Raw genomic sequence first — 144,179 nt, forward strand, 5'->3', positions numbered from 1 at the left:
CTCCCGTGTAAGAAGCTAAGCCCCAAGTATGTCGGCCCTTTTAAAATTATTAAAAGAATAAACCCTGTCACTTATCAATTACTTTTGCCACCCCGCTACAAAATTTGTCCTGTGTTTCATGTTTCCCTTTTGAAGCCAGTGTTCTATAGCCCCATGTTCCCGCCCACGGCAGCCCAAACACCCCCTCCACCACTCGATGTCGGAGGTCAACCCGCCTATACGATTTGCCCTTTTGTACTTTTGCCTGCTCTTTCAATAAAAGCAGTTTTTATCTACATTGTGACTGTCTCTTCTTGTGCGGGTTACAGGTGGATCCGTGACAATATTAGCATGTGTCATATTATATAAATATTGAAGGACAAATATGATAAATAAGAATAAGAATAATAAATAAAAAAAAGGTCAGAAAAACTATTTTATGCTCAGGTGAAAATAATTAACCCTATAGCTTCAATAGCAAGTATATCTCCTGTTGGCAGACAGTTCTTCTTATTAGACTTTTCTTGTAATCAGTCTCCTAAACTTACTCTTTATATTTATTTGACTACTTCTTAGTTTGCTCCAGTGTTGAGTCACTGTCTGGCTGAAGGGTCCACAATTCAGCCTCAGCTTTTTAACTGATGTCCTCACATTCTCCTCAAATACTCACTGATACAATGTAAAATTCATGGCTGAGTCTATGATGGCTGGCCCGACCCTGGGGCAGAAAAGCAACCCCAAACAACCCAAATAATGCTTCCACCACCATACAAAATCTGTGTTTGGTTTTCAGCATTGTTTCAACATGATTTCTTTATGGTCAAAAGAGCTAATTTTGGTCAATCTTTGTAGAGTATATTGTAGAGTATAACAGTCCAGATCTTCTAAGCCAAAGTAATCGTATTGGTATTCAAGTGTGGTACTACCATACATACATATTCATACATTTGCATAGACAACAAAACGTACAATCAAGTGTAGCCTCAGTTCAGGCAGGTCACGTTAGTCAAGCTGTAATCAGCTAATGCTCAGCTGATCATTATGTCTACCAATACAATTCAGACGCTTATCGGAGCAGTTCTCTTTATTTCCTCCATTTATTCATTGCTTTAGCTGCCTTTCCATTGCATGGATACAAACTGCTCTTTACACCCTCCTCCATCCTCAGCTCCATATCTTGTATGGCAGCTTTGCTTTTTAGTTTTCTCTATATCTGTCATGTGTTCTGCACTCTTAGACTACAATTGTTTGTCAGTTTGAAATTCCTATCTTCAATGTATTAGTGTGCCTTGTTCTTTTTTTACTAACTTGATATTCACCTTATTCAGCCCCGCCCCTTTTCAGCGCTCCGCGCTTCTGTGTTTTGTCTCATAACTTCCAGATTGTATTCAAGCTACTGAGAAGAGTTGATCAAAATGGATTATGTGTGTGAGCACAGAACGTATTTTTAAAAATAGTTGATGTTGTGACTCTACACCTCCCTTTACTATGTGAAAATGCTAGAGAGGTGTTTTTCTGTCACTGTACATTTACATATTTTTACACCCATGATGGTAAATTGGACCTAGCAGATCACATTCAGACAGCAATGACACAATGCACCTTTTCGTAATACAAGTGTTTAATTGTTAAGTTTCAACATATTAATAATTTGTGTTGCTAAAATGTGTACTTGTCATAACATTTCAAATAGTGACAGCTCGTATTATTTCACATGCAAGTTAATAAATAGAATAAATAAAAAGTCATGCTACATTATTGCCAATGAGCATTGAACTCTTTCACCTGCAGCAGTATCATAAAGGTCCAGGGAATTTCTGTTCTGACCAGTCTTCAGAGAATTCATAAAGATGTGTACGTCTCTAAAGCTGTACATATGGAAAAGAAATTATGTTTTAGATTCTGTGAATTAGCTGATATTGTACGTTTCAGTGTCTATCAAATGTAAACTTTATGTATGAGTATGCAGACTGATCTCACAGTGAAATCGGAAGTTTGGTTTACTTCCTAGTTTTAACGGGGATCCAAACTCAGGTCTCCTAAACTGATAGTGAGTCAGAATAATGTGGCCGATCCAAGGGTACTGGAACTCTTGGAAATAACATGCCAACTTCCCGTGAGATCTTGTTGCGGGAGTTTGAATATTATTCTAATTGTGAGAATTTGAGTAGATTTTATACCTTTTGTAGACTAAAAAAATTATGTTCATGGAAAATGTCTCTATGCAAACGATCGTTCAGATGTAGATAAGTTTGCACCAGCTCTAATAACTCTGCACACTGGTGTGTTCACGTTGACTGATCTAAAATGTCTGAATGGGAATTCAATGTCGGATTAAAAGTAGGTGGAGCTCCAGCTCTACCGATGACATGGGCCAATGGCAGCAAGAAGGTGATTAGCTGCCGGTAAGAAGTTTTGCTAAAAGTTCACCCAGACGAGCTGTTACGAACCACTGAAACTAACACAAAAACAACGTATTTTTGGGTAGATTTTGTTCTCAATAACGTCACATCCATTCGTTCTTCCATTTTTTAGGAAGTATATTGGGGGCTTATCACGTACCAGACCAGTAATTCTGGTACGTCTAGTCATTAGATGCATTGATAACAGTAGGGATGCAACACATTAGCACAACTCAAATATCCCTTCGTACTAAAAGGTAAACACAGACAAATGTTAGCTTAACTATGTGTGAAAAAAGTCTTGCAAATAGGAACTTTTATGTTGTTCATTGTTTAAGTGGGACCACAATTTCAGGTGATACCGATAACATTAATAATGGGGCAATATTTTTTTCACCATCTGCATTCAATTCAGGTTGTAAGGAATAATGGGAAAATATCCACACAGTAGCTCTAATATTTAACAAGGGGTACTAAAGTTAAAGGCCTGTGGTACTTTGCTCAGGAAACAAACTCTAAAGTGTATTACCTTTTTTACCAGTCTTATGGCCGTGTAACGCACTGAATGACAGGTGAGTTGTGGAAATGACAGACTTTGGAGAGCATAAACCCAAGTGGCAGTTAAACCGTTTCCAAACCCCCTCAAATTTTTCTCTGGCCTTTTAGATGGGTAGTCAACATGAAATATGTTGTGTGGTGCAACATTGTATATTTTATCTTTATCTTAAATCATTTGAAATACAGTAGGACCATTTTAAAACTAATGAAGGCAAAAAGGTAATTAACATTGTTTTTTAAAAAAAGGACCTAAAACTTTCTCTGAAGGAATGCAATGTATAGGTTGAACAAAATAATATGTATCTTTAAAAATGCTATCAAAGTTAAAATCAGGCACAACATGGGCTGCCATCTTGATTGTTTTGTGTTGAATGGATCACTTGACTGCATCACATGACAACAAATATGTCATAAGATATATCTGTTTTGCCTGTCCATAATACAAAGCAAAGATGGTGTTTTTTAAATTTAGCGTTGCACTTAAGAGAGCGTTTTTGAAAAGCTCAGTTTTCACTGTCAAAAACAGCATCTCAGTGTCATCGGAAGGTGTAGAAAAAAATATGCATTTACAAATGTAAATGTGTGGACGTGGCCTGACATGGCCTGAGAAGTTAATGTCTGTTGTGTATTTATAAACAATTAAACATTTTATGTAACCTGACAGTTTTTACAAAAAAAGAAGAGTAAATGTAATACATGGAGTAATGTGGAGATTCGTGCATTTAAAAACTTTTAAAGCTTTTTTTCTTTCCCCCTTTTCATTTAATGGTGCCACAGGGGATGTTTTCAGCATGATTATAAAATGAGGCACTAATGGGGACTTCAATTATTTAAAAGCCAAAAGTATCAACGATGGAAGGTAATTACATTTTGTTTTGGGCGAACCAATGTCTGTGAGCAATGAATGAATTTGCCTTCCCTTTACGTATTTATTAAACATATTTTATTTATTTCAATTATAATTTAATATTAAAGAAAAGGTATTTGCAATGTTATACTTAATCTCACTCAGATGTTACATAAAACACCTAACTACATTTACATTTTACATTTAAACTTATTCATTTTGCAGATGCTTTTATCCAAAGTGACTTACATAAGAGGAATAATACATCATAAGTGATTCATATAGGGAGACAACAGTAAGAAAAGTGTTGCTTTCCAAAGTTTCACTAGCATCAGAAGAGTAGTATCCAAGACAGAATAGAGTGCAACAAGAATATTATTTATTTATTTATTATTATTATTATTTAGGAGTGCATAGTTACTGTAAGTACTCATGAAAAATATGTTTTTAGCCTTTTTTTTTAAAGACATTGAATGAGACTGCTTCACGGATGGAGTGAAGGTCCTTCCACCAAATAGGTACAGTGAAACTGAAAGTCTGGGACAGTGTTTTGGCGTCTCTTTGTGTTGCTACAACAAGGCACCACTCATTAGCTGACCGCAGGCTTCTGTTGAGAATGTAGCTCTGCAGAAATGATTTTATGTATGCTGGAGCAGACCCAGTGACTGGGTAACTAAATCTAATCTACCCAACTGTTGATAGCACTGGACTGGCACCTAAATATAGCACTTCTAGGTTACTTGTGTGACCACTAGGGGTCACCATATATATTTATTGTTTCCCTGCCTGTCTTGTGTGTTGATTATGGGTTTTGTAGTTCTTGACACTGTCTTTTGTTTCATTGGTTTTTGTGATTATTAGGCAGGTGTTTCCCCTTGTCAGTTGTTTACCATTCATGGATATAATGTTTTTTTCTGTTTTCATGTTTTAGATTCCTATGTTAATATTCCTGAGTTTTTATTAAATAAGCCTACATTTAGATCGTCTTTCTTTCACCTCCTCCTGCAAACGTTAACAAAAAAGTAAACTTCGTGAAGGGAATTATTATTAGTAGTAAGGGTGAGCTTTTAAAGCCAAGGGTGGTCAACTCCTCCAGCCACCTTTGGCACTCTAATACATTGGGCAACGTTTTATTTGAATGGCAACTCTCGTTCTGCGCAAACTCTCGCAGGACTGCATTTGTTGCTAGGTTAGATTCATAGTCTTGCGAGAACAAGAACTACTAGTCTGCATAATGTGTCTATTTTCTTTAATGCTATTTATTCAATTAAAGAAAGGGATAGGTTTTGTTGTTATTATTATTTAGTGGAGTAAAAAGATATGCTATTGAATGTGAATTAAAAGTTTCCTTAATTAAAATACTATAATGTACACAATTACAGCTACTTGAAAATTTTAAGTACAGTAAATATAGTAAAAAATACTTTTTTACTGTCTACCACTGATAACAGGGCATGTTAGTAATGGTATGTCCCAGAAAACTCTGTGTTTATGCATTTGCCATGTGTTCATGTGACCGTGACATATGACTGGATTGGTTGTAATGAAGGAGGTAGTAGGCACATGTATTAGCCCATATAAAATAAACAAGTTTTAAATATTGATAGCTCTCTTTGTGGTTGTGTTGCCTACACAAATCAGAGTAATGCTTGTAACACTTTCAGCTTTTTAACACTTTTACAAACATCCTCAGATTCTGCCTATTCTTTCCACTGTAGAGTTTTTGGATGTTCCTCAACATGTGATGGAAAATTTGCACTGGAAGTGTTTAGGAACTGGAAATCAGCTATAGAGACTGTAAAAAGCTTTTCCATGTACAATGCAAGTCATCAACACACTGAAATGTTCAACTGCATTTAATAAGACAGGTTGATGAACAACTTTCTACTCAAAAAGCAAATCAGATTAAACTTCAAACAAATGAGAGGAAGAACAGATATGATGCTCTGCTAAGATTATGTAGCGAATCAGCTCTATGAAATATTAATAATCAATCATAACTTGTTATAATCGATTATGAATATTTTTGATCAGTTAATCGGGTTAACTTGATGTAGCTACATTAACATTACAACCAATTACTCGGTTCATCCCGTGAACACTCAACATTGGTTATTAATTAATTAATTAATAGAAAGGTACATTTCCGGGGCTTGGGAAATGTCTTTCTTACTAAGTATTAAGAGCAAGTAGTCAAAATCTATGATTAGTGACTTTAGATATGAGCTTGAGACACAGACAACTTTACATGTGACATGAACAAGACTTTATTAACTAGACTAAACATTTAAACTACTCTAACATACAGATACATACATGCATACAGTTTACCAAGGGAAAGAGGGCTGAAGCAGAATACAGGAAGGCAAGAAGTTATAGCATTGTTTGAAGTTCAGCAGATCAACAGCCTGAGCAAACCATCATATTAGTTCTGACACGCCCTTTTAGAAAGGGGTAAGGATACTTAATGTATCAAATAATGAGACTAAGTTTGATACTTGCATGTCCCATTTGAATTAAACTGTCCTGATGCAATTTGTTGAGGCTCCAGTTGATCTTTGATGATGTTGTCTTGATGAGAGAGAACCAGTGAGAGTCAGAGGATCTTGGTGAATGGAAAGACAAGGCCGTAGCCTGGCGCATGCTTGGGAGTCCTTGGGGCCTTCTAGTTCAGCATCATTCAGCAAGAGAGTGAGAGAGCACAAGGCTCAGAGGGCAAGAGAGGCAGGAAGCAAGAGGAGCATAACAGAGCGAAGAGACGTAAGCTAAGAGCATTTATAACCTTAGAAAACATGTCCCACCTCTCATTGGCTCGACCAATGAGAAGGGTTTGGGTTCCAGGCGGGAATTTGGTTTATTGCTCTTTGTTCTCACATTTCTCATTGCATGAGCAAGAAAGAAACTAGGAAATATACTTGTAATACTAATATGTTGTTGTTATCGACATATCATGTACACAGTCATTTCGATCTTCAAAATACCAAGTTATAGAGACCAAATATGCCACACATATGATTTCGGTTAACCAGAGTATGCAAAGTCTGAAACATTAACCCATTAGAGTTTGAAAGAAAACACAGATCAAACAACATTTAGGAAAATTATGAGATGGAACATTAGATACATGTCAATGAATTTATCACATGGATATATAGAATATATATACAGGATTAACAGGGTTCATTTCTCTTTCTCAGTAAGAGAATGAAGTGAGGGTCAGCACTTCTCTGAACATTCCTTTGGAGGTCGTAAAAGTCTCCCTTACTCTGGGCATGAGAGAGTTCCTTTGTCAAGGCTCATTTGCATGTTTATGACAGTAAGAGATTTTGGGCTGAATGACTCAAAAGATAGTAAAACATCGTGTAATATCATTCTACAGAGATCTTATATTCGAATTCAGCTCGGACAAATCGTAAGGTTTAATTTGATACCAAGAAACGTGTGTTTAGTACACTTAAAAGGGAATATACACTCTGAGGCTATTAAATATGAGGCCTCAGAGTTTAAAACACACAACTGAAACAGTTCTAACGAGTTTGATATACCTCAGAAATACACAACATACAGGGATTACACGTATTTCATTAGCAATATGCAGTTCTGTGTTTAACTGAAAACACACACACACACACACATTGTTACGCTCAAAGTTTCCCCTTCCTGTCCACACGATAAGCACGTGGTGAGCATGCGGATGTCACATGCGGTTCTCTGTCAATAGTTCATTGTCTCTTTGTCAATACATTTATTGTGCTTGTGGAGACTGGTTGGCGCTATTTCAGTAATTAGGGGAGTTTTTAACAGTAAGTTCTTGTTTGTTCGTGAATCCGTTAAAGCCACTGATCCTCCGCCATACCTTACAATTAACATACATAACCTCCACATAAGCTCAACTTAGACTACCGGGGACATGATGAGCCATAGGATTCAAACGAATAAAGAAATAAAGTCAGGAGTAAAATCATAGATGAAGTAAAAGCAGCTGCATTCTATGCTGCCTGCCTTTACACAACTCCAGACCCCTCTAAACAGGACCAGTTGTCAATCATTCTTTGTTTTGTTGATAAGAAAGACAGGATTCATGAGTGTTGATTTATGTAGTTCATGCAAAGGACACATCTGGTGCTGGCCTTGCAAACTAACTGCTGGAAACATTCGGGAAATTTGGTCTTGATTTGAAAAAAGATGACAAGGCTACCATGGTTGTGCTTCCATGTCAGGTGTCGGTAAAACATTATAATAATGGTCCTTCATTAATTGGTAACTATGCAGGAATGAATGCAGAAGAAATTAGTTGTACTACATTAACACTTTAGTCACTAATATTAACTTATATGGAAATAATTATCTAATCAGTAAATAAAAGGGAACTGATAACTGATGTAGTTCACTATTAGTTAATCAAGAATTACTGAATTTGATTTACCTCACTGAGAACTATTAAATTCCTATGTCTAATTTTAAATGACTACAAACTAATTACTAATCACAACATAAACATGTGTTTAAAATGTCAACATGATCATAAAATGCATCTTCAGAGAAGCATGACAGCATGCCTTTGTGTTCTTTAACTAACTAAACTCATAAATGTAACACCCCTCTGTATCACTGCATACTGGGACCATTATTAGAATCATTGAGTGTCTGGTAAAGTATATATACAGTATATATGGTTCAGTGACAAATAAGGGTGCCAGAAATGTATATATATTGGATTAGAAGCTTGTTGGATGTGACATATATATGTCACATCCAACAAGCTTCTAATCCAATCAGAGTTCGCCATTTTCAATGTGCGTGCTGAGGAGGTGTGCTGATGCTAACTGATTCTACTTCAGCCTGAGCACGCTGTGAACTTATATACATTTAAGATATGTTTAGTTCTGTTCAGATCAAACATAGGCAAAGAAAGACACATGAAAATTCATTTTATAAATATGAGTCTCTGAAACACTCCACTGAGTGGACTGTCAAGGGCAGATGCACGCGCACAAGTGGAATCGACCTTGAAGCTGCACGTTGGTTCCCTCCCATTTTCCGGTGACGTTTTATGGAGATCAAAACTGGTTTCTATACATATTATTTATCTTTTACACATGTATTTATTGTTTTACTTTACGTTATGAAGTACAGCTTTTAAAACATGTGTAGCCATTAAATATATTAAGCCTATATCTTACTCTAGGTTTCCAAAATGATATTGTGTTTAGTTTAGTATGCTGTCTATGTACAGTTATTCCAATATTTTTGAATTTAATCTCAGATTTTAATGTCTGTGAATGTTTGTTAACCATTTGTTTGATTAAATTAATAAAATGTCAAACCAAACACTTTTTTTATTTTGAGTATTCATTAACTGACATGTAACACCTCAGTTACGATTACATTTTTTAAATGTGTTTTCACTTTATTTTAATGGCCCAGATAACCTTATGTCCCAAGTAAGTAAACAGTAAGATCTTATTAATTAATAATGCGTTTCGATGACCCTCACTTTATAATAACGATCCATCTCATTGTTAATTTCATCATTTACATGTGCTAACACCTGACTCGTTAATTATGAGTTACCAATATTTTCACTTTATTATTCTTAGTACTTATTGAGGAAGACCTTCATTATGTAACATCAGCAAGTTAATAATCTGTAATGAATAGAAGAGATACACCAAAGGAATACAGGGAGGTTGGGCACATACAGTATATCCCTACAGTTCTGTTAGGTAAGCTCACTGGATATGATACTTTACTAACAGGCACTGTGGCCAGTGATATAGAGGGGTGTTACATTAATGAGTTTAGTAAGTTAAAGAACACAAAATCATGCTGTCATGCTTCTCTGAAGATACATTTCATGATCATGTTGACAATAAAAACATTATTGTTCATATTTGAATTAATAGTTAATGTTATGATTAGTAATTAGTTAGTAGTTATTTTAAATTAGCCATAGTTAGTTAATAGTTTTAGGTGAGGTAATTCAGTAATTTTTGATTAACTAATAGTGAACTACATCAGCTATCAGTTTGCCATTACTTAATGATTAGTTAATTATGTTTCCATATTAGTTTGTATTAGTGACTAATGTTTTAATGTAGTACAACTCATTCCTTCTGCATTAATTCCTGCTTAGGTACCTATTAATGATGGACCATTATTATAAAGTGTTACGCAGGTGTCTACAATTGTATTCAGGCAATCATTAAACAGAGTGATAAGGCATACTTCATACATTGCTATGCCCATCGTCTGAACCTTGTTGTTATTGATGTTGCAAAAAACACAGCCATATGTAATTATTATTTTTATTTTTTAGTTGAGCAGCTCTGCTCATTCATGGAAGGATCTGCCAAAAGACATTGCATCTTCATTGATGTACAACAGAAGTTTATGATCAAGACAAAACAGAAAACCTCAGACACTAAAAGCTTTAAGCAGCACAAAATGGTCAGCAAGAACTGACTACTGGAATGCTCTTCTGGCAACCCTGCCCTCTGTGATGGAGACTCTAGAACAGATCCGGACAGGTGATAGATTTGACAAGGAGTCATCAGGCACTGCAATGGCACTAAGCAAAGCTATTGATTTTGATTTCTGCTTGCATCTGGTGGCCATGAGTAGCATTCTGTCTATAACTGGTGTCCTCTCAAGATGTATCTTCAAAAAGAGGACATGGACATTAGCATAGCTGCTCTGCTGGTTGAACAAAGCTGGCTTCAATGGGGTCAGATGTTTTTGAGGAGGTGTGGACTGAAACAGCAAAACTAGAAAGGAGAAAGACATTAGATAGGATGATATGCTTATATCTGTGTGTCCCTTCAAAAAAAAAAATGCCCCTGATGACATGAATATATTAGTTCAGTGGTTCCTTGGCATCTGACACATAAATTAATAGAATGAACACATTGAATGAAAAGAAAAAACAAGGCATCTTTACTTGCTTGATTAATGAGGAAACTATAATGCATGTTAACTTTTCCTGGTCATAATACATACTTATTTACTCTCTCTCCATACTTGTACACATTACACAACTCATCACATACCGTGCACATACCATACGTGGATGCTTGGACTTGGCAACACTGACATAAACTCACATTAATACACATTCATAATGTTTTCCTCTAAATGGAAATCATTTTGTAAGCTGCAATGGGAAAGGAGAACGCGTGTAGAGTCAGTTCTAGCCGTGGGACATGCCACTGTAATCTACTGCCAGGGATACTGTTTATCCTGTCCGAACACATTTCTGTTGCCTTGAATATGTTTTCTTTCCATTCTACCCTTTCACTAACATGTTTGGAGGGGGTTGTTTTTATGTTCTCACATATTTGAACCTGTTTGGTGTGGTAAGATATAGCCTGGGGATTAATTACATATTGAACTATTCTGATGATGCAATCATTCTGTAGTGCACTAATTGTCATTGGCTGAACAAAGACAAAGTACAAAGTGAATCCATATATCATTAGTTCATTCAATATTCAATTAAGAATTCAAAAATAGAAATGTTATGCTCAAGTTAAAAATAGAGAATTGGAAAAATGGCCACGGGACACACATTTGATAATTAGATTTTCCATCTAAAAAGAAACTAAACGAGGTGAAAAATGAATTTGCACATGTGGGTGGCCCTGAAACGGCCCTTTCTTTTATGTGTCTGTGTCAAGAAGTCACATATCAGTGCTGGCTTGTTTCGAGTTTGACTCCGATGCTTATTGATTTAAAAGTAAATTGATGTAGCCTAGTCTAATTTATAGTTTGTATAGTATAGTTTGTTTGATACAACATTTGAATAAATGCGTTTTAATAAAAGAATGACGCTACATAATTAAAAAATGTTTTTTAAATGTTACATTATTTAAGAAATGAAGACATTCTCCAAGCACATGTAGTGATCAGCCATATAAGATTTATTATAAATTCGGCCAATGCCACTGATCTACAGTAGATTCAGCTTTTCCATTAAGGTTTGGACTTGTGGTTGGGAAATGGATCGTAGACCAGCAGTTACGAGCAGCAGCATCCCATGCTGAAATTAGAATTGTATTATTGTATTAATATACATGTATTTGTGTATGGCTAATGCAGTGGAAATTTGTTGCCATCAGTGTTAAAGGGTCAACCACTGCCGGTGATCAGTGTTGGACCATTGTTTGGGGGCGGGTGAAGGTGTGCATGCAAATTTCGTAGTTTATTGTGGATCAAATTTTAAAAAGTGTGTCACTGAACACGGAATAGAAATTAAACTCTTTGTCAACACCAATAAAAACCAAGGACAAATCATGGATAAAGCAAAACATTACGAAGGTGTTCTAAAAATGCCATCACCTGGTTATCCATGAGTGCAATATCACTACTCCTGACCAGAGGTGTAAAGTAACAAATTAACACTACACTCAATACAGTACTTGAGTATATTTTTCATATTTTTCTACTTTTAAATAAAATATTGTACTTTTACTTGATTAAAAATTAAGTATTCAACTTCGCTAGTTATTTTTCATCACAATTACAAAACACAAAAAAAACCCACAATATTTCAGAATGTTTGGGAAGAAGAAAGTTCTAAGCACTAAATCTGTTTATAATCTAAAATGTGCTGTGCGCGGCACGACGAAAGCCTGCAGGGCACAACATCGTGAGCAGAGCTTACAGAGGTCCTCTCTTCTCTATCGTCTTCAAGACTTTCTGCCCTGTCACTATACAAGAACTGTAATACTGTGATTTTCTGGAAAGGAGCCGTTCATTCAGGTATGAGGGAACCGTCTGAACATGTTTAACCACTTATCAAACATTACTTGTTTTTAAGGTAGGCAATGTTTAACACAATGTAATTTGACATATATGTGGGGATGTCTTGTTAATGTTTTACTATATGTCTAAATCATACTTTTAAATACCTCAGAAAGACACAATGCCAATAGTGTTGGAAATTAATGGGGACTCTGGGCAAAAATGCCACAGAAATTAACAAAAATATTCCCGAAATTGAAAATATGGAGGCAAAAAATGCCCACACATTTTATTTATAATATCTGATATTGTTACAATTACATATATTGCGATCTTCTTTTGACTTTTTACTAAAAATTAGTTTTTTCCCACCGTCCAGTTCCTCACACTCTATGCATTTATCATTCCACATCAGTTCAGTATTGTACTCCTGCGTTAAATTCCATAACGGTTTGTCCCGTTCAAAATAAACTGTCCTAGTGAGTAACCCTTTCACTCACGTTGCTGTACTGTAATTCCCTGCCCTGTGCTGCTGATTATCTGTCTGAAAACCCTCACCTGCTAGAGGCCAAAAGTGTGCAAAGGATGGATATTATATAAAGAACATATGAGAAATCACAAAACTTTATGTAACTAAATGCTACAATTTACTCAATATTAATATTTCATAATGTTATAATAATAAAATATGCAACATAATATATGTTAAATAACCATAATTTTAAGACTAACTATAAAAACTGTAATATAATAATACATATACAGAACAACCACTTTTAGTGTTTAAATCAATCATATCTCTCACTAAACACTGTGTGAAATGTTTATTGTTGCCTTTTTTTAGTTGGCATGTAGGAGTTGATAACAGTTTGCTTAACCATCTCATTCCATATCTGGATAATTGCTGCAATATCATAGAGGATACATTTCCTCCTCTATGATATCGCATTATATTAGTTTTGTGCAGTATGTTAACTTAATAGCCAAAATACTTGGACACACATGAAAGAGATTAAACCAGAAATTGGAATGTGTTTATCACATTGCACATGATGTAGTTTAGAGATGATTTAGAGACATTTATATTGTTACAAATGGCTGTTTCTTTTTAAATAAATGTTGTGTCTTAAAATGTTCTGTTTGTCTAAGAATCATCTTGCAGCAATGCAGGTCTTTGGCATGTAGAAGCTCTAGTTTAGGACCTGTGAGGAGTCTGTTTCTCAAACTAGAGACTGTGATTTACTTGTCATTTTGTTGTGCATCTGGGCTGTCCACTTCCCTTTCTATCCTGGTTAGAGACATTTTTCAAAACAGTAATGCATGGAATTGCCTTCATCTCTCTAAAACAATTGAAATTAGGAGAAAATATAATTTCAGGAGAAATTTGTTTCTTTTTGCCTTTTTTTAAAAACAAAATTTGACTTGCAAGTGTAAAGCAAATTCTAACAACTCAATACCTCAACAAATGGGGAAAAAACCCACTGTACTGTGATTTCTGCATGGTAGCGCAACCATTTTCAATAGTTGTAATAGTAAGAAAGATTTCTTGAGTACTGCAAAGCAGTCAATGGAAAGGAGGAGGTGAGAACCGGCTTGACGATATAAATCATATTTTAATGATTAACTTAAACAAAAACAAACACACACACACACACACACACACACACACACACACACACACACATGTTGTGTTTCCATGTTTTATGGGGACTTTCCATAGACATAATGGTTTTTATACTGTACAAACTTTATATTCTATCCCCTAAACCTAACACAACCCCTAAACCTAACCCTCACAGAAAACTTTCTGCATTTTTACTTTTTCAAAAAACATAATTTAGTATGATTTATAAGCTGTTTTCCTCATGGGGACCAACAAAATGTCCCCACAAGGTCAAAAATTTCGGGTTTTACTATCCTTATGGGGACATTTGGTCCCCACAAAGTGATAAATACATGCTAACACATACACACACACACACACACACTCACACACTCACACACACACACACACACACACATATGATGGAAATGTCCGTAAATGATCTCTCTCTCCCGCACAATCCTCCGCAGTCGGCCTTTATCCCTCTTGGAGGCTTAATTAGCCTGATATGGGACCGGGTGTGTATAATCACGATCCTGCCCCACCCTCCTTCCTGCCACAAGTACCAAAATAGCACTTCAGAATGATTTTGAATGAAGTTAAAAAATGTACAGGGAAGCTACATTGAAACTAAAAGCTACACATAATTTAAAGTAATAAAACTACTGTACTGCAAAGTTAAGGTAAGTTAGTTACATCAATACTTTTAGACCCTTTTTACACTTGATGAGTGTCTAAAAACAAAATGTCTATCACAAGTAGTCAGCAGTAGTTTACATGTGTAAATGGGGTCCAAAACGTTTTGTGATTGTTTCACTCAAATCAATTTTTTTTTTTTTTACTTGTTTGCATTTCATCATCATGCAGTAAAACAGTGACATAGTAATTGATGTATTCATGAAATCACAGACCTTTCAAAATCTGATCACAAGTCGTAACAGGAGATGCATTTGGGATGTTAACACCAAGTGTAAACAGGACCAGTTAGTTACTTCTCAACAGTGCTCCTGACTGAGGTAACAGCCAGAAGTAATGTGTAGGCCAGCACAGCAGGAGTTGGAAGAACAGAAACAGGCCTCGGATTTTCACATAGCAGCACACAAAAACAAGAAAAGAAAAACATCCGCAGCATTTGTTCTTTGTTCTTCCAGAGGTCTCTGGATGTGGCAGGGTTGCTGGTGATGTGCAGTTGATACCTGATCTGTTTCCACAGCATGACCACTCCGCTTCACCACCTGCACTCGCTGATGTGCCGATATTGATTCTCTTCAGCAGCCTTGTCAAAACAGTCACACAAAAGGCAAAGCAAAGATCAAGACTCACTCAACATCAAGGAAGTGATATTAAGCCTCGCTTGTTTATATACTGGAGAAGAATACTGAGCTTGAAGAATATTCAGCAGACATTTTGAAAGACAGTTATATAGAAATATGAAATTATCCATTCCACTTCTTTTCTAATAAGTCCATGGGGCTTTGATCTAGACTCTCTGACTGTAATACAACTATAATGCTGATTGTTCAGATAAAGAAAGATGGCTGGAGCTTACCCTCAGAGTGAGGCTAAGATAAATTTATCCTGCTTTAGACCCCGTTTGCTCTCTCAGTTAGAGTGGCGGCAAAGTGCAGGAATGTCTCCTTTCCATTAAGAGCACAGCAAGCACTACTTCACAGAGGTTAACTGGACTTTAGCTCAGCTTAACCCAGACTTAAAGATGTGTGCAAAATCTTTATAACACCAAGACTTTGTTTGGGTAGTCTGTCTATTTGGGTCTGAAACTAGGCTGTGAGGTTTAAAACGTTTAATAAGCTCCCACCATGTTTGCTCCAGGGTCATGGCTTGTAAAAGGACAAGAAATTTGTGTGCGAATAACAAGGAAGGATCTTGCGCCGCCTCTATCCCTCACGTACGACTTAATCAGACACGGATTACATGAGCTGGGAACATCAACTCTCTTTTAATTAAAGCCAGTCTGACCTGCTTTGTAATTGCAGATCTCTGTCAAAGCTGGAAGTCAGTAGTCAAATATCACACATTGGCTTTGAAGTCTTCTCTCATATAGTCTTAGTCTGCATACTTAGAAAGACAGAAAATTACATTCTTTAAGCTTATGGAACAAATACATCTTTTTATATATATATATATATATATATATATATATATATATATATATATATATATATATTTCATGTTTAATTAGATATGTAGTAATCAGAAATTAATTCAGTCATTTAGGCAGTTTAGGGTGCTTCACAGTACAGTTTTTGGTGAGTACCAGAGTCCGTTTGACATTCGAGTTGTGTTTATTTGGTTGATGTGAAAGCAGTTTGAAGAGGTCTGGGGTTTGGTTCATGTGAATTTCAGTATAATTTGCAGTTGGTATAAAATCAAGCTGTCCTAAATCGAGGACAACTTGATCAAACAGTAAATCGACATATAAATGGCTATTAAATGTAAATATTAAGTAAGCTAACTCATACATTTTATTTCTTAACTTTAAATGTAACTATTAAACTGAACTTAAAATTACCAAGCAAGTATAACTTAAATAGCTCTATCTAGAACTAGCTTGTACAATGAATGCTAGCATGCAGAATGCATGCTAACTGGAAATGCTATGCTTAGATTAGCACAGCAATTGCTCGACAAGTAAAGCATTATTCTATACAACAGAGATGTTGTAGTTAGAGATTCTGAATTGAGTAGCATTTTTAAGGACTTCAGACTCGACTCAGACTCAACCTCAAAAGACTTCAGACTTGACTCAACTCGAAGAAAATGACTCGTGAACATGACGAGTCTTTCATATTCAGACAATATTGTGATCATAAAAGAAGAAAATGTTTTAACTTGGAACACGACGATTAAAATGGTTTATGCATTTATTCAATCAGATGATGATGATGGTTTCATTCTGTTCTCGGAGATGATTATAAATGAACAGGGCCATGCAGCTCTTAACCCCCCTCTCTCTCTCTTACACACACACACACACACACACACACACACACACACACACCCCCAGTGGAGCACACATATAGAAGTGATGGTTAAAGACATTCTTTACAGATAATTGATATCCTTGTTGCTGATATGCTGCAGTCCATTATGCACTGTCTAATTGTCATTGAGTTGTTGCAGGAATAACATCATGGTTTCAAAAAAAGTTAAAAGTTTAGCATGTTCAGTAGTCTAACACCGCTCGTCAATGTCATTGACAATCAAATCGATTAAGGCGGGACTAAAGTTTAAGAGGCTAAGCTGGAACCTCATGGATTATTCTAGTGCAACGCATCATCAAGCAGTTCAGGTTAAGAGTGTTAGTGCTATGTAAAATGTATCTTACTAAACATGCAATGTTTGCCCACTGTTTTTTTTTATTTAAATTTAATGGCCTACAGTAATTTCTAAGGGTGCAAACTATTCACCATTTCACCTGGACACAATTTTTCTTGGTTGTTAGCAGATAGGATGTTCCAAGCTTCTTGGAGAATTCACCACAGTTCTTCTATAACTTTAGGCTGTCTCAATTGCTTCTGTGTCTTCATGTAATCCCAGATTGACTCGATGTTCAGTGGGGGACTCTGTGGGGCAATGCCATCTGTTGCAGGGCTATATGTTCTTCTTGTCAGGGATCAATCAGGCTCGTTTCAACCCACCACTCAAAGATCACTCTCCCCAGAATACTAAACACACACACCTGATCATCATTAATTACTCCATCAACCAGCTCATAAAAACACTCACCGCGATTCCAGTCGTTGTCAAGCCTCCAACAGGAACAGACCGTTTCCTCCCGTATCCTGTGAACCCTGTGAAACCTGAACACCTGAGTATTCCGCTTCCTTACCTGACTCTATACTAACCCTTTGCATTGTTGTTCTGCCATCTCCAGATCTCCCGTCCGATTCCTGAAAGCCCATGTTTGATATCTGTCCAAGTTGCTCCGACCAGTCCTAGAAGAAAGAATGGATTAACGAACTGAGACTGAGTATTATGCCACAATTGAAGTTATCTGGATTACCTGTTGTTCTCCGTACGTCCAGCGATCTTCACCAAACCTGCACCTGAAAACTCACCTTATACTCACCTTGCACGAGTGACACTTTAATAAAACAGTATTTGAATCACTTACCTCCGATCTCCTGGTCTCTATCCTGACACTTCTATTCTATTCTATTTGCAGAAGGAATATTTGGGAGTCTAAAATGTACATTACCCATTGACACACTACATTTAAAAACATAAATAATCATCATAAGACAAATGTTTTTGTTAATCATCTAATGTGCCTAAGACTTTTTCACAGTTTTGTGCACCCATAAAGTGTGGTGTAAGATGTTTTTGATGAGTTTTTGCACATCTGTATTGCGTTCGGTAGCTGCATTTCTTGTGTAATTTTGGTGCTGATCAGGTGCAAGACAAGAACAGCCAAGAATCATCAGAGGCGCCCCTATTGCCATGACAATGAGTCTTGAGGCCGCACACTATTTGCGGAGGTTCACTGAATGCCCCTCTGATCCCATTCAGTTTTGGTCTGTGCTCTGGTATGCTCATGAAATCCACCGTGCTACATCTTTACTTTATTTACACATTTGCGTTATTCCAAATACAAGAAAATGAAAAAAAAGATATCAAAGCTTTTATAAGCCATGGTCTTCAATCAAATTAAATTAAAACTCTGCCTTGCAATGCGCATGGAAGTGATGCAATCAGGGACAGAAATATATATATAGAAGATTTTCCAGGCAAAATGATTCGAATCCAAGATGTAAACTTATATTTTCCTTCCAAGTTATTAACTAAGACACAGAGGCCTGAAAAGAGCCCATTAAAAGCTGCTCTGTTGAGTGTCAACTGTCTTGAGAACAAAGGGAGTTCTGTAGACCAGGTTGTAAATCAGTAATGCCCTGAACATTAATGGTCATCACCTGGCTTAAAGACTACTCTTCTGAAGAAACCCCATGCCAGAATTCTAAAACAATTCCCTTTGTTTAATTCATTTAGTAACTGGCTGCATCACCGCAATAGCACCGCCCACAACTGCAAAGCCCTGCAATGGTGCGAACTGCCAGACACATCATCGGAGGTGAGCTTCCCTCCCTCCAGGACATATATACAAGGCGGTGTGTGAAAAAAGCTCGGAGGATCATCAGAGACTCCAGCCACCTGAGTCATGGTCTGTTCTCACGGCTACCATCAGGCAGGCGGTATCGCAGCATCAAGACCCGCACCAGCCGACTACATGATAGCTTCTTCCCACAAGCAATCAGACTGTTGAACACTTGATCTATCAGGATCAATAATTACTACATGATAGCTTCTTCCCCCAAGCAATCAGACTGTTGAACACTTGATCTATCAGGATCAATAATTAGCACTGCACTTTATTCATCTATAATCTCACACTGGACTGTCAACATATTCTCCTAAATACAACTACTTATATATTTCATATACTCTTACTTATTGTATATTGTGTATTCTATATTGTGTGTATTGTCTACTGTACATTGTATATAATTATTGTGTTGTGTAAGTATGTGTACATTTGATATGTAAATTCTGTATTTCACAATCTGCTCAGTTACTGGGATTTTCACGCACAACCATTTCTAGGGTTTACAAAGAAGGGTTTTTTGGTTAAACATTAACAAATTGCCATTATTGATTGAGTACATAAACAATCAGTGTACCAATGTCCTTACAAAGTTGTTTACCTGCTATAATCCTTGGAAAGGTTTCCTGATAGGTTTGTTGAAGCTTATATTGCTTGTCATGCTTGTATGAATCAAAAATGTCTCATGTATTAACAGATCACGATGTATCTACTGTACTTTCGGGGGAAGTTACAGTGACATGTTTACCAATATGTATGAATTCTCAAATGTACTTCTTAAAATTGTTATATTGCATATTTAAGCATATTATTTTCATGTTTAATTTAGCTTGCAGTGTTATTGTGTTTAATGCATAGACATAATATTGTAGTATTGCAGTTAGTTTGCAATATCAAGTGAGGCTGTACAATATAATATAAAATAAGTCTTCTATTGAACTCGCAGCAGTAATATCACAAGTTCCACCTCTTCAATTGATAAGTGTAGTACAATAAAACATTAATAGTAGATAAAACACTTTTGAATAATCATATTAAAATATACGGTGACTGGTGGTTGAGGAGAGTCCCCTGTTCTCTATGTAAAAGCACTTTGAGTGTAGTGTCAGAAAAGTGCAAAATGTATTAATTAAAAAATATGTAAATACAAGTGTTTTTTTTTTTTTTTTTTTATCTTCATCAAAGCAAGTCATATTTCAGTAATATCAACGTGAAAATAGCACGTTATGACTTCAGCTCTGAATATATCCCAGACATGATCACACACAGGCGATATCCAGGTAAGCTCAAATCATGAGATTCATCCGTCAGAAGAGAAGTGCCAAAACAAGACTGACGTAAAGTGTTCTTTTGCCAATTGTTTGCACGTTTTTAACCATAGATGTCACTAGAGAGCACAAAGTTCCGTAGTGCAGCTTTAAACAAGAATGGGGAAAAAAAACTTAATTGCAGATGGCGTTTTTGCTGTAGCTTATCTAATGAATCTAAATAGTAATATTGCCAGATGTCTCACTCAACACAATCTTGAGAAATAACCTCATAAATAAGCATGAGCAATTATTTATGTTATTCGCAGTGAGTCCATGGGTGCAAAAGTGTTTGGCATCCCATCAGATAAAACTTATTTAGCAGAATGAGGTCTGCTGTTGCTTGGGGCCAAGTTATTTAATCTATAAATTCCTGTGACTTGGAAGGTGTACAACAGTAGCATTCACAACACACTATTTGTTTTACTCATAATGTGCATAACATGTTCTCTTATGAAGTAAAATGGGGTTTCTTGTGACCCAAGGCTCAAACCAACTACGTTTTGAGCCTGAAACATATTCATTGGCACAATAATGAACAATTGTTATGATCTACTTTGCCATGTTGTCTTTTTCTTATAATATTTCCAGCATGTCTATGTCATTTATAGTTCTTTAATGTCTTATTAGTGCTAGATTTAAAAAAATAAATATAAATAAACATTCCAACAACACCAATTTTGTTAATGTTATGTCAGCTGAATTTATTCTTGTCTTTCTAAATGCTCATTTCACAAACCATGCACTCAACTGATCTCTATCTTTCTGAAAGCCGCTTTGTGAGACACAAGTTTGGATGATGAATCGAGTGAAGTCACTGATGCATGCCAATTTGCAAAGCTGTCTCATTCTTAAAGCGGAGCACCTTGGAAACCAAATTTAGTGTTGATTCCAAGACTACATCAAGAAGTATTTTTGCTCCAATCCTGTTAAAAAAAGTTGGCTAATGGAGTCCTAGAGAATCTTGAAGCCTTGGGAGCATTTACACATTTGGCGTCTGCAATGTTGAATAGTAACGGAGTAGAAGAAATCAGAATTGCATAATACATTTATTGTAAATTGCACATGTGTTCACAGATGTTTCATAAAAGGAGTGTCAATTGGTATTTTATACACTTAAAATAAAAATGTAATTAAAGCAAGCAATATACAGTTAATTACCTAAAAAACACTTACAATTTTAGTTGTGTAATTTGTAATCAGTACCAGATCACATTTCAGAAGTAATCTATCCAAAACTAAGCATCTGCTACAACAAAGCATCCCATAGTCATTCATTATGAATGAGTTAGCAATTTCAGGGGACATGACTGATTCTGACCATTGGCGATGCAAAGGAAAATTTCGAAAAACACAAATGAGCAGAGATGCGATACTGAGACTACCAATGGTTGTGACGACGTTAGAGCTCATGTCATCTGTTTCTAGTATGATACTGTAATTGAGTGTATTCACTGTGATTGATTATATAAAAATAACGGGTTAAAACAATTCATGCAATTTATCATGTCCCTGTAACATAATTAGGAATATTACTACAATTGAAGCAATACAAGCTTGAAGTACAACTTTTTTTCAGCAGGGGGCTGTAAACGAAACAATCTAACTGTATAGGCAACGTGCAGCTGTACAGGCAACAAACCACATTCAGGATTGCTTGACACTAGCAGCAGCACACGATAGGAATGTGTTCTTGCGATCAAACACAGCTGGATGGAAAAACCTGTTTATCATGTGTGGCAGAACGAGCCGCCCCTCCCTCATGTGTTGTCGCCCCCCTCTTCTAAAGGCCGTTATTCAGCCAGGCTAAAATCTTTGCCCACTTTAACCTTTTATTTTTGTTTTTCTGTTTCAAAAGTGGCTTTTTCTTTGCAATTCTTCCCATAAGGCCTGCACCCCTGAGCCTTCTATTAACTGTTGTACATGAAACTGGTGTTGAGCTGGAAGAATTCAATGAAGCTGTCAGCTGAGGACATGTGAGGCGTCTATTTCTCAAACTAAAGACACTGATGTACTTATCCTCTTGTTTAGTTTTACATCTGGCCTTCCACATCTCTTTCTGTCCTTGTTAGAGCCAGTTGTCCTTTGTCTTTGAAGACTGCAGTGTACACCTTTGTATGAAATCTTCAGTTATTTTGGCAATTTCAAGCATTGAAATTTTCTAGATAAAGTTGTTTCTTTTTTGCCATTTTTGACCTAATATTACCTTAAGACATGCCAGTCTATTGCATACTGTGGCAACTCATAAACAAATGTTAAGCTTCATTTAACGAACCAAATATATTTCAACTGTGTTTGATAAAATGGCAAGTTATTTTCTAGTACCAAATTAGCAATTTAGCATGATTACTCAAGGATCAGGTGTTGGTGTGATGGCTGCTGGACATGGGACCTGTCTAGATTTGATAAAAAATGACTTTTTTTTTTTTTTCATATAGTGATTTGCTGTTTTTAACATCAGTAATGTCCTGACTATACTTTGTGATCAGTTGAATGCCACTTTGGTAATTTAAAGTAGCAATTTTCTTCCAAAACTGCAAAATCTGTACATTATTCCAAACTATCGCTACAAGTGTATATACTGTTTATTAGGGATGGGCATTCATCAATAAATTGGAATTTGAATATTTAAGCTCATAAAAAACTAATATTAGAATATTCTATGTGTGTGTGTGTGTGTGTGTGTGTGTGTGTGTATTTCTGAATAAATAATTAGAATTATTTAATCATACATTGAATTATTGTTATTTAAAATGCTTTCTCAGCAAAAGTTTTTATAATATATAAATGAATCAGCATATCATATAATTAATTTGATAAAAAAATTATTAATCATTTGACAGGCTTGGTAAGAAAATATACAAATACTCATCAAGTTGCACCTGGTTAGAGCAATGCGGCACATTTCTATGTTATACTGTAAAATGCTGATTTCTTACTCACCCACTGCATAATGTTTAATTCAGAAAATGTTTTCAGCCCTCTCTCCCTCTCTCTCTCTCCTCTCACTGGTACATTATCCATATTTTAAGTTCACCCTTTGCAGCCTGAGCCACTCCAAGTACAACAATATCACCATTTATAACCATTATGTTTGTTAGAGGTAGTGGAGAGGGACTGTTGATAAAGTAAGAGTGAGAAAGAAAAAAAAAAAAGATAAAAAGAGTATGAGGAGTTTAGAACAGAGCTCTTTTCCCACTGGTCCACATAAACAATCCACCTATCATTCAAACATGACCTTTGGGTTCAGGGGTGCAAGGTCAGCATGCTTTGTTGTCTTAGTTGTTTTTGCTGTTTTTGCTTCAACAGATGTTTATATCTGGAGGAAAGGGGGGAAGAGAGGGCTGAGGGGGTTCAGGGTTTGACTGACTCACATGCAGAGATAACTAGAACTATATTGAATCATAGGTTGATTCCAATGAAAATTGTAAACACTTGGTATATGATCTATACAAATATTGCTCTGTTCATTTTAGCTTACCAAATAGCCCAAATTAATACAGTCTGTTCATCATACAAAGTGATCATATGTCTTTGGAAGACTATGTAGGTGCTTTTTAAAGGGTAAAGTGATGTTCTGCCACTGTATTGAATTATGCCAATGGGATATTTATTAAGTTATTGCCTTTTTTGTTCTGCAGAGAAAAATACATACAGGTTTGGAATGACATAAGGGTGAATAAATAATGACAGAATTTTAATTTCTGGGTGAATTATCCCTTTTTAGGTTACAACTGCACATAACATTTTATAGTGTATAATTACTGTATCCTCCTGAGACCTGAGTGTGACTGCTGTGTGCATTTTCTACTTCCGTTTTTGATTCATAACTAGTAGCACCTAATAAACAATCTAGAAAAAAGAAAATCTAGAGCAAATACTTTTCCTAAAAATGTATGTCCACATATGTGGACAGCTGGAATAAGTTGTGAAAAATTAAATATTACCAAGCTATATAGAAAGTCAGATTTTGTTTATCAAATTGTTTATGTTTCCAGGTGTGTTGGTTATTCATATTTTTGAGACATTACATTACAGATATTAAAGCTGATTTTAAATAAAAAAAAACTACAGTATACAAATAAAAAAGGAAAGGGAGTGCTGGTGGTGTTGTGGGCTAAAGCACATAACTGTTAATCAGAAGGTTGCTGGTTCGATCCCCATGGCCACCACCATTGTGTCCTTGAGCAAGGCACTTAACTCCAGGTTGCTCCGGGGGGATTGTCCCTGTAATAAGTGTACTGTAAGTTGCTTTGGATAAAAGCATCTGCCAAATGCATAAATGGAAATGGAAATGGAAAGGAAAGCTATAGGATGTTCTATTGCCCCTATTTAGTAAATGACTTAACTTCCAGTGTGCTGTCTGTTTGCACTGGTCTCAGAACAGTTTGAAATGCACAGAATTTTCTGAACTGAGACTGTCGGTTTATATTAATTTATACGCTGCATATGTTGAAGACAAAATACATCCACGTATGTGCACGTGGGACTGCACAAGGTTAAAGTATAAACAAGTGTCATCAAGTCCCTAAACTGTTGCGTTTTTCCTATAGTGTTTATTTTTAGATACCTCAAACTTTTTAATTCAGATTTTAATGGTATTAAGGGTTAAAGATTAAATTTAACTACATTAAAATTCAGAACATTGTCACCATTCCTATGCTGTTAGTGTCACTGTGAGTTCTTGAAGAGGCACTTGATAGCATCTGACTGTCACTGACTGTCATGTGTGTGAATGATGGCTTTTGAAAAACAGCTGGAGTGTGTCCTGTGCACCTTCTCATTACCTATGGCTAAAGTGAGGCATAGGATGGTAGATAATGCAAATGTACATCTTTAGGATGATATCTGCCAAACAATTTCTTTTAGATTCCTTTCTCACAGGCAGATAACAGTTATTTCCTGTAATGCCCCTCAGCCTGCCAAAACTCACTCAGGTACGATGGTGGTATCGATGTCAAGATGGCCTCAATTCACAATTTGTCAGTGAGATATCGAGCAGGTTTGTTCCCTGACAATAAATATTCTCATGGACAGTTATTATTGGCATTTCCATGAAGAGGGCGCACTTTGGTGTCCTATTATTATTATTTTATTTATTTATTTTTGTATTGACCTTCTTGAATGTATCCAACCATTTAAATCATACAACTTCATAATTTTTGATGATGAAAAATGTAATACTTAGCTGTTTTCAATATGTTGTGGTTTTATTGTACAAAGTGTTACACCCAGGTAGAAACATTATAGGACCCTTTCTACAGCAGAGTGAGGAGATATAAAAAATTAAAAGAAATCTCAATTTATACACACATTTTTGTGTTGACTGCAATCGTCAGACACAACCATTTCATTCTGTTACCCAAATTATGCTAAGAAAGAAATATAAAATAAAAAAGTGCCAGTTGCAGAGACTTTAAACTCTTTCTACATGCTTTACATTTGATAAGTAAGGATGTGATAAGGATCTGGAGAGAAAAAATTAGAGAATTTTGGCCAAAATGTGATAAATATGGCTGTTGAGTAAAAGACACTGGCCCAGGCCTGCTCTTTTACCTGTAAGTGTTTAAGGCCAGTATCAGGGGTTGTGTAATTGTGCTGTTCACTGCTGTTCCCTCTCTCTGTCAGATCCTGTAGCCTGATCCCTTTGTTGTGAGACAAACACAAGAACGCAGTATATTCAGAAACACAGTTTGTCGAAGGGACCGAAGGAGGAGAGTAAGGTAGACACAAGGCAAGGTAGCTCTTTGAGAGAGTGATAAAATTGAGTTAGATTGGTACCATGACAGTGGGAGTTAAAAGAATCTGGGGCTTGTTTGGTGGCTGGTCTATTTCCTGTGGGGTTTCTCAACCGTGTCACTGCTGCATACAAATGCCATAAGTGCCTGTCAGCTGCCACCAGTGCTTCTATTCAGGAAAGGCGGAGGCGAGAAGTGGCTTGACGATATAAATAATATTCTAATGATAAACTTAACAAAAAACACACAAAGGTGTCGGACAGCTGACTGTAAATCTCTCTCTCTGTCGCACTGCAGCTTCCAGTCGGCCTTTATCCCTCTCTGAGGCTCGATTAGCCTGATTAGGGGCTGGGTGTGCGGAATCACGACCCGGCCCCACCCTCCACCCTACCACAGATTTCAAGGACAGAGTCTCTGATTTCATGAGGACTCACATCAATTATTACTATTAGTCTATCTTATACTGAATGATAATTAAGCGCAAAAAAGTAAAAGACGAGAAAGAAAATTGCTAAAAACCGGTGCACAGTTTCTCTCTCTGTTTAGAGCAGAGTTATTTTAGTGCAGTACCTGTAACTGAGCTTCTAATGTGTGTGATTCTCTTATCTGTGTCCTTATTGTACATGTTCCTGCATTATTTTTTTTTAAATTTTCTGATCGTAGCCTACGCTTATTTCCTTTTAAATCCACAAGGAACGGGTGAAAAACTGGCCATTACAGCTGCCTTTAGCCTCACCCCAATTCAAACAGATTGCTAAAAATGTCTGTAAAAATGCATTCCTACACCTGCCGCAGGCATGATGTCTGAAATGGTCTGCTAGAGCTGCAGGGATCCTGGGCATTTCCAGGATCGATGCCCCGCGATGGAGGTGGAGACATTGGTTCGGATCCCCGATGCCCCACCAAGCCTTGGTGGATTCGGGTTGTATTCACCAAAGCTTGGTTCAATCTGAGGCTTTTGATATGAGCCGGCAGGTGAAGGTAAGGTGTGTGCATAGGTATATTCAAAATTATCCTGTAGTGATGGTCATTATTCAATTTCAAGGACAAAAGCATATTGTTGAGGCTGCATCTCTCCGTGCCTCTCTCTCTCCTCCGGCAGTCTGGATTGCCTCTCATACAACACAGAACATCTGTTAGAGATAATTTCCCACAGGTGTCAATCCTTACCGTTCTTCCTCTCTCAGCCACATCACCACACATGCATTTAATAATAAAGCGCAAATGCCTTAATATCCTAAATATGTGCACGTTAACACTTTGTAATAGGCTATTTGGTTAACCGCAAGAGTTCACCTACGGTTATTTTGTTATTTGTCGGGAGTCGGATTTGGGAATAAAGAAAGTTTATTGCCATAAAAACACAATCTCAGATTAGCAGGGAATAAAGTGCACAGTGAGCTATGAACGTAAATACCACAATACATTGATTGTCAAATGATAAAATCACATTTAAGTCGAACAAATATCTGTCACTACCTGCAACAATGGCCTATTCTTAATCAATGGAAAATGCATAATTCTGCCAAGGCAGGTTCACTTTATATGAGGCAGAAAACGCTGCGGATTATAGGACTTCTTCGGGATTCTTTGTTTTTTAAATGATTCAGCATTTAACTTGTGTAATTATTGTCTGCACTTCAGAGCAAATGGGGGGGGGGGGGATTTTTTTTTATCAAGCGCTGAAAATTTGCCAGTTGAAAAACAATCTGGAATCATGTGTAACAGTCATATTAAGTCCTCATTGCAATCTGGAATTCATCAAAATGTCAATTTGTGACACCAGCGCTGAAAAAGCTTGATGCAGCTCAACAAATGATGAATCAGAACACAGGTGTCTCAAGATGCATTCATAAATATTGAAGTTCTTTTCAGCTTAACAGTGTTTAAAAAAAATTTACGGTCCTCCTCAACAAAATGTAAAACAGAATGCAGGTGTCTTGAGATGCATTTATAAATATTAAAGTTCTTTTAAATTTAACAGTGTCTAAAAATAATGCAACAGTCCTGCTTGGTAGGCTGAAAAAAGTGAGTTCAATGATCAAAGAGTGTTTACATAGCCTAAAAAAACAACTGAAAAAAAAAAAACAGTAACTACTTGAAAAACTGACCCGAACGTGTCCCAAAACCTGGAGGTCTGCTGGGTACCACCAAACTTAGATCATGCTGAAGACCTCTAAACATGTGCAGAATAACCAAATTGTGATGTTGGTATTTGAATACAGGCCCCGTGCACATCCCTATTAATAACACATGTTTTTGGATCAGTTCATAATTAAAAAGTACATATAATTGTCTGTGTAAGACATTGCTCCATAATTTTTCACGTCAATTTGAAAAATTCAACCAAATATATCAAGCATCCTGTAGCGCATAAAAGGTGAATGTAGTCACGTCATGGGAGGCCTCCACAGTGTACCTACCCCATGGGCCTCTCAGTTTTTTTTTAATCCAACCTTGCTGCTACCCAATACATTGCTCTCCTCTTTCAACAAACATGAAAGAACGGCTCCCCTCCATTTTTAGGTGTATTTGTGCGAATTTGAAAAGGGAAAAAAATACAAAAACAGCTGACAATAATAAAGACAACAGATAGGGATATGTGGATGATGTTTTATTTATTTAATAATTATTTTTGTCTCCTGTTACCCAAATCTTGCTCTCCTCTTTCAACAAACATGAATAAATGGCTTGCACCCATTTTGCTATTTGCAAAAAGAAACAATTAAGAAATTTGTTTAAAAAAATAAAGACAGTGGGTAGGTAGATGTGGGTGAAGTTTTATTTAATGTTGAAATTATTTTTTTCTTCTGCTTACTAATACCTTGCCCTCCTCTTACGCTCACTTTATATTTCATTAGCTGTGGCCCATTGTCGGTCTCTCACTCATCGTTTCAATCAACAATTTGTAAACTGTTGTAGTGTCTGGGACTAGTCTCATGTCGCATGATTGCGCACACAACAAGACTGTTCATCGTGAGTTCTAAGACTTCTTGTTGCAGACCAGTCGCAGACACAAAATATTAAAAAGAGACGAGCTTGAGTCATGTAGTGTATACTAGACTTTAGTGCAATGTGTAATAGAACACATTCAGAAACTTTCTTCAGAGCCGATGGTCATGTATGCAGCGAGCTGCGAGTCACACACCTGGTCCGGCATCTGACTCGGCTGGATGATTGGTTCCTGCGGTCTCGGTTACACAATTCAGTTTGCCAGTCCCCCCATCCGCTTTACCGCAGTACACAACGAACATGCCAAATCCCTGCACGCGGAAATCGTGACCCTCTTACTCAAAGATGCGATAGAGCCTATCCCTCCAACCGAGATGAAGAAGGGCTTTCTACAGCCCTTACTTCATCGTACCCAAGAAAGGCGGCAGCTTACGAACAATCTTGGACTTGTGAGTTTTCAACCGTGCTTTGCACAAACTCCCGTTCAAAATGCTCATGCAAAAACACATCTAACTTGCGTCCGGCATCTAGATTGGTTTGCAGCGGTAGACCTGCTTTTCCCAGGTGATCCCAATCACTCGGCTCCCTGGATGACTCCACCCTAGCCCTCTGGGTCCACAATTCAGCAGAGGAATTTGCCGACCCAATCCACTGCGGGTACTCAGATCTACCCTGTACTGGAATAGGTGCTCCACAGGTCAGGGCTCCTATGTGGACTTTCCCACTGTGTGTATTTTCCTAGCCCCTGGTCGGTGTGTCTGTAGCAACTCCTCCCTCCGAAGTGGCGGGATCTACCACCGCCACTTCCCACATGTGACCTAAAAGCCAATGTGGTGTATGTTACCACTCTAGGCAGGTGTGGTCTCCATAGGGTCTTTTCCACCTGAAAGAATAGGAAACTGGGTAAGACCTCCTTTCCTGATGCGTGTAAGGGCCCCAGCCATTGACTGCGAGAAACATAGCGAGAAAAGAGGCCCGGCTAGGCTCGGCACGTTCCCATGTTGCCAAGCATCGTCAAGTACCTGCCCGCTCCTGTGTGAGCAGTACACGTACACGGCTCAGCGCATGGCGTGATTTAAATTGGACCCCAATGTCGCTTCTTCGACACAATGTCTCGTTCCCTCCATCAGAGAATGGAGGTTACATCTGTAACCTAGACGATTTCCATGTGCATTCTCACTATCATTTTGAGTCAAATTTGCTCATGAATATGAAAGTGATATAAATGTTGTGGATGTTATTCTTACGCCAGCTTAAATGTAGCATTGTTAAGCATTTTATCGGTTGTAAAAATAATTTCAATCACGCAGTTATATGATAAAAACTGCAGAGACTGTGAACCAGAATCAAGGCAAAGGCTTATTTGAAAAGAGAAAAGACCAATTTGATAGCGATTACAACTGATTAGTTTAAGCGAATATTACTGTTCTTAACGAATCTACACGTACTCAATATGGCACTGAACTGTTACATTAATTTACCTTAGAGCAAATGTGAGTGGTCTTACTGATGTTGTACTGTACATGTTAATTTAATGTTAAACAAGATTTATTTCAAGATTTAGAAAAGGGATTTATTTAATGATTATAAAAGGGAACAAAATACAGCATGTAGCGACTGTATCCTCTCTGGGTACGTCACTCTAATAAATGCACTATCAACAACGTTTTATGATATTTTGGGGTATTTTTATTTTTTTTTGTGTTTAAAACACAATTTTTAAAACTAGCCAAACACAAAAACTTTCAGAGATTTAATTTATAAAAGAGCAAAAGATTGCTATTAAATATGGCGGATGGCAACAGTTGCTAAGGTAGAATTGGTCAGTAATATTTTTAAGTCTGGGCTTAGCAAAGTGTCAATTAAGAGTCTATCAACACCAAAAGATCATTTTGGGACAAAATTGACAGTTATTCACAACAAGCATTTATATTCTGTATACGCAAGATGCTTTTATTTATTTATTTTTAACTGTTATTTAAAATATCGGAGTGACTATTTGCACTAGGTGAAAATAGCACCTGCCACACAGCGCAGCTATTTGCACTCAAATATTCTGGAAACACAGACATTAAAGAGAAACTGCACCACAATGTGTTGTTGCAATGGTGTAGTGCAGGGTCACTCAACTTCAGAAAGGTCAAGGGATGCAAAGCTGGATCCCTGTACCCTCGAGGACTGCATTCTTAATTTTTGTGATATATATGTTTTTTATTTAAATAATACAAAAATTCTAGGAGATTATCCAACATATAGCCATTCTAATCACAAGCAAAAACTAAAAAGATAACCTTTTGTGATATATAGATAGAAAAATGTTAAACAAATAGGAGGAAGTGGTGTTTTGGAAGTCAGCTGAAGTAATTTCATGTTCATGATCTGTTTCCATTTCCTTGAGTTTTAATGCCAAATAGAGAAGGACAGAATAAGGAAATGTATTATGAAGGAAATCTACAATCCTGTCGTTGGTATAACAAGGTCAAAGAAAACTTAGAAACAAATGCTTGCAAAACGGTGTCCTCTTTTTGTTTCTTCAATGATCATTTTATGTTTAGCATTTAAAAACCTTTAATCTTTCCACTCTCTTTTTCCAGACTGCGGAGGATGGAATCACTTCAGCACATTTATGTTATTTTACTTGAGGCAAACACTTTCAAGTCTGTGGAGGATGTACCTATTCAATCTGTGGTCCTGAACCCCTAAGGTGGCTGTAAAGGCATGTGAGGGTCTGTCAGTTTGTGATGTGTGGCACTTGCTTAGAATATGGGATGTTTCATCACATAAACACCATTATGGGTCTGCTGATGTCATACATCAAGCAATGTCAGAGGGTTTTGTAGAGGGGTTGCCCAACAGGTCAAAAATTCTGAGATCACATGGAAATCTGTGATTATAATTTTTTTTCCAATTTATACTTGGAAATGAAAACATTTTGGGATTTTTAAAACATTTAAATTAAGAAAATGTTATGACATAAAATGCAGTATACAGATTTTGCGCTGTTTCTAGGTCACTAATCAAATGTAACAAATTTGTGATGAAGCCCTTTCCACAGTTGTAAAGAAAATTTACTCATATTAACTACAGAAAAACAACAAAAGTTATTAACAACTAAACTATCTAGGGCTATGTTAACTCCGCTACATATTAATATTATCCAAAACAATCAATTGCTTTCCTTTTGCCAGACACTTAATTATTTAAAGGCACACTCAATAATTTTTTTCCCTTTAAAAAAGCCTTACTCCGTGGGATCCGTGTGAATGAGGATTTTTCATGAAACTTTTCAAAAACACAAAAGGAAAAACGTTTCTGGTTTTAGTACATTGTTGTTGTGTAAACTTATTCTGGCATAACACAGATCATCAGGTTTTGCACAAACTTGTGGGGTCCATGCCAGCTCGAGTGCATGTTGTTATTAAAGTAAAAGGGGGAAGTGAAATTAATTCATTTTTCAAATCAGCTTTTTACTCAAATTTTCAGTTTAGGAAACTTACGGTAAGAATAATACACATTTGTAAGTGCTCCACTGAGAGTTTCTATTGTATTACTTATGAATGAATATTCTTTCTCTGCAGAAAAATGTCAAACAAAGTATTGCAATGTTAGTGGTGTTCAGAACAGTACAGTTTTATGCGGGTTCAAAATGTTGGCTTAAACCTCCAGAGTTTTTCTCATTTACATTACTGCTAGAAAAGAGCGGAGAGGTGTGGAAACAGCCTATATGTGAACAGGCTGAAGAACAGGACCCATGGGAGACTGCCAGCTATATTCACTTCCTTCCTTGAGCAACTGTGTGATCATTTTCAGGTTGTTCTCAGTTTTTTGCCAGTTTTATTTTTTATTGGTACAAAATATAAATTTGTGATGAATGATAAACGTCAATTAGTAGGTGTAAACTATTACGTCCTTTTAAACTCAAGAAAATTCTATTCCCAAAAATGTTACTGTAATACGACATTTCTGATTATTTAACGAGATGTAAGGGGCCATTCTGCTAGAAAGGCCTAAGCGTGTTCATCTTTCCTGACACAACATTTGTTTTATGCCTTAAACTATTTTATATAGTTAAGACAGAATCTGATTCCATTAATAATTTCATCTGACTCCAGTTTAATAGACCTAATATTTAGATTAAGGTTCCGATCCATTTCTGATCATCGTTTTACTGTATATAATCATAATTTGGTATTTTTGATTACTCTGTTGATCTCTCTTATACTTTCAATAGGTGTTGATGTGGCTTAGAGTCTTACACTGGCCAAAAATACATAGATCTCACAGTCCCGAGGTTGATAGTACAATTCTTAAGTCAGAGGATGCAGGGTTTACTAATATCATTAAATCAGGCTTGCTCATAATAAAATGATAGTTGCTTAATTCACAAACAGAGAGCTTGCTTAGGTGAGTGATAAGTCAGTGACTGGCGGTATCAGAGGATTTGCCCGTATTCAGGGCTTGCAGTAATAATCTTATCCAGTCATATAAGGGGGGAAAAAGGGGGAAGTAGAATCAATGATCTTCTAAAATGAAACCCCGGTCAATGTGCAATCCCTCATTAAATACCCAGACAAGATTACATCAAAACCAAATGGTAAATAAATGGAATTTGGGAATTAATTGATTCAGTGACACAAGAGGTGACGACCTGAAAGTAATTTACATTGTGGACCCCTGGGAGACTACAGAGCAGAGACATAATTTCTCTAAAATAACAAATCTTTGTTATGACAATGTTTACTGCTGTGAAGTTGGGTCTATATCCAGTCACACAGAGACCTTTTAAATGATATCAAACATGAATATTTAGATTTACTGTGCAAATACATTAAAAGGATTTTTTGTACAAGCATTAGATGAGCTTGAGGTGATTTTAGCTGACAAAAGGGCAGGAAGAGGTAAGAAAGGGGAGAGGGAGAAGGGTGCAAATGTGGAGGAACAAACAAGAGTGAGTAGATCTGCAATTTTAACTCAGTGGGGTATGATGGCTCAGATAGTGATGCTAATCTGTGAGAAGGTCAATTTATTGCTTTTATCATCCTTTGTTCTCTCAGCAAGCGATGCTCACTGGGCCCAGATGATTTGGCAAAGCCTTACAGAGAAAACATTTCGTACCAGAGTGGAACCTGATCTGAATGCCAGTGTGCTAAAACAATGGCTAAACTGGGCGTACACTGTGCGATTTTTGCCTTCCGTACGAGCTCCCAACTGATTTTTTTTCCAGTCAGGAGACATTGTGTGGAAATTGTTGGTGCTCATGTGTTCGCAGCTCGCATCGAGTGAGAGGAATTGAGAGGAAGAATGAGTGCTTGCTCAGCTCTTGATGCATGACAGTGTGGTATTTGGAGGGTGAGTTGTTGGCATTTCTAAGCATTCCCAAATTTAAACTTTCAGACATGATGTAATTCACATGAACATGCGAATGAAAATGTGTAAGAATTACACCTGTATGAATACAATTTGTGCATTTTCTAGAGACATTACGGTATTTATTCGGACTCGCTGCACAGTGAGCACGTAGAGGATAAAGAGGCTGCTAACGGGTATAAAAATGAATTAAAGAACGAAAAAGCATGAGAATACAAACTGAGTGCACGTGATGTAATTGAGTCGTGACAATCAGATGCTTTGTTGAGCTATAGAAACTGTTTGAGCGATCATGAGCGCTTTTAGCTTTACTCTCTTCAACAGGAGCGCTCAGCGGGTGCTCTCAATATGTCATCAGTCACTCATCTTAGCGCTATTCTGTGAGTATCCCCATTTAAATCAGATTAATGTTGGTCACATTCCCACTAATAACAGATATAACTGTTTAACCTTCAATAACAGCACCGTGTCTTCATGCATTTGCTTAATTGATAGTAATTTGTGTTACAGCAAAATGCTAAAGACAGTAAATAAAACATAGATATTAATGATCTGCTCCAGTGAGACACTGTAGCAGATTTAGAGCTTTTTTTTTTTTTTTTTTGAAAGTATCTCTGCTGTGTGTGATGCTCTCACAGTTTTTACTTGTTGCCAGTATGTCACAATGACCTTTTGATATTGACAACAGAACTATTCATAACTGTTATCAATACAAATAATTGTTAGCAATTCACAACTAATGTCATTTTGGTAACACTTAATAAAAAGGTTTCATTTCTTTAACATTAGTTACTGCATTAGCTATCATGAACAAATAATTAACAATATATTTTTACTGCATTAACCATAACGTTAGTTAAGAAATTGTTCATTGTAAGTGCATGTTAGTTCATAGTGCATAATATGTTAATTAGTTCTTGTTAACTACAGGAATGTTGTTAAATAATGTTAACAAATGGAACCATTTATAAAGTGTTACCGTAATTTTACTGTTTGGGGCATGAGCATATAACTTGCAAAAGTGTGGCAAAGGGCACTTTTAAAAAAAAAATCAGTATCGGACTATCTTAGTGTTACAAAATTAGAGTTCGGTATCAGCCTCAAATTTCCTTATCAGTGCATCACTAATTTGTGAGATGTGTGCAGTTGAACAAACTGATTCACAACAATGATGAGAAGCAAGCACATCTGAAGCACAATAACACAGGTACTACTCCACTAAAGTGAAAATGAAAAGTATTTTTTGTGCACTTTATTATCATAACCTACTTGTAACTGGCAAATCACTGCTGTACTGACAGATGTATCATGAAATCAGAGAGCATCCCCCTGAATCTGCCGAATGTCAGACAGCATTTGGAATAATTACCCTTTCTTTTATCAGTAAATGGAAGGTTTTCAGTTAACGCAGCCTCTGGCAATGCCAGTCTTCTTTTTTATTTCCAAATTGCAAGATATTATTTCAATAAGGAATTAAAGCAATCTTCTCCTCTGGCTATATGTATTATAATGATAAATAGCGCAAACGTTTATTTGTTTGCTTCGGAATTTGGTAGTTTGTAAAGTCTTGTTCCACTGCATTTGTAGATTATCAGATAAATTGACTCTAAACATGTGCAGGGGCTCACAAGTCACAACCTCCCAAGTGTCAGAATTTGCACCATGTAGGCCTGGCCTAAATATCTATTTGGACATTGGTTAACATTATCCGATAGCCCGTGTTACCCAAGTGAATTCAGAGGAAAAGTAAAATAGTTTCAGACAAAGAGCAAGTAATTTTTTTTTAAGAATGATTTTTAATTAAAGGTTACGAAGACAAAAGAAAATTATGTATTTAAAATAACGTACACCAAAGAACATTTCACAATAAAGGCCCAGATATACTTCTTACGAAATCGAAAAACTAATGGGTATGACATCATTTAGAGCAAAATCTGGCAAAAATAATCTGTTTTTGCATTCGTTTTGGTGGTTTGTAACAGTTTTAGAAAAACTTACAATTGGCTGTTAAACACCATGTTGCTACCACTGGTCCACGTATTCTGTAGGTGTGATCTGAAGCTCTACTTACTACTTTGTTTACATATTTCAGTCAGCAATAAACATGAATTCACTGGAGGACTAGATGTCATGCACATTTTTTTTTAAATAGTCTACAAAAGGAATAAAATCTGCTCACTCTCAAGTGCCCATTCATTCATCTGCAGTGAAAGCATTCACAAATCTGCCCAATGCTTTTCTTATCATTCTTTTGTCTGTATTTTGCCCATTATTACTCTTGTATACAACTTATCTTTGCAGAAGTATCGGTGTATTCATAAATTACAATAACAATGTAATCTGCGCATATTATGGCTGTATGTTAGCGCATTAGCGTCATGAATTCAGAATCTAAACAAGACAAATAAAACATTTTCTACTGCATATATATTACTTTTAATCATTGTCGAGTTGTTAAAACAACTTTTACGGACCTCATGTGAATTCTACTCATAGAATGAAGTCACATTATTAAAAGGTTTTACATGTAGCGTCCTCATATTTAAATGTACCTTTAAACACCTCCCACAGTGGTGTGGCAGGTGTCTGAATGTTTGCAAACAGTATACCGTTGCTCAGCTTTTTAGAACTACTTTTTACCACTGAACGAAGAATGAAGATGAACTTCTCCAAAAGTATATTGGGGCCTTAACAAGGTGTCTACTACACTAGAGGTCTGCAACCCGACCGGGACCCAAGAAGCCAATAGGTTTCGGGCCAGGTTTGTGTCAGTTTCCCCAAGTAGGACTTCAGGTTTGTAATTAATGAAAAAATAAACAGGCCTACAAAAATTGTTTCACTCACATGTAACTTGACAATTTAGAGGCTGTTCACACCAAACATATTTTTGCGTATGTCTGTTTCGTTTTCCAATTGTTTTCCTATGTAAACACATGATGGATGTCTTTGTCATTTGCACTGTGTCTCGCTGATTCTTCAGCTTCTTGCACTGGACCGGAACGGTTTAAACAATGTGAAATAAAACAACTTCCCATCTTCAAAAACGGATGTCGAGACATTGCGCTCCGTTTCATTCTTTGCACTGTGTCTAGATTGATTTAGCACAGGTTTCACAAAGATTCAATGTTCTGAACAAGTTCAGGCTGTAAAAAGGGGACTGTTGCATTGTTTCATATTATTCCAGATTGTTCTGCACCAAGCAAAGTTTCAGCGCATAAACGGTTAATCAATGGTTTTTTTTTCTAATTCAGCTCTAGTGAACTGAGGGTCTGCCATCCCTTGTTTAAACTGTATATTTACGATTTCATTACTGTTACGAATGTTGCCTATATGCTTACATAAAATATAGCCAATCGCAACAGTACTTACCAGGTGAAGTATTTATAAAGATAGTGAGCGATTTTGAGTTCGACCTTATAATCTGACGGTATCGTTTGGGCCACACAGTCTCGGGTATGGGTCGTGTTCCGGTAAAATTTTAAGGCCTTTGCAGACCTCCAGTCGACACTAGACATGTTTGTTGGCACAAGATGACTGCATGAAATGGTCAATACTGTATGCGTTGAAGTGAACATTATAAATGATATGCAGCCACTGATATACACTACCGTTCAGAAGTTTTGAAACACTTGACCGAAATGTTTCTCATGATCTCAAAAATCTTTTGATCAGAAGGCGTATGCAAAATGTTTGAAATTAGTTTTGTAGACAAAAATATAATTGTGCCACCAAATTAATTTATTTCATTATAAAACTAAGGGGACACTAGGGGGATGATCGCTTTTGACGTACCTGGCGAGGCTTCGCAGCGGGGCAGAGCAGGTAGTGTCGCGTCGGGAGGCAAAAGCGCGTACTTTGGTGCTTAGAGAAGGCTCGAAGCACTTACCTTGCTCTGCACACCAGGCAGTGGGCAGGTTAGTGACTGAGGAGGAGGTCCCGTGTAGGCATCCTCTAGACTCGTCAGAACCGGCCAGCCAGGGGGCAGCAGTCATGGGTCCGTAGGCGAGGGGTCCGCGTCTGGGGTGCCGGGACTGCCGGAGTGTGGCACCTGGTTGCCGTGAGAACGGAATTTGCGGTAAAGATGACCACAAAATTAAGAAATTGCTCTTTTGTTGAGAATGTGGGTACAGCAGCCCGAAGGTCGTGCGGCAAAGGAAATAACTTCAAACAAGGATTCTCCTCCCGGCCCTCCACCGGGAGACAGAATGGTCTGCTCACCAGATATGGAGCAAACGTCTCGTTCCCTGGGTCGTCCGTCTCAGGAACGCTTCCAGGTCCTCGAGGACGTTCGAGAGACGGGGGGCGTGGACTTCCTGTGGGGCACTCGATGCTGGGGCTGAGAGCTGGACCCAGGTTGAGGCAGAGCTGCCAGGCATTTTGGAGCCACAGGGGGACACCCTCAGCGAGCAGACGGAGCACGGCCCACACTGGAATGATGTGGGAAATGGCCTCAGTCTGTTTCTTCACCGCCGAGAACTGCAGGGCGATGCCGTCGACTGTGTCGCCGAATAGGCAGAGCTGGGAGACGAGGGCGTTGAGAAAGCGGGCTTTGTCTACCTCCCGCATCTAGACCAGGTTCAGCCATAAGTGAGGTTCCTGGACCACGAGGGTGGCTATCGCCTGCCGAGTGTCCACACTGTGACCTTCGTGGCCCAGAGGGCGAGTTCAGTCACAGAGCACAGTTCCTACAAAACGTTGGGGTCAGGACTACCCAAGTGCAGAACTTTGAGTGCCTTGGCCTGGTGAACCTGCAGGAGGAACCTGCAAGATGATGGAGGGTTCCAGTCCAACCCCACGCTGACGGCGACCCGGGCAAGCATGTCGGCCATCTGGGCGTCAGCCTCCGAATGGGCATGCCGACCCGAAGGTGGCAGTCCAGGCAAGTCAGACGCGTCAGACGCCAGAACGCTCTCGGATGCAGCGTCGAATTTGTCAACCAGCTCAGGTCTCGAGGGAGTAAACAGGCGTGCCGTGGGGCGGGTGGTTTGTGGGGATCTACCCGGCGTAACCCAGCCCACCTTCCCCAAATCGCCTCCATCAACAGCTGGGTCGTCCTCAATCCCGTGGAAAGGAGTGACGCGGGGGGTGGCTGGAGTGGCGTTCCTCTTTAAGAAGGAAAGCCTCAACGTTGCCATGGTTAAGTTCTCGCAGTGAGAATATAAACCATCCACAAACGCCACCTCAGTGTGATGGTGGCACAGACACACGAGGCAGCATCTATGATGGTCAGGAGTGGAGAGAAATCGACCGCATCCAGGAACTACACAAGGGCAGAAGGGCATCTTTACGAAGACGCGTCCTGAAAAGAACATTCAACACCAGCTGTGTATTTGCTCTTTTAGAGAAATAAACTCTAAGAAAAATATGCGTCGTTGATCCAGCAGACGCTTTACAGAGGTGAGTGGAACAGTAGTGATCTCAGCTCGCTGATCGCACAACCACTCTGCTCTGAAGAAGAAATCTGAACAAGATGCACGAAACCCTCCTTTTATACCCGTATATCCGGGGGAGGGACATGCAAATTCTGTCTGCCAAATTCTCATTGGCCTCATTGGCCTTTTCTTCATTCGACACAACGTCGAAGTGAGCGACAGATGGGGAACTGAGTACTGGTCCAAAGGTGTAAACATTTACTTATATAATTATTTTAAATGTTATTGCTGGTAAAAATTAAAAAAAAACTAAGTATATACATGAATAGTAGAATTAGTAGACCAGTGACCAGGAACATCACATGCTGGCTTTAATGTAACAGAAGTTATAAAGAAAAAAAATCCATAAAAAGATTCACCCAAATGAAATTTGATAAGGAAATACATTTTATTTCAGAAGGACTGAACAATAAAGTCAACTGAAGGTGCATAGCTATGTGGTGTGCCACAATGGATGATTTCAGTGCACCACAGATTATAATTTGACGCAACGTGACACTTGTGTCCAGTGTAGACAGGGTGTAAGACCTGGAACATGCATTAGTCAATTTTGCTTTTATGTTGACTTCAAGTAGAATATCTTTAAAAACTCCCAAGGAGAAATCTATCATGAACATCCTTTATCTTGGGAGAACAGAGTATGGTTGCAGGGCAGATAACTTGAATTGTGAGGGCATGTCATCCCCCCGCAAGTTCCATGCGGAATAGTGTATCCTCTGGGAAATGAAGCTGTCGCAAGCTTGAACCAAACCAGCCTGCAGGTCTGGTCTCTTTTCCCCAGCCCCATGTCCTTTTTCTTTCTCCACCAAATCCCCTTAGTTCTCCACATTTGTATCCTAATCCCACCCTCCCTCGCTGTGGACCACCCTTCATTTCAGCATCAACGCCCCCTCTGCAATGCAGAAAGAGAGTGAAGGAAAGAACCTGCTCAAGGATTTCGGCCATGATATGATGGATTGGTTGACAGGTTTTATAGATGGATGAGACAAAGGAAAAGGAAGAGACAGAGCAGAAAGGAAGCAAGCCAAGCATGGTGTGGACACTTGAGGAGGCTTTCTGTGTACAGAGAAATGACTGTGTTCAGGGAAAAAGATCAAAGGAAGGATTTTGAGCAGCCGGAAGGGAGCATAATGATTGACTGCGAGTAGGTGAATTGATTTGTATTGGGTGCATGCAAGAAAGATGGAGTTTTTTTTCTTTCATTTTTTTTCATCATAACAATCCCTGAGGGATACGAGTCCAGGAAAGGGAGGGGGGTATTGGGGAGTCTAAATCACAAAAGAGGTTTTGCATGGTGTAAATTAAGCCTCGGTTTGGCATGAAACTTACTAATACATAAACCACAAGCAGTACACAGACACAGCACTGCTTATGTAACTCCACCACCTGTTTCCAAACCAGACGATGGCTGATGATTATGCAGTTTGTCACACTCCATCTCAGATTTCTGAAAAAGTTCACATGTTTGACAGAAACTATTATGAAAAAGCTGTTATGAAAATGGATCTAGCCACTCAACGGTTTGAATAAACATTGGATGAAAATACTAAACCAAGGGTTTGATTTGCATTGTTGGTTTGACAGCAGAGAACATAATAGCTCTCAGATCAACACTACCAAATTATTTTCATATCGTATCAGTATTTTAGTCTTGTTTTTCAGTAAAAATACAAATAACAAAAATACAAAGAGAATGCTATTTTGCCAACAATGCTTTTGACAACCAAATTCACAGTATCTGTACAAGATCTGTTTGGGTTTGCTGACATCAAATTGCCTGTTTGCCAGAGACATGGACAGACATTTTCAGGGGCTGGGGCTCTAAACGTTTTAGAGGAGTTTGGGGGGTGGGGGTGGGTGAACATGCACCTCAATTTCTTTTGAGCTATAGTGATTTTTATTTATTTTGCCTTTTGATACTTTTAAAGCTTAACTACATGTATCAAAATATTATGCTTAATATTGCACCTCAATTTCTTTTGAGCTATTGTGATTTTTATTTATTTTGCCTTTTGTTACTTTTAAAGCTTAACTACATGTATCAAAATATTATGCTTAATAGCCTAATTAGACAAATCTTGATTAAATTATTTTGTATCGACAATTATTTTCCAAAATATGCTAAAGACAAAAATTGGGATCAGTTGCATTATACAGGAATAAAAAAGAAAAGAAAACATCTTGGGTTTAGGTTACATTCACCGGTTCAAAAACGTATTTTGGATAAGAAATGCATTGTGTTGAAAAAAAAACTGTAAGAAGATTCAAAATCGTTTCCAAACCTTTTTAATTGACTACAGGGAGATTTGGTCAAAATTTAAAAAAATGTATGTGCCATCGCGTCTAGACCCAGGGGTGCCTGGTGACTCAGAGAGAAGTAGAGGGGTCATTGCGCTGTCTGATGGGAGGCGAAGAGATCCACTTCCGCTCTGTAAAATCTCACTCAGATTTGTTCCACTAACTCAGGGTGGAGTTTTCACTCCCCCATTGGTATTTTCTGTCTGGACTGCACTGCTCTGATTGACAAGAGCTTGCCCTGGGCCCAAAGGAGAATCTGCCGTGCCAGTCTGTTGAGCTGGCATGAACATAGACCTCCTTGATGTTTTATGTAAGAGACTACTGCTGTGTTGTACACCTGCACCAGGACATGGCAGCCACTCAAATACTGGAGGAAGTATTTCAGAGCCAGAAATAATCATGGCAGTTGATGTGCCAATCGAGCTGATGACCCTCCCATTCCCCTAGAGCTGGATGACAACTTAAGACCGCACCCCAGCCCGTCAAGGAGGCATCTGTCATTAGCAATCTGCCATGGCAAGACACACCTAGATTGGGACCCAAAGTGAGGAACTGGGGTCTGAACCACATAGAAAGAGTATGAAGCGCGTGGTGCATAACCCTTATCTGCCTTAGGGGACTAGGGGACTGAAATCCCCTGGCTTTGAGCCACAACTGAAATGGTCTCATGTGCAGAAGGCCCAAAGGGATCACAGAGGATGCAGATACAATGAGACCTAGTATACTTTGATACTGACAAACAGTGCCAACCTTGACCTTGCCTGACTTTGCTCAGGGTGTTCTGAATGGACACGATTAGAGCGGGAGACAATTGTGCTTGCATCATGATCGAATTCCATACAACGCCCAGATAGGTAATTTCCTGAGTGGGAGAGAGAACACACTATTTGACGTTGAGTCTCAGACCCAGAGGAACCAGATGAGCTAAGACAATATCCCTGTGCTGAACTGCCAGTTCTTGTGACTGTGGTAGTATCAGCCAGTCGTCTATGTAATTCAGAATGCGGATGCCACGGAGTTGCATAAGGAGCCAGTGCTGCATCCATGCATTTCGTGAATGTACGGGGTGATAGGGCTAGGCGAATGGAAGAACCCGATATTAGAAAGCTTCGCCCCCTAAAGCAAACCTCAGGAACTTCCTGTGTTGTGGCAGAATTTCTATATGTAAATATGCATCCATGAGATAGATCGTTACCAACCAATCGTGATGTTGGATTTGAGACACGACCGTCTTGACAGTTAGCATCTTGAACACCCTGATTGAGCGATTCAAGCCTCGAAGTTCTAAAATCGGATGCAACCCCCCCCACCCTTCTTGGGAACCAGGAAGTATCTGCTGTAGTAATCTGACTCTTTCTCTGAAAGGGGAACACATCCTATGGCCACTTTGACCAAGAGATTTTGCAGTTCTTTCCACAGTAGACATGCTTGTTCCGGTTTCACAGTAGTGGAGACCACGGCGTTGAAACGTGGAGAACGGCGATCGAATTGAATTCTGTAGCCTTTTTCTACTGTTCTTAGAACCCACATAGAAACACCTGGCAGTAGCTTCCAAGCTGCCAGGTTCTCTGAGATGGGCCGCCCCAACGCAAGAGCAGCATTCTCTTCCCCCAAACACACAAAACAAAACTGGTGTGTGCCCGTTTCAGCCATAGAGCGTAAACATGGGAACACACACCACTTGCTTTGTTTATCAGTCATTCTTTTTCTATTCTTATTCAAACTCCTAACAGAGGAAAGTAAAAAAGTTCTGACAGTCAAGAAGCACAAAACACACAGAATGATCTGAAGACAAAAGAGCTGTGACGCATCTATTTATAGCCCTGCTACAGGTGCATCCTATGATATTTTGCACACTATTCACAGCTGTTTGCACCTAAAAATGTTCCCAAAGCGCTAAATCAGCGCAGCATCAAAGTGTAGCTTTTTGATAGGGAACACAAAATTAAAGATTAGAATCATCGATTTGTCAGTTATAAGTGATTACAAATCATTAAACATATATTAAAAAGGTACATCAGGCTATAATCATTCATTTGTCAGTAATAAAAGTGATCACAGGTCATAACATAATTTTACGAATTATCTAGCAAGGCTAGATATTGTGTATTTAGAGGGTTAACTCGGCGAAGTACTGTGTCTTTGTGTGAAATGTTCCTGCGGATTAAGATGAGATGTCTTCGTATTAGAATCATGCAAACACAAGTGTCTTTAGCTCTGTGTCTTGGTAATGAGTTTCTTAACATGCAACAGGAAATGTCTAATTTTAAGTGTTTATTTGTTACTAAATGAATGAAACAAAAGGGACTTCTTTTTTAGCTGCTTTTTGCAGAATATCGATCAGAGAGGATGACTCATGACTAATTTGGAGCCTAGAAAATTGGTTCTCCTTCTGTCATTCACTCGACGTTGTGTTGAATGTAGTGACACAAGGGGTCTTTCTGGAGAGCCTCGCGTACATCTAAACTTGAGAAAAGGCCAATGAGAAATTGCCCCCTGTCTCCAGGGCCCCCTCTAGGACCCGGAAAGCTCCTAAGCGCTCCTGAGATGGTAGACATGGGCAGTCAAATGTTCGCTCTGGCGCTGGTATTAGGACCACACCGTCCCCCGGTGGAGGGCCGGGAGGAAAATCCTTATTTTCATTTGCCGCACCACCTTTCGGGCTGCGGTACACACAATCTCAACAAAAGAGTGATTTCCTCACTCCCTGGTCATCGAGCCGGTGAGTGCCGTTCTCACGGCGCCCCGGCTCCAAAATCCTACAGTCCCGGTTCCCAGGACGCAGTCACCTCGCCTCCGGACAAGCGACTGCTCATCCATGGCATGCCGGCGCTGACGAGTTCCGAAGATGCCTCTTCAGGACCTCTTTCTCGGTCTTTAAACCACCCCCTTCCGGGTGCGCTGAGCAATACAAGTGCTTTGAGTCTTCTCAGCACCCAAGCCTCGGGACGCGCTTTTGCCTCCCGACATGCTATTACCTGCTCCCCCCCACTGTGAAGCACCAACCAGTACATCAAAAATGATCGTCCCTCTAGTGCCCCTCTCGCGGAATTTGGATACATGCTTTCGCTGTCCAAAGTGTCACGTTCTGGCAAGGACCATCCGACTCGGCTACACGATTCACTCCACCTCGATGCGCGACAAAAACGGCAGCAACTTACGGGCAGAGATTACAACCCATGTGGTGTATTGGCCACATATCACCTCCCCCCTGGGCAGAATGTGGTCTCTGCAGGGTCTTTTCCCCCTGAAAGAATAGACTCGGGAAAGATCGCCTTTCCCGATGCATTTCATTGCGTTAAGATAGCACCAGCCGCTTTACGCTCGATGTGAGAAACAAATAGAGAGAAAAGGCTGCGGCTGGCTGGCTTGCTCTCATATTGGTCATGTAGCGCCTGTTCCCCCCTTAGGGGTGCTGGGAACCTAAGGTCTGTATATAACATCTTTTTCTGGGGGAGTTGGGGAGGGTTACGTGCGGCCGGTACAGTTGCTTCTAGCACGCAGCAGCCTGATTGCACCTATGTCAGCAGTTCACGTAACATGGTCTAGTGCATGGCGCTTTGAAATGGGACCCCTTGTGTCACTACATTCGACACATTTAATTGGCCAGATGTGGTTCATCTCATTTAGCTTGGCCATGCCAGACTTTAGGGTGCAAATTTTTCAGCTCTAAGTTTTATGGCTCTGAGGAATTCCAGGATTGAAAGGTTGATTTTCCTGGACTCAAATTAGGGCTGGCCGAAAAAACAATATCAATATTTATTTAACTCCATGATATCGATGAAAAGCTTTTTGAGTAATTTTCGATATTTAGCCTGTGTTCTACAGCTAGACATGAGTTGCTAAAAACGCTAGCAGTTTGGCTTTATTATCGTATGTTTCCACTGGCGCGTAGTGATCGCTTTCAATTCCTTCAATGGAAGCAGAGCATCAAGCTCGCAAGGTGGATTGTAAAATTGACAGCAGTGTGGGGCAAGCGGTTCCCTAGCGTTGGGAGTAGCTTTATGTAGATTTCTTCTTTCTAAATTTAGTTTTATTAATCAGCATGTTTCAAGCCTTTAATAATAAACAAATAGATTTCTGTTCTAATTTTGTGAAATTATTCAGATTTCATCATCTCTGACAAAGATGAAAGACAAAACAATTACTAGTTTGTAGCCTAGTCTTTCTCACTTTAATGAAAAATGGTCCATTCAGACTTTAACATTTTCAAAAGTTTCTCTCTGGGGATACCCCTGAACCCTCATACAGTAGCATTCCTCAGTCACAAGGGCTTCTATGCCCCCATACTTGGATATCTGTATGTAAAGAAATATGAAAATAATTTTAATGTAAAATAAATATATATATATATATATATATATATATATATATATATATATATATATATATATATATATATAGACACACACACACACACACACACACACACACACACAGTCATTATGATTCAAAATGAACAGATCATCTTATAACATTCATATCCAACTGCATTCAATTGGTCTTCATAGAATATCCCTCAGACACCACTGCATTGGCTGTGTCTGGGCCCTCAACGCAGTTTTGTAAAGACTATTTAGGATTTAGTTTTCTCTTCTTTTTTGGGAAATTCAAAAAAATGTGCAATGTGAAAATGTGATTGAATATCGTGATAATATCGATATCGAATGATATGAATAAGAATGCGTGATAAAAACATTTGCCATATCGCCCAGCCCTAACTTAAGTAAATTTGCTTATAGTTTTTCCTACCTTCAGTTCAGTTTCCTACCTTTCCTACCTTCAATCTGTAACAGTGTTTAGGTAGGTGGCATGTGTCAAATTGACATCCACATGAATGGTTAGACCCAAGGTTTCCTGGTAGAACATTGCCTCACAAGCAGGCTTCACAATCCCTCCACCTAAAAAAAAAAAATTATAACTTAAAAAAAATAAGATTGTATTTTAAATGGTAGATAGCAGTTTCTTCAAAATGTTTGTAATTTATTTGCTGATGAAACTGATAATATATTAGGAAGAAGGAAATGACAGCACACATATAGTAGTCCAACAACCATGGATGGCATGTGTGAATTAGTATTCACATTTTCTCACAAAAGTCAGAATCATACAGCGCATAATGAATATGACACATAGTGCACGTGAAGCACTTTTACTTTAAGGTTGCACTCCAGTGCTCATTCAGATCCAGCACAAGCAGCAATCTCCTGACAGTTGAAATGGGTTGAATCACCTGCTTGGATTGTCACAAACTGACCATCATGATTTGTGAATGAGGAACTTTTAATAATAATCATTGTTTTGATTCTGGCTGATTGTATATGCGCTTCAGATATACAGAAAATATTAGAAGAGCTCCCGACAGGACGAAACTGCTGGTTCTCTTACGAGAGGTTCTCTCGTATTGCGTAAGCTAGCTTACGCTACGGGAAAGATTCATCTTTTCTGAGATATTGAAGCCAAAAAATTATCCTTAATTTTTGTATCCATTGTCAACGCAGTGCGGCAGCTGCAGACCTTGAGCGGGCTATCTAGCGAGCTCATAGGTTGCTCTGCGGCAACTGCTGCAGCCTATAGACGAGCTTGGGCGAACTCGCATCCAATGAGAGGCGTCCGCGTGCTCACTGCATCAAAGCCCGCCAAAATGGGCGTGACTAGAGTGCATATAAGCGTAGTTCGTAGGCTGGAACCCTGATTTTCATCTCTTCAGCGAAGCTCTTCGCATCACTGAACTGGAAGCCGCGTCGCCGTTCGAGGGGCATCAAGCAAGCGTGGACAGCGCTCGAAGAAGCCGGCCGTCTTCGCCACCTTCAGCCGTCCTGCGAGCTACGCCATCCGGCGACGTATCCTTTTCAAAAGCAAGCTAGTTCTTAAGAACTTCACAAAAGAGTACGAGCGTCTTTTTTAAGATGCCTCGCTCCACTTGCGCCTCATGCCGTGCTCCTCTCAGCACCCGAGACCGCCACATCATCTGTGCTCTCTGCCTGGGACTGGGGCATGCAGAGCTCGCCCCTCGCCGAAGGCGGATGCGATCTCTGCGAGGAGCTGCCGATGTCGACCCTGCAGGCTCGACTCGAAGCGCTCAGGACCGAAGCCGCCGCGCCCGCCTTCCGTTCAGCCGCGCAGTAAAAAGCGACGCTCTCAAAGGCTGCCAGAAACAATGGTAGAAGCGATTGCCTCGCCGGAGCCCATCCCTCGAGCAACGCCTTCACCCTCCCCGCCCACCCGAGACGCGCAGTTGCCGCCGAGCGGCTGCTCTGCTGCCATCTCGGACGAAGAAGCAGAGGATAAGGGCTGTTCCATCATGGCTTCGGACAGCGAGGAGTGGTCAGGCCAATGAAGGCGCCCACAAAAACGTGCGCGCGCCCATTCTCTGGCCGCTCTGTCACACGACCAGCCCTATGTGTAGAAAATGTGCCCACAATCCAGTGTTCACTTCTGCACACAAGCACTGCATGTCTCGTGTCCCCACCAGAGCACGCTCACATAAAGCGGTTACGAACCGCTCGAGCGCTAGTCAATAAATGCGCCCACGAATACGTGCGCGCGCCCATTCTCTGCGTGGGAAGCTATTCCAGGGATATCCAAGTGGGTGTTAAGCACAATACAACAGGGCTATTTGCTACAGTTCGATCGCCGCACTCCTCGCTTCAGAGCGCGGCTCGAAACCACTGTGAACACGGAAGCAGCGTGCATGCTTCGCTCAGAAATAGCAAGCCTTCTGTGCAAAAGGGCCATAGAGAAAGTGCCACCCTCTCTGAGCGAAGTCGGGGCTTTACAGCCGTTATTTTCTTGTTCCCAAGAAAGACGGCGGCCTCAGACCCATATTAGATCTCAGGGTTTTGAACAAGGTGCTTGCAAAAAGACCGCTCAAAATGCTTATAATCAGGAAACTCCTCGCAGCATTTGCGCCAGAGGGACTGGTTTATTTCTCTCGATCTGAAAGATGCATACTTTCAGATTCAGATAAATCCCCATCACAGGCCATTCTTGAGATTCGCCTCGACGGCCAGGTTTATCAATACACCGTCCTCCCGCTCGGCCTGTCCTTAGCACTCGCGACTTTCACGAAGTGCATGGATGCGGCGCCGCACCCCTGTGGAGTCAGGGTTTGCGAATTTTGAACTATTTGGATGACTGGCTGATTATGGCACAGTCACATATGGAGCTTCTGTCTCACAGAGCAGTTCTCCTCAGCCATCTGAACAGTTTGGGTCTTGCAGTCAATTGGACCAAGAGCTCACTACAGCCCAGTCAGACAATTTCCTTCCTTGGAATAGAACTAGACTCCGTGGCAATGACGGCTCGCTTATCTACACAGCGCAGCGCCGTGTTCAGCTGACTAGCCGCATCTTTCCAGATGAACAGCCTCACGCCTCTGAAGAAATTCCAGAGAGTGCTAGGTTACATGGCCTCAGCCGCAGCAGTACTTCAGCTGGGTTTACTGCACATCGCCCGCTTCAGCATTGGCTAAACACCAGCGTCTCGCCGGGCTTGGGCCACAGGCCGCCAGCCCATCAAGGTGACTCAGACCTGTATATCAGCTCTGCAGCCCTGGACAGTGGCCGAATGGTATCAGCGGGGAGTGACAATGGGAGCTGTATCTCGCTGAAAAGTCATCTCGACAGACGCGTCCAACACGGGTTGGGGCGCGGTCTGCGAGGGCTCTCCGGTTTTCGGCCTATGGTCAGTTCAGGAAAAGCTCCTTCACATAAATTGTCTGTAAATGATAGCGGTCGAGGCGGTGTCAGATCCAGGAACCTCTTCCATCTGACGAAATGCATACTGAGTTGGTCCCAGTGCCACCTGCGCTCGCTGAGGGCGACGCACGTGCCAGGCCACCTGAACGACGGCCCGGACAGACTGTCCAGAGACAATATTCCCCCAGGGGAATGGTCCCTGCACGCTCAAACAGTCCAGACGTTATGGCACCTATTCGGCAGAGCAGAGATAGACCTCTTTGCGTCCAAAGAGAACTCTCACTGTCCAATATTTTTCTCGAAAAGCGAGGACGCGCTGGCCCAGGACTGGCCCAGACGCCCGCTTTACGCCTTCCCTCCCATCTCGCTATTGCCACAGGTAATGCAGAGGATCAGGGAAACACGTCACTCGGTGCTCCTCATAGCCCCGCGTTGGGAGAATCAGACATGGTTCCCGGAGCTTACGCAGCTGTCACTGACATGCGTGGGTGATCAACGACTACCCGTCGCTCTGCCAGAAGGAGTAATAAACACCATCATACACGCTAGAGCCCCTTCCACGAGAAGACTCTATGCGTCAAAATGGTCTGTGTTCTCAAAATGGTGCACCGACAGAGACCTGGACCCGCGGACATGTGGGGTGTCGTCGCTGCTCGTATTCCTACAAGAGCTTCTGGATAAGGGCAGATCCCCATCCACGCTCAAAGTGTATGTGGCGGCCGTTGCGGCGTTCGCTGAACCCCTGCACGGTCAGTCATGGGGTAAAAACGAGCTGGTCATCCGCTTCCTCAGGGAGCTAGAAGGATGAACCCCCGCGCCCCCATTGGTTCCTATCTGGGATCTTTCTATAGTTCTCGAAACTATGAAAGCCCCCCCTTTCGAACCACTTCAATCCGTGGATTTGAAATACCTTTCACTCAAAACCGTTTTTCTGACTGCCCTGTCATCAGTCAAACGTGTGGGAGACCTTCACGCGCTGTCTGTTAGCGCTGCGTGTCTTGAGTTTGGACCAAGTGACTCCAAGGTCATTTTAAAGCCTAGACACGGCTATGTTCCCAAGGTGATCGGTACTCCTTTCAGAGCACAGGTCATTTCCCTATCGGCGCTGCCAACACCCGATAGCGAACGCGACGCCAATCTCCTTTGCCCGGTCAGAGCACTGAGATTGTATACTGCGCGCTCCGCCGCTTTCAGACGCTCTGAGCAGCTTTTTGTTTCGTTCAGAGGGCGCACCAAAGGTCTCGCTGCCTCGAAACAGACACTATCTAGATGGATAGTGGACGCTATTGCTGCTGCATACGCATCAAAAGACCTGCCATGCCCGTTGGGCATTAGGGCTCACTCCACTAGAGGCATGGCATCCTCGTGGGCATGGTCCAGCGGGATTTCCATTCACGACATATGTGTGGCAGCGGGATGGACTTCACCCTCCACATTTGTCAGATTTTACAATATGGAAGTGCCCGCTCTGCAGGCAAAACTACTAGCGGTTTAATACGCTACAGCTCCCCTGGTGAGCTGCACTGATGGGTCACATTCCACACAGACCGGCACCGCCGCTCTGTCGTTCCCTTCCCACTATGTGCTTATGTATTACACAATCAATGACCCGCATTCTTGCCGGCCAAATATTATTTCCCCACTCATAAGGGCTCCCTCGGGTCCCCCCTTAATTCCCTGGGGCTCATACAGTGGATGCTTGGCGCGCACGGCGTTGACAATGGGTTCCCGTGAGCGTAAGCTAGCTTATGCAATCGAGAGAACCTCTCGTGAAGAGAACGTATCGGTTACCTAACGTAACCTTGGTTCTCTCTAGATGAGGAACGAGTATTGCGTAAGCGGCACGTGCTCGCGCCACGAGCAACTTTTCGCTTCAGTCAATGAAAACCAGGGTTCCAGCCTACGAACTACGCTTATATGCACTCTAGTCACGCCCATTTTGGCGGGCTTTGATGCAGTGAGCGCGCGGACGCCTCTCATTGGATGCGAGTTCGCCCAAGCTCGTCTATAGGCTGCAGCAGTTGCCGCAGAGCAACCTATGAGCTCGCTAGATAGCCCGCTCAAGATCTGCAGCTGCGGCACTGCGTTGACAATGGATACAAAAATTAAGGATAATTTTTTGGCTTCAATATCTCAGAAAAGATGAATCTTTCCCGTAGCGTAAGCTAGCTTACGCAATACTCGTTCCCTCATCTAGAGAGAACCGAGGTTACGTTATGTAACCGACACGATTTTCGTGAGGTTCATAAATTATATCTGTTTAAACAAGATATCCACTTATTTGCAGACAGTATATGATAGAAGATATTTGCATGTTTATGGTTAGACAAGGAAGTTAAAAGTTACAAGGGAGCACTTTAACTTATGAGCTCAAGTTAAAAGTGCTGATCCTGTATTCTGACATGCTGACTATTTAAATGAGACCATGTTGCACACCGGTCTAATATTATAGTAAAATGATGGCACAAAAAAAAAAACAACTGTTGGTCATTTACATGTCTCAGAGGCTTAACATGCAAGCAGGTGATTCTCGGAGCCCTCACGGCCCTAAGAAAAAAAATTCTAAATCAGCTAAATTTTTCTGCCAGTAATTTAAAAAAAAAATATTCTGAATATAGGCTAATTTATTGGCCACTGCGATATATGGGTCGACCAATTGTCTTAATGTTTTGGCTTATGTGTAAGCGCACTTAATCAAATATTGGTAGTATATGCCAAAAAAGCAACAGCTATATTGAGATGAATGGGAATTCTAACAGACAGCTCCCTCTAGGTATAATAGGCCACTTTCATGCCATTTAATTTATATGGGCTTTCTGGTGTGAACACACCAGAATGCTGCTCAGAAAGGTTTGTGGAGCAATACATTGTTGATGTTGACTATATGTTATGGAGGTTAGGATATAGGACAGGGTTTGTCAACTGGCAGCCCGCGGGCCAAATCTGACACGGCAGTCATCTTTGTCTAGCCCTCCGACTGATTTTTTATATAATTGTCATGCCATCTGAAATACCAGAGCACTTTGTGCAAAACTCAGCATTTGCAGGTACGAGCCTCAGCAATCAACGGTGAGTTTAACCAGAACTTATTTGGCAGAGACGGGCCACTTCTATTAAAATTAATGGGAGAACACCCCACCAATAAGCTCTAGCACCCAATGGTCAACGGATGTTGAAAGAAAGTCCCGCCTTACAGGTAAAAGAGCCAATCACTTTTTAGACAGACATCACCTGTCAATCACCTCGAGAACGTGAATTTGTATTAGCAATACAAGCCGGGAAAATTGCTTTTTTAGGGTAATCTGAGGTAAAAAAAAATATTTATGATACCAGCATTTGTCAGATTTTACTGCTGATTTTAAATATGTTCTTTAATCGTAACTGATTTTGAGATTTCGGTGTCCCCCCATTCAAGTAGATAGGAGCTGCACTGGCATGACCTGCGGTCAAATCTACAGATCTTAGAGTTGGGGTACTAGAGTACGGACTCGAGTCAAATTTTAATGGACTTGGACATGTTACTGACTCGGATGCATTTTTACTCGGACTTGACTCAGACTAAAGCCTTAAGGACTCTGGAGACCTGAAAAAGGAGCGCCCGGCTAGGATTTCAAAATTGCCTCTAAATATCTGGGATTTGGCTTTGACTTCCAAATGGTTTGCTCTCTACAGTTAGTACTATCATACATTGTCTATTTGATACTGCACATCAGTTTTCACTCGTATATTTCCTTACATGTGATTTATCTGGCTGAGAGCAGCAGAGCACACTCTTTCAAAGTACTTTCTCACTCTTGCCCACACACGTGCTGTATGTGTGTGCAGGAATTAAATTGCCACACGTGCTCTGCCGCTCTCATCCAGAAACATCAGTAACGCAAGTACATTTTTAAAAGTACATTCCCCAACTCTGCAAATCAGACTCGCGTTATGTCGCAAAGCCAATTATGACTGAAAATGTTGACTATATCGAGACAAAATCAAATATGCTTCGTATTAGGGATATTAAAGCTAATACGACGGAAGAAATAGACCATGAACATTTTACAACTGAGTCTGTCACATATGGGTAGCGAAACCTCTGTGTGTTACATGTATAGCTGGCACTTGCGTTTTAATGGAAAAAAAGTCTGAAAATACAATGAACACAATTAAGGAGAGAAGTCTCTATTCACCCATTATCCATACTAAATATAATATGAAAATAACACATCAGCTCAAACACATCAGAGAGTTTGTAATAAAAAAAAATAATTCTTAACTTTAAGGAAGTAGGCTATACCTGGACACAGTAGGAGGACTGAAAAGTGTGAAGTGTAGTAGAATAAAAATTAATTTATGGTATCTGATCTTTTCGGTTTTTATTTTCTGTTTAATTTTATGGACATTATTAAATGTTTTAATAGGGGAGACCGGGGATGAAAGAAACACCTTTTGTTTGAGCATCAGTAACTCAGTGGTTGTTGTGCTAGGTCTCTCAAACTAAGATCCACACTATGCAATTTATACAAGAACTTTATTGAAGAATAAAGACATTGTTTTGAATAAGTTGAACAATTGGAAGTGACAAACACTTGTTTTTACAAAATTTTACATTAACTGAAAAACTATTTCTGTGTGTGTTTTTTGAGTGTGTGTGTGTGTGTGGACTGTAATCCTGAATGTGCATGTGTCACAGGTTCAATCACTGTCACAATTGTGGCAAATATAGACGGCTGCCCCTGGAGTGCAGGCTTTGTGGGCCCAGAACTGACAGTTTACACACTTGACCCACATTTCTTTTGGCCTCGTATTTCAAAGTGTTCCATGCACACAATGCAGAAATTCTTTGAAAAAAAAAGCTTTGCTTTCTTCTTTTGCCCCTTTCCAGATGACAGGGTTATTCTTTTTTTTTCTTTACACTTTTTTTAATGGTCCTCTTCAAGTGCCTGTTTCACAGGTGAATCTGTCACTGGCAGTCTTTCTTGGTCCTGCTTTGGGAAATGGACGGAGAGCTAATGGACTGAAATCTTTTTGAGCAGCTTGAGTGGAGAGGTCCGGCTGAGTCTGAGAAAAAGCTTGATCTGCCTGTTCAACTGGAAAAGAGTGCAGTCTTGACCAGGCTTGGGATGTCATAGACTGTCATTGTTTTTGCAGGATTCATTCTCATCCATGCATCACTGGCTGTGTTGATCAACTCCTTGAATGTACCATAGATGCTACGATCAAGGGCCTGTAGCTTATGAGAACAGTGGGGTGGGAAAGAAAGGAGAACTATCAATAAGTGACTGCCTTCATTAAAAGGGGAGGGTTGTAAAAATGTATATGAACCATTACAATAATCCCCACAATAACCAGTCATTACATAGCTAATTGTTTAAGGTATGTGGGTTTGAAGTTAGCATGAATTCAAAGCATCAAATTAAGCTAGAGAAACGGCTACTTTAGGTGATGTAAAGTTGCAACATTGCATCTACAATAGAATGAACGCAAGGCAAAAAATGATCTTTTCTATATTTTTTTCTAAAATAAACTTTCATATTATATGGCAAGGTTAATTAAAAGTGCAATAATAGAAAATAATAGGCAATAATACATAGACCTCATAATGTTTTTTTTTTTTGGGTAATTTACAAATTTTATGTTTTGTTCTGGTAATTTTTTAATATTAAAAAAAGTTTGGCAATTGATATTTTTAAAAGTAATTAATTCATTTGATTTTTTTTTAGCATCTAGCAATTTATTTAATTGATCAAACCCAGAGAATGCTGCCGATGTATTTCAAAATTAAGCTATACAAATGTAGTCTTGGGCTAATGATAGTGTTCTAATAAAGCACATTGTAGCTTTTCTTCTAGTATTGTGTATTTATTTGTCATTTAATACATATTCTGCATGGAAGGTTTTGATATTAAAAAGCATAATGAAATAACTTTACAGTGTAGAGGTAGTTAGGCACAAATTTTGCCATGGAGCGAACTCGGAGCGGGGTTTCTCTAATCCAGGAGCGTCGAGCGAGCGGGAAATGGACAGCCCGGAGTGGAGCTGAGTGATTTAAAGAATGCTTTGAGCTCGGAGGGGAAATTGTTTCCGCTCCACTCCACTCACACAATCTGGTGGCAACATTTTAAAGCAAAACAAACAAACACAAGTCAGCATAAACATTATCCATAAGACTCTAGTGGTTAAATCAGTATCTTCAGAAGTGATGTGATAGGTGTGGATGAGAAACAGATCACTTTCACATTCTTCTTGTGTTTTTGGTGATTCACATACTTCTCTGCATATCACGCCCGCTGTCTAGCAAAAAATGACAATTATTGATCTGTTTCTCAACCACACCTATCATATCACTTCTGAAGACATGGATTTAACCACTCTCTTATGGATTACTTTTATACTGCCTTTGTGCTTTTTGGAGCATCAAAATTTGGCCTACAGAGCTAAAATATAATTTTATTTGTGTTTATGCAAAAGAAAGGAAGTCATACACATCTGGGATGGCATGAGGGTGAGTAAATGAGAGAATTTACATTTTTAGGTAAACTCTCTTTAAAGTGATAGCTCAGCCATAATTTAATATTCTGTCATCATTTCTCTACCCTCATGTTGTTCCAAACCAGTGTGAGGCTTTGTATTATGTGGAACACAAAATATGTTAGACAGAATTTTAGGGACTGACAGTCTCGGTCACCATTCACTTTCAATATATATAAAAAACTCAACACACACACACACACATATATATATATACATATATATATATATATATATATATATATATATATATATATATATATATTTTTTTTTTTTTTTTTTAATGAGTTTAAACTTGACACCAGGTGACACACCCTGAAAACTGCACCGTTAGATTGGTTTCATGCTGTAGAGCTGTTTAAAAGCAGTTTATTTCTCTCTATCTCTCATAAATGTCAAAATCATAATGTATGTCGAAATAATTGATGCCTGTTACGCAAAACATGAGCTCATTGATGTCATAAATTATCAGTCTGCTTTATTCCATCCGTTACGCTTGGTCGGAGGCTCCTGTAAATATTTAGTTCATACATAGGTTTATGTTCTACTGAAGTTTAATGGTGCAACGCTCAAATATTTAGCAGTGCGTAAATACTGACTAAGTGCCCATTTATGCCACATCTAGGCTAAGTTTGAACTTACGTGCACAGGTGGTGCAACCTGCCCCTGTTTTTTAAAATTCAGAACAGAATTATTATTTTTTTTAAATAAATATGTTCAACAAAACCTCAAATTTGTAAATGCCAAATCCCATGTGTCATTATAGCATTGCAGCAGTATTTCTCGGAGTGTAAAATTTATATTGTAACAACTAATGGCATTTTAACTGGCACTCCACATGAAGTACCTACATTTCCTCTCCCTTGTGGCCCTTCCTGTTTATTCTGCAATCAGACCTGGATGTCTACTCTGTGTAGCACCACCAAAACTAATGCTGCTCCATAAGTGAGGAGCACTTATGCAAAATCCTAAATGTAATCTCTTCATTCCATTATCGTCAATGACAAGTTCAAATGAGTCATCCTTATTTAGTCATCAAGAGATTTCCTCTATCCCCCATTTGAAAAGCATTTTTTGAAAATTCACTCTGGCAGTTATGTTGCCACATTACAAAGCCTCTATTGCGAAATCTTTAATTCAGCAGCAGATTATAATAATGAACTTTATGGTTATATAGCATCTTTTAAGGTAGATTCTCAAGGCACTTTACATAGTAAATAAAAACATATATAAAAAAGATACATCAACACATCCATAAATGGAAGTGCAGCGTAGTTCTAGCTGGAAGACTAGCAGCTGTACATCATCACATCATTAGCTGGGTAATTCCTAGCCAATCGCATGTAAGCCATTGCTTTATAAGTCTGCTCACAATTTATCACATTGCTGTTTCAGTGTGCCAACACGGCAACCTCCACCACCCCACCACCACCAGTTGAGCCCTGTCCAGCACGGGGGTAGGCTCCTTGCCCCTGCCTCCTATCTCCGGCAGGACATGATGGTTCCGGGTACAACTCCATCGGACCGCCAAACGGGGCCTATGCCAAAGAGAGAGACATTACTTTCTGTTTTACATTTATCAAATAAATGGCATCTTAAACTTCACTCAAGCCTGCGTGTCTTCACGATAGAAACAATAATTACATATAGTGGAGTCAAATTCTGTGAACACCAGAGCAAATGGTTCTGGTTTCTAATGTTATACTAAATGTTTTCCTTGCAAAGGACATTATCAAGATAACAATTTGAGTGAAAAGTTTAACTGAACTTGCAATTTACACACATTTCAGAATGTTTTAAAATGTAGTATGCCCCCTGATTGCTTTTAGGACAGCATGCACTTGAGATGTCATGAACTTAACAAGTTCATGCAAAATTGATTATCCATAATATCACATTTTTCAGAAACACCATTTGAGAGTGCTTTAATATAAGGGAATAGGACTTGTACCATGTTAACTTCCTTAACATGGTCAATATAACAAATTTGCATGCATTTGATTAGTGACCTAAATAGTGCTGAAACGTAAAACATTTTATTGAACGTTTCCATTTCGTAACTTGTCTTGGGTTTTGAATTCTTCAAATTTCTCATTTATTGTAATGAAAAAAAATTCCAATGTGGTCTCAGACTTTTCGACTAAGTTTACTTTTCTGAGATATTTTCATCACATTAAAAAGGAATATTCCAGGTTTATTACAAGTTAAGCTCAATTGAAAGCATGTGTGGCATCAAACTGATTACCACAAACATACATTTTACTTAACCATAATAAAAAAAGAAAAAAAAAGAAAAAAAAAAAAGATTTGGCTTACAGTGAGGCACAAACAATGGAAAGTGAATGGGGGACAATCCGTAAATGTTAACAAGCCAAAAGATGTAAACAATATGAATGTTAACATGTGATAAAAACCTTTTCTGTGTAAAGTTATAGCAATTTATAATTTTGTAAACCCTAAACTGATAGGGCAGGGTCACCAAAATCATATTTTTTAAAAATGTATAAAAATGTACAAATAACCAAAAGCACAATTTTGAACAATAAAAGGATGCATGTTTGTTTAACTTTGACCTATTAAAAAAATTCTACTTTAAATTAAGCATTAATTTAACATTGATGTTGCATACCCCTGAACAATTCTGTCTTTGTGCCCTTTGTGTCTTCTCTCATCATTTACTCACCCTCATGCCATCCTGGATGACAATTTCTATCGGGAAGACACGCAGGCTTGAGTGAAGTTTAAGATGCCATTTATTTGATAAATGTAAAACAGAAAGAAATGACTCTCTCTTTGGCGTAGGCCCCGTCCGGCGGTCCGAGGGAGTTGTGCCCGGAACCGTCATGTCTTGCCGGAGATAGGAGGCAGGGGCGAGGAGCCTACCCCTAAAAAGAGAGAAAGTAGTATACTACCCCCAAAAGAGATGATCCAGTTTGGTACGAACCAGGTCTTGTTCATTCTGGAGAAGGAAAAAATAGAGATGTGAGCATCAGAATTGACATGAAATTTGTGATATCTCTGGGATGGTTTTGTGAAGCCTTTACAATGGGAAAGCATTGAAAAAAAAATTTCCTCTCCTCAAGTTTGATTTCGTCCCTGTGCATTTCCTCTTTGTCCTCGAGTGTGATTTTGGGCACTCCTTCAAGAGCCTCTGGTTGAGCAGAATCTTTGCTTTAGGCCAGCATTGCTGTGCACTGTCTTTGTTGAAAGAAACGACATTTGATATGAAAACCCTCCGGCGAGGGAAAAGTTGTTTGAGGCATCTTTGCCGAAGGGGACAACGTGTGTAGAGCCATACGATAATGGCGACGTTGCGTGCAGTACCTTCGTTGAAAGACATTTGATATGAAAACCCTCCGGCGAGGGAGAAGTTGTTTGAGGTATCTTTGCCGAAAGGTGAGCAACATGCGTAAAGCCATACGATTATGGCAACGTTGCGTGCAATCCCCTTGTTGAAAGAAAACAACATTTGATATGAAAACCCTCTGATGAGGGAAAAGTTGTTTGATGGTTATCGTTGCCAAAGTGAACAGCATACATAACGGCATTCGATAATGGCGATGTTGTCGATGTTGAGCTGGGGAAGAGCCACCAACCACCACCAGATATGCATGAGAACTTATGGCTGATGGGGAGTTGAGCTTGTTTGATGATTTGGGTCAAGTTGACTATTTCAGGTACGATTGGGGAGAGCAGTGGCCGAGCATCTTCATCTGCCCGTAGAAGCTGGTCTGTGGAACTCCTGCGAAGCGAGGGAGGGGGTCAGAGACTACGTTGAAAAACCCAGGAATGTGTCTGGCTGGGATGATGAAGTTACAGGAAATGTTCTGCCATGTCAGACGTCTCATAGGGGACAGGATGGTTCGAGGAGGGCCAGCGTTTATTGATTGTAGTGACGACTGCGGAACTGTCGCATGACTATGATGCGTTTGCATTTCTGGAGGGAACCCATATGACGCTGGCCGCGATGATGGGTGTGGAATAAGAAAGGCCTCTTTTAAACTTCTCTTGTAGATGTAGCTTGCGGTGTCATCGCGAAACGAGGCTGCAGTGGTTCTGGGAATGTATTTCCTTTTTCTGTACTCAAACATATATTTTACCCCATATAGAGTAAAGAACTATTTCATTGGAGGGTAGAGGAAAAGGTTGTTTGCTGGACCATATGATGAAGTGCTGTACGATTGGCATGGAAGAATTTGAAGCTTGGGTCTCGGTGTCATTTCTTTCTTCCCTCCGCTGAGCCGCATCAAGACGGGGATTGTAGGTCAACATTTATTAAATACAATAAATTATGAAATATCTAACAATGGGATTACTTTCGAAGAGAGCGTCTGGAGCGTAGGAAGCTATATTGAAGAAAGTATAATTCTGGCCTGGAGGGAGCCATGTCCGAGAATAAGGACATGTTGTCCGGAGATTCTCGGCAGCCATTGTCAATTGGTGGGTAGGAGAGGCTGTCTATGGAATGAGCTAGTGTGAGGAGGCGGGAAACAAAGGAGTGGCCTTGAGGAATGATAAGTGTTAGGAATGAGGCAGCGAGGAGAGAGGATCTAAATGCAGGCTTCTTTATTTATTAAACAAACACAAAACAAACACAAAGGAAAAACCCTCGATGGGGAAACAAACATAAACTAAGAACTCAGGCAGGGAAACACAGATCAGGCTTGACAACATTCAACGAACGACAAGGAGTGAACAAAAAGCAGGGCTTAAATAACCAGGGAGTGATGACTGAATTAGACACAGGTGAGAACAATGAACAAAATGGCAGTGGTGATGGCAGGTGGATTCTGGGAAGTGTAGTACATTTAACAATGACAAGTGAAACCCAGGGTAGACAACAAGGGAAACGTGACATAGCCCCCCCTCAAAGGAGGGGCTTCCAGACGCTCCTCAGAGAAAAAAAATAAATGAAAAAAAAAATCGTCCAAGGAGTGGGGGGGGGGGAGCAAACAGACAGACCAGAGGAGCACAAGGGGCAAACAGACAGACCAAGGGAGTACAAGGGGAAAACAGGCAGTCCAAGGGGCACAAAGGGCAGACAGGCAGTCCAAGGAGGCACAGGGAGCAGACAGGCAGTCCAAGGGGGCACAAAGGGTTAAGGACAGGTTCAGGTGGTCTGGGAGCTGGCCACCGGGCAAGGATAGGTTCAGGAGGCCTGGGAGCTGGCCACAGGGCAAGGACAGGTTTGGGGAACCTGGGAGGAGGCCACAGGATGGGAACAGGGTCAGGTGGTCTGGGAGCTGGCCACCGGGCAAGAACAGGGTCAGGAAGCCTGGGAGCTGGCCACCCGTCAGGAACAGGGTCAGGGGCCCTGGGAGGAGGCCACAGGACAGGGGCTGGGTCAGGGGGCCTGGGAGGAGGCCACAGGTCAGGGGCCGGGTCAGGAGGCCTGGGAGGAGGCCCTAGAGGCGGAGCCATAGGGGGCTCGGGAGGCGGAGCTGTAGGGGGCTCGGGAGGCGGAGCTGTAGGGGGCTCGGGAGGCTCTGGAGGCAGAGCCGTAGGAGGCTCTGAGGGCGGAGCCGTAGGAGGCTCTGGAGGCTCAGAGGCCTCAGGGAGCGGAGCCGTGGGAGGCTCGAGAGGCTCAGGGTGCTTGAGAGGCGGAGGCCTGGAAGGCTCTTGAGGCGGAGCTCTGGAAAGCTCGGGAGGCTCAGAAGGCTGAGCGCTGGAAAGCTCGGGAGGCGGAGCCCTGGGAGGCTCGGGAGGCGGAGCCCTGGGAGGCTCGGGAGACTTGAGAGGCGGAGCTCTGGGAAGCTCGGGAGGCGGAGCTCTGGGAGGCTCGGGAGGCGGAGCCCTGGGAGGCTCGGGAGGCGGAGCCCTGGGAGGCTCGGGAGGCGGAGCTCTGGGAAGCTCGGGAGGCGGAGCTCTGGGAAGCTCGGGAGGCGGAGCTCTGGGAAGCTCGGGAAACTCGGGAGGCGGAGCTCTGGGAAGCTCGGGAAGCTCGGGAGGCGGAGCTCTGGGAAGCTCGGGAGGCGGAGCTCTGGGAAGCTCGGGAGGCGGAGCTCTGGGAAGCTCGGGAGGCGGAGCTCTGGGAAGCTCGGGAGGCGGAGCTCTGGGAAGCTCGGGAGGTGTTGGCTCTTGGATGGTCATGGCTACAGGCATAGGTTCACTGCTGTCGGAGGCTACAGGCATAGGTTCACTGCTGTCGGAGGCTACAGGCATAGGTTCACTGCTGTCGGAGGCTACAGGCATAGGTTCACTGCTGTCGGAGGCTACAGGCATAGGTTCACTGCTGTCGGAGGCTACAGGCGCTGGCTCACTGACATCGGAGGCTACAGGCGCTGGCTCACTGACATCGGAGGCTACAGGCGCTGGCTCACTGACATCGGAGGCTACAGGCGCTGACTCACTGACATCGGAGGCTACAGGCGCTGACTCACTGACATCGGAGGCTACAGGCGCTGACTCACTGACATCGGAGGCTACAGGCGCTGACTCACTGACATCGGAGGCTACAGGCGCTGGCTCACTGACATCGGGGGCTACAGGCGCTGGCTCACTGACATCGGGGGCTACAGGCGCTGGCTCACTGACATCGGGGGCTACAGGCGCTGGCTCACTGACATCGGGGGCTACAGGCGCTGGCTCACTGACATCGGGGGCTACAGGCATTGGCTGGTTGGCCGTGGTTGGCGGAGGCTGGAGAGCAGAGGCCTTTCTTCTCCTCCTCCTCTGGGCGGATGAAGTTAGCAGCGCTGGTTCGTTGACTAAGGCAGGCATGAAGGGACGAACCACGGGCGAATGGAGAGTTACCACTGTGGGGGGAGCTACGGGGTCCTCCTCGACGACGTCCACAGTGAACGACGAACCGCAGGCTAACAGGGTCTCCTCCACGAATTCGTGGAGCGTCCAGCCACGCGTCGCCGGTGGCAACTGCTCCTTGAGTGCACCGCTCAGGTTGGCCCGGAAAAAACCCACCAGGAGGGAGTCTGGGAAGTCCGTGACCCTCGCCAGCTTGAGGAAATCATGGATGTGGTGCTCCACCGGATGGCTTTCCTGCATCAAGCTGAGCAGACTGCAGTTGGCTTGTGAAACCGCTAGATCCATGGTTGGTCGTTCGTTCTGTTAGGAATGAGGCAGCGAGGAGAGAGGATCTAAATGCAGGCTTCTTTATTTATTAAACAAACACAAAACAAACACAAAGGAAAAACCCTCGATGGGGAAACAAACATAAACTAAGAACTCAGGCAGGGAAACACAGATCAGGCTTGACAACATTCAACGAACGACAAGGAGTGAACAAAAAGCAGGGCTTAAATAACCAGGGAGTGATGACTGAATTAGACACAGGTGAGAACAATGAACAAAATGGCAGTGGTGATGGCAGGTGGATTCTGGGAAGTGTAGTACATTTAACAATGACAAGTGAAACCCAGGGCAGACAACAAGGGAATCGTGACAATAAGCATGGCAAAATTGAGGTGGCCTGATAGGGCTGGAGATTGGGTTAGGAGACGCAAACTGTCCAGAGAACGACGTGCAAATAGACCTGATCCTGTCATGTTTCTTTAGGGGGGAAGCTTACATGGTTAGAGAATAGTGTGTGATGTGTAGAAGTTCTAGAGACGTAGCCCGTTGTTTTTTTTTTTTCTCTCTCTCTCTCCCTCTCCTCCCTCTTATTCCTCGAGCTGGAGCAAATACGGTGAGAAGAATAATGTCTCAGCTTAATGAGAGTTTTGTTGTTGGCTGTAAAATGAACATAAGAGTCTTCATGTACTCCCGGCATAGAGCCTTGAAGATGCAGTGGACAGTTTAATTTTTGAAGGAAGTGTGCCCCAAAACATACAAAAATATGTGTATGTTTGTGCAAATCATTTTTCACAAGACTGCTTTGTGAATGTGTGTTAATATGAATCAGGATCTTCAAGAATGTGATTCTCAAGCATGGATCAGTTCAAACTGTTCATGTCCCACCTTTACGACCTGAAGATGCAGTATCGCACTTTATATTTTGTGAATATTTGCAAATCTCCTTCCGAATGTGCTTGATAACTGATACGACGGCTGATGTGCTAAGTTACCATTGTCTCTGACAGTATTCCGGAGACCAGATACACACACGCACGCTTATACACGTATAGCTGAATTACGGCATTTATGCTGTCAATCATATTGGTTCTGATTAGTTGATGCTATAGTGGTCTGACCACGATGAGTGAATGATTTGTGAAGACATGCCAACGAATTTCTGCACTTAGATGATGCCTGAATGATAATAAAATATAAGTATGCCATGAGATGGGAATTACTCGCCGTATGACCTGATCATAGTGAAATGCCTTACGCTGGTGATAGATAATCCGATGAATAAGGTGCGGAGCCTATCGCTAGGTGTCAGAGGCGCGCCACAACAGTGGTGCTAGCGATGAGAACATGGAAGTATGTCTGGAGTAAGAAAATGCTGCGTTTTATGGATCACATAAATGCGCCCTTGGAGGCGCTCTGGGAACCTCTTTCGAAATGTTGTACCAAACGAAATAAATTTTTTCACAAGGCTTTGGTGAAGGCTATATTAACCTGTTGATATGTATTTGTTCGCACTCGGGAGTGACTTCACTCCGCTTACGTTTAATATAATTGCATTCTGATATATACATGCATGTATATTTATTTATTTTATTTTTTTTTTTATATATATATATATATATATATATATATATATATATATATATATATATATATATATATAATTTTATATATAATTAATGTTGACAGATTATATGTCTTTTTGAAGGTCTAAGTGTTTGACGTTGGTATCCTATCTCTGTTGCATGGTAGCAATCCTCCAGAAAAAGCAATTTGTTTATTTGTGCCAGAAGTGTGAATGAAAACATGCAATATCAAAACAGGACTTCATACCGTATTATAAAATCGCAATCGCCAGATGAATCCAGTTCAGCCTGCTTGGGTCAATTGTCCGTGACAGAGTTCATTCTATAACGTCCAGTAGCACTTTTTTTTTTAATGGTGTAGTTTTCTAGCTTTAAAGATAACAACATATATGTTAATTCTGAAACTTGGGAAATAAAGCCCAAAGTGTCTTTCAAAAGATACTACGAATGTGTCCATACTCCAAGGGGGCCAGTGAATACAGCCATTTAAGTTAGGGGGGGCGCCCATCAACGGGTTAAACTGTGATGTCATGCTCCCTTGGAATGCTCACGTCATGGCCTCGGTCTTCCTAGTGAGTAGGGCATAGGGATGATGAATTGAAAAGTACCCATTACGTGATTTGGGCGAAGGCGACCGGCCAAAAACGGGGGTATCTTTGTGAATGAAGTAATGAAATCCTGTACGATAAGCATTGACTGTACATGATGATATGCCTGAATAATGATCTTAATTCCCCGATGGGGAACGCTCGGGCATGCAGACGGTAAATGACAAGTGAATGAACCTTGACCGAGCTGTCCTCATGAGATTACGCGATTGCCTGCCATTACAATGAGAGTGAATGCGCTGTTCCGTGAAATACTGGCTTTTGATATTGATGCGAATGCGTTAATGAACAGGCAGCGTTGCAACTTTGTAATGAATAGGTAGCATGGCAACGGAAGGCCTAGACCCATGACTAAATCTGAGTGCATTTGATGGATATGATAATGAAATAATGCCGATGATTTTGCCGAATTCGCGTGGAGCACGCTCCTTCCGCGCCGGGTCATGCAGTTAAATTGAGAGAGATCTCCTAAATGAATGAGATATGGGTGAAGATCCGGGTTTGCTTGTTGTTTACTCCCCATGGGTTTGTTGTTGGCAGAAGTTGAGATGAAGTAATGACGTCATTGGAAAGTCAAGGCGGGATTCCAGAGATGTTCTTTGCACTGATTCTCCTGTGGCCTGGAGAGGTTGAAACTTGTCTATTTGCCTGTGTTTAGCACACTGAAACAGCAATGTGATAGATTTTGAGCAGACTTATAAAGCAATGGCTTACATGCGATTGGCTAGGAATTACCCAGCTAATGATGTGATGATGTACAGCTGCTAGTCTTCCCGCTAAAACTACGCTGCGCTTCCATTTACCTCAATAAGTGTCTTCAAAGTAGAAGCAGGAAGAATGCTGATATCTGGTTTGAGCAAGTTAAACTCGAATGACATGATCAAGCAATTGGCCTTTTTCACTGCGAAAATCCCTTTCAAGTGAGGCTGGTTATGTTCAGCAGTAAACTATGCTTGAGGCATTCTCCACAGCTGGCACCAGATCTGCAGCTGCAGTTTGAATCACAAGACTCTCCCTAGCCAATCACGTTGATAGATAAAAATAAAATCAGGACAGGGAAGTAGCGAACAGAGATGGTGTGAAAATGAATAGCACAGTAAAAGTTAAATTACAGCACATAATATGTACTCAAGAAAATTATACTATGTTTAAACTACTTAAAAGTACAATTCCTGGAAAAATATACTTACAGTAAGATGAATATTTGTAATTTGTTAATTTACACCTCTGTATACAAGTATATAATATACAAAAATGTCTGTATTTAATGTATAAAAAGTATTTGAAAAATGTTTTAAGGCTGCATTTAAAAGAGTTTAGAAAGCTAAGTGGTTCCTATTTTACTGTGTTCATATTAATTAATCCTCAACCTATGACGATTCATAGTGTGAAACCTTAACAAAGAGCTTTGTCTCTGGAGCCTGGATGACTTTGTTCAGGATCAAAAATGAGGAAGGAAGATGAAGAAGGGAATCAGCCCATGTGACAGTCACAGCGAGAGATTTTAAGATTTGCTCTGTTTGTAATTCTCCAGCAAGAGTGTTAACCCACATTACAATCTGAACTCTTCCACACACACTCAGGTTAAAGACTACGGTATCTCTTACTCTCTGCACCCCACACCACTGCAGCTTTAAGAAGAAAAGTTAATCACAATGATGGTTATATGACCAAACTGTGTCTGAAGCTATTCAACTGGCTAAACAGAATAAAACAGATTTGGTGGTCAAAGAAGGTGCACTCACTCATCTTCTCTTGGCAAATATTCACTAAATGGCAACCATTTGCATAAACTAAAAATAGCAGATCATTTCGGGACTTGTTTTTCCAATACTCGCTGTGCTCAGAAGTTTACAAAAAGCTATTGTTGACTGTTAAATTGCACTAGGTATAGTGAATGAATTACTGTGAGGAACTTAAATCAGGTTATTGACTGATATTTGTCTGAGATTTTTTTTTTTTAGCAAAACAAGTTATGGAGTGGAATCTAAACACAATTACTTAATTTGTTGAAGGGAATACTAAAGGTGCAGTCAGAAGGGGCTTTGACGATGCAAAAAAATATGTGAATGGAGCATAGTCTAGTGCAAGTCTAGTGTGAACACACCTTAAGACATGTTTCTGATTTGTTTATGTCTATAAAGTCTTCTCTACAATATACGCAAAAATCAGTAGATCAAATGATGTAGGACTTAACCCTCTTGGGTCTGAGGGTGTTTTAGGCCCTTGAGAAGTTTTGACATGCCTTACATTTGTTTGACATTTGTTTTTTTTTAGTTGCTTAAAAACACATTAATGTCTGACAACACTGTATTCAGCACAAACTGGGCTACAATAATATGTGAGAGACATGTGTGCACATGTTTGTATTTTTGAGAAAATAACGTTTATGCATGTTTTTTATTAAAACAAAAAATGTAAGTCATTGAAATAAGGCCATATAACACATACTAAACATTTGTCCACAAGCCTTTTGAGAACTGGATCTTGTAGCCTAGAGTTTTTGCTACAAAATTATGTGAAAACCATCCTGATCACTCATTTATACAAAACATTATAGTAATTTAACTTTTGTAAGACACTTTTAGTGTTAGAAAGGTCATATGCGAGGAGGCGTGAACTATCGTCAATATTGATTGTAATTCACACCTGAGGAGACAAAGACCCCTCCCCTGGGCCTATCGTTGAGGATTGTGACAGAAAGAGAATGAATGTGAGGAGACTTAATGATCAAAATCAAGTTTTAAGTTAAAAGAAGTAATCCCACTATACATTTTCTTTACATAAAGACTTTACTTAATTTTAGACCTACACAACTGTTTAAAAAACTTCTGCTCACCAAGTCTGCATTTATTTGATCCAAAATACAGTAAAAACATTGATATTGTGAACTCTTTTTACAATTTATAAGAACAGTTTTCTATTTGAATATATTGTAAAATGCAATTTGTGATCAAAGCTGAATTTTCAGCATCATTACAGCAGTCTTCAGTGTCACATGATCCTTCAGAAATCATTATAATATGTTGATTTTCTAATGTGGGCATATTTATATCACATTTGACACATTTACACTTGAACAGATATTTGCAAGCACAAGCTTTGTTGATGATAATAAGGCAGCATAAACACTAGTTAAAATATAATCTAAACATTCATATTATTTTTATATCATATTAAATATCATATTTATATCATACAGCATACAATTTAAATGCCTGCTTTAGCCGAAACAGCATTTAAATAAACCTAAAACTTGCTTATTTGGACATATTTCAAATTCCAATCCTCTGAATCCTGGCTGGCAAGTCTGGAAACAGTCCCACTAGTAAAATATGTACATTTAATTTATTAATATAAAATAGCATGTCAACTAATGAAAACTAAATTACTTACTCATTCAAAATTGTATCCTCGGCTGGATCAAGTCTCTCTTCAAAATACAAACATTCATCGGAGACCCGCTCTTCTTCTGAGGAAAATTTTAACTCTTCATCACTATCCAGGAGTTCTAACTTGTGTATTGTGCGATCATCCAAATGTGCAGTAAAGTGAATGAACTTTGTTTTTAAGGCACAGTCAGGGTCTATTGGATGTTATAGAATGAACCCTTGTCATGGACAATTGACCCAAGTGTGGCGAATCGGATTCATCTGTCGATCGCAATTTCATAATAAAGGTATGAAGTCCTGTTTTGATATTGCATGTTTTCATTTGTACTCTTGGCACATATAAACAAATTGCTGTTTCTGTAGGATTGCTATCATGCAACAGATTTGATATCAATGTTGAACCATTAGACCTTTGAAAAGATGCATAATTTGTTAACATTAATTACATATTTAGACGGTAAATTATATATTAAATGTAAGCAGAGGGACGTCACACCCAAGTGCGAACAAATGCGTATCAACAGGTTGATATAGCCTTCAGGAAAGCCTTGTGAAAGGGTCCTTGGTGAAATAAATAACTTATTTCATTCGGTACAACATTTTGAGGATGTTCCCAGAGCGCCTCCAAGGATGCATTATTGCAGATCCATAAAACGCAGCGTTTTCTTACTCTATACGTACTTCCACATTCTCATCGCAAGCACGACTGTTATGGTGCACCTCTGACACCTAGGGGTATGCTCCGCACCGCATCCCCTTATTCATCAGTTTATTTAATAGCCAGCGTAAGGCATATCTCATAATGATCAGGTCGTACAGCGAGTAATTCCTAGCTCATGGCGTATTTACATTTTATTATCATTCAGGCATCATTAAACTGCAGAAATTCGTATGGCATGTCTTCATAAATCATTCACTCATCGTTGTTCAGACACCGTTTCAATCTATGGGGATCTAAAAGCACTTTGGGCTTTATCCATGTTCCAAATTTCAAAGCTCAGAGTCTAACAGTCATGTCAGCCAAACTACATTACTTTTAAGTATCAAAGCATTTCGATATGAGCCGTTCCCTTTTAATGCACACGGTCAGGGATGTTACATTTTAGTAGCAGGTAAGTAGGTCTGTCACTCGATTAAACCTGTGCCGAGTCAAGCTCATTAATATAATCTTGTTACTGTTAAAGGAGACCTATTATGCCCATTTTTAAAAGATTTAATACGTCCCAGGTGTCTCCAGAATGCGTCTGTGAAGTTTCAGCTCAAAATACCCCATGGATCATTTACTATACCATGTTATAAACTGCATTTTAGGGTGGAATAAAAAACACGCCGATTTTGTGCATATCTCTTTAAATGCAAATGAGCTGCTGCTCCCCGCCTCCTTTCCAGAAGAGGGCTGTGCCTTTTCAGCTCCCGCTTCAGACACTACAGCAACAATAAATCAGAACCAATACGATTGACAGCGTAAATACCGGAGTTCAGCCATATATGCATATGCATATAATGCAGTCAGAGACATTGGTAACTTTAGCGCATTAGCCGTGGAATCAGCTATCAAGCACATTCGGAAAGGAGATTTGCAAATATTCACAAAATGTAAGTGCGATACTTGCATCTTAAGGACGTAAAGCTGGGACACAAACAGTTGGTACTGATCCATGCTTGAGAATCAAATTTTTGAAGGTCCTGATTTATATTGACACACATTCGCAAAGCAGTCCGGTGTAAAATGATTTGCACAAACATACACACATTTTGTTTTGGGGCAAATTTCCTTCAAAAACAAAACTGTCCACTGTGTCTTCAGTGGCTCCGATGCCGGGAGTACATTAAGACTCTTATGTTAACTTTCACAGCCAACAACAAAACTCTTATGAAGCTGAGATATTATTCTTCTCACCGTATTTGCTCCAGCTTGGGGAAGAAAAAAAAAACAACGGGCCACGTCTCTCGAATTTCTAGGCATCACGCTCTAGTCTCTAAACATGCAAGATTCCCTGCCTAAAGAAACACGACAGGATCAGCTCTATTTGCATGTCGTTCTCTGGTCAGTTTGGGATAACCATCAAAGAACTTTTCCCTCGTCGAGGGTTTTCATATCAAATGTTGTTTTCTTTCAACTAAGGGATTGCACGCAACTTCGCCATAACCGTATGGCTTTATGCATGTTGTTCACCTTTCGGCAAAGATACCTCAAACAACTTTTCCCTCGTCGGAGGGTTTTCATAATCACATGTTGTTTTCTTTCAACAAAGGGATTGCACACAAAATCACCATAATTGTAAGGCTTTATGCATGTTGTTCACCTTTCGGCAAAGATACCTCAAACAACTTTTCCCCCGTCTGAGGGTTTTCATAATCAAATGTTGTTTATCTTTCAACAAAGACAATGCACAGCAATGCCGACCTAATGTAGGCCTGCATACCACGTTGTTCGTCTTGGCAAAGATTCTACACAACCAGGGGCCCTCGACGCACAAGGTCAAAATCAAACTCAAGGAGAAAAAAAAAAAGAAATCTTAAATTTCACTCAAGTCTGCAAGTCTTCCTGATAGAAATGTAAGCGCAGTGTAGTTCTAGAGGGAAGACTAGTAGCTGTACATCATTGCACCATTAGCTGGGTAATTCCCAGCCTATCACATGTAAGCTATTGCTTTATAAGTCTGCTCACAATCTGTGACATTGCTGTTTCAGTGTGCTAACGCGGCAACCTCCACCACCCCACCACCACCAGTTGAGTCCCATCCTGCATGGGGTAGGCTCCTCGCCCCTGCCTCCTATCTCCTGCAGGATATGATGGTTCCAATTACTACAACTTCGGACCACCAGATGGGGGCCAAAGAGAGACATTTCTCTTCTGTTTTATATTCATAAGAAAAATGTATTCTTCAATTTCACTCAAGTCTGCGAGTCTTCCTGATAGAAATATATTTATACTACATACCTGCATGTATGCAACTCTGAAAGTATGGGAATTCTGATGCAGCAATGGTTAAAATAGCGAGTCTCTGGAGTCGCGATGGCTAGTCGAATGCAATTAATCAATGGCTTCCCACATTCTTAGATGAATCAAACAGTTGGCCTATAGTATAGATACTTCTGTAATTGATATGTACTGGTATACCATTTTTAACTTTTTCTAGGTCTATTTTTCAAGGTCAGATCCCCCATCATCTGTAACTAAACATTTATATTTCACAGAAATACAGCAAGCTAAATATATATTATATATTGTATAAATGTGTAAAATGTATTCCAAGCTATGAATCTTGCATTGAAGTTAAATGTAAAGTTTTCATCATTACATAAAATCTCATGTGGCACATCTTGAGTGGACATTCCAGAAGCTTGCTATCAGAAATAAAATAAAGTTTTTAGCAGTTTGCTTCTTAGTGAGATTTCAGCTCAAATCTGAGCCTAAGCCAGGTGCTATTTGGATTCCAAGCAGGACTCAGCAAGAGCACCAGCCAACAAAACAAACCAATTTGTCTCATGCAGCTGTACCATTCCCCTCTGATTGCTGCCTTTCAGAGTTTAAATAGCATGTAAAGTTACCTTTAGTCCTGTGACAGACATTTAATTTCATTCTCTGGTGGTAAATTGCAAATTTATATTTAGTGTTAAAAGCAAATCTGAGAGCTCAGGAACATTGTGGGGTGACCTTTGAATGCAACTTGTTGAAGCTGACTGCCGAATCACTGTTGACTCCACCCATCAATGCCTAGATGTCTGTCTCTACATCTATGTTAATACACTATGTACTGTCATTAATAGAAGGACATACTTTTACTTCACCCAGTACTGCTTATCTTTACGTAAACCCACTTGCCAAAGAACTAACACTGCTGAGAGAAGGATAATTCTTGTTATTTTTTTGGCAGGATAAGGAGCTTTGGATGGCTTAAAAGAGAATACATAAATCAAATGTCAGCCTTAATCAAATTGGACTGCCATCACCTTGTTACAGTATAGAAAACCTCCCTGTTGTCTTGATGTGATCAGCCATTTGAGCATGCTGGATCTAATTGAATTTACAGAAGCTTGATTTTGAATCGCACCCATGAAGGAAATCTTCGTTTAGCTTGAAAATTAAATTAGAGTTCAGGACCACACCAGAATTAATTTTCCATTTTCAGAACAGGATATACAGTGTGTATATATATATATATATATATATATATATATATATATATATATATATATATATATATATATATATATACACACACACACACACACACACACAACAGTTAGTTCCAGTCCTTGAATCTGATTGGACGAGAGACGTTTTGTGAGCACTGATCACCATCAGCACTCGGACGCTTCACTGTTTGTATCACTCCGCTTGTGTTCATCATCCTAAACTAAAGTGTAAGAGAAGTGCATATGTGTTAAGAGCTAATGTAGGCTATGTGTCTCTTTTTACATTTTTTTTTTTACATTACAAATTTTAGCCAGCAGGTGTGTAAAATGAGCCAGTTGGTGACATGAAGTGAGTCCATTAGTCATTGTTTACATAGAACAGCACCCCATGATCGCTCATTTTACTATTACATTACTAAATCTAGAAAGCTTTAAATTGCTTTAAACGAACAACTTCAGACTGATTGAACAGACTGATTGAATACAGAACGCAAGGTGCTTACCTCTTACCGGACTTTCCACATTGAATTCGTACTGTTTAAAATGGTAGAGGACATAATGCGTTTTCTATTGCGATTGACTAGTGCACCGACTACCGCGAAATAGAGAAACAGCTATTTTACCACTGAGAGAGCTGACCTTCAAAAAGCTGACAGTATCTCTGCTTGGGTGTGGCAACAGGTGATTGCACATGCTCTCTCTCTCTCTCTCTCACACACACACACACACACACACACACACACACACACACACACACACACACACACACACACACACACACACACACACACACACACACACACACACACACACACACAAATACATGCACACATCTGTCCATGTTTATCCAATAACTTGTTCGAAACAACATAAGCTGTGATACTATTTCTGAAGTGATATTTTTTAATTACTAACCAATTCTTGGATGCATTATTTGTTTTGAACCAGAAACTGCAGATTCTGATCGTTCGAGTAAGAAAGTAGTTCCATGCACAAATGCATTTTTATGACTGTACTCAGTATTTCCTAATTTTTTTAAATTTACTTGTTCATTGAACTGTTGTATATAAGCAATATCACACTCGCAATCATGCTATATGGCCCGAATCAGCACTGCTGTGATTGCCTGCGGCCTCGTGCCTGTGGCTGAATCACAGCAGTGCTGATGTAGGGCCATATTGCACTCTTGCTCATGTGATATTGCTTATATATATATATATAATACTGTACAGATTTTGCTGTTTCGGAAGGACATTGGTACTTTAATTCTCCAAAGTGGCATTCAGCTGATCACAAAGTATAGTCAGGACGTTACTGATGTACAAAACAGCACCATACTATTTGAAAAAAAAAGTACATTTTATCATCTAGACAGGTCCCTTTCCCAGCAGCTATCACTCCAACCTTGTGCATCCTTGAACAATCATGCTAAATTGCTCATTTGGTACTAGAAAATTACTTGAAACTATTTGGTTAGTTAAATTAAGCTTAACATTGTGTTTGTTTTTGAACTGTCTTAAGGTCAATATTAGGTTAAAAATGGCAAAAAAGAAAAAGCTTTCTCCAGATACTTGTCAGTCAATCATTGTTTTGAGGAATGAAGGCTATACGATGCTTGAAATTGCCCAAAAAAAAAAGATTCCATACAAAGGGATACACTACATTCTTCAAAGACAAAGGACAACTGACTCTAACAAGGCCCAGATTTACAACTAAACATGAGGATAAGTACATCAGACTCTCTAGTTTGAGAAATAGACACCTCAAATGTCCTCAGCTGACAGCTTCATTGAATTCTACCTGCTCAAATCAAATCAAATCACTTTATTGTCACACGACCATATGCACAAGTGCAACAGTGGGTAAAAATCTTGTGTGCAGTTCCGAGCAACATAGCAGTCATGACAGTGACGAGACATATACCAATTTAAAAAAACAACATATTTACACAACACAATTTACATATCAAATGTACACATAATTACACAACACAATAATAATATACAATGTACAGTAAACAATACACACAATATAGAACACACATACAATAAAAATATATATAATGTGTATAAAAAAAATATACAGTACAACAACTTACATTTATATAGCACTTTTCTCAAACTCAAAGTGCTTTACATAGTATAGGGGGAATCTCCTCAACCACCAGCAGTGTGCAGCATCCACCTGGATGATGCAACGGCAGCCATAGTGCACCACACACCAGCTATTGGTGGAGAGGAGATGGTAGAGTGATGTTGTCAATTCAGGGATGGAGATTATTAGGAGGCCATGATAGATAGGGGTCAATGGGGGAATTTGGCTAGGACACCAGGGTTAAACCCCTACTCTTTACAAGAAAGTGCCCTAGGGACTTTTAATGAGTGGTGGTGGCATAGTGGCTAAAGCACGGGGCTGTTAATCAGAAGGTCACAGGTTCTAACCCCACAGCCACCACCATTGTGTCCTTGAGCAAGGCACTTAACTCCAGGTTGCTCCAGGGGTATTGTCCCTGTAATAACTGCACTGTAAGTCGCTTTGGATAAAAGCGTCTGCCAAATGCATAAATGTAAATGTAATGACCACAGAGAGTCAGGACCTTGGTTTAAGGTCCCATCCAAAAGACAGTGCTTTTTTTCTTTTCACAGTATAGTGTTCCCATCACTATACTGGTGTATTAGGACCCACACAGACCATAGGGTGAGCACCCCCTGCTGGCCTCCCTAATACCACTTCCAGTAGCAACCTTGGTTTTCCCCAGGAGGTCTCCCATCCAAGTACTGGCCAGGCTCAACCCTGCATAGCTTTAGTGGACAACCAGGCAATAGCTGCAGGGTGATATGGCAGCTGAGTAGTTGTTTTATAAGTCCAATGTGAGATAATAAGATTAATAAAGTGCAGTGCTGATGTATATTGATCGTGAGAGATCAAGTGTTCAAAAGTCTGATTGCTTGGGGGAAGATGCTGTCATGTAGTCAGCTGGTGCGGGTCCTGATGCTGCGATACCACCTGCCTGATGGTAGCAGTGAGAGCAGCCCATGATGATCTCTGATGATCCTCCAAGCTTTTTTCAAACACCTCCTGGTATATATATCATGGAGAGAGGGAAGCTCATGATGTTTCTGGAAGTTCGCACCACACTTTGCAGGGCTTTGCGGTGATGCAGCCAGTCAGGATGCTCTCTACAGTGCTGGTATAGCTATGGTGTTGAATGCTGAGCTGTAGTCTACAAACAGCATTCTCACATATGTGTTCCTTTTTTCCAGGTGGGACAGAGCAGTGTGTATTGTAGATTTGCTGATGATGGGGTCAGAGCAACAGTTGAAGCATGTGGGGACTACAAACAAGGAAAGGGACAGGTTGAAAATGTCCGTAAAAACACCAGCCAGTTTGTTCACACATGCTCTGATGAAGCGGCCCCGGAATTCCATCTGGACCTGCGGCTTTACGGATTTACCCATCGGAAGGATCGGGCTACATCCGCAACAGAGACAGTGAGTGAACCAACATCTGTAGCGTCGGCCGCGAGAGCTCTCTCCAGGAGGGCAGTGTTATTTCACTTGAAACGAGCATAAAATGTATTTAGCTTTTCCGGGAGAGAGTCCGTTATAGAGTCTATTTCCTTTGCAGTCCGAGATGATGTTAATTCCCTGCCACATGCTTCTAGAGTCAGTGGTGTTGAACTGTCATTCAATCTTGTGCCTGTACTGGCATTTGGCTGATCTAATATTTTTTAGGGAGGGCATAACTGGCTTGTTTATGCACCAGTCTCATGTACAACAGTTAAGAGAAGGCTCAGGGGTGCAGGCATTATGGGAAGAATTGCGAAGAAAAAGCCACTTTTGAAACTGAAAAACAAAAAGAAAAGGTTAGAGTGGGCAAAGAATCATAGACACTGAGCAACAGATAATTGGAAAAGAGTGGTATGGATCTTAACCCCATAGAGCTCTGTGGGATCAGCCAAATGTAAAGTGCATGAGAAGTGCCTTACAAGACAGCCACATCTATGGCAAGTGCTACAGAAAGCATGGGATGAAATGTCACCTGAGTATCTGGACAAATTGACATCTAGCATGCCAAGGATCTGCAAAGCTGTCACTGCTGCATGTGGAGAATATTTTTTATGTAAACACTTTGTAGTAGTTTAAGAAGTTCTGAAATAATGTTTTCCTTCAAATTGTAATAGTAATTTTTTATGTTATTAATGTCCAATCTGTACATTATTCCAAACTTTTGGCCACCAGTAAAATATATATATATATATATATATATATATATATATATATATATATATATATATATATATCAGAGAATCATATCAAACAAACCCCATCAAAAAGCCATGACCGCCCACTTCCATGATGCAATGTAAATGGCATAATCGAGTCTCCTTGCAAAATATTCATATATATATATATATATATATATATATATATATATATATATATATATATATATAAACATTTACGCTGGCATCTCTTTGGAGTCTGGTGAGAGAATTATTATTTTTCTGTCCGCCTTTCTTTCGGCAGCCTCAACATTTTTGACTTGTCAAATAATTCACCTTTATTTATTTACACCCACTTAATTCACCTATTCAATAATTTCCTCTTTATCTCGCCCCCCCCGATACCCCTCCCGCTGCCCACCACTCTACCGTCCAGAAACGTTTTTGCAGATTTATGAATTCCAATTTCCCATGAAAAAACTGTGAGTCCCTCCTCATCCATCGAATTCCTAGGTATCATTCTTGACACAGACATCTTTCAAGCCTTCCTGCCAAAAGATAAAGCGACAGGATAATCATAATCATGTCCAACCTCCTATCTAACAAAAGTTGCTCTAAACGAGAGCTCCTCTCCCTCCTTGGGCATCTCAGTTTCACCATACACATCATTTCTCAAGGGCGCCCCTTCATCTCGCACCTCCTCACCCTCGCCTTATCCGTCGCTGTGTTAAACTACATGATATCTCTAAATCAATACTGCCTTTTTGACCTCCAGCTCTGGTTAATGGAATGTACTTACCTTCTTTCACTAGGGAGGTGCTACTGTCAGGAGCATCAGATCCGAGAACCAAGTCCAGTTGGGCCAGAACGGTACAATGAACAGTCCTCCCTGCTTGTGCTACCTGACTTTGCACAGTCTGTGCAATGAGGCTCACAGGAGGAATCACATACTTGCGTAGCCCATGAGGCCAGCTGTGCAACAAGGCATCCGTGTCGAGGGGGGCCACAGACAGAGAGTACCACAGGGGCAGTGAGAGGAGTTTTGGGAGGTGAACAGGTCTACCTGTGCCTCCCTGAATCTCTCCCAATTTAGCTGGACTCCGTAGAGGTGGAGTCTTCAGGTGGAGAGTGTGTCCACTGCATGGTTGAGGACACCCGGAAGGTGAGTGGCTTGCAGAGACTTCAAGGTCTGCTGACTCCAAAGGAGGATGTGGTGGGCGAGTTGCGGCATGCAACACGAACGTGTGCCGCCTTGGCGATTAATGTACGCAATGGTCGCAACACACGCTTGCCCTGAATCAATGGCCAAAGCCTCCTCAGGGTCAGCAATACCGCCAGCAACTCCAAGCAGTTGATGTGCCATTGGATATGCCCCATCCAGAGCCATGACACTGCTTGCCCATTGACACGGCACCCAGCCCAAGTTAAAGCCACACGTGGGACTCGAGTCTGTAGCCAGTGCTGAAGTGGTCTCATACGGATCGGTCCGAGAGGGAGAACCGTCACCGAGGATGCCATATGCCCCAGGAGCCTCTGAAAAATTCTGTCTGAAGGTCTTTAGGCAGGTCAGCACTGACTGAGCACATTCGTTAATAAGACTTGCTTTGAGAGTGACCGAGTCCAACTCCATACTGAGAAAAGAAATGCTCTGGGAGAGCTTGCTCTTCTCACAGTTGACCTGAAGCCTGAGTCTGAATCACAAGGTCCCTGCACGCACACAATAGATCTCGCGATTGAGCTAGGAGTAGCCAGTCATCAAGATAATTGAGAATGCGTATGCCCTGCTCCCTCAGCCCCTGCGACTTTGGTAAAGATGCAAGGAGACAGGGACAGACCGAAGAGGAGGACCTTGTTCTGGTATGCTCATCCCTTGAAGGCAATCCGAAGAAAGTGTCTGTGTTGAGGAAGGATCGATACGTGAAAGTACGCATCATTCAGGTCGATGGCCGAAAACTAATCCTGATTTTGTACTGACGCCAGGAGGCACATCTACGTTAACATCCTGAACGGAAGCCTATGTAAGGCCTTGTCCCTCCCTCGCTCAAGATAAAATAGCTCTTGGCTATGGGGCCAATGGCCAATGCTTAATTTGCCAGAAGGCTGGCAACCTCCGCCCGGAGGATGGAGGCACTGCCGCCCTGCACCATAGTGTAGAGTATGCCACTGAACCGGGGCATCTGGTGAACTGGATCGTGTAGCCAAGGCAAATCAACCTGATTAGACACCGCAAGGGGCTGGAGAGAACTAACCAGGCTTATAGCCTCCGCAACAGCAGTATAAGGGGGACAACTGGACTTACTGTGCCCAGGCAGGGTGGTTCGGAAAGCAGCCCAAGGGGGACGTGCCACTGTGGCCCCACAGACCAGCACACTTACCTGTTCGCCGGCTGTCTCTCAACAGAGAACGAGGAAACAGGAGGTATTCGCATTCACCTGATTGACCAGTAAAACATCCAGCGCCTGCTCGTTGCGATTGCACTGGCACAGGGAATGATGAAACTGCTCTTTTTTTGACTATGTGGGTGCCGAGGCCAAAAGGGTACTCTGCACTGTAATACTCAACACGGGCTTGCCCGTTGGCGATGGTGGGGCTTGAGAGATCCCCCGGGCCAGGAGTAGTTTCCTCATCCCCGGGCGGCCCATGTCAGGACCATCTCGAAGCCTGCCTGGGGTTCTTGGGGGCCAGCTGAGGGGCAGGTGGAGCCGACTTTTTCTCTGATGTCGGCTCCGATGGTACAGGACATGGGGCCAGCACCGCAGGGGAACAGCTCTGGCAAGAAACAGATGGGGTGCGGGACCTCGGTGGCCTGAAGGTGGCAGGGTGTGTTTAATCGCCTCGGTCTGCTTCGCACACAGGGTTCAAGAACTGATAAGGGAAAACTTGCAGACTTTCTCTGTATCATGCACCTCTGCAAAGTTGAGCCACAGGTGCTGCTCTTGGACCACGAAAGTGGACATTGTCTGGCCCAGGGTGGGTGCCGTGAGCTTTGTTGCACGTAAAGTAAGGTCGTTTGCAGTACACAGTTTCTGCATTAGTCCTGGGTCTGTCCTACCCTCATGCAGATCTTTTAACGCCTTGGCCTGGTGGACCTGCAGGATGGCCATTGCGTGCAGGGTGGAAGCCTTCATCATTAAATAGGAAGAGAACTTACAGGCCTTGGAAGGGAGCGGGCAAAAAATGCCCCACTACGGCACGCTCTGCCTGGGGGAAGCATAACATATCCCTTAGCCGCGCAGCCAACTAGGGTAGTCAGAGTGGACAAGCCTGCAAAGCATGTACGGGCAGTAAAAGTTGCCTTCCATGACTTTGTTAGCTCCTCATGCACTTCCTGGAAGAAATGCACCAGGACGGGTCATGGCTGAAAATGTGTCCACTTCCGATAGCAGAAGCCCACCCTCCGATGCCACGAGCAAAAGCTCATCCATTGTCGCAGGCCACAAACGACATATTAAACCCACCCTGAGGCAGACCGACTGTGTCGCTTGACAGCTTGTCCGGACAGAACGAGCGTGCTGGGGAATGGGAGGTCTGCACAGGCTGAGCCGGTGGAAACGTTCTTATGTCCACATCCAGATTGGCCGCGGTGCTTGCTGACCCGGCCGGCTGAGCATCAGCCCAGGACGGACCGGTTTGGGGAGCAGCCACGGTGGCTCCTTCCTTCATGAAGAAGGAAGTGAGCCGCAACCGCAACATTCTCATGGGCATGTTCTCGCAATCAGAACGTAACCCTTACACGAAAACCGCCTCTGCGGGCTGGCACCCCAGACACGTGGCAGATTTCATGGATATCCGGAGGGGAGAGATAACGGCCACATCCAGTAGCGCAAACGCGGAAGGACATCTTTAAAAATATGCCAAGCTTTTGTGCAAGCTCTTTTAGGGGAAATATACTCTTTTGAATATACTCTTTCAGCACCCGCAGACTCAGGTTGCCGAAGCACCCAGGGGAAGCACCACACTCGACCGTGCAAGGGTGACCGCTGATATGCGCCTTAAGAAATCCAGCAGTCAAGCGACACAGTCGGTGGATTTTCAGTAGGTGAGAGGATGAACGTACAGGTGTTCGGCTCTGAAGAAAAAATCTGAATGAGTGATGCACGCCATCTCCTTATATATCCATATGTCCAGGGCGGAGAGTGGCATGCAAATTCCACTCGGCAATTCTCATTTGCCTTTTCTATTTTAAACAAAGGTGATTGGGGCTCTCAAGATAGTCGAGGTAGTGACAGACAGGGAACTACAATAACACAGGAAATTAATGCTAGACAATGTCCAAGATATTGCAGAAAGACCCATTCATTAGTGTAACGTAACTTGGTTATACAGAAAATATATACAATATATTTTTTAAATAACAGTGCATCGATATATCAAAATGACAGTTGTGATGGAATCACAGCAATACTGAATTGTGTCAACATATTTATAATGTACAGTATATTTTATAAGCAGCTACTGTCATCATAAACCAAATTTAGCTAACAGCTATTGATAAAGCTGGCTAGCTAGCTAACGCTGAAATAGGCTATTGTATAAATGCAGTCATTGTATCATGCAAAGAAAAGTGATTACTTCAAACTACAGTCTCGCATAGTAAGACCTATATCCGCATTTTTTTTTAGCTCTGTTCCAGCACTGGATAGTCAAATATAATATACAGTCTCAAAGTTTATATTAAAACAATCATAATTGTGTAATTTTAAATATGCTACCTCATCTGTCAGCATGATGCTGGGGAATCACGTTGTCTCATTGTCATTGTTTTGGCCGATGCTCACGTCCCTATGGAGTGTGTGCACGAGTGCCAGCACGAGCAACAGGTAGCTGGCTGCAGTTCACTTAACAGCCACAGGTGTCATTAAAATGGTTTCTGAATCTTACATACTGCACCTTTAAGCTGATTCACCAGCATGACCCGCACCAAAGCAGACCAGACCAGCAAAGGAGATCATGCTGGTTTAAATGAGTCTTTTCAGCAGGGAAAAGGCATGATAATTGTTGAGCTATCTCTATCTATTCCTGCAACAGGCCCTTCCAGGATCAGATGAGGAGATAATTGTTGTGAAAAGAGACAAAGAAACATGAACTTGGCCATTTGAGGGGCCTGGAGATTTACTTTCCCTGAAAATTAAATAAGGGCAAAATATCCGATTGCATTAGTATGAGTAAGAAAAGGCTGCAAATCGAGTTTGATGTTGTTTATATGAGTGGAGACTGGTGCCTGAATGTTGAAAGGGATGAAATATGATATTTATAACCCAATGTTTGGGGTGGTTTGTCATCATCTTTTTTCATGAGAGTGGTTCCGGGGATGAGGCTAGCCGACTATGTCATGTCTGCAACACGATGCAAACAGGCTGAAGTGCTCAGATGATGCAGAAAATTATCTCATCTCATTGTTGGGATATGGGTCTGAGCCTAAGTGCTAGAAAAACACATTGCCTTTGTCTCTGTGTAGATGGGCCAGTAAGGGGGATCATAAATCACTTCAATGGCTCCTATAGAGATGTAGCATTGGTAGGCTGCTGTTGATAGCTTGAGAGATCATGTAGACCTTAATGTATGATACATTATTTGGAGATAGTTTGTAACACGCTTTTTAATGGGGATAGCTCTCCCAATTAGTTGCAGCAGTGTTAGGCAGAGACTCACAACGTAGCTGGCCTTCCACAGGTGGCGTTTATTTGCTGTCACTGTCAGTCTCACATGAAATTGCAGTTCGCAAACTCTCCACTGTCACCAGCGTTTCTTAACAAAATCTAGAAAAGAGCAACACAAATGCAAAAAGTTCCTGTGCCTGGCAGACATGCGGTGAGCACAGCTTGCGATCACTACGTAGACTGAGCGCTCAATGTAAAAGGCAACTGTAAAGAGTGGTCTGCTCTTAAAAGGGGCAGTGCCCAATTCTGTCTGTTACAAGTTGTCAAAAGAATTTTCTAGTTTTCAGATTGAGAAGCACAGGCCGACCCTATTTTGGTGATATCTGTCAAGTATGTGTGTAACAATATGACATTATGACATATCACAGTATGATAACCATCACAAACAAATAACTTACTATGCAGTATCACAGTATTAAGTTGCATTGCTAATATTAGTAGCAATTTAATGTTTAGTTATACGCAGCACTTTGGTAAATAAATGTATGCACACTGTGGTGTTTGTGAGTGTGACAGAAACCACATACATAACAAACCTGTAAACCTAATGAGTCATTACAAATCATGTAAAACTATTTTTATCTTGTGTTTTGTAAGAAAGGTTGTCTATTGTTAATATTTTATTATCATATACTGTATATTGTATTTTCACTTCCATTCATCTCCGTAAATTCTGTGGGATGATGCTCGAGGATATGCCGCTTTAGGTTTGAAGTGTTTCCTGCCTGAGACGAAACTTTTTTGACACAAACCTTACAAACATGGGTAACTGAGAAACATTGATGGTACTTTGTGGATCTTTAACATACCTAAAGTATTTTCACATCGTGGATTTCAACCTCTTCATTGGGGGAAATCAAGGTTCAGACATGTATGTGTGCTTTCAAATTTGCAATTTAGAGACTTATTTTATCCATAAGTTTATATGATGCTGTGTAACCGATTCTGCCTTAATTTAATGGATTTGGATTTTAGAATAGTTGAGAAGCCCTTTCATATGTCCCACTCCTTTCAATGGGAAATATACACTCACCGAACACTTTATTAGGTACAACTGTACAGAAATTATGTTGCTTGATGTGAACATTAACTGAAGATCCTGACCTGGATCTGCATGATTTTATGCATTGCACTGCTGCCATATGGTTGGCTGATTAGATAATCGCATGAATAAGTAGGTGTACAGGTGAACCGACTAAAGTGGTCGTTGAATGTATTTTAAATATGCACCGGAACACACTTTTAAACTAAAAACACAAAAGCAGAGAGAAAACCTATTTATCCACAATATTTTGTGGCATAAAAAATTACTTTTGACAATTTAGACAAAGTTCAGTGTTCTCACAAAACATGACTTTTCATCCATGTTTCGGTTAAGTCTTCTTTAGAGAAACATTTACAAAAGAGTACAGTATATATAAAATATTGATAGAGGACAGACATGCAGTTAGAGGACAGTATTGATTGTACTGAATAAGCAAAAACTCTTTTTTAAAAACTTTAAATTATGTAACAGATATTCTACTATGTTGAGAAAACTGATGGAATGTGAGTGGTAATTTGCCCAAATGATATGAAAGGGAAACATAACCTTGGCTAAAGTTTAGGAGTCTTGACAAGAAAAGAGAAGATAAAAGAAGTTTAAATATACTGTAATATCATCATGTACTATGCTTTCAGGGAATATTTATTTACCACTATGAATGCTCTTATTCGTGTGGAATGTTTAGTCTTAAAGATGCTACTCACAAAGATAAGCCATGGTGCTTTATCTTGTCATTTGACAGTTTCTAACCCGGCAACAACAGTGTGCAGATTGAGGAGCTGCCAGCAGTCATCCCTTTACAAACACCAATCTGAATGCATATTTCCTACCCAACACAAATGTTTCCCACCTAAACATTTGTCTTAGAAGTAGAATTCCCAGAACTAGTCTTATGTCACAATTATTAAGGTGCCTAAGCTGCCTTCTGAGTCAAATGTTATTGACAGGCAGTTTGGAAAGTGGTTGCCTTGGCAGCAAGGTGTCCTCCTTTTTAATGTTTTTTTCTCCTGAAATTAGCTTAGTCATTATTCATTTACGTATGAATGCACTGTAATGAAGATGCACACAGAAAACAGTAATAAATTATGGCAGTGGATAGATTGCCACTGCTGTGTTTTGGAAAGTGATTTTATTTATGTCAGAGTAATTGCCAGATGTTAGATGGGGAATGTAAATTGTTTTAAATAATGGAAAACATACTGCTGACTCTGCAGCCCCCATTTTAAGAAAGTTGAAGATTGTTTTGTTGGTGAGGGTGGGTTGCATATCAATATAATCTGATAAGAGAAAAGGAGTGTGTAGACACCTTGTCCAACTAGTCATCAAGTGATCACAATATGGCATAAAAAATGTGTATCCAAGCAGGTCTTCAGTCATCAGATTCTTGACTTGTGGTTTTACAGTACCTGGATATAGTATTAATTAAAATCATAATGTTCCATGCCATTGATTGAAGTTCATCTTCTGGCAATGAATAATATCAGATTGGTTGACTGGAAATGAATAACAATTCATTTTCCATCCTGTTAAATGAAATAAAAGATACCATGGCTAGTTGTTATACTTTTACTCCAATGAATATTTATCAATTTCTGTATAGGCACATACTGTACCTGAAAGTCTTTCCTACAAAGAAAGCACATGTCCACCATTTTTGAAGAAATGTAAAAGATACAGTTCACTGGAGTCACATCGTCCTTTTGTGACTGTGTGCCCCAATAGTGGGCATAATAGTGGTCAATAACAGCCTGTTAAAGACAAAATTACCTATCAATTCATGAATGTATGCTATGTGTGGTTTTATTTTACTCACTTGCTTGCCCAACTGCTATAACATAAATATAATTATACTAGAATTTTAGTTTGGAGGACAGAATTCTCAAACATTACTCTAATTTAAGGTTTTGTACTAGGTGTTTGAAGCCAACATACAACAACATTGCCACATATGTGTAATTGGACTTCTGACTCAAAATCTCACTGAGATATAGCCCTTGTGTCAACTTCCCAGTGTAAAAAATATTCCCAGTCTCACCTATGTTTTCACCCAGTACAACATATCATAGCTAGTGTATAGCTTTGAATTGTTTTCTGCAGGCTTTGTTATTTGAAGCATGTATCGATCTCCCAGAGATAGTGTTTACAGGGGCCTCTATTATTGCATCTGACTATGAAGATATCTGCATATTATAAATGTCAATATTCATATAAGTGTAAAATAAAAGAGATGAATTTGACTCTGCCCATAAGTCTGTTGTAATAAAATCTAATCAAGAGCTACAGACAGTGTGCTTAAGAGCAGTTGGTAAATGGTAAACAATTAAGTGCAGTTAACATATCTTAAATTATTTTTTATTACATACCAGGGCATAATATATATTTGCAATATGTGAGCAAATCAGAATGTGTCCTTGCCTCGCCACACTTTAAGCATGATACTACTGTCCAGGCTTATAAATGTTTTCACTCCCTGACTCTCATCTGCCCCGTTGTTGAGTGTTCCAAACCCCAATGAGAGAAACACTTGTTTGAAGAATTTTTGAGCTTCAGAAATGCAATAACAAACAGGTAGAATTGGTTTTTCTTGGAGCTGAACAAATACCTTTGTTTCTGGCACAGTTTTCTGAACCTTTATTGGTAACAGAAAGGAAACATGTCTTCCCATCTATTGCTATCTATTATAGACTGCACTGCAGGCCAATTTAATTTAAGGCCACAGAGTAAATGATGTGGTGTCTGGTGGCCTTTAAAGTTGATTACACATCTTGGGTTGAAAAATGTCTAAAAACGTGGTGCTTGGAAAAGAGCTATACATACACTCACCTAAAGGATTATTAGGAACACCTGTTCAATTTCTCATTAATGCAATTATCTAATCAACCAATCACATGGCAGTTGCTTCAATGCATTTAGGGGTGTGGTCCTGGTCAAGACAATCTCCTGAACTTCAAACTGAATGTCAGAATGGGAAAGAAAGGTGATTTAAGCAATTTTGAGCGTGGCATGGTTGTTGGTGCCAGATGGGCCGGTCTGAGTATTTCACAATCTGCTCAATTACTGGGATTTTCACACACAACCATTTCTAGGGTTTACTAAGAATGGTGTGAAAAGGGAAAAACATCCAGTATGCGGCAGTCCTGTGGGCGAAAATGCCTTGTTGATGCTAGAGGTCAGAGGAGAATGGGCCGACTGATTCAAGCTGATAGAAGAGCAACTTTGCCTGAAATAACCACTCGTTACAACCGAGGTATGCAGCAAAGCATTTGTGAAGCCACAACACGCACAACCTTGAGGCGGATGGGCTATAACAGCAGAAGACTCCACCGGGTACCACTCATCTCCACTACAAATAGGAAAAAGAGGCTACAATTTGCAAGAGCTCACCAAAATTGGACAGCTGAAGACTGGAAAAATGTTGCCTGGTCTGATGAGTCTCAATTTCTGTTGAGACATTCAGATGGTAGAGTCAGAATTTGGCATAAACAGAATGAGAACATGGATCCATCATGCCTTGTTACCACTGTGCAGGCTGGTGGTGGTGGTGTAATGGTGTGGGGGGATGTTTTCTTGGCACACTTTAGGCCCCTTAGTGCCAATTGGGCATTGTTTAAATGCCACGGCCTACCTGAGCATTGTTTCTGACCATGTCCATCCCTTTATGGCCACCATGTACCCATCCTCTGATGGCTAATTCCAGCAGGATAATGCACCATGTCACAAAGCTTGAATCATTTCAAATTGGTTTCTTGAACATGACAATGAGTTCACTGTACTAAAATGGCCCCACAGTCACCAGATCTCAACCCAATAGAGCATCTTTGGGATGTGGTGGAACGGGAGCTTCGTGCCCTGGATGTGCATCCCACAAATCTCCATCAACTGCAAGATGCTATCCTATCAATATGGGTCAACATTTCTAAAGAATGCTTTCAGCACCTTGTTGAATCAATGCCACGTAGAATTAAGGCAGTTCTGAAGGCGAAAGGGGGTCAAACACAGTATTAGTATGGTGTTCCTAATAATCCTTTAGGTGAGTGTATATACCATCTACTTCAAGAGCTATGCATTATTCAAACTAAAACATTTATATTAACCCAATTTGTTCAGATGGTTTGTCCTTTAAGGGTGTAACAATAAGATAAGCAACTACACATTTTCAGCAAATGTTTACTCATTCAGAGATTGATACTGGACTTAATTCTAGGGATCATCTATATCTTAATGACAAAACTATATTTATATACAAATTTACTAGCAATGTATTGTGCCTGCTGAAAGTGTGGTTTATTTGCATGTGCAATGTGCATTTTCATTAGCACCTGATTCACTTAAGGAATTATCAGATAAGGTAACTGTGCAAACACACCCCAGACCACGATGTGTCATACTGTACTAGAACTGTATAGTATCACTCCACAATGCACATGATTTGGCTCTTTAAAATGGCAAAAGTGCGCACCACATATATCCATATCACATGTGTGGATCAGTGGCGGTATGCTAAACATAATTTGCATAGAAAAAAGTCGTACTTGTGGTGAAATTTTAAAATGTGGTAACACTATTTTGGTGGTTTTTGCAGCTAGTAAAGTGAATTTTAATTATTGTTTACTTAACCCTTAAATGCAAACCTCTCATTCCACCCCTGTCCCTCATTTTTGGGGATTGTTCCTAAATCTCTTTAGTATTCCTCAAAATAAAATAAATCTATCTCTTATAAATAGTGTGACACAATAAAAAAAATCTAAATTACAACAAAATTGTTTTTTTATATAATGGTTTAGGTACCAAAAGTGTATATGGTCTTTAAAGACCTGAGGTAAGAGTGTTAATTATTTTTTTCACCCTTCCATAAATTATAGTTTTTTATGATTATTTCATATCTATTTAGGTTTACTATCACAGGATATCTATTCCTTTGTTTATTGCAAGATAAATGAGTACTATATTCATATAAAAAAAAACACTATATCACATTGATTTTCTGTGCAACAATGAATTATCAACAATGGTGAGATATCAGTATCCTATGTGCGTGCATATTATACTGATGAAGTTATATATTGTATTGATGAAGAAACATGGAAGTTAACTATAGCAAGTGTAACACATGAACAGTATGATACGACTATTGTCATTTGGATGTACTGTACTACTAAAACTGTGTAAGTTATTAATCTATTTATTACTCAATAAGTGCCTGAGAAAATACATATATGTAACTTGGGTGTAGCTGATGTGCATCTTGTGTGTAGATTGTGTTATGTGTACCTCAATATGTGTTTGAGAGCCAGTATACCTCATGAAATTTCAGTGTGAAAATAATGAACCCTATTCTAGATTTGTCTATATTTTTTGCATTATCTCTTTGATTTATGAAAAATAAAACATAAAAATATATTTTATTTTATTGTTTTCTAATTGTCTTGAAAATATTTTGAAAATTTGACACTATCTGGGAACTTTGTACATCCATTTTTATAGATACTGTATAAGTGCCGGGTCTCTGAAGACCCGAATACGTATGAGTGTTTGGGAAAATTCCCATGCATTTAAGGGTTAACATCACATTTATTGCACATCAGACAAAGTAGAAGGGACCTGTTTATCAAATAATTGTGTAGTATAGGAGTAAGAAAATCATCTGAATTAATTTCACACTAAATAACAATGAAGCTACTGTAGCCTATGAGTAACAATTATTGTGAAATGTTTGTTATATATTTAAAGGAATGTTCTATATATGCTATAATACTGATACCACAAAAATTCATTTTGACTTGCCCCTCCTTTTCTTTAAAAACAAAACAAATCTGGTTTACAGTGAGGCACATTCAATGAAAGTGAGTTGAGCCAATCCGTAAACATTACAATACTCACTATTTTAAAAGTATAGCCAGAAGATGTAAAAAAATATATAAATTTCAACATGATTTCACTAACTAATCTTTTCTGTGTAAAGTTAAAGCCAATTTTAAAGCTATGATGAAGTACTGTCAACTAAGCCTAAAACCCTAAAATGACTGTAAAATTGCTATAATTACCCATTTTGTGCTCAGAAAATTATTTTAGTCATGGTATTGATATCTGAAAAGAAATTAGGTGTTATCGCCCATCATCCATTCACATTAAATACAGCAAACTCTTCTGCAATTGAAACTTTTAGGCATTTTTACCACAAGGAAACTCTTTTTTTATGCCTTCACAGTCGAGCAGATTAAAAGCCAATTTTTTTGTCAAGCTTGACAGCTTTGAGAAGCCTTGGATTTTTTTTTTAAAGTGGGCTGCAGTTTTTTGGAATGGATGCATTTCCAGATGCCACTGACCAGATAAAACAATTATACAAAAATCAGACAGCCCGACTCTTCAACTGAGACGTTACCGCAGGGCCAATCCATCTGTGTTAAATTAGGAGATGACACAGGATGCCCTGGGGCCGGCAGTTCAGCTGAGACCAGCACTGCAGGACATTATTGGATGATGAGTTTTATGATTTATCCTGGTATCTTATATTCTCACAGATTCACTGTAAAGATTCAAGGGATTTATTACTCTTTTATATTAAAAAAGACTTAAGAACTCAGCATGTCAGGTGTTTACAGGACAGGTGCAGAGCAGAGTCATAGAAACACATATAAATAAAAATATGCAATGCATATTGAGGTTTATGTCAGAGTAAACACAGCAAGAGAGACATTGAACATATTACAGCTAAGAATGCAGTGTGATCCATGAGACAAGAAACATTTATGCTATTGCCATTTTCTTAGAGGCAGTGACAAAGTTCCAAAGTGCAACTTTAAAACCAAGCGGCCGTTATATATTTTTGCATCTATATGACTGCCTTTCAAATGTTTTTCCATGTAAACACCTGCTGGATGAATCTCTTTGCCCAGTGTGCTGCATCTCACAGTTTTTTCAGTGTACATGGGAGTGCCTAATTTTTTAGATGCTGTGCCAAGTTAAAAGAACTTCAACTTTTAAAAACATATCTTGAGGCACCTGCGTTCTGTTATATTTGTTGTGCTGCATCTAGCTTTGTTTTTAGCATAGCATTTTAAGGGGCCTTTAAACTAAATTTGTGTGAGGTATTTAACGTTTTTTGACCAATGACAGATGAGGATAATTTGGGAAATTGTCATATATATATATATATATATATATATATATATATATATATATATATATATATTAGCCTATTATTTTCAATTCCATTTCATGCAGATATTACACACTTCATGAAATAATTCAATCATTTGCCTTAGTAAAACTAATGTGTATTGTGTCCTTCAGGACAAAGAATAATATGTGTATTATACTGTACTCATATAAGATATGTGCCATCTTTTCTTGATTTTCTGTGTGATATATTTGCTCCACATGCTACCTGACCATATTCACGGCCTTCTAAATAAACTACGCTGGGTGCCAGACAACTTTAGTGAAATCTTCCGACTGCATATCTTCAAAAGAAAACAATCCTGTTTGTTAATGCCACAGAATTTTGATAAACTGTTATCAGACATAGTGATAGCAAGCTCTCAGTGGGTTCTCCTCTGATGGAAATAAATCTGCTTCACAGGCCTGCTCAATTTCACACTAACTGTAGCTAAATTACCTCACATCTGCGTGTCCACCTGCTAACTATCTAATGAAATGTTTGCCGTGGCCAAATTAATTGAATTCAACCCCATGCTGCCGTATTGGAATTGGCATAGATATGCCCATGGTATTGGAAGATAACTGTATGATATATAGAATGTAATTTGTGTTAGCTGGGATTGATGCTGGTGAATCTTTTATTTGTTGTTTGCTCAACATAAGCCATGTTGCACACATTTAATTCAGAGAGAATGTCTAATTGTCTACATCTACATACTACTGACACTGTGTTAACAAGAATTATTGTAATGTGTTAGCCCAGAGGAAAATAAATGTTAGTGTCATGAGTACTAGCTAACACTTTACAGTAAGGTTGTGTATGTTAACATAATAAACTAACAATAAACCTTGCTGTTATGTAATTGTAATCCTCTTTAAACAAATATTTCGGGTTACAAATTAAGCTCAATCTACAGCATTTGTGGTTTAGTGCTCTATTTTCGTGACCGCGCTATGTGCAAGGGGGCATGGTGGGAATATTTGCACTGGAAGTCTGGAATCTGTGGAAGTATGCATGCAAGCTGGGGTGTATTTTATGTAAATGAAGGGAATTTGCTAATTTCATGAGAAATAGGTCATTGTACTGAGACGTTTGAGAAGCACATCTAATCTCAGCATTAAAGTCCAAAATCAGTTCCTACATTTACAGTTTGGAGATTCCACCAGCAGGTGGTAATAAAGTTAATGTCCAAACACAAAAATTGTGCAATATCAAATTATATTCCTGACATACGTGGTTTATGGTGGCTCAGTGGTTGGCACTGTCGCCTCACAGCAAATATAAAAAGGCATGCCACTGCCATATGCCTGACTTTCAACAAGCAGTTAATGCACAAAAGAAAATGTATTCCATACAGTCCATTTACATTACCAACTTCTTATGATTGTGCTGTTTTGTTTATATAGCTGGTGCTTGACAGGGAATGGACTATGTAATAGGAAGTAGTTGGTAAAATAACTGGAGAAAAACCTGAGAATTAAATTGCACTTGACCCAGCCCATTAGGCCTTTGCGTGAGCAATTTTGCCAAACCCACTCGCGGTTAAAGTCTGCACATGCTTGACCAAAAATTCGGAAACTTTATAGTCAACTTAGTAAACATTGAAACGTTTAACATGATTTTAGCAGAATTAAATCATGTTAACATTAATATTGTTTACGTCTTAAATTGAGTTCAATCGAAAAAGTGAGTCCTTCAGCATTTACGGATTGACCCCATTTATTCCATTGTAAATGTCTCACTGTGGAATTTGCATGCCACTCCCCCGGACATACGGGTATAAAAGGAGTGACGCTGCAAATACACATCAGATATCTTTTTCGGAGCCGAGAGAGCAGTCATAGAGCTGAATTCCTCTGCTGTTCCAGTCATCTCTGCAAGCTGTTGGCTTTACGGCGCTTTCCAGCGGTCCTCCCCCTCGCAAACTACGTTGTGCTGAGCATACACCCCTGGGCGCTTCAGCAGCTGATAAAACAGTTACGGAGTGAATAACTTCGTTTATATATACATTTATACTCTGGTATACATATATATATATATATATATATATATATATATATATATATATATATATATATATAAAAAAAAAAAAAAAAAACATTAAAAGAGTGGCACAAATGGTGAAGCGTCTTTTTCAAGATGTCTTTCCGTTTGTGTGTGTTTCCTGGTTGCGGTCATTCTCTCTCCCCGTCTGATGGCCACGATCGCTGCCTCTTGTGCCTGGGTGCTACCCACGCAGAGTCAGCGTTCGTGGATGGTTCATGCTCTCACTGCGAGAGCATGCCCATGGCTACGCTGCGGTCGCGCCTCGCACTCGTAAGAGTGCGGGGCACCCCAGCCGCTACCCGACTCGGTCCTTCTACCTACGGGTATGAGGCGGTGTCGGCTAGTGCTGGGGGCGATATGGGGACCTCAGTGGGAGCCTCTCCGCCAGGTACAACCCCACGGACCTCCCACTCCCCGCCACGCTCGTATGCTCCAAACGAGCGCTGGGGCGCGGTTGCCGGCTCGCTTCATAGCGGACGATGAGATTTCGATCGCGGCATCGGAGAGCGGGTTTGTCATGTCTGACGCTGAAGACTCAGCTGAGCTCCCACCCTCGGGTACGGCGGCTCAGTCGCAGGCTGACGCGGAGCTGACAGCCATGCTTGCCTGGGCAGCCGCGAGTGTCGGGCTGGAGTGGAACCCTCCGCCCCCCCCCCGAACCCCCGCGGCTCGACGATTGGTTCCTGGGGCCGGAGCGCCGCTTACGGCCACGCTCCGCCCCAGTTCCTTTCTTCCCGGAGGTGCATGAGGAGCTTACGCGCTCGTGGCACGCGCCTTTCACTGCCCGCACACGAGCGGTAAGCTCCTCCGCTCTCACTACTGTTAGGGGTATAACAGTTATGGCCCAGACCAGATATGGAGAAAGAAGACCAGCAGTCGAGAAGGTCAATTAAAGAATCAAAAATTTACTGAAGTATAGTCTGCATTGAAATTGGTAGAGCCAGCGGCAAAGTCTCACGAGGAGATCGAAAGCCAACTCGTACCTTACACAAAATCTTATACCATTTGCAAGGACGTACATTCCATTATTTTACTCCTGATTGGCTAAAAGACCATAAAGTCACAACATATAGACAGCTATGCGGCCTATCAACATTAATCAGCGCACTTGTCGTCCGAGCCCGAGATTTACATCTGAAGTGACCTCGCAGATGGTCGCGGGGCGTCTTCGAGTCGGCCTGGTGTGCATCCCTGGGTTCAAAACCTGGGTAGAAAGTCAAACGCACACACAAAACACTGACGAATGACAGTTCTTCTCTGGGCACAAGGGAGCCAGAGCACCACGTTATCAGGCCATTTAAACCAAAACAGAGAGATAAAATATTCACTCCTCGGGCAGAGGAGAGGGGTAGAAATAACATACATTTCTTCCCTAAAGAAATAATAAGAGAAAATCACACTTCTACTATTCAGGTATTATTACATAGGACTTTAAACCATATAATTAGTCATGGAAAGGTAACAATCAAACACAGAATACATCTGGAACCAATGTTTAACGCATTCTCCCTGTCCCCGAAGAGACTGGAGCCTCACAGCTTATCCCCAAAAGACCTTCAGCCTACGTGCAGGACAGAGAGAAAGTCTCTGGAATGTTCCTAAAAGAGACTAGTTAGCATTCAACACACATATGATTCAAAGTATATTTCAGTTATGCGTAAGAAAATAGAATTGATTATGTGATCATGCATATAGTTAATTCATCACTTTATTAAAGAAGTTAAGCAACAGAATACAGATAGATATTGATATAAAAGGAGATATATATATATATATATATATATATATATATATATATATATGTATTGATATATCTGAAGAGACAAGGGATTTTGACCCTCACCCTTCAGTCCCCCGTTTTAGACCAATGTGGGGTCCAATACCGCCACGTCTGGTCTACCAAGTGAGGTCACTACGGAAGGTGGAGTGGTAACGCATGCTTCACTGACGGGTCACACTTGTCTCTTCGCCTCAATGCGGACATGCTGGATACTAAAAATTCCCAGTCCCCACGCGAAGGCTCTCCCACCTTCCACTCACAACAGGGCATGGATGTTATCCTTCTTAAGATTCTCTTTCAAGCGTGTCATCAGTTTTCTCAGAAACGAACACACATCCACACACACAGACAGAGGACACCCACTCCCAAAAGAGCTCCAAAAGCATATAACACATTTTTAACAGCTCCCATGACCAAATCCTCTGAGGCAGCCACAAACTCCTCCCAAGCTTCCTCCACATATTCCTCCACTGTTTCCGTCATGTCAGTAAATATTGCTCCTACCGAAAAAGCCAAAACCAATGCTACTGCTATAGCAGACGGAGGTTCCGAATCAGTATACCATGGAGTGCCCTTAGATATAAGCCATACAGAATTCAAATACTCATAACCTGCAAATGGATCATTAGTTTTTATCTGTTCCAGAAATGCAGTGATAAATTTCTGCCGAGCTGTTTGCGCCTTCAACCGAGGAAAATATTCAGTCTTCTGCTTCAACTCTGCAACACAAAGAGACAGCTCTGCTTCGTTAGCTTTCTTACTCTTATCAACTGGACGCCATGCAGGACCCATGGGGTGTGTCAACCTGTGTTTAGCACAGTCCTCTGATGGAGTCTTAGACTCTAGATCTCTGATTTCCTGTACTGAAGGAATTGGACTCAGAAATTGTCTAAATTGTTTTGCCCTGTCAAACCACTCATCTCCAATAGCTACATCGGACAACTGAGGCCACATCCTTACCTGAAATGATTTATAATTCTCCCACAACAGCTCCTCATACTTTAAAGGTACCAGACTAGTCTTTGCTCGAGTGTACATCATTTCAATATTGAGTGTAAACACTTGCAAGTGCATCCATGCTGTTACATTATAAGCCATCGATGTAGGATTATAACATTTATCTTCAAGGTAATCATGCAAGTGATCCATGTTGAAAACAGTTCTGTTAGCAAGGTTCCTAGCAAACTCATACTGGTGCAACACATCAGAAAAACTAGCCCAAGTGTAACCTGACTTAACAAAAGAAGCATTACACACCTCCCAGGGTATCTCCATCATCTTCACACCAGTGAGCTTCTCAGAAATTTCTCTACATTTATCAACATCTCCAGGAGGAAACATCTTAACAAACCACTGTTGAATTTCTTTACCTAAACAACGCTCAACATGTGCAGTCTCCTTCCAAGGGTCATCGAATCTAGTGTACCTGGGCCAAGAGAGGGACAAAGCATTAATAACAGGCAAACCATTTTTACTGCCATTCAGATCGAACTTGTCCCTGTCAGTTTTATCTATCCGTCCTAACCTATCACAGACTGCACCGTAAGCTCATGTGGCATTTAGTTGGGACTAACACTCCCCATCTCATCAAATTCTTATCATTTATTGCTGTTTGATACTCATCAGACCCCGGTTCTTCTCTAATCACAATATTGCTGTATATATAGCTTTGGGCTACATCTTTAATGACTTTGTTGTAACCAAGTTCATTCTTAGCTTTGGGAAGATAGTATGACATGATGTGGCAAGGATCAGGAGCACTTGGGTATAACGGAAGTTTCACTGCTTTTCCACCTAAAATCATGTGGGAGTCATTCACATCTGCTACCTGACGCCTCCTTCGTTCTGCTCTACTCTCACCTTTTCTAGATTTTAACAAATATCGATTAACCATATCCATTCAGTATAGAGCATGCACTCATATTTTCACGAGCTATGTGGTCAGGGATCCAGCTCATTGAACTGAAATCTCCTTCAAACAGGTCAACGCCTCCACTCCTCATCCACCGACCTTTTTGCATAATGAGGGTAGTATCGGGATAATTTGGGGAGTGACCAAGCCAATAGGTCACTGTCTCATTTCCGTCCAGACGATAACAACGATCATTTACCTTTTGGTACATGGTCGGAATTAAATTTAGACCCTCAGTTGAATTTAGACATGGGTATTGTACCCATGATGGACGGTTATCGATCTCCTCACAATCCCAATGAGTTGAAAATGCATGGAATCTCCCTGTCCAAATTGAAATTTGAATCCACATCAAAAATGATAAAGCGATCGGAATTAAAAATACCAACGAGAGCGGAAGTACCAATCGGATGAAAGCTCGTTTCACTTTCAGTCGTCTCTCACTACGCACTTCTTCTTGAAGAATTAGCAGCTTCAGTATGTCGTCGGATTCAGCCATCTGTAATGATAAAACATTTGTTCTAGAATTCTAGAATTTTAACATACACGTACAGACATTTAATGATCCCGAGGTAGTAAGTTGTTACACTTTTCAAGTGGTTTCACCTGTGACCAATGTCTCCATACGGTACCCAAAACCCCCTGTCCAGTAGAACAGAGGTGTTAGTGGTCAATACCACCTGATAAGGCCCATCAAATTTCGGACCTAAGGGGAAACTATCTCCGCTGTAACATTACATTGTCACCTATTTCAGGCAAAGCAGGCATGTCTTTTTGCTCAACATTATCTCGATCTGTTTGTCGTGGTGCTAACACTAACCCGTGTGTCTCGCAGACTGTCATCCAAAGCTTTCAGATAATTTTGTAAAGCGTCTTTCAAAGGCCCGGATGGTCCCTCATGTTGCAAGGGGGCATCCCAGGGCAGCCGCATGTAGCGACCTGTCATTACCTCAAAAGGGCTGAGCTGTGTAGTCTTGTTAGGGCTGGCTCTCATGCTTAACAAAATCGCTGGGACAGCCGCATGCCACCCTTTCCCCCACTCCAACAGTCTCTTTCTCAATGAAGTTTTAAGCGTACGATTAGTGCGTTCAATAGAGCCGCTAGATTGGGGCCTAAATGGAATGTGAAAGTGTTGCCTCACCCCCATCAATTTCATCAATTTCATTTTTCATCACCTTCGCAGTAAAATGTGTACCCTGATCTGAATCAATTTGTAAGGGCAAACCCCATCTTGGGAAAACTTCATTCAACATAATCTTGGCGGTTGCATCTGCGGTGCAGTTTCTCAGTGAAAATGCCTCAACCCATCTGGAAAACAGTTCAACAATCATTAGAATGTATGTAAAACCTCCACTAGGGGGCAGTGGACCTATGAAATCAATTTGGAGGTGTGTCCACGGCCCTTGAGGTCGAGGGGCATGTCCTAAGGGAATTTTCAGCTTAGAAGAAGAATTAACCTTAAGGCATACTAGACATCTCTTACAAAAATCATTGCAAGAAGCCCTCAGTCGGGGCCACCACCAGGTTTTGGAAATCATTGCATGTAGTTTTTCAGGACCTGCATGTGCCAAACCATGATACAAAGACATTAGTTCAGTTCTAGTAGAAACAGGACAAACAAAATGCTCATTAAATTTCCACAGTCCTTCTGCATTTTTCTGAGCTCCTAATTTGTCCATTGTTCTATCTCTTCAGGGTCATCCTCATCATAGAGTTTAAAAAAGTCTCTGGGGGTCTCACTCTCCTGAGGAGCAAGAGCCATAACACTCACGCAAGTCTCAGTCCGTGTTGCAGCATCTCTGGCAGCTGTGTCAGCAGCTCGGTTTCCTGTGGCCTCAGGAGAATTGTCCGTTGTATGTCCAGTGACTTTGATAACTGCTCCTGTTGCAGGAAGATCACAGGCATTCATAAGTTCTTTTACCTGCTGTTGATGAGAGATCGGCAGACCGGCAGTGGTTAGAAATCCTCTGCATCTCCACACAGGGCCGAAGTCATGAACAGCACCATATGCATAACGGCTGTCAGTGTAAACATTGACTCGTTTCCCCTGGCCATACTGCAATGCTCGTGTCAATGCGATCAGCTCGGCCACTTGAGCCCCTCCTCCTGAAAGAGAACCACAGTCAACAGTTTCACCATGTTCATTTACAACAGCCCAGCCAGTGAAGCATTTTCCCTGTTCATGAAAGCTGGAACCATCCACGAACAACTTCATGGCATCAGAAAATGGTTCAGATTGAAGAGGGCTCTGGCTGTCCGTCTCGATCAGTTGGGCACAGTTGTGTGCAGTTCCTTCTTCTGGAAGTAAGGAGACAGGGTTGATAGCAGTTTCAATGTCAATATTTATATCCACATTTTTACTCAAGAGAGTGGCCTCCCATTTAGCTCGTCTTTGATTGGAGATAGAGCCTAAACGAGTGTTTGTTAACAATTTCAGAATCTGGTGTCTAGTGTGCAGTATCACCTTCTGATGAGTTACAATGTCCTCGGTAATCTTTACAGCCCACTCTGCACAGTCGCATATCAACAGGCACGGATGCTGTCCTGCCATTGAAACAGGAATAGGAGCAGAATAATATCCTACCATCCCATAGGAGTTTCTTCCTGGAACCCTTTGACCCAGGGCCGCTGAATAGGATCGAGTTCCCACCCATGTCCATAGATGGAACGGCCTGCTGGCATCGGCATGACGTAATGCTGGGGAGGAAGCAAGAGTTTCTTTGATACTCACAAACGCCTCCTCCATCTCCTCAGTCCAGTCGATCAGCTCCGATCCAGGTTTTCCTCCTTTCAGCGCCTCTGTGAGTGGTTTAGAAAGTTCAGTGTATTCAGAAACATACTGGCGGCAGTAATTCAAAAGACCCATTACTTGCCTTAGACCAGTAACCGTGTTTGGTTTTGGAAGTTCAATGATAGCTTTAACTCGTTCAGGAGTGATGCGTCTGCCGTGCACACCCACAATTTGCCCCAAATAAGTCACTTCAGGCAGTGCTAGCTGTGCTTTCTTCAAGTTCACTTTGAATCCCCGTTTTGGAGGGCATTCAAAACAGTCTGTACAGCAGTCAAATGTTTGAACTTGGTTGGACTAGCAATTAAAATGTCATCCACATATTGTAGGACAACAGATCCGTCATATTCAATTTGTTTTCTTACCGGATCGATGAAGGATGCTGGTACCTGATGAAACAGTGTGGGTGAGTTGCAGAAACCTTGTGGCAAACGACTCCATGTCCATTGGCGACCCCTGCTGGTGAAAGCAAATCTGCCTTTGTCCTCCTTGGCTAGGGGACAAGTCCAAAAACCGTTAGAAATGTCTAAAGCAGTAAAAAGACTATGTTCATATCCTATCTCGTGTAGGATAGTTGCGGGGTTGGCCACCAGAGGGTGCATTTTCTCAGACACTGAATTCAGAGAAGTGTAATCAATGGTCAAACGCCAGCTCCCATCCGGCATTTTGACAGGCCACATGGGAGAGTTAGTGGGAGAGGAGCAGGGAATCACAATCCCCCGTTTGCATAGTTCATCTACAACAGTGTCAGCTCCCCCTCGAGTCTCATTTTTCAAAGGATATTGTCTTCTGGCTTCATGCAAAGGACCTGGGATGCTCAGTGGCTGAATCTGTGCTAAACCACAATCATATTTATCTTTTGCCCATACATCAGGAAATTTGGAAATTATAAACTTCCACTCAGGGCGAGTTTCAGTTAGACTAGCAGGTTCAGCCACTGCACATCTCTGCTCATGGTGGGGGCCACTCTGAGATAAGCGAATTGTTTCATTGCAGCCAAGCACTAGCTTAACTTGAGAAAGCAAAACATCAGCTTCAAGTTCTTTCAGAATGTCAACACCGATTAGAGTCCCTACAGTATTTTTCCCTACCCAAAATTCAGTCCAATAGACTTTTTCAGAGTTAGAAATGGTTAGAGGGATAGGAACAGATTTATGATATACATTTGTGCCATTTAGACCTTCTATATACAAAGTTTCAGAAGTGATCTCAAGATCGAGATCTGTAATTGATACAGTCGCGCCCGTGTCAATCAAAATAAGGCATTGCCAGCCTCCTAACAACGCATGTATGAATGGGCGGGTGTCTGCATAATTACATGAACCGGAGGCCGCTGACCCCTATTCGTCCCCTATCAGCTGCCTCAGCTTTTGAGCTCAGCTGTAGTCAGAGAGTTAAGCTTCGAGCATCACTGTTGACAGAAACATCATTTTTAGGACCTTCCTTTTCTCATTTCTGTGATTTTTTGTTTACCACTACGACAATGTCTAGCAATGTGGCCCTCTCTGTTACAATTTCTGCATCTGGCAACAGGCTTGGTACAATCTCTAGAGGTGTGACCTCTCTCGTCACAATTATAGCAGGTTATGTTATTGCGGGGACTCATTTCCACTTCAACTGACACAGCAGATACTTTACCCACATTAACATCATCATCACGTGTTTGCAAACGGCTCCAGCTTACAGAGCACCAACGAAGCAAATCCTCCCAATATCTGATGTCAATGGCACTGTTCAACAACATGTCTCGGTATTGTTTATTCAATCCGCCTGTAGCGGATTTTATCACTATGGCAGAATCAAGATCTTCTGCGTTGTTGTTTGCAGCACAGTGCGTTTCATAGGCTATGCGAAAGCGCTCAATGTATTCTAAGGGGTTTTCGCCAGCCCTCTGTTTAATCTGTGTCACACTGGTCCAGGGGAAAGACCCCCAACCCAAAATATCTTTCACACGTAACTTGTAATCTGAGTAAGCTTCACAAAACTCAGGCCAATCTGTGGGGACTCTGGGGTGGAAAGGAGCAATCTGAACCGCCCTTAATTTGCTGGTGGGAACCAAACCCTCAACCAAAGACTGTATATCTGCCATCCCCAGATTCTGTTGCCTAGCAACGGCCTCTAGCCTGTCCCATAGAATTTTGTTTGGGTTATACAACTTAAGGCCTTATACCAGCAGGGGGGCGTGGGCGGGCCATGGGGGCGTGTTTATAATTTTATTACCTTTGTTTTATAACAAATATTCAATCAACTATCATAAACTATGCATCATTTGAAAGCTAAAACACTCAAGAATCACGTTCTGAACTTGTTTTTGCAATCAATACACCAGAGAGGAAAGGGTTAAATTAAATGCTGACAGACCGACCCTGTAAATATGAAAAAAATGAACGGCAATACTTATCTTTCATCTCCTATGGTTCAGATCAGTTCGGACGAATCCATGAAACACCAGCATACATTTCAATGTAAGGGTCTACTCTTCAAAATGCATCCCACTTTTTAATCCAAAACAACCAAAAAATAGGGAAAAAAACGAAATATCCTCTTCAGTTTTCATGAGCGCTTCCAGTTAGAGTAATCCATCATGTTCACTTTCAATGAAATATCGATTCTAATTCGTATTCCAATGTTCAAAAACCATCTCTCCCCCGTAGTTTGGACTGTTTCCAATAAAATGAGCCATTCCCTGTTTCTCTCCTTCAATCACAGGCTCTGTAATGACCAAAATATGAAGGGAGCGCAACAACAGGCTGCGGGACCTGTCACTCTCGCACCTCGGTTTTTGACTGGATAAAAGCCACCCAATGTCTGGTCAGCAAAATTTTGATGGATGGGAGTATTAACCAACTAAGACACGATTGCAGTGATTGACAGTTTGCTTAGTTTACCTCAGAAGATCTGTCTAATACATAGGTCTAATACAAGTGCGTCCACTCGTGCGCTCATCGTCATTTTACGCACAGCGCGCACAGTTTTTACCATTGTTTTGCTACACGGAGCTCGTTTCAACGCGCAGATTTATTCATCATCATCAACATTATATCTAACAATCTACATCATGGATCGTCGACTGAAGAGGAGTTTTTGTGGTGTTGAGAGTGTTTTGGAGGAGATAATGAGGAGTAGCGATGAAGAACAGCAGAAAGACGCAGAAAAAGACATCTTAGACAGAGAGAGCACGGTGTTGAGTGTCGATTCGGCTGAAGAGGAGATGTTTCTCCATGGACTCGATCCCGTATTAGATCGGTAAGTTGAAACACATCGTCTTGAGTTTTTATGTTTATGAAGTATTGGCAGTTTTTCTGTTCATATCATGTTTTTGATTATAAAATGACTAGCAAAGACACAAGGCTACACGAGTAGCTAGGTGATAGCTGTATATTATACATAAAGACATAATATTTATTTCACACACACACATTATATTTATGATGCATATAATATAACAAAAATGGAAGGAAAGGATTACAAGAAGTCAGGTGAAGATGGTTTTGATTATAAAATTACAGTGGAGAAGACTAGCAAGATATGAGATTACAGTTCTAGGTGTATATGAATAAATGAATGAATGCTGCATTCATTGAATATAACAATAATGGAAGGAAAGGATTACAAGATGTCAGGTAAAGATATGTGGAAAAAAAAAATTATTACAAGGCATTGCTGAGCATTATAATCATAAGATTTTTGACAATTAGGCATATGTTATTGTAATATGATGTAATATTTATGCTCCTAATAGTAGTTTGTCTCTAATATTTGACTCAAACTGAAATCCTCTTTTTTGTGTGTGTGTGTGTGTGTGTGTGTGTGTGTGTGTGTGTGTGTGTGTGACTTGGCACACAGGACATGTGATGCATCAGTGCAGCAGTGTTGGAGTAGTAGTGCTTGTAGCTAGTGCATGCTGCATGCTGCATGCTGCTTCTGCTTGTCACTCTCTGCTTTCAGCTACTGCCACTGGATAGCCTTCTGTTTTCAGGGGTGAAAAGTGGAGCCGAGTGTGTAAGCCTCCTCAGCCGGTACATAGCCTCTCCATTGCCAAGATCTCGTACACGCCTCCCCGTGGCACACATGGTAACTGGTCCCTTGAGGTTCCAGGCTAAGTTGTACGGGCTCTCGGAGCAGCAGTGGGCCCCAGAGACGCGGCATGCAGGCCCATCGGTGAGTGGAAACGCCCTGATGCCCGTCAACCTCTGTCCCAGTTATGGGTAAATAGCCCCAGCTATGGGTAAATAGCTGAAGACCCCAACGGTGATGCAGGCGGAAGATGGTGTTGTGAGAACCACCACAACGGCTGGCAAGGCGGAAGAGGGCAACCCCAGGCCACGTGGGTTAACTCGGGAGGGTACAGTGGCTAGGGGAGCAAACCCCGAAGACAAACCTGCACCTGGGGACAGGCACAGGCGGAGTCCAACTGACCGGACCACCGGCAGCCCCTGCAACTCCTGCCAGACGAAGGTCGTCATGGGTTCCCTCATGCCACTGGAGGTCATCTGGTTAGGAGTGAAGATGGTGGGAGTGAGGTCTGCGCAACCACACCCTCACCTTAATCCACACTTATGCTAAGCTTCTTGCCCCCCAAAAAAGTCCTGTGGCGATGTGGAATGGTGGTGGGCACAGGCCAAGGATGTGGCTGGAAGTGTCTAGCCAAACCATGCACACAGGCGGCAATGGAGTGATGGTCGCTAGGACTGCGGGATGGAGCAGCTGCGTCTTTTCGGCAGCTTCCACTGTGACTGAGCAGCCCCACACTGCTCACCTCTGTGATGGGGAAGGACCTGGAAAAGGTGGTCAAAAATTATCTGCTTCCCACACTCGGACGGTAAGCCGCAACCGCCGGAGCATCCTCCTTGCGGTCGAAAAATCAAAGTGAAAAATAAGCTAAGCATTGCTTCGTGGAACGTTCGCACACTGCTGGACCTGGTCGAAACTCCTGGCAGGCCCCATCGCAGGACAGCACTGGTGGCCCTGGAGCTCGCCAAATATAATATCGATATAGCAGCTCTCAGCGAGACCAGATTACATGGGGAGGACTCCTGGCAGAGGTTGGTGCTGGGTACACCTTCTGGAAGGGGTCCCCGAAGGCACTCGTCGTAACCATGGAGTTGGCTTTGCTGTAAAGTCCAAACTGCTGCAGTGCATTCCGGAATCCCCCATCGGCATCAATGAAAGACTGATGACATGGCACATTCCCCTGGCAAAGGAACGCTTTGCCAGTCTCATCAGCGCATACGCTCCAACTCTTGATGCTGAGCACAACATCAAAGAGGATTTCTACAGAGCTCTTGATGCCATCTTACAGAAAACCCCGGCTACAGACAGGCTCATACTCATGGGAGATTTCAATGCTAGAGTGGGCACGGAGCACCTGGTATGGAATAAAGTCATTGGCCAGCATGGTGTGGGGAAAATGAACCACAATGGGCTCAGACTCCTCTCCCTCTGTGCAGAGCACCAGCTGGTCATTACTAACACCGTCTTCCAGATGAAAAACAGGCTTAAGACCACCTGGCAGCACCCCCGCTCAAAACACTGGCATCTTCTTGACTACGTGATTGTCCGTCAAAAGGACCGTCAAGATGTCCTCACCACCCATGTTATGCGCGGAGCTGAGTGCTGGACTGACCACCTCATGGTCAGATCCAAACTACTCATGAGCATTCAACCCCGTGGCCCGAGGACAGCTCCAAACAAGAAACTCAATTGTACAGTGCTGAATAGCCTCACCACCAAAGACAACCTCCGACGGCTGCTTGCTAAAAACCTCAACAAGATCCCGGAGGAATCAACTGACTGGCCAGCACTGTGCCAGGCTATTCATAGCGCAGCCTCAGAGGCACTCGGCCAATTAAGGAAACACCATCAGGACTGGTTTGACTGTAACTCAGCTGAGATACAGTCACTTTTAAAAATCAAGCATGAGGCCCACAAAGCTCTCCTGTCCTGCCCAGGATCTCCCACCCTTAAAACTACCTTCCTTGCTGCAAGAACAGCAACCCAGCGAGCCCTCAGAATTATGGAGGACACCTGGTGGGTGCAAAAGGCACGAGAAATCCAGAACATGGCAGACTGCAATAACATTCAAGGCTTTTACGATGCCATAAAAGCATTGTATGGCCCCAGGAAGCAGGTGATTGCCCCAGTCCGATCAGCTGATGGCGCCATCCTTTTCAAGGACCGCCACGAGATTCTTGCCCGTTGGGCAAATCATTTTGAGAGTCTCCTCAACCACATCAACCCTGTCGACACACATATTCTGGATAATCTCCCAGACCTGCCACCTACCATGCACCTGGACACCCCACCACTTTACTCAGAACTCCGGCAAGCCATTGCGGGGCTGAAGAACAACAAAAGCGCTGGACCCGATGGAATCCCTGCAGAGGTTTTCAAACACGGAGGATACATCCTCACGCGTCGCCTGCACCTCCTGATCCAAAACATCTGGGAACATGGGACCCTCCCACAGGACTGGAAGGATGCTAACATCGTGGTCATTTACAAACAGAAAGGAGACCAAGCAGCCTGTGGCAACAGCCGCAGGATATCTCTCCTCTCCATCGCAGGGAAAGTCCTGGCCAAGATCATGCTCAACAGACTGGTTGAGCACATCTCGGAAGCTGTGCTTCCGAAACGCAGTGTGGCTTCCGGAAGACTAGATCCACGACAGATATGGTTTTTGTCTTGAGGCAGCTGATGGAGAAGAGCCGAGAACACCACAAAGACCTTTACGTTGCCTTCATCGACCTCAGCAAAGCTTTTGATACCATCAACCGTGAACTGCTCTGGAAACACCTCTCCAAACTTGGGGTACCACCCAAGTTTCTCTGCATCCTACAGCAGCTGCATGACGGGATGCACGCCAGAGTACTCACGGGAGAACTCCAGTCAGAGTCCTTCGAGGTAAAAGCTGGGGTGAAGCAAGGCTGTGTCTTGGCTCCGGTGCTCTTTAACATCCTTCTCTCTGCCATCACCTGCCTCTTCCACCGTGTCATGGGACATGAAGTCGGTGTCCATGTGGAATACCGACTTGACGGAAGCCTCTTCAACATACGTCGGCTCCAGGCCCGCACAAAGACAAAGACCCGCCAAATCTGTGAGCTTCAGTATGCTGATGACTGTGCCGTCTTAGCTCACAGCCCGGACTCTATGCAGCACGCCCTTAACACAATATCCAGTCTGTACCAATCCTTTGGCCTACAGGTCAACATTCAAAAAACCGAGGTCATGTCTCATCTCACTACCCCTGCCCTCACACCCCCCAGTTTTCATATAAACGGTGTTCCACTTAAAACAGTGGACCACTTCACCTATCTTGGCTCCATTTTGTCCTCATTCTGCTCCCTCGACAAAGAAATACACAGCCGGATAAATAAAGCCTCATCATCTTTTGGACGCCTCACGCAGCAGGGTTTTTGAAAACCGTAACCTGAAGGTCAGTACTAAGGTCGCTGTTTATAACGCGGTATGTGTCTCTACTCTGCTTTATGGGGCAGAGTCATGGACCCCATACCGTCGGCACATCATCAACCTAGAGGCCTTCCATATCCGCTGCTTACAGAAGATCCTCAGTTTGTCCTGGGAAGATCGAATTCCCCATACAGTCATCCTCAGCAACACTGACTCAATCTGTATGGAAGCAGCTGTGGCCAAAAACATCTTCGCTGGATAGGGCACACCATACGCATGCCTGAACACCGCCTGCCCCGCCAAGTCCTCTACAGTCAACTAATGGGCGCAAAGCGGTCTGCTGGAGGGCAAAAGCGGCGCTTTAAGGACTACACCAGGGACATCCTAAAGCGAGCGAACATCCCCCTCACACAGCTTGAATCACTGGCACTCGACAGATCTGCCTGGCAGGTCACCTGTGCCTCTACAGTCTCTCAAATACACCAAACCAACCAAGATCGACGATCCGAGAGGCGCATCAAGAGACACCAGTGGGCGGCTGGTACCCCCCTGGCATCTGGTTTCCCCTGCTCCATCTGCGGACGACTGTACGGCTCAAGGATCGGACTCCACGCCCATGAGAAGTGGCACCAGTGACAAGGTCGCTAAACCCACCCCCCTCCCACCCCCACCCCCAGAGCAAGCGTCATCATCGTACACGATGGACAGCTAAGAGAGAGAGAGTGTGTGTGTGTTTTCCTGTGCTGTAAAATAGGCCTTCAACTGAAACAGATGAGGATTGGAATCCGGAGTCCAGTCCTGAGTGACGAAAGAGACCACGTCAGTCGTCTTCATCTTCTGCATCTCCATCTGAATCTGCTTCAGCTACCAGAGGTACAGGTAAAGATAAAGGTAAAGGTACAGGTAAAGGTACAGGTAAAGGGAGAGGGAGAGGGAGAGGGAGGGGGAGGGCGAGGGGGAGCCAGTCAGTGCCTACTGTGTCTCTTAGCACCTCACAGGAAAGATGGCACAATGTTGATGAGGAGGATATTGGACCTTCGCAGCCTGCATTTCGGCCTGCTCGTTCACCTGGGCCACAGTTGGTGACAACTGCAACCTACACAGCACTGCAGTTGTTTCATCTTTTCTTTTCAATGTCTGTGCTGCAGACCATCGTTCAGCACACCAGGGCCAAAATTCAGCAAGGAAGAGAAAAGCCATGGAATACCATCTCGGTTGAAGATTTCAAGTCTTACCTGGCACTTGTTGTGTACATGGGTCTCGTGAAGGTCTCTGTCCTGACTGATTATTGGAGGAGGTCCCGAGTCTACAGTGTTCCCCTTCCTGCTGAGATCATGTCCTGTAGGAAGTTTCATACCATCACAAGCGCTCTTCATCTTAGCGATCCTCGGGATGATGAAGAAAACGAAAAGAAGAAGGGAACAGCAGCCTACGACCGCTTGGGGAAGATCAAGCCTCTCTATGACAACATTAGGGATGCCTGCAGGACATTTTTTCATCCGAATCAGAACATCTCCATAGATGAAAGGATGGTGGCATCCAAGGCGAGGTCTGGACTCAAGCAGTACATGAAGAACAAAATGTACTTTTTTACATTTTAAAAAACGAAATGGGGCTACAAGCTTTTTGTCTTGGCAGACTCCCTGTGTGGCTACACCTGTGAGTTCTTCGTGTACGAAGGTAAGTCCATGCCATCTCAGAAGGGGCTGAGCTATGAGTCTGTCATGGCACTCGTAGATGAAAAGATGTTGGGCACTGGTTACAAGCTATACGTCGACAACTTTTACACTAGTCCCAGGCTTTTCAGAGACCTCCTCCATAAGAAGATTTGGGCATGTGGCACCATTCGTCCGAACAGGATCGGTTTCCCAAAGACAGTCACCAACAGACTACCACGGAATGCTCCACGAGGGTCCATTCGATGGCTCAGAGAGGATGAGCTGCTGTTTGTGGAATGGAAAGACACCCGGAAAGTGCTGATGTGCTCCACATTCCACAAAGCATATAAAGGTGACACAGTGCGAAGGAGGTTGAAGAACAAAGATGGGCAGTGGTCTGAAGTGCAAGTGCCTATTCCCTGTGCTGTGCTGGACTACAACAGGTTCATGGGGGGAGTGGACCTGTCCGACGCCCTCATTGGGTACTACAAAGTGCTTCACAAGACACGGAAGTGGTACCGAACCTTCTTTTACCACTTTGTGGATATTGCTGTTGTCAATGCCTTCATTTTGCGTCAGCATCTGGCCAGAACAAGGAATGAAAAACCCCTCACCCAGAAAGCATTCAGGGAAACTCTTGTTCTGGAACTCGCAGGCCTATAATCACGGACAGCTGCTCCTCGGGCTTCAAATGATGCTTGCCACAACCCGACACACATTACAGATGACAGCACTGCTGGACGGAGAATGTGCAAGCTCTGCCATCAGAAGACACCAGTCATGTGTGCAACATGTGAGGTGCCACTGTGCTTTCTGCCTAAAAGGGACTGTTACCATGACTGGCATAAGCAGGGTGGAAAATATTAATAATCTGGTTTGTCATTTTTTTAATTTACATGTTACATTGTTCAAAGCATTTGATTCTAATAGTTGTTCAAGAAATGTTTCCAAGTTTAGGTGGATTTGCAGTTCCGAAGACAGAGATGAAGCAAGAGAAGCCATCGGTGTGAGACATTAACGGTCAGGGGTACACACACACACTTACATGACCAAGTTTTCATCCTGTTTGTTCCTGCTATAGTGAGCTATCATATGCATTTATTCTATTTGGACTTTGTTTGTTCTGCTTGGTTTTGTTCTGCTTGTTTGCTCTCTCTTTCTCTCTCTTTTGCAGTGGGTGTCTTCTGATTCGGCGCCATTGGAGCAAACGTAAGTACTCACACATGCATACAGTGTTGTAATTTTATTTGTTCTGCTTACACACTTTATCTTTCCTGTCTTTCAGTGGCTTTGGTTTCCAGTTGGTAACAAACCTTGTTAGTGACTGCCTTGGATCAACATAAATACTGTAAATACTGTAATTGCTTTTTTTTTCTTTAGTAATTGGATATTTATCATAATTATCAGTTTATTGTAATTTATTTGAGTAAAAAAACACTGTTGCAATTACAAATGTTGTTTTCTTTTTATATAATTTATTAATTAGTTGTAAAACGATCACTTTTGAAATGCATACATGAAGTGAGTTTTTTTTTTGTTTCACTGTTTTTGCTATCAGAATTGTTCAAAATAAAGAGTATTTTGTTAAAATGTTAAAATGTTGTGCTGAAATCATTTTTTCTTGTGTGGTTTGATGAGCAGAACAGTTCTGAATTGATATACATGTATGTAGTATGTAGTGCTTATGTCATTTGGTTACTAGATGTCCTTTTGGAGTCTCCAAATGGCCTTTTGGAAAGGACGCCTAGACTTTCCCTGAATAAAAGCTTACAGAAACTACATTTTTGGGAGTATCATCTTCAAATTTGAATCAGAACATGGTCAGACATTCAGTTTTATCTTTATGGTGTTTTCAGGCCTTTAACATAAAAGTCTGATACATTTTTCCCTAAATTAAGTTCATTCATAGAAATCGTGAGTCACTTTCATGTAAATTTGACCTTGTTTTACTCTGTTCCTATGCTACTTTTGAATTAATATGACTCTTGGGTAACAAAGTTTCAAGTGTCTAGTTTAAAAAAATATCAGAGTTATGAATGTGGACCATATGGTTTAGGAGCTACAGACATTTGTATTTGGGTATGTCATTTTCAGAAAATTCTCAAAAATAGGGGTGCTGGTTAAGAGGTTAAAAGGTTCCAACCCTGCAAGCAAACTGTTTTTCTCAGCCGCAGTGAGTCTGACCCATTGACCATCCTCCCAGCCAGCACCCATCTCAGTATTCAATCCTCCCCAAGCCTGATGTCGGATTGGGGCGGCGAATGCCGTCTCAATGGGTTTAGACATTTCTCTGGGGGACAAGTTAAGATTTCCGACCCCCGGTTTTTGCTTAATCTGCTTTGCTTGCACGGCAGGAATCTCCGAAATGTCATAAGGTGGGGGGCGCGAAACAGCCACATTCAACAATCCGCACGCCTCAGCATATGGCCCATCGTTCTGATTATCAGTCTGATCAGCATCGCTGAAAGCAGCAGCTGCCTGAGCAGTCTGAGAAGAGCAGGTGGGGGCCAAGGGAGCACTGGGAACTGTCTCATTTTTCACAGCATTTTCTGCTTTCTCACAAACAGCCTCGAAACCCTTACTCAAACTACACAGATCACAGCCGACTTCCTGCCCAATAATTTTTGCCACTCTATCACGCTGGGCAATCAAACTAGACCATCCGTCCATCATATTTGGTGTAGTATCTTCAGTAATGTAGGAACTGAATTACACACGATAACTGGAATAGCACTTTATTGTCTTTCAGGCTTACAGAGCCTACATGTGACAGGAACGCTTTTCTCATAACAACGTCTTACTCTCCCCTAGGACCCCACATGATCCGGAAGGTCCACTGCACCTCTTGTGGTGTGGAGAGGAACTGTTGTTAACTATAACCTAAATCTCAGGATACCACATTTGGAATTGCCTTTTCATGGCTTAAAGGTATACCACCCAGTTTACAAATCCATGAATAGGCAAACACGGATAGATATTTGGCCCTATCAGCGTCTTTTTTGTTCTGCAGCCAGTCAATCTGCTGCATGACGTTCCAATCAGAATCAAACCCCTGACTGACCATTTTCTTAATGAGCTGTGCACATTTCTTTGATTTGAGCTCGTCAGAGCAGAGCTGTTTACAGCGTGTGCCCTCCTCGTTTTGGTCAGAACTCCTCAGAAAATTCCCTTTATCAGTCATTTTTCTTGGTCACAGCTGAAAATCACTACCGAAAAGATTTTAGCAGCAAATATTTTACGCGGATAAATTAACTATAGCAGCAACAATACTGGATTTCTACACAATACACCACAAAGTATTCTTCACAAACATCCTGGTCACATATACTGATCCATACCAATTCGAGTCATAATTTATTTATTTACTTGGGACCGCTCCTGATGCATCCCTGGCAAAACAATACCTATTGTATTTTATTTTATTTTATACCTAATATCTGAATCCCTAACTGCCTGATTCACTAAGCTCGGGGTACCCCTATCTGAGGTGGAAGAGATTGAGCAGGTTTACGGTGCCACTGGACCTGCCGTCCAGGAACGCACTCTGCCGGGGTGGTGCTACACCAATGCCCACCTGGCACCCCCACAGAGCACACTTCACTTGCGCTGTTTGCTGTTTTAACCCTTAACAGCTCTCTCAGCGACTTCTTATACTTTCAATAGTATAATTAAATTACTCTTCACTCGCCTCGTCAGATTGAAGCTCTCCCGCTCCCCTTCAAAATCTCTTCCAGTCAGACAGCCCTAACAATTAATAAAAGCTTCCTACCTTGTTTGCTGATTTGCCAGAGATGTCACCACGGAGTGATTGCCCGCCGAATCCTCCACCAAACTGTTAGGGGTATAACAGTTATGGCCCGGACCAGATATGGAGAAAGAAGACCAGCAGTCGAGAAGTTCAATTAAAGAATCAAAAATTTACTGAAGTATAGTCTGCAGTGAAATTGGTAGAGCCAGCGGGAAAGTCTCACGAGGAGATCGAAAGCCAACTCGTACCTTACACAAAATCTTACATCAATTATACCATTTGCAAGGACGTACATTCCATTATTTTACTCCTGATTGGCTAAAAGACCATAAAGTCACAACATATAGACAGCTATGCGGCCTATCAACATTAATCAGCGCACTTGTCGTCCGAGCCCGAGATTTACATCTGAAGTGACCTCGCAGATGGTCGCGGGCGTCTTCGAGTCGGCTTGGTGTGCATCCCTGGGTTCAAAACCTGGGTAGAAAGTCAAACGCACACACAAAACACTGACGAACGACAGTTCTTCTCTGGGCACAAGAGAGCCAGAGCACCACGTTATCAGGCCATTTAAACCAAAACAGAGAGATAAAATATTCACTCCTCGGGCAGAGGAGAGGGGTAGAAATAACATACATTTCTTCCCTAAAGAAATAATAAGAGAAAATCACACTTCTACTATTCAGGTATTATTACATAGGATAATTAGTCATGGAAAGGTAACAATCAAACACAGAATACATCTGGAACCTATGTTTAACGCATTCTCCCTGCCCCCGAAGAGACTGGAGCCTCACAGATAAGATTATCCCCAAAAGACCTTCAGCCTACGTGCAGGACAGAGAGAAAGTCTCTGGAATGTTCCTAAAAGAGACTAGTTAGCATTCAACACACATATGATTCAAAGTATATTTCAGTTATGCATAAGAAAATAGAATTGATTATGTGATCATGCATATAGTTAATTCATCACTTTATTAAAGAAGTTAAGCAACAGAATACAGATAGATATTGATATAAAAGGATATATATATATATATATATATATATATATATATATATATATATATGTATTGATATATCTGAAGAGACAAGGGATTTTGACCCTCACCCTTCACTACCCTCGATGGCGGGGCGGCAAGGGGCTACATGGCGATTCCGCAGGTGGACCAAGCGCTGAAGTGGCGTCTGTTTGCTCAGTGGTGTTCTTCACGTGGTGAAGACCCCCAGAGATGCGCAGTTGGATCAGTGCTTTCCTCTCTGCAGGAAAGGTTGGAGGGACGGCTGTCCCCCTCCACCTTGAAGGTGTATGTAGCCGCTATATCGGCACATCACGATGCAGTGGAAGCTAAGTATTTAGGGAAGCATGATTTGATCATCAGGTTCCTGAGAGGCGCGAGGAGGTTAAACCCCCCCCCCAGGCCATGCCTCGTTCCCTCGTGGGACCTCTCCATGGTCCTTCGGGGCCTTCTGGGAGCTCCCTTTGAGCCCCTTGAGTCAGCAGAGCTAAAGGTGCTCTCTCTGAAGACCGCCCTCCTGACTGCGCTCACCTCCATCAAGAGGGTAGGGGACCTGCAGGCGTTCTCTGTTAGCGAACTGTGCCTAGAGTTCGGTCCGGCTTACTCTCATGTCATCCTGAGACCCCGACCGGGCTATGTGCCCAAGGTTACCACGACCCTCTTTAGGGATCAAGTGGTGAACCTGCAAGCGCTGCCCCTGGAGGAGGCAGACCCAACCTTTACGTTGCTGTTTCCGGTGCGTGCTCTTCGCATCTACTTGGACCGCACGCACAGCTTTAGAAGCTCCGAGCAGCTCTTTGTTTGCTTTGGCGGACAGCGGAAGGGAAGCGCTGTCTCCAAACAGAGGATCGCCCACTGGGTCATCGATGCCATCACGATGGCATACCACGCCCAGCACGTGCCGCCCCCTGCTGGCCTACGAGCCCATTCTACCAGGGGCGTTGCGGCTTCATGGGCGTTGTCCCATGGCGCCTCTCTAGCAGACATATGTAGAGCTGCGGGTTGGGCAACACCTAACACCTTTGCGAGGTTCTATAACCTCAGGGTTGAGCCAGTTTTGTCCCGTGTGTTATCAGGTGACACAAACAGGTAAGTTCGGGTCAGCTGGCCGGGTGTATCGCTTGTGCATAGCGTCTTTCCCCTCCCTTGAGGTGAAGACGTGCGCTCTTTTCCCCAGTTGCGTTCACAGGAAATGTGAACCCTGGAAGTTCTTCCTCCCTAGCCTAGCGGCTGTTGAGTCTTCGGAGAGGCTCACTGCCACTCCGGTACGGGCGTCACTCAGGCTCCCGTACTGAGGTAAGTGCTCCACATGTGCTGGTTGCCCCCTTCGGCAACCCAGTGTGATGTATATCCCGCAAAATGGTTTCCCTACCGGCAAACCGCGTCTCCCTTGGACAGAGGGTCCTCTGCCCTGGGTGCTTCCGCTGCTAGCCGGTAAGACCGTGTGTGTATTCCACCTAAACCCCCCCCCCCTCGGGGCCGGGTGTGGTCTCCGCGGTGTCCTCCTCTTTGGAGGGACACCCCCCAGCTTGGACCATTTATATTTGGCCCCCAGCCGAACGATTGCGTTCCTTTTACAGGGGAGAAAAATAGAGAGAAGGCCCCGGCTGGGCCAGCCAGTCCTTATACTTCTGAGCAGTTAACTGTTCCCCCTAGGTGCAGGGGACCGCTTCATGCCTGCCAGTGTGTTGGGGGTAGTTATGCGACGGTTTGCTGCGCTGGCTACGAGGCACACAGAGGTTTGCCCGTCTCACACCGCTTGTCTGCGTAACTCGGTTCAGCTCTGTGGCGTTTTCCATGGGACCCCTAGCGACACAACGTCGACTGAGTGACAGACGGGGAATGTCTCGGTTACTGACGTAACCTCCGTTCCCTGATGGAGGGAACGAGACGTTGTGTTCCCGCTAGCCACAATACTGAAACATCCGCTGAAAGCGCCGGGTCTTTGGCTCGGCTCCTCAAGACTATGGCCTTTACATCTTCCTCAAACATCAGATACATTGTTAATCTCAGAGCCCTTGATTCAAACAGATAAATTTTTATTCAACCCAGAATACTCCTTATATATATATATATATATATATATATATATATATATATATATATTAGTATATACCTTATTCCTAAATATACATCTACTGTATAATACATTTATGTTAACATTAGTCACAGTTAATGCATTATGAATGAATTTCTTAATTTAGAAATTAAAATTAACCAAGATTAATAAATGCTGCAAAGAAGTATTGTTCACTGTCAGTTAATGATGCCCAGAGTTTTATTGTAAAGTGTTACCTATATGACAATGATGAGGAACTGTTTTGTTAGATAGCCTTTTTTTATTATTAAATCTTATTCAAGGCAAACATATTATTTAAAATGACTTAATCAAATGGACTAGCTCGCTCTCCCTCTCTCTCTCTCTCTCTCTATCTCTCTTCTATTTTGTGTGACATTTAATTTCCTATCCCTTGTAAGAGCTTGCTGTCTCTTTCAATCATCTCAGAGAGCCTGTAAAATGAAAAAGTTATATATATGTTCCTTTGTGTGAATGTCAAGTCAGCTATATGTCAGATCAAGTAATATACTCTGAATCAAAACTATTTGCAACTAAATTATTATCATATTGGACCCTAATGATGTGCTACTGACATGACTGCATTTGATTGAATGGCTCCTTTGCACCAAGAATGCCTGAATAAACATTTCCATGACAATGACTGAATCAAGGCCTATGAGCAACTTTAAACGATCTTTCGTCACATAATACAGTATAATGGTCTTGATTTTGAATAGCAGAAATAATGATTTCCTCTCTTCTAATGCCTTTCCAATCACTTTTTCCTTCCCCTCTTCACCACTGTCTGCCAGCAGCCTTTTCCTGTATAGATTTGCATGCCAGATTCATAGAGGGCCCATTACATTGCAATTTGCTCAGAGTTCAAGAAATTTCAAGGAGATCATCCACTTAACTGCAAATAGAATCATAAATGACTGAGAACTTAATAAGCTTTTAAGCAATGCTGTAAAAAATATTTGTTCAAATATAACTATAATATAATTATTAATAATTATGTACTTCTAATTAGAGGTCAACTGATTTATGGTTTTTGCAGATTAATCAGCTGCTTTAGGATCTATTAATTTTTGACAATATTAATCAATATTTATCCATATTTGTATCCTCACTTTAATGTATATGGCAGTGTAACTAGGCTATGCAATATTTTGTTATTTATTCCTGGCTGAACAATTCACACATATTTCAGCCATAGCTTCTTGTTGCTAGTTGACCATTGTCATGGTCCAGAATATTTAAGTGAATTAGCATTAATGTGTGCTGTGACTAACTGTTCGCAGAACTTTGAAAAGTGCTTCTTCCAGGCAAATCCATCAAGAACAGACTCTCTCTTAACTAATGTGTGTGTGTGTGTAGGCTACTGTATGTGCATATATACGTGCCTTTTTATAATGCAATTTCTAATTGTAAAATGGCTCTCACAGAAATCAAAGATTTCAATTCTGATTGTGGCTGCAAGTACAAACAAGACTGCATTTAAGCAAAGACAAAAAAAAATGGGAGTTGGAATGTAATATTTCTTTGTTAGATGGAACCACAGAGATGGATGGAGGTTTCTGCGGAGCAAAAATAACTATTTGTCACAGGCATTTCATGGATGTTTTTCTTCCTTTCATTACAGTTTTTATTTTTGGGTGAATAATTATTTTAATGTGGAGTCATAAACACTTCAACTTAGAACAACCTAAGTATAAGCCACTCCATATTGCAGGAAATATGGAAAAAGAGTGGTGGTGGCGTAGTGGTCTAAAGCACATAACTGTTAATCAGAAGGTCACTGGTTCGATCCCCACAGCCACCACCATTGTGTCCTTGAGCAAGGCACTTAACTCCAGGTTGCTCCGGGGGGATTTTCCCTGTAATAAATGCACTGTAAGTCGCTTTGGATAAAAGCGTCTGCCAAATGCATAAATGTAAATGTAAATTACTAAGTATAGAATGTGAGTATTTATGGAAAGACCTTTCTAACTAATGCTTCTAACCTGCAGAATGTTTTGACATTATAGCTGTTGATGAGATTGTATAACCTACCCACCTGTGATGCATTTCCTCTCCTGCTGTCATAATGAATGTGTTTACCAATGTCATTGAAGCATATCACTGCCATTTGATCATACCGTATAAACTATTCTTAGTAAACACTATTTTGTACACCTGAAGGTCAATGATAAAAATGTTGTAATTTTAAATAACTGATTCTAAAGGATGTGATTTTAGCTATTAAAATTTTTTTTAGTTAGCAGGTGCTTGAAGGACTAATTGACGGAGTTAAAAGGAAGGCCAGTATGCTCATTTGGGTTCACCTGACCCAGATCGGACATACTTCTTGGGCCGAGTTCACACAAGATACATTCATGTGTTCAAAAACTGCCAGACAGAGTGCAATGAAACGGAACAGAATGCAGGGTTCTCAAGACACGATTTGAAAGATATGCCGTGAAAAACAAACTTCACAGCTTCAACAACTTTCAAAAAATCATGACTATGCCCTTTAGATCTTCCTCATTTTCATCAGAACCAATGTTAATATCAGAGCCCTTGATTCAAACAGTACTAGGTGTGTTGCATCAAAACTGTTCCCCTTAGACACAGAGAGTTATGGGATTTAGGCTACCCTCTGCAGTTCTGAGAATGCAACACATTCAGATGTCCCAACAACCTCCGTCGCTGTTAACTGGGAGATTTCCATAAGTAAATTCACTGCTCATTCATTCACTGGATTGCTAGAGTTGAAAAGGGAACAAAACTTCCAACATTTCCATGTTTATTCAGGTTAACATGTTATTGCAAGTCTACACTTTAAGTCAGACAATATTCCTTAAACAATTCTAGAACCTGTTTAGGACCCCTGGCTGCTGTAAACTATCTTGGGATATTTTCACTGTAAATACTTCCTTTACTAGTTGTTTAAAAAAATACTTTCTGAAAGTTGCAATCAGGGGTCATCAAATCATACTCAAGTGTACTAAAAAAAATGTAGTGTGAGTAGATTAAAAATAGATGTCTTAAAAACTACTCAAGTAAGAGTAAAAGAGTAGTTCATTTAAAAGTACTTATGAGTAGTGAGTATTGAGTACAAAGTTGAAAAACCTATGCCCCATTATAATGAACAATGTATCTCTCATCATTTCCACACCCTCATGCCATCCTGGATGTGTATGACTTTCTTCTGCAGAACACAAATTAAGATTATTTGAAGAATATCTCAGCTCTTTTGGTCCATACAATGAAAGTAAATCTGTGCTAAAATATTGAAGCTCTCTCCACAAATTACATAAATCAGCATGAAAGTACCGTAATTTCCGGACTATAAGCCGCAACCTTTTTCCCACGCTTTGAACCTCGCGGCTTAAAAAATGACACGGCTAATATATGGATTTTTCCCGCTTTCAAATTTTATATAAAAAAAAAAACATTCTGTGACGTGCTCAGTTTTTTGGCGGCGTGAAGCTTTCATTAGACCAATGAAATTGCCTAACGGGTTAAGGTCAAATCAATGTTTTTGTTTACTGTTTAGATTAAATCGAGCGCGCTCAAACTTCCCATCATTCTGATTACGGTAGTCATTTTGTCACCCTAATCATGGCAAAGACACAGAGAAATGCATATGATGCAGCCTTCAAGTTGAAGGCGATTGATCTGGGTGTTGGAAAAGGAAATAGAATTGCTGCACGGGAGCTTGGTCTTAATGAGTCGACAATAACGTAGGAAACAGCAGCGTGAGGAATTGACTCAGGGCAAAAAGACAACTAAAGGTACGTACATACTGCCAGCGACATCGCGTGCGACAGCGACTCAATACCATTCATTTTCAATGCCAGCACAGCGACTTCCGGCGATACGAGCTGTCGCGACCGTTGCCGCTAGATGTGGGCGTGTCCAGCGACGCGACAAAGTTGAGAAAAGTTCAACTTTGGAGCGACTAACGGAAGCGACAGCCAATAGGAGAGACGACGGGAGAGCTCACGTGATCCTTCTCTCTTTCTCTCAGCTCCTGCAGTAACGGAAAGATGGATGAAAGGCTAATTCTTGCTGTTAGAAATGTTCCAGTGCTCTATGATATGTCTCTTCCCACGTACAAGGACATTTTAAAGAAAAATACTGCGTGGAAAGGTGTATCTGAGATCGCGGGGATTTTATGGACCCATACAGACCGACATTTGCATTTTCGCCACAGATAAACAGCCGCTCTGGCAAACAGCACGCCTTGTTTCTCATTCATCTTTGATATAAAGCATTTTATGTACTGATTCCATTTATATTTAGTCTTTTCCCTACAAAATGTTTGTTTTTAGTGGCAAGAAAAGAGATTCGCTGTCAACAGCAATGGAATGACATCCGTGAATGTCATTTATAAACGTTACTAGGCAACCAGTAGTGGGAACACCCACTAGCGACTTCACCGCCAGCCACTGGTGACCTGCAGCGATAAAGTCGCTGGCAGTGTGTACGTAGCTTAAAGCTGAGGCTATTCAACTCCGACACCGGAGGAGATGACTTCAGTGGTTTCATGTGCACAAGAGGAGGAAGATAGTGACCAATGACTTTCTTGGTAGGCTACGGTTTACTGCTAATTTTTTATTTTTTGTTACAAGCCGTGTGTGGCAGCGGGGGCGTGGTCAAGCGCCCGTCCGGGAGAGAAAAGCGGTAAGGGCCATTAAAAGCCTTACCTGGAACGTCAAGTGCCCTGCTTCACGTGTCCTTCTTGGGAAATTCAGCAGGACACTTGACGTTCCAGGTAAGGCGTTTAATGGCCACAGCAATGTTTACAATCAATTTTATAAAGTTTCTCAATTCTTGGTCTTCTATGCGCCAACACTAGTCTCTCTCTCTCTCTCTCTCTCTCTTTATGCCGCTCTCCCCATGCTTACCGAAATTAGACACAGGTGTTAGACATAATTTAGCTCAGGTGTAAGCTCCCTTACTGCTTTTCTCTCCTGGACGGGCGCTTGACCACGCCCCCGCTGCCACACCATGTTTCGTTAAAACCTATTTATTTTTGTTACAAGCCGTGTTTCGTTAAAGCCTGTGTAAAGTTAATTTGTTTCAATGTACCGGTAGGCACCTGCGGCTTATAGACATGTGCGGCTTATTTATGTTCAAAATATTAATTTTGTAAAAATTCAGTGGGTGCGGCTTATATTCAGGTATGCTCAATAGTCTGGAAATTACGGTAGTCTAATGCATGTGCCTCCAGTGGTTTAATCCATGTCTTCAGAAGCGATATGATATATGTGGTGAGAAATAGATCAATATTTAATTCTATTTTTACTATGTATACTAGTAGGATAAATATAGAAAACTACTCAAAAATTTGATCGAGGACATCTCTCTTTTTTCCGATAAACATCAAGATCATTTTGTTGCCCAGCCCTATTGATAACATTGCATTCATCTCTCACAGCAGCCAAATAATCTCAGTGATAGATTGTTAATTTACAGTTTACATTATAGACACACAGAATCTAGTAAGCAGAAATATAATATTTACCTTGATATGTTTCTTCAAATTAGAGGCAGGATTAATGCTAATATGTGGCTTGAGCAAGCTAAACTTGACATGATCAAGCAATTGGCCTTTTTCACTGCAAAAAATTACTTTCAGATGTGGCTGTGCTTGAAGCATTCTCCACAGTTGTCACCAGATCTGCCATTCAAGTTTTTTACGTGTGATTTGATTTGACGGGAGTCAAAAGACTCTCCCGAGCCAATCATGTTGATAGATAAAAAATAAAATCAGGATGGGAAAATAGCGCAGTAAAAGTACAGTTACAGCTCTTAAACTACTCTTGGGAAAAGTAGTTAATTACAGTAACGTGAGTATTTGTAATTCATTACTTTACACCTTTGGTTACAAGATTGTTTAACACTGATCTAGACATATGTATTAACTCTTAATTATAGGTGAATAACTTCAACTAGAGAGGTGTAGCTGAGTGAAACAACACTGAGTATGAGTAGCCAAATAATTCTGTATTGAAAAATGTATTCTGTCCTTTGTAACAAACACTATTAAAGAAAAGAAAAGAAAATATAATAAATGAAATTACAACAAGTCATTCACAATTTCTTTCGAATATCACTCACAATATACTTTAATTTAAGTAAATTCACCTGATTATTTATACCTGGGTACATCCTATGAGCAACAGGATTTCTGCAGTTATTGCATTAATTAATCATTATCGGTTAACCGATTATTCAGCTTGTGCCCTAACTTAAATGGTTGTATTAAACGTGCTTACTAACAATAAAGAGGATCTCTAAATGATATTTATTGAATTAAAGGAAAAAACTAAAACTTTTTATTATTTTTAATTTAGTAAAGAAATTCACTGCAAAAAAATTATATTGTTATCAAGTGTTTTTGTCTTGTTTTCCATTTAAAATAGTATAAATATCCTTAAGACAAGATACATTTACTTGAAAAGCAACATATAAGACATTTAGACTTGCTTTAAGATAATGTATCTTTAATATAAGTATATTTTGTGTAATAAAAGTATATTTAAGTGTATTTATCACTTGGTTATACTTCTGCGAGTGCAGTAAAGACAAAATATATCTATTCTCTAAAAGCAAGTCTAAATATCTTATATGCTGCTTTTCAGTTGAATGCATCTTTTTTTTAAAGGATTTTTAGATATTTAAAAAAACTTTTATTTCTAATATAATAATGTCAGATAACATTTCATTTTTCTTCTGCAGTATAGCTTCTAAAGAAAATGTGTTGTTTTAAAGGAGTTTTAGATATTTTTATTGGAAAACAAGCCAAAACAAAAACAAACCAAAATGTCATGGTTACTGTTGTAAACTCCATTCCTTGATGGAGGGAACGAGACGTTGTGTCGATTGTAGTGACTCAAGGGGTCTTCCTTGGTAGCCTTGCATACCTCTGAACTTGAGAAAAGGCCAATGTAAAATTGGCATACAGAATTTGCATGTCCCGCCCCTGGACATACGGGAATAAAGGGAAGCGGGCGTGTGTCTGTTTAGTCAGGTTTTTGCACTGAGGAGCCGAGAATAAGGTACGGCGCATTACAGTGGTAGGAATAGTGTCATGGCAAGGGGGACACAAAGTCTCGTTCCCTCCATCAGGGAATGGAGGTTACAACAGTAACCATGACGTTTCCCTTCTGTCACTCACTCAACGTTGTGTCGGTTGTAGTGACACAAGGGATCCCATTTAAAAATGGCATGCACTAAATCGTGTTAGATGAACTACTGAGACAGGTGCAAGCAGGCTGTTGCATGCTAGAAGCAGCTGTGTCGGCTGCACATAACCCTCCCCAACGCCCCCAATAAAAAGTGTCATGTACTGGTCTTAGGTTCCCAGTACCCGCACGGGAACAGGCGACATGACTAGCATGGGCGCAAGCCCGGCAGCGGTGGCCTTTTCTCTCTCTATGTTTCTCACATAGAGTTTAAATCAGCTGGGGCTATCTTAATGCTATAGATGTGTCGGGGAAGGCATCCTTTTCCATTCCTATTCTTTCAGGGGAAAAAAGCTCTGCAGAGACCACAACCTGCCCAGACTGGGGGGGATAACTTGTGGTCAATACACACAGGGGTTGTCAAACCACACATGGACGTGGAGCGGTGGTAGATTCTGCCTGACAAGGGAGGAGTTACTACAGACACGGCAACTGGGGGAAGCTGGAACTGCCCAAGGGATCCTGCCAACAGGGGGACCGTACTTGTGGAGCCCAACACGGAGCACTTGACTCGCTCTATCAGCGAATTCCTCCGCTGAACTTGCAGGCCAGAGGGCTAGGGAGGAAGAGCATCCAGGAAGTGAGAGATTAGTGCCTAACCTGGGAGAGAAGGCACACTGGATCACCTTGGAGAAGGGTGCTGTGTTCAAGCGGAACACATGGTTGGTTGTGCCGCATTACCGAGTTCTACCAGCTCGGACCAGACAACCCAATGAGCCAACCTCTGTTTGGAGACGGCGTTCCCTTTCCGCCGTCCGCCAAAGCAGACAAAGAGCTGCTCAGAGCATCTAAAGCAATGCGTGCAGTCCACATAGATACGCAAGGCACATACCGGACACAGCAACAAAGAGCCTGGGTCTGCCTCCTCCCGGGGCAGCGCTTGCAGGTTCATGACCTGGTCACTGAAGGGGGTCGTAGGAACCTTGTGCACGTAGCCCGGTCGCGGTCTTAGGATGATGTGAGCATCTGCCGGACAGAACTCCAGGCAAGTGTCGCTGACAGAGAACGCTTGCAGGTCCCCAACCCTCATGATGGAAGCAAGCGCGACCATGAGTGCCATCTTCAAGGAGAGGGCTTTGAGCTCGACTGAATCAAGACTGAATCTCTGGGGTCTCTGAAGGCCTGAGTGGACAACTGAGAGATCCCAGGAGGGGAATAGGCTTGGCTGGGAAGGGTTCAACCTCTGTAAGCGTCTAAGGAACCTGATAATCAGGTCACGCTTACCAAGGGACTTGCCGTCCACTGTGTTGTGGTGGCCTGCAATAGCAGCGACATAAACCTTCAATGTGGAGGGGTACAGCCTACCCTCCAACCTCCCCTGCATGAATGAAAGCACTGACCGAACGGCGGATCTCTGCCAGGTCTTCGGATCCTGTAAGAACACCAATGTGCGAACAGACGCCACTTGAGAGCGTAAAGCTGCTTGGTAGAGGGAGCTCTGGCTTGGTTTATCGTTTCAACCACTGTAGGTGGTAGACCACTTAAGTCTTCCACATCCCGTCCAGGGGCCAGACGTGGAGATTCCAGAGGTCTGGGCGCGGTTGCCAGAGGGTGCCCCGTCCCTGAGAAAGGAGGTCTTTCCTCAGGGGAATTTGTCAGGGAGGCGCTGTTGCGAGGAGCGTGAGATCTGAGAACCAGGTCTTGAGTGGGCCAATAAGGAGCCAATAAGGTGACCTGTTCCTCATCATCCCTGACCTTGCACAGTACCAGTGCAAGAAGTCTCACTGGGGGAAATGCGACCACGGCCAAGGATGCCATATATCCCAAGTATATAAGAAAGTTCAACAAGGGCTGTTTAATTCAACAGGGAGCATTTACATTACTATGACAATTCTTATTAACAAAAACACCATAGCAAACTTGTTACATTCAGTAGTCATCCTCTCTTCATCTCTTACTCTCTCAACTAATACCTACTTTACGACAGTGCTGCCTAGTGGTAGAATGTAGCATACATAAAGAGATAGAACACAACACTTTCATCATCGCCATTCTGGGAGTTTTTAATTCCACCATAGAAAAAACAGGGAGTTTTCAACTCATAGCATATATTCAACTCGCTCAAAGAAATGATACTCTTTTTAATCCATTTACAACACATTTCACAATTACTAACTAAACATAATTACACAGTGACAGTTATTAAAGGGCACCATATTATGGCATTTAAAATGTTCCTAATATTGTTTTGGGAGTCCCCAACAACAGTTTTACATGCATGCAATGACAAAAAACCCTTTTGTTGTCTTATAATATGCATTTATGTTTACCTGATTTGCTCTCCGACTCCCAAATGATTCGTTCAACGACTAATTTTTCCAAACCCCTCCTTTGCGTGACTCTAATCTGCGGTGATTGGTCAGATGACCCAGTCAGTTGTGATTGGTATACTCTGTGCAGAGATTGTCGGAAACGGAACGCCCATTACCGCTTTGTAGTTAAAAAAATCAAAATCAGAGAAGGAATTTGAGTTGATTTATGTTAGCGATCATAGCCCAAAGTTCGGTGGTAAACACCCAATCGGTTATTGTTTGCGTTAGCCCAACGCATAAACATATTGGTAAAGCACTGCATTACTACAAGTTATTGCTCTATTTTTATGACAACTCCAATAACATTGACAAACATTTCACATATTTCAAAAAAATTGACATTGGAGACCTAGAAGCTGCGCTGAGCGTAACTTACACAACACACACAAATACTTATTAAGCATGCTAAAAAACACATAAAAGCAACAATTATTAATAATACTTACAGGTTGTCATTCGGAGGAGAAAGCTGATCCAAATAAACTTGGTACTGAACCTTCCTTCAGTATCAACCGGCTCACGAATCCATACTTGAAAGCATTCATGTTCGTAAAGCAATCGTCATTAAAATGACGCGAACACAGCACAAGGTTCGGGCTATACTTGTGTGGTATAGTTGTAAATATAAACTCTAGCCACTGATTCTTCACATGCTCGTCCCTGGGCAGTGAAAAAAAGGTCGCTTTTGATATGCACTTCAGAACACGGCGTCTTGTTGTCGACAAGATGTTTTCAAGTTTTCCCTGGTGTCTGCCCGCGCAATGAGTGGGCGCGGACAATTTGATCATTTTTCGTCTTGACGTCACAACGAAAAGGAAAATGACTCGTTGGAAAAAGGACTTACTGTCGAAGGAGTCGACTCCTACTTTTGAGAGACAATAACTTTTTATTTGAACTTTCATATATAAAACTTTGCAGGATGTTTTTGTTCACTTAAATCTATGTTACACACTACATGAAAGGTAATTTTCAAAATTCCATAATAGGTGCCCTTTAACATATTTAATAACTTATATTTTATATTTTATATTGCTACTGAAATACAGCTACTCAGTTAGCTTCGGCGCTACTTATTTCACTCTCATAATACTTTATATGTGAACATTATTAACTCATATACATAGCATTCTTTAACCAATACATCTCACTTAACTTGTAAACATCAGTATTTATCAGCATTACCATCTGATGAAGAATTTAATTATCTCTCTGTTTAATACACCAACGGCATATTTAATCACATTTACTATCGCTTATATATATATATCAAATATGTGCACTTACCAAATCCAAAGTAATGAAAACATATAGGCTAATTCTCCAGTTTATCCTTGCCAACGCTTTTATTTTTGTTCAGAAAATATTCACACTTCAGCATCATTCTGCTCACATTGCCAGTCTCATGGAAAAAAGGGCTCCCTCCATCTAGTGACTAACGTGGTAAGACAGGACTTCAGATTTAGATCTCCCGTGACTGGAAATTATTTCGATATGAAAAATCATTATATTGTCTTTTTTACGTAATTTTTTTTTTCATTCCCCATATACCTTTTAATAATTTCTGATTACCTTATTATTACTGTAACCAGTTTCTCAACTATTTTCTATTTTCTTTTTACAATTATTTTATGTTGATTTCACATTACACGTCACATTAAGCAGCTATTTTCACATTACACATGGTTACACTTTCAATGTACAAGTAACTCATTAATCTAAAAAAAATACAGGTACATTTGATTCTTCATGATATTACTCTTTTATCTACTGACAAACAGATGCAGTTTTGTTTAGTAAAAGAACTGTCATTCAAGCTAGATTCAGTCAGTCACGTAAGACTTGCAACTTTTCTCGAAATTAAAGCAAAAAATATTCCTTAAAGCAAGAAACATTTCAAATTCAGGTAAGTGGCTGAGCTCCCCCTAAGGTTCAAACACTAGGATCACCCATGTTTTAAAATGAATAATGTTTCAAACAAATTGAAAAATGTGTCATGGCTAGCACTAACATACATTTTCGTGATAATGTTGCTGTGAATAGTGAGCAGAGAGTTTCAGCTTCTTAGTGTATGATAAATAATTTAACAGACTGAATCCATTTGGTCTTATTTCTCTGTTCTTTTATTTCGGCAGTGGGCCTCTCTGGAATAACTCACCGAGTGCTCATTATTTATCTCCAAGACAAAAGGAAATGTAATTATCAAGGACGGAGCGATCAGCTCCAGAACTGCTGGCCTCACTAACACAGAATACTTCTCCAGTCACTGCTTTAAGCACCAATGTACTTGCTCCAAATCAGATCAACAGAGGAATAACATCACAGTGGATGAGACCATTTAATAATTCTACCACGAGCAAATCCCACTTCTTTCCCATCCCTTTAAAGGTGTCTATTCTTTTCTATTTTCTATTTTATTCTTTCTTGCATTCCCGCTTAATATGCAGAGTCCTCTGTTTGTTTGAGTAGCCTGTCCATTGCGGAATAGCAACATTGGTCCTACTAATGGCTTGAGTTTGTGGCAGGACTATGTGTTTGTAAAACTAATGGCAGATGGGAGATGTTTTTTTGGGATCTGTTTGAAAACTGAATTTCATGACACTTTAAATATTACCCTTCCTTTTATTCAGTCAGTAAGCTAAAGTTTTCATTTGTCTTAGTATACATGACACAGCGCACCAAATCAAATATTTGAATATTTGGAGGAAGGACGTCAGCTGAGAAAATGAATAATACACATTGTGCATCACCTCTGTCATTCGGAGCATGCTGACAACCCCAAGGCCAATTGTGGTTCGTTTAACATGTATACATCTTGGAAGAAGCCAGGCTAAAGTCACATTATCTAGGTCTGTTAGTCGAAATTCACAAAAATTGGATTTTCCAATTGGAGTTTCAATCATGTCATTATAAAAAAATGAATTATTGTTTATGTCTGACTGCAATTAACATTTTAAAATGCACGCATTTGGTGGTGGACCAAGGTATGAGTTGGTTGCAATTTGACTTAGGCCTAAACATCTCTTGCAATGCATTTAAAAATAATTAAACAAATAATACAGATTAGTAAAAATGTAACATCACTTATTCCTTGCTTGTTAGGTGCTATTGACATACTTAAAATGTAAAGATTTTTTAATACCATTTTCAGTCATCATTATTGGTCAAATGATGATCATTTCCTGGTCTAGATTTCATTGGTTGCATCATTATGATTTTGCATTTGAAATAACCCATCCAAGTGGTTGTGTTTTTTTAGGAGAGAACATGTGCATATTGTAGCAACTTGTTGAGTGTATAACACAGATATAAGCTGCGGATACGCTCCATCACGTTTTGAAGATATATCTGGTAGTTTGCGCTTATAACATAAGGATGAACATTCTTGATAATGATTTCTGCTAGAATTTGTATTTAAGTCGGAAGTTGATTGACTGCATTGTATTGATTATTAATTGATATTACTGCATCGATAAACTGTTCAAAGAGAAGTGTTTTGGTTTGTTTGCATACACCTGTGTTAAAGGCTGTCAGTGGATGTCAGTGCTCAGATTCAAGCCTTCATTGTTTCCTTTTGAATATTGATGTTCTCCGGATGTCGAAGAGAACAATCTAATATTGAGACTGTTATACTGTCTGGTTATTAGTCCCTGATTCCAGGGTGGTGCCCTGGTGATATTTATCCTTATTAATATTCTATTGATTTTGATAATTGACAATTATCTTTGATGATTGTTGAATTTGAAGGATCAATATGCTAGTCTTAATTCTAATCAATGGTCCATTGATTTTAATAATTAATTATTATCTTTGATAATAATTAATATTGTATCGAATTTGATAATTGATGGTTGTCTTTGATAATTGTTGATTTAAAGGATAAAAAGCTAACATTGATTCTAATCAATGTTCTATTGATTTTAATAATCTTGATAATTATTTATTATTGCTAATAACCAAACCCGCTCCTGAACGTAGCGCACTACACTGTCTCCCTCCACGGATCTCAGCACCGGAACCCTGTGAGCTCACTCGATTTCTAGCTTATGGCCTGTTATGTCGAGCAGCAGCTCTTCTAGGAATTTCACCATACCTCTTCCTTCTTCGTTCTCACGAATTCCAACAATTCGGATGTTGTTTTGCCGGTTACGAGTCTCAATGTCTTCCAGCTTTTCCCAAATGTGCTCCAAGTCTTTCTTGGTCTCTAGCAGGTTAGCAGGAAATTCCCTCTCAAATGACTCCAGATAATCGGTCTGTTTCTCAACGCCCCTTACTCTTGTAATCAACAAATAATTTCATCCCCATGGCAGTGATCAATCGGCGTATTACAGCAAGATCCTCCAAGTCAGCAATGACCTTCACCAGCATTGCTCGACAGTTGACAATGAATCTCTCCTACCGCACTGTCCAAACTGAGTCCCCGGTCTGTGACCCTGTCAGGGGTATCAGCTTGAGCACGTAAGTGTCTTTTAATGTCTCCAGAGCCTGAGGATTTTTAATTATTTGACATATTGTCTTCATAGAACAGTTATGGAACAGGGTGCATGCAGAAGGAAGTTGGACTTCAACAGTTTAATCTTCGTCATCGTAGTTGATGTTGACTTCACCTGTTGTACATTGTTTCCGTCCATCTGTTGTCTGTTGTTTCTGTCCGTCTGTTGTCCGTTGTTTCTGTTCGTCTAATACTTAAGTGAGAATAGGTGCTTTATAAACACAGGTTTATGCAACTCTCTTCTTAGCAAATGTACAAACAAGGTAAGATAGACACAAAGCACCCTGCTGCAGGGAATTGCAAGTTGTATTTTGGAAGCTTCTGAAATAGGAGCAGCACCCTATCTGACCCTTTTGACCCTGACCTTACAGAGAGCAGTGCCTAAACAGTGTCAGTAACAGATATACATAGAACATTACATTGTGTGTTTTCTTCATAGCGAAGGTGGCAATGAGGTATACTCAAAGTCACATTAACAGAGGATCTGGCTCCAGATCACATCAACGGAGGAACGAGATCACAGTGGATGGACAGGCAGGTTGGTGGAGCCATAAGAATTATTCTACCACCAACACATCATCCCCCTCCCCCACCCCTTTAGACAGTCACTAATGGAGGAAGATGAGGGGAGTGTCAAGGTATGTTTCTATGTGGATCCCAACAGTGGCAGATGGCACAGTAAATCTGAACCCATACCATTTGGCTTCCCCAATGCCACCCTCTTTGTCTCTCTCCATGCTGCGTTCAGCCAAATAATGCAAACCACATATTGAACCACCTTGCATCACAAGAGTAATAAGCATTTCCCCTAAAAGAACCTGCTTCATAATCACATTAGAGGTGAGAGATACTATACAAGCATCCTAAAGGGTCTGATCAAAAACAATAAATGTGCGACCCTTAGTGTGATAATTTCTCCATTATCTGCACATTATCTCATTTTAGAGCCATCTCCTGGAGGAAGGTGATGTAAACAGTCAAAAAAGTAATACACTTTAGGTCTTTTGATACTCACAGTAACTTTTCTATTACAAAGATCTGAGTGCCAACACTGTTGCACAGACACTCCACCATTTAAAATATTCTCTCATTGTTCTTATGTTCTTTACTGTTCTGACGTCAAACAAATGAAAACATATAATCATATGACTGACCATATGTGCACATCAACTAAGCCTTTTTTGTTTTTCTGAAACTTGGTTTTCCTGTTCAGGAGGAATACAGGCTCAAGAACTCAACAGGGGTCCACCTTGAGCGTTTACTTAAACACGAGACAAATTGCATCTGGGATGTCTTGACTGGTAAACAACAACTTACTGAAAATATTGTATCAGACATCAGAACTAATGATTAGACAAAATGTGAAAAAGTCTACTTAAAACTTTTATTTTAAAGAAACATGTGTCCAGAGCCATAGCTCTGACACTTCACTATGCAATATCTTCTCTCTTTGTTTCAACTTTGAGTGAACCGTCACACTCATAAATTGAAGATAGGGCACTCTGTGATTTTTTTGAAAGGGTAAAATGACGAGCATAGATTACAGCCATTCTATTCTCCTCATCCTTTCCTGATTGCTTTCTTTAAGCCATTTGCAAAATGTCTCATCGTTGGTCCTCAATTATTCTTTTTGTTTTGTCTTCTTGTTCCTCTTTGTCTCCTGCATGATTTATAGATACTGTCCATTATATGTTGCCATGTCTCATCACTAACTGATGTATCTATTCTGTGCCGCTTAACTTCTATTGCGCTTTCAAACATCATATCTTAAAACCTCTTCCCAATACTGTAAAATTAGCCTAAAACGCCTAATCAAGGCATACCCAAAGTACATTTAAAGCTGTTCTTGAACCGTTTGGAGTACATGCATGGTTTTGGTCACATTTGAAAGGGGACACTCTGAAGTTTTTTCCCCAGCAGTCAGAATTACTGTAAGTGCTACTGATTCTGAGTAATAGAAGTTTGAACACAATGAAATAGAAGTTTGTTTTTCCGCCTGAAATTTTTTTTTTGCATACAGATGCCTGCAGATGACTATAACTTGTAGCTATTAGCTTGAGAACACAATGGGATCACAGCATGAAGCCTTACCTAGTCCAAGTTCAAATGTTATAACAATACCATAAAAAATGAATATTTTACACATGTTTGTCTAAGGGTACACCCAGGCGTTTTACAAAAGTGCCTTTTGGATACTCCAAAAGGACCCTTTGGTAACCTAGGACAAAAAGGCTACTACTTTTGAACGCTTCAACGTACAGTCATAATTTTGGGCTCTAATGAAAGATGACACTTAGTGCTATCATATTCCATATCCAGATCCACTATTAGTTTTGCTGACACAGAGTAACTGATGAATAAACACATTAGAGTGCCTTTTCCCTTCTTGAAACTAAATGTTGTGCATATAAAAGAGTCAAAACTAGTGCTATGGTGGACAATTTGTTTATATAAAAAATACACAACAAACTATTTACATGAATTTTTACACAAAGTATTTACAAACCATTATAAAATTGTACATGTTTCTAGCAACATGCCAGTCATTGTAGCAGTCACATTTGGGTACAAAGCACAAAGCCACATCACAGGAAGAGTACTTCACTGGTGTCTTTGCATGACACTGCCTGCACTTCAGACGACCAGCGGTGCAAGATTTCGTGATGTGCAACGGCCTGTGATGTGCTCTTCGTGGAGCAGGAGATACGGGTCTGGCTGTGGAGTGAGACCCCAACTCTGCCAGCTCCTCAGCAAGGGTCTCTCTGAAAGCCCTCCTCTCTTGATGAGGTGCTGTCCTGCTGCTCCACTTTATGTGGCCCCCATCCGGCTCCCAATCGCTATCTGATTCAGTGAGAATAAATAAATGTAATTTACAAAGCTAGACACAACTTTTCCATCTTTTCTGTATTCTATATATATATATAGTTTTTCTTTTCGACTGTGTAAATATGTATTATTGTATGTATATTTACTGTAAATACTGTATACTTTGCCAATGTACTATGGAACAAATAGATGGGCCTACACCTCCCCCCATGAATTCAGCATTGTAACAAATAGATGGGCCTACACCTCCCCCACCTCCCCGCATTGTAACAAATAGACTCTCAAACACAACATATATTCTTATTTTCAACTTATATTTATTGATTTATTTATATATATATTTCACGTCCATTTATATATATATATATATATATATATATATATATATATATATATATATATATAAATACATATTTACAGTAAATATACAAAACATCTATATAGCATGTCAATAGATCTGAAACAAACAATGAACTAAAACATCACACAAGCACAAACAAATACAAAAAACACGCACAAACGGTTCAAACACTCACTGAGGAAACACACGACAAAGGGTAATTACAAAATGTGTATTCATTATTCAAACTAAAGCTTATTTATGCGGAATATACAGTAATATATGTTATAAAACACAAGAAAACACTTACTTGTCCAGAGCAATGTCTCATCTCTCCATAAACATTTCCTCTGCCTCCGAATTATCCGTATTGTTTTCAGAAATTTCATCTCCAAACTCTTAAATCACATCCTGGGGTGAAAATCCTGTTTTTCGCGTCTGTTTCACCATATTTAAATCGCCAACAGCTTTCCAATACTTTTACGCACAGACGCACAAAACACTGGGTAATGGCAAGGCAATTTTGCGCACACACATTACAGAACCATGCTCTAATCGTTCCACTAAAGCCACATATCACTGTTTTCAGAATTTCATTGGCTATACGATGCGTCAGTCATTTCCACTCTTCGATGTAATTGGTTTGATCAGTAAACAAAAGAAAGTGGGTATGCCCTTACATTCGACACAGACTGTGGTTGGGTATTGAAGGCTTTGGACAGGACATGGAAGCTCCTATTGGGTCAAATGAGGTGTCAATCGAAAGGTCAGAGTGCGTGCTTCCATTTTGATACCGGATATAGGAAATGTTTACATCTGAACTGAAGTTATTACCGATAATATGTGAAAGATGAGGTACAGCAGCTAGGTGCTTTGAAATGATGCAACAACAGTCTGTGGATATTTATTGATGTAATAATGTGATTTGGACTAAACATTTTACTTGATTTGATCGTTTGGACATTTGACAATGAAACAACACCGTTTTTGTCGGGAAGTTATGGATCAGTTGAATACTATGAGGCTTCATATGTGAGTTGCCTAAATTTTGTTATTGGTTGTTTATATGTTGGTGGTCTGACAAAGATATAGATTGTACCTGCTGTTGTGATTGTATCTTAAAATGGTTTATATCAGTAGAAAATCAAGAAATGTAGCTTTCCAAAGATATGTGGCATGTGTACCAATGTACACACAGCAGTTTTGTTTATCGCATACTTTTATTTTGTACATTTAAGGCCCCGTCCGCGGGCTGTCTCAGTCCATAAAGTTAAAGAAGTTTGTTTGAAAACTTTTTGAGTGTCTCCTATTTATGTATTTTTTGTTATTTTTTTTGAAAATGGGTACATTATAGAGCATACCATCCTCTCTTTAAATGAGTTGCCGGTCTGTCGTAAAACGAATAGCTTTGCTCAAGTGTTTGAACCTGGCTTGTCGTTACAAAAATTGCATATTTCTATTCAAAAGCTTAACTTGGTCATTGCCATCTACCCATACACAGAAGACTGGCTCACAATACAAATTTGTAACAACAAAGTTACATCAAGAAGGTCTTTATTACCTGGAGAGAGCTACACGTTAGTTCAATAGCAGTTGCTCACGTAGCGTGTGGGATGCACGTGTGATGGCACCTGGGTAGCAAAGAGTTGGGCCAATCAGAAGATAGCTAGGGTACGTGAAGGAGGCAAAATGTTCACATACACACTCAGCCACTGACTTATGTGAAATAACTGATTTATGTTGAATAACTTGAACAAAACAACTTCACAGATAAAACAATAAACAATACAATAAAAAATCTTAAATAAAATACAATAAACATAATTAGGGATTTGAAATCAATATTCTTTCTCCTCAAATTCTGATTATCTATTAATTATCTATTTAGTTTATTTGAAGCTAATAAAATGTTTATCGATTTTGGTTCCTTTTAACTCCTTACTACTTACTAACTACTCTTTTTCCCAGTTAAATTCCAATAAAACCAAACAAATAAAATTACAGTTAGCTATTAATTACCTATACAATTCAAATAAACTATTATACAATTAAACATACAATAATCAATCAACTAAATTACCAAATGTACTAAATTCAGAGTTCTTCAAGAACAAACATTCAATAAATGTCCAGATTCACAAATACCTCAACCTTTTATTGTCGAATGAATTGAAGATTATTCGGAAATCCACTAACAGAAGATATTCACAGTTCAGATAAGACTCTTGGGGGTTTTTTGGCTCGCCATCTAACTTTCCACATAAAGTTTGTGCAGAAACGTCCACGATGAAATGTCCACTATCCTTGTTGAAAACATGGTCCAACACGAACAAAACATATATACAAAAACTGGCATTCTCAGAAATATTCTCAGAAACATTTTCCTAACATTTCAGACAATTATTTTAACTTTCTTAATCTTAATACATTCATTAGCTTTAGCTCTAAATGTTATGCCTCGTGGTAGCATTTACACAACACAGTTTCTCAACCAAGTTCACTCAATAAACAAGCTTACGCTTCTGATTCTCATTTATATTTAGAATAATAGATTAATCTTACCGATTTCCTCGATAATTAACTACATTTGTTCTTTTTTTCAGGTTTTATCCAGATGAACTGTAAAATAAATGACTTCATCACACAGCTTTATCTCGATTTGACATCAAGATTCACTCCTCAGGTAAGTCTTTTTCTCTTTTTCTAGAGCTTTAGTTTAAGTTTAAGATTAAACAAATCTTTTCTATTTTTCATTTTTTTGCTGCTATAAATTCTTAACATTGCAGTTGATCGGCATCTCGTTGCTCTTCGCTTCTTCGTCTGTTCTGTGTCTGTCTGCGTGGCTACAGCAAGATTGGCTGATTGGTTAAATTATGGTTGCAGTGCTGATCCAGACTCTTATTGGTCAAGTTTATCTACAATACAAAAGTAATAATAATAAATATACAATTTTGCATATTTTTCTGCATGATTTTGCATGACTCTTTGGTTTTCATTCTGTTTCTAGTGACTTGTCTTTAGTTTCTTCACATATTTTAGTTAAATATGCACTTTTTTTCAGCTTATAACTTAGAATGCAATTAAATCTTATTTTACATCTGGGTTACACTCAGCTGCAGTATAACACCATGAAAGTATACAGCTTGCATGCTGCCATCTTTTATAACGGCAGCTTAGCTCCACATTTAGGCTTTATTTGAGCTAATCACTCATGTGACTAATTACTCTGAAGCTGCAGGAAAATTATACTGCAATGATAACAAGAGTGTGCACAGTCCCAAGCCTTAGCTTGTTATTACAGGTAGCAACTTTCCTGAGCTGTGACTTCAAAGGCAGCTGACAGAACAATATCCCTTAACCCAAAACTCCATTTCATGCTTTTAAAGGCTCCCCCAAAACAATTGTTCAGTTGCAATTTTTCTTAATATAATACAATTAAATATTTGCCATTTATATTTTGCTTTTGAATGGCTGTGAATGGAAAAAGATGCTCTTTGGGTGCAAATGGTTACCATCTACCAGTAGGACTTTAGTATTGCTAACTAGCAAAACCTTAAAGGAATAGTTTATTAAAAATTTTAAATATGTAATTATTCACTGACTCTAATGCTGCTCCAAACCCACTCCAAACTTTGAACTATCTTCACAAAGCTTTTGGCCATATAATGAAAGTGAATATTGACTCTGGGCTGTCAAGCTCCAAAAAACAACAGTAAAAATAGTAAAACCAAATCTTGCACTATATTTCAAGTCTTTAGAAGCCAAACTATCATTTTCTGTGTTGATCAGACTGATATTTATATTGCAATCAGGCACTAATCAATAATTTGCATAGAGATAAGCCATGTGAAGATTCTTCATAGTTCTTCTTTTGTGTTCCAAGGAAGAAATAATGATATACAGGGTTGAAGGGATATTAGGCTGGGTAAATAATGATAGAATACTATCCTTTAACTCTTGAGTTTGGTCTGGAACCTCAGAAATGAAAGCACATGATGAGATGTATGTATTTTCAGTGGGACTAATGGACACAGGTGAATCAAATCAAGGTTTAATAAACCGGTTTGCAGAGAAAGAGGAAAGTATAGAGCAGAAAAATGCCTGCATTAGTGACCTGTAGCACAGGGTCACCACTACACTTTTTTTTTTTTGTATTATGAAATGGCCTTATAGGAGCACAGAGCTGCCTTTCCATGTGAAGCGATTATTTAGACCATTATTGCATTTTTCCACTTGAGTGTAATTCTAGACAAGTGCAGCTGGTTTCATGTCAGTAAGCCTAATATATTTTTGCAGGTATGGAAAGATGTGATATTGGACAAACCTTTGAACTTTCACAACCACATTCTGAATTTTAAAACTTACACAGACCCTTGATCATTCATCAGTCATATAAATTCTATAAAGAAAAATAGCCAATATGACTTCATGTACATTGGGTTTGAATAATAAGAGAAAACGAAGAAGCACTGCTCATCATGATATGCAATATTTTCAAAAAAATGTCTTAAATTCAATAATTTTCTGACTAGTGTAGAGTGCAGACTTCAGATTCAGCAGTTTATGTCCCCTATAGCTGTGCACCCTTAAAATAATTAAAATGCATTTGTTTGTCATGAACCCAAAAACAGTTTCTTTAACAATAAACTAAATGTCATCAATCTGGTTTTGTGATATTTAGTCTAAAGCAAAAATGTGATTACAGTATAACCCAACAAAACAGCAGAGCTTGTATTAGTGGATTCTTGCTGGACATGCCTTTCCAATAACAGCAAAAGGGTGGATACATAGAGTGGAGACAGGCCTTTTGAACTTCACTGCATTGATGACTACATACATCTATACACGTTCTATGCTCTCAAAATTGTGGCTTGTGTTTTCACAGGATGAAAATGGGTTTTCTTAACACTAAATTTGAATAGCAAATTCTACTTCTACTCTAAATATACTTTGTAGCAGAAATGTAATTAAATTATCTGGATCTGGCAACACCTCTAAACACACCAGGGGATGATCTGAGACTAAAATGTTTCCAATTGAACAATCAACATCAGATGAAATAAGTGACTTAGACATATAAAAAAAAACCTATTGTAGAATAAATCTTATGGACTGATGAAAAAAATGTATAGTCCTTCCCAGATGGGTTCAAAAGTCTCAAAATATCTGTAAGACCAAGATTTTACACATCCTGTGAAGTGTCAATTTTGCTCTGCGGGGCTTGCATAATTTTTCTTCACTATGATCAAAGAATGTGTCCATTAAAAGATTAAAGTATCTTCCCAACATTATATCATGAGGGCTGCCAGCGGCTTGCAACATCCCTTCAAGGGCTATAAAAAGCCCTGATAATCAGCGTTAGGTGCATAAGTTTTAGCCAAAATAAGACTTTGCCCCTGAATTTCTGCTAAAACAATATTGACTCTTCCTAATTTATCTTTAATCTGTTTGAGACATTTGAATTGTAGATGTTTACTTATCAGCCTAATGACTCCACCTGCTCTTACTCGAGCCAGCACTAAAGAAAACATGCCCACCCCATATCCTCCCAAATTTTTCAGCTTCCTGTGGAGAAAGATGTGTTTCATAAAGAAACACTATATCATATTTATTATGCTTAAGAAGTGAAATAACCTTCCTTCTTTTTATGGGGTTTCCCAATCCATTCACATTCTACGTCGAGAGAACTATTAACATTTAACATATAAGAAAACAGAGATTGTGTGTCAAAAACAAGATTATAAAGACCACATACCAACATTAGTGCAACATTCAAAGCCTGAACATCCCCCAGAACCAATCACAGCTGTTCAAATGCACTTTGGGTCGCATCATTTCTATGTATAAATGTTTTCCATCTGAAAGGACTAAATATTAAAAGAAACCAATGACAATATAATGCAAATCAATCTCTTCGAAATCAAAATATATTTTTAATGTAACTGTATTCTAATTACTCAGCAAAAAAGAAACGGCCCTTATTCAGGACACTGTATTTTAAAGATAATTTTGTAAAAATCCAAATAACTTTACAGAGCTTTATTGTAAAGGGTTTAAACAATGTTTTCGATGCTTGTTCAATGAACCACAAGCAATTAATGAACATGCACCTGTGGAAAGGTCATTACGACACTAACAGCTTACAGATGGTTGGCAATTAAGGTCACAGCTATAAACACTTAAGATACTAAAGAGACCCTTCTACTGACTCAGAAAAACACCAAAAGAAAGATACACAGTGTCCCTGCTCATCTGCGTGAACTTGCCATGGGGACTGCAGATGTGACAAGGGCAATAAATTGCAATGTCCGTACTGTGAGACAACTAAGACAGCACTACAGGTAGACTGGAAGGACTGCTGATCATCTTCACAGTGGCAGACCACGTGTAACAACACCTGCACAGGATCGGTACATCCAAATATCACACCTGCGGGACAGGTACAGGATGGCAACAACAACTGCCCGAGTTACATCAGGAATGCTCAATCCCTCCATTTGTGCTAAGATTGTCCGCAATAGGCTGAGAGAGGCTGGACTGAGGGCTTGTTGACCTGTTGTAAGGAAGGTCCTTACCAGATATCACCGGCAACAATGTTGCCTATGGGCACAAACCCACCTTTGCTGAACCAGACAGGACTCGCAAAAACTGTGTTGACGAGTCGCGGTTTTGTCACATCAGGGTTGATGGTCGGACTCGTGTTTATCATTGAAGGAATTAGCATTACACTGAGGCCTGTACTCTGGAGCAGGATCAATTTGGAGGTGGAGGGTCCGTCATGGTCTGGGGTGGTGTTTCACAGCATCATCGGACTGAGATTGTTATCAAAGTAGGCAATCTCAATGCTGTGCGTTACAGAGAAGACATCTTCCACCCTCATGTGGTACCCTTCCTGCATGCTCATTCTGACATGACCCTGCAGCATGAAAATGCCACAAGCCATACTGTTTGTTCTGTGCATGATTTCCTGCAAGACAGGAATGTCAGTGTTCTGCCATGGCCAGCGGAGAGCCTGGATCTCAATCCCATTGAGCACGTCTGGGACCTGTTGGATCAGAGGGTGAGATCTAGGGCCATTCCCCCAGAAATGTCTGGGAATTTGCAAGTGCCTTGGTAGAAGTGTGAGGTAACATCTCACAGCAAGAACTGGCAAATCTGGTGCAGTCCATGAGGAGGAGATGCACTGCAGTAATTAATGCAGCTTGTGGCCACTCCAGATACTGACTGTTACTTTTGATTTTGACCCCCCCTTTGTTCAGGGCCACATTATTCCATTTCTGTTAGTCACATATCTGTGAAACTTGTTCAGTTTATGTCTTAGCTGTTGAATCTTTGTTATGTTAATACAAATATTTATACATATTAAATTTGCTGAAAATAAAAGCAGTTGAATTTGAGAGGAAGTTTCTTTTTTTTGCGTTATTTATATTTATTATTTAAGAGGATTTTGAACAAGGTGTTTGAAACCAGCATACAAAACCACTTCTAGAGAAAACACATTTGTGTAATTGACTTTGATTGAATGCCTTATAATTACTCAAATATAGCCCTTGTAGCATCATCCCTATGTGAAATTTAGCCCTGATTTACTTGTTTTTCTGGATGACCAAATTTGTCAGTTACTGTATGTTGTTCATTGTGGCAGGGCGGAGGGCAGGGCCGGGTCATGATGCTGCACACCTGGCCTCTAATCAGGCTAATCAAGCCTCCGAGAGGGATAAAGGCCGACCAGGGATGGCAGTGCGAGCGAGAGAGATTTACGGACAGCTGTCCGACATCTTTATGTATTTGTCTTTTTGGTTAAGTTTATAATTAAAATATTTATATTGCCAAGCCAGTCCTCGCCTCCTCCTTTCCATTAATCTCTTTACACTGCCGTCCCCGGTCTGCCCTTATACCTCTCGGAGGCTTGATTAGCCTGATTAGGGGCCAGGCATGCAGCATCACGACCCGGACCTGCCCTCCACCCTGCCACATTAATTTTGTATTCTATGTATTGATTTATATGGCCGCTCTATTTATTAATACATTTATTTTCTTTTTACGTGGGTACTATGCAGCACTGGTGTGCTTGATTTGTGTTTAACCCTGTTTTGAGGGTTTCTCAGCCCAACATGGTTTCAAATTGTCATAAAAACTGTTTGTATTTTAATGTTAACACTGTCTTTGTCTTTTTCATTCTTTGCAGGAGATGAGTGCTTGAGGCAGGGAGACTGGCTACCATTCTGTTCCTGGTGTAGGTTTTCTCTTCACTGCATGCTGTGCTCATCACTATATCATTCTTAGGCACTCAAGTGTGTGTGTGTGTGTGTGTGGGCACATGTGGTTGTAGAGTTTTTCAGGGCAGAATGTGTCTGGGATTAGCTGCTCCCTACATCTACTTATTACATACTAATAATTGCATTTAGTATTTAGAGTGCTCACTTTTTATTTATTCGATAATAGCTTATATCAATTTGCAATAGTATTAAATTATAATACGTTTTCAATTTCAAATTCTGCTGTTGATGTTTTGGTGGACTTCGTGGGAATGTGTAAATGAAGGCCATAATATCTGAAGTTCACATCAAGTCTGTCATTTGGGATGGGGCCCTCAACACAAGGATGTTGAAATAACACCTTGTTTATATGGAGCTGTTTGGGTATTTTCCCAGACTATTGTCTTCAGTCAGCAGTAATATATAAACTTGTCACCTTCCTACCTGGGTGCGTGACTACGCGCTTTGTTGAATTAATTAATAATTACGTTGGTAACACAAATTCATCCACAAAAGTAGAACAGTAGTCCACCCAAAACAATTACAATTTAGATACTTTACAGGTCAAATTTATGACTTTACAGGTAAAATGATTGACATTTTTATAGACTAATTTATGTAAGTGCTTTAAAAAAAATGATCAAAACATTTCGACAAAGTTCACATAACAAGCTGTTGATGTTGACTGGTTTTGGATATCAGACAGAACTCTGATATTTGGATATCTTCTGACAGAGAGAGGTCTAGTGGGAGACTGGATTTAATAACATTCATTCAAAAAGAACAGCCTCTTCCCACCAGTGTACTACCGTGTTACTCTATGTTTTGCTAACCTGGACAGGTCCCCCTTGGTAGAGGATTTCTGATAGAGCTGTTTATGTTGTAGTCCAAAAACCTGGAAGAGAATTTGCATTTTCAAGCCATTGGTTCCCTCTGGATTTTCATATGGGTTTTTATAATGGTAGTTTTGGATTTATAAGAAAAATAAGGTTAATAATGTTAAACGTTACTTGAAGTTACATGGAATTTTTTTTTCTACACGATAAATTACACATAGTCCTACCCCAAACATGAATTTTTAAACCACCATGTTTTTAAAAAAAGAATCTTAGTAGCTTTACACTATTCATTCAATTCAGGCATCTCATACAGTCATAATCCAGTATCTATTTTAGAAGCTCTGCAGCTGTCATTCATCACTCATTATGCATGTTGGTTTCATCCCACATCCACCCCATCACCACCAGTTTAGGTCCCATCCTGCAGTAGAGGTTAGTTTCTCTCCTTTGCCGTCATCGTCTTCTGGCAAGTGTTGTACCGTAGGGCTTACACCAAAGGAAACTTTTCTATCCCCATCTCATGATTATTCTAATTTATTAGAATATGTCTTTCTGGTAGAAATGTTTAGCATAGACCTAATTTTACTACCAATTTTATAAATTAAAGAACCCATGGTGAATTAGCCTTCTGGAATAGCCTTCAAATTGATGTCATGGCTGAACAGCTCTATACATTGCAGAGCAAAGTTAAAGTTTGGAGAACTCTGACATGCGAATCTGGATGACGAGAAGACCTGTAGACCAATAAAAGATTAAACCTCACACTGACATCTAAGCTCAATTCAAAGGATACATATACCAAAGCTGCATGATTTTATTGTTGCTAGAAAGAGAGTAGACTGTATTCTAACATTTTGAATAAAATATTTTTGTCATTTGTGATTTATTATTTATTAAAACCAGTAGCCCTTGCTTGTGTCATCATATCCTGGTCCGTTACGATGTCCGAAGTAATCTTGTGTGCTCAAAGACTAGTGTGACTGGGAATATACTCTAACCATGATTTTTGCTTGGAATATTTTAATGTTAGTTAGTTCTGAGTTAGATGATTAAAAGATGCAGTTAATTGTGTTTTAACTTGTGTTAAAACACCAAAACATTGTTTGTTTTTTTCTCTCTATAAATGTATGGAGAATATACATAGAAAACATATTTTGATTTCTGCAAAAGGTACCAGTCCTCAACCTAAGCACATCTTCATACTTCAACACAACCGTAACCCTTCAAAATACCATAATAAAATTGAAATACCAGCATAATAGATTATTAAAACAAACAGATCTTCCCATTTTTTTTTTACTTTGCTCAAAAACATATAAAATAACACTTAATTTCATCATTTACTCTCCTCATCAATCCATGCTGGAAAATGGAAATTCACTGTTTAGCAGTGCTTATTCATGTCATCCCAATGCAAACTGATTAAGTAAATTCACATTTTATCAGTTTAATTGGATTGCACACAATTAAATTAAGTTTTGTATTAACTCATTTAAGAAAATTGAGCAAGCAGCAAAAATTATTTGTATTAAAATATATTACTACATACTGCCAAACTGATCTGTTCCATAGAACATGAAAGTCAAGGAAAGCATCAAATTTTTTTCAGGAATGTAAAAGCATATTTTCCTTCAGAGCTTCGCAGTGTGTCTGGGAACTTTATTTCAGTCAGAGTTTTTCAGAAGCCATCTCTCTTTTATTTCTGCCATAACCCTGACTGCCAAAGTAGAAGGTGAATATTGGAGTCTCTCTCTCTCTCTCTCTCTCTCTCTCTCTCTCTCTCTCTCTCTCTCTCCAGCCCTTTCTTTCTTCTCCCACACACGGTGGGTAGCAAAAGCAGCCGCTTACAAAATGAGCATTTATGACACAGATTAATGTGTGTGCAGAGGGGAAAGAGCAGAGCAGAGAGAATACACAACTGCAAATACATTACTCTCCTCTTGATAACCCTCTCTCTTTCTGTCTCACAGTTCTTATAGTGTATAGTGAGGTTATGGAGGTGGGGAACATGTTTTTTCTGGATTATAGTACTCTCCCACATCATATCACAGAC

Source organism: Xyrauchen texanus, chromosome 27 (genome assembly GCF_025860055.1).
Source record: "Xyrauchen texanus isolate HMW12.3.18 chromosome 27, RBS_HiC_50CHRs, whole genome shotgun sequence".
NCBI lineage: Eukaryota > Metazoa > Chordata > Actinopteri > Cypriniformes > Catostomidae > Xyrauchen > Xyrauchen texanus.